Source organism: Notamacropus eugenii, chromosome 2, assembly GCF_028372415.1.
Source record: "Notamacropus eugenii isolate mMacEug1 chromosome 2, mMacEug1.pri_v2, whole genome shotgun sequence".
Taxonomy (NCBI): domain Eukaryota; kingdom Metazoa; phylum Chordata; class Mammalia; order Diprotodontia; family Macropodidae; genus Notamacropus; species Notamacropus eugenii.
Window position 1 is genome coordinate 197,969,777 of NC_092873.1, and position 135,374 is coordinate 198,105,150.

At 38.4% G+C, this 135,374-nt stretch overlaps 2 protein-coding genes across 11 annotated transcripts in view; both read left to right on the forward strand.

Annotated features, from left to right (window-relative positions):
• The first annotated feature begins 313 nt into the window (after positions 1-313).
• On the forward strand, positions 314-96,395 carry DSE (dermatan sulfate epimerase). Of its 9 annotated transcripts, none has more exons than XM_072643087.1 (6): positions 314-417; positions 44,018-44,788; positions 84,957-85,210; positions 88,531-88,770; positions 90,174-90,381; positions 93,115-96,395. In XM_072643087.1, coding segments are annotated over exons 2-6 (2,499 nt in total). In that variant the 5' UTR covers positions 314-417; positions 44,018-44,786; the 3' UTR covers positions 94,910-96,395. The 9 variants fall into 9 exon arrangements, with proteins under 9 accessions (XP_072499188.1, XP_072499184.1, XP_072499190.1 ...); XM_072643083.1 differs by having other exon boundaries at positions 44,018-44,486; XM_072643089.1 differs by lacking the exon at positions 314-417 and adding an exon at positions 541-626.
• A 35,335-nt stretch (positions 96,396-131,730) lies between these two features.
• The window catches only part of LOC140526685 (calcium homeostasis modulator protein 6-like), a 4,150-nt gene continuing 506 nt past the window's right edge, over positions 131,731-135,374 (forward strand). Inside the window, exons 1-2 of one of the 2 annotated variants that reach the window (XM_072643096.1) lie at positions 131,731-133,660; positions 135,248-135,374. The exon at positions 135,248-135,374 is cut by the window's right edge and continues 506 nt beyond it. In XM_072643096.1, the coding sequence (XP_072499197.1) occupies positions 132,572-133,660; positions 135,248-135,374 (1,216 nt within the window). In that variant the 5' untranslated portion in view covers positions 131,731-132,571. The remainder of the gene's footprint in view (positions 133,661-135,247) is intronic. The other variant, XM_072643097.1, reaches the window with a different exon arrangement.

Below are 135,374 nucleotides of genomic sequence, written 5' to 3' on the forward strand. Positions count from 1 at the left end.
TTTAGTGTTCTTACATGCTAGAGGCATGCCTTACTGACACCACAATCAAATGGAAAGTGATTTAGAAGGTAGCTCAACAGTAAGTTTCTGCTCTTATCCAAAGAAAAGTAAATGGGGAGAAAACAAAGATCCCTCGAAAATTACCCTCAACTCTCCAGTGAAACACCAGGCAAAAAGACGCGGCTCTCTGAATTGAATACAACGCTTGTGAAACTTGCTGACGGCGATGGGAGCCTGACCAAGACAGAGACTCCCTGGTTCCCGTCCAGTTTCTGAGAGAAGCTGTCAGCGTACGGAGTCCAGCAAACCTCAAGGAAAACCCACTTTGTGGACGCCTCAGCGAAGCCACTGCTCCCCGCGGCGCTTTTAGAAGCCAGATTCCAGAACATCTAAACGTCTGAAGGGAAGACACAGAGGGTATGTCCCCGCATTCTGGAAAAATGTCTGAGATGCGGTAGCCGTCTAACGAGAAGCCGAGGCACCGCTGTATAAAAAGGCGTAGTACTGCCTGACGCAACTGCGGGGGAACCCTGCCCTCAGCCCGGTTCTGAGGGCACTGATCCGCAGGGCTCCGGGCCGGAAGCGCACCGCCAGGTGCCCCTAGGGCAGGAGAGCCGTCCTGGGAGGTGGGTGCCTCTCTTCGGCCCAGTACGGAACTCAGCCAGGCTCTTCCCGGCCCTCGGTGGGGTCACCGGACTTTTAGAGCTTGGGGGGCTTGAGAAATCGTCCGGTCCAAACCCCCTCGTGTTCCAAGTAAGGACCCCCTGGCCCCGTTGGTGGCCACAACTTCCCTCCCCAGGGTGGTGGCCCAGGGAAGCGCGAGGCTCCACCTCGCCGGACCCAGGTTTTTCGTTACTGCAAGCCTTGTGGGGCAGGCTGAAACGAGGGGCCTCTGGTGGGAGAAAGGCCAGAAAAGAAGGCCTGAGGGGAACGAGCCTAGGAGAAGGCGAAGGGCCGGGGATCAGCGCCGGAGAAGGGCTTCCCCGGGTCCCGGTCTGCTCCGCAGCTCACAGCTGGCTCCGGTGACGTTGCGGTTTCCTCCTCCCAACCTCCCCCCCCCCACCAGTGGAGCCCCAGCACGGCCGCCCAGCCCCCACCCCCGCCCGCCCCACCCCGCCCCACCCCCCAGCTCGCTCTCCTGGCCGACCCAGTCCCTCCCGCCTGGCCCTAGGCTCAGGCGGCCAGCGCATCCCGGGGGGTGGTGGCGAGGCGCAGACTGAGGAGTTCTGGCGCACATCCATGGAGCAGCGGGGACCGAGGGGCGCCAGGGGAGGCGGGCTCCCCCCACCCGAGGCTCCGGCCGCCATGGCGTGAAAACGGGGCGGCGGGGGCCGGAGAGCCCGGGCCAAGACGAGGAGCCTGCGGAGGACCGGGAGCGGTAAGAGGGATGAGTGGAGAGGGCGCGGGAGCGGAGCGGGAGCGCTCGGAGCGCACCGACTTTTCTGGGGCGAGTTTGGAGTTTGCGCGGCCCCTCCGGGCTGGAGTGGGCCGGGACCGCGGCAGCTCGGTCGGAAAGTCACGGGCCCCGCTAGCTAGCCCCGGCCCCGCAGCCGCCCCCGGCCCGCTGCCGCCCCCGGCCCGGAGCGCAGCGCCCCGGAGCTTCCCAGAGCCCTGCCCCCAAGGAGGCGAGGGAGCGCGGAGTGAAGGCTTCCCGGACAGCGCCGGCTCCCTTCTCCGCTGCTGCCTGCTCCTCAGCTTGCAGCACCAGGGCCGGGCCGGGCCGCCGGGAGAGCCCATGCCGTTAAACTGGTTCTGGGCACGGGCGCCATCGCCCGCAGCCCCTCTCTCCCCATGGGAAGCTTCCTGGGCATTGACCTCTCCCGGCCCTCATTCCTCTCCTCCCCCGCTCCCCTCTTCCTTGACCCCTGGATGTGGTGGAATGGCTGGGGCAGGGGGTGCTCCATGGGGGGCTGCAGCATCGCCTCCGAGGAAAGGCATCCCAGGCTTCCCCCGGTACTGGTTCCCACACCCCTATAGCTTTCCCAATACCTGGGGGACCGGGGGAGGGGGGAGCACTGAGAGACAGGGACCCCACTTCTGCGCCGCCTTACGGCTTGTGCTTCACAGTGGGCTCCGATTCGGGGTTACGTCGTGGGGTGGCCCCGCGCTGACTCACGATGAAGTGATGCCACATGGGCTAGAATCGGAGCAGAAGCTCCTGGGGGTGTGTGTGTGTGTGTGTGTGTGTGTCTGTGTGTGTGTGTGTGTGTGTGTCTGTGTGTGTGTGTGTGTGTGTGTGTGTGTGTGTGGTGTGTGTGTGTGTGTGTATGTGTGTGTGTATGTGTGTGTGTGTGTATGTGTGTGTGTGTGTATGTGTGTGTGTGGTGTGTGTGTGTGTGTCTGTGTGTGTGTGTGTGTGTGTGTGTGGTGTGTCTGCGTGCATTCTTGCCCCCTCCCCCTCTCCTTACCCCCCCCCCCCAGCAGTGGGGGTGCATTTGGAGAGTTCTTTGTGAACTTATTCCAGATTGGTTTCATTTCTGAAAAGAATCTTCAAGTCAGGATTTTGTTTGTTGCTGCTAACACTTTGCCCAGGAAATGCCACATCTCAGTTTTGCTGGAGAGGCAGCTAATAAAGTCTTCATTTCTTTTTCGACTGTGACTGCTCCGAAGCAGCAAGCTGATGTTGCTTTAACTTGGAGAAAGAACTTTCTCACCTAGAGATCACTTCGAAAATTGTATTCAAAATTTAAGTTTATTTTTTAGACTAGGATTTTACTGTGTCAAAAAGTTTTCCGCTTATCTTTAAAATTGGAAGGCTGAATCTATACTTCATATTATAGTAAAATTTATGCTTGTGTGCAGCCACAAGTCTTTGAAAAAAATTAATAATGATCCTGGAGGAAAGATAGTGGATCAGTCTTAAGAGTCATTTGGTCCGTTTGTGCTAGCTTTTAATTTTTTTTTTTAATTTACTCCCATCAATTGAACTTTTAAGGTCACTCCAGTAAAGAGGAGAAGTAAATTAAGGTTGATATGAGTGACTGTCATCAAGTGTCTAGCTGTAGCTGTTTGTTCAGTCAACAAATATTTATTGTTGAATGCCTATGATGCAGAAGGCACTATCCTAGAAGTTTGGGGAGATAACAAAAATGAGTAAGACATATTCCCTTCATGCAAAAAACTCAGAGAGAGTCTAATAGGAAAAGAAACTGAAATAAGGTTGAGTTGAATATATAAGTAAATAGAAACCCCCCCAAAAAGGACCATAAGAAAAGGAAGGTTATTTTAATATTGAATTTTCTTAATTGGTGTTATGACCACAGTATTAGTTACATTAAGTTTGCGGAATGAAAATAGGGAATAGGCCTGCAGTTTTCATTGATCTATGCTGAATTTGCCCAGAAGAAAAAGCTCCTTCTCCTGATGAAAATAGGTACCTTCTCTGCGAGGAGTCTTAGTGATGTAGAGCCCTTTGAGGTTAAGTAACTTGACCAGGGTTACTGTGCCAGTATGTGTCAGAGGTGGCATTCAAAGCAGATCTTCCTGGATTTGAGGCTGCTTATTAACTACTGTGTCATGCTACTTCTCCTTAAATATTAATTTTAACTAAATTAAACCTTTGATTTTCAAAATTAAGGTTGACATTCTTTTTAAAAACCATCGATATTTCCCTCAAAGCACGGTGGAGTTCCCCAAAAAAGATTTTGAAGGAAGTGGAAGCTAAAGGCAGAACATATCAGTATGTTCTCAACAATGAAGAAATGAAAGGCTCTGTTCTTTGTTCTTTCTTTCTCAGAACCTATTTCAGGTTCCTCCTTTTTAGGTTAGGGACTAAGTATAAAGAAAGCACAATGTATTACTAAGTTAGATATTCTGAAAGTCTTTTAGGAATATAAGACTGCCATATAGTCTAGTTGGCCTGACAGTTTATTTGATAAGCATTCCAGGATGAAAGGATTGTTATCCCTGAAGCAATTCTTAAAATACTTTCTTTGATCCCTAATTTTCAGTTAATATTTCAATCTCAGCTATTAAATCATTCATAAAGAAAATAATTAGATAAGAGCTGTATCACAATCATTTAAAAATAACATTGTTAATTTTCAGCATTCCCTTATTCATAATTGTGATACAAAAATCTTTTTAAAAAAACTTAACTCCTACTTGATTTAATAGATTGTTTTATAATGCCCAGTTAAAATCATATTGTATTGCATGAAAATTAATAAATCGCCCTTAGCTCATCATTATGATTTCAACCCAAGAGAAAAAGAGGAAGAGAAAAAAATTTGTGAAATACATGTCAGTGATATCTAACAGTTCTCAAAAGTGAAAAGGAACTTCTAAAATAGTATTTTGTAATTGCAAAATGCAAATAAATATTGGACTCATAGTATCTTGATGCAAATATTTTGTCCCTCTTTCTGCTTTTTTAAAAAAGAGAGAAATGAGCAACAAAAATGTTTCTTCCAATTAACATTATTAAAGCTTTTAAAGATTAAACATTATGAAAGCTATTAAAACTTAAAACTATACTAAGACTTTTGGAACATTCTGTATAAATTTTTCTAATATGGAAAGATTGAGAGACAGACAATATATTATCTAATGTACATAATCTATATATATCCCAGGAATAAAATAGTTATATTTGGTGAGAGCTGATGAATTTTAACATTTTTAAAAACTCAGGGGTCTGGTCTAACTGATTTCAAAGGTGCCTTCCAACTCTATGATTTTTATGACCCTGTTTATCTATGTAACTTCATTCTCGGGAACAAAAGTTTTCATTGGCTGGGCTGTAGAGAGGAGTTGTAGAAACTGGCCAGGCAAAGAAATTGAGATGGAAAGCCTGAAACTGTTGGTGAAGAAGACTGTGACCATGTGCTAACAAATTCTCTTTTCTATATATTCACAGGTATCTAGGCATTTGACATAGGGAAAGAGAAAAAACCTTTAGTGGCTGTATTCTATCATGGCAACTTTCTAGAAATAAACCATATCCAAATGTAGTTGATGAAATGTAAAAGCTATAAAACAAATCATATGATAATGCCTAGGATTTGTGTGATTTGTATTTTTCACAGTTCTTTAACATAGCACAGTTTGTTTCACAATGAGAATAACACTCATGGTGTAAGTTGAGAAGCTGGCAGACTTGCCCAACCAAGATAGCCCAAATAGGGTAAAAATGAAATTAACTAGTAGAGGACACTTGGTTGTGTGATAGGTGCTTTAATTTAGAATCTTGGGGTTTTAAATCTGAAAGGGGTCTTAGAGTTCGTCTAGTCTAATCTCTTCATTTTATTGATTAGCAAATTGAAACCCAGAGAAATTAAGTGACTTGCAAAAGATTGGCTGCAGAGCACTGGGATTAGGACCTAGGTTTCTTGGCTGCTAGTCTAGTACAGCCTCTACACCAAGCTACCTCTTTAGGTATGCTACTGTATCACCATGTCAACATTCAAAATCAAAATGAATGAATTTTTTTTGATTGCTAAGTGTTTACTGTATGGCAGGCACTGTGCTAAACGCTAAAGTTAAAAACAAAAAAAAAACCAGTATTGACCTTAGTCTCAAGGGGCTCACATTCTAGAAGGGAGAGACAACACTTAACAGCACCAAAAGCTGCAAGTTAAATAGAAAGTCTTCGTGGTCCTAAGGGTGCAACAGCAAAGTAGATGGTAATGAATCTTCAGTGTAATTTGCACTAATAAAACCACATCCTTTTTCTGATGTTGAACCATTTGACAGTGCCAAGGGCTTTGATGGTGAGAACTTTATTTCCTTGATCTGCAGGAGCTATGTTGGTGGAGATAGGAATGAGCAGGCCCCTTTGCCACAATGATGCCTGTGGAAGCTTAACTATTTTATTGCTGTGATTAAATGGATAACCCTGTTTGTAATCTCTGATAGTCTATAAATCCCAGCAGCTACAAACTACACTTCATTATTAAGTTGATCACATAGATATCGAGGATATACCCACAATGCAGGAAACTGACTCCTTAGAGAATTCTGAATTGTTTGCCAAGTTACAGTAATGTATTTAATGCTTACTTGTTTTACTTTCCTTAACTATAATAATACCTTTTCTTCCTTGAATGCTGTCAAAACACTGAAAGTAACTCTTTAAGGAAATGTCATACTAAAATAGAAAGGAAAAACTTCTAGAGAAATTTAATTATGTCAAACAGTAATATACAATTATGAAATGTACAGCTAGTGGATAGGATGCCGGGCCCAAAGTCAGGAAAATTCATTGTCCGGAGTTCAAATCTGGCCTCAGACACTTCCTAGCTATGTGACCCTGGGGGAAGTCCACTTAGCCCTGTTTGCCTCAGTTTCCTTATCTGTAAAATGAGCTGGATAAGGAAATGGCAAACCATTCAAGTATTTTTGCCAGGAATAACCTGAATGGGGTCACAAAGAGTAGGACACAACCAAGAAACAGCTTTGATGATATCATATACATATTGACTTTCCAGAAGTTTTTATTTAAATCTCAGTAATGGTTTTTTCCCAAATGCAACTAAGATTCTTTAATTTCTGCTTAACGTACATACGTTATCTTACTCTTATCCATATTAAATATTAAAGACTGAGGGGATAAGAATACAGTAAATTCACTGATATTTTAAAAAAAGCAAACATTCACGTTCTCTGGGGAAAAACAGTTTTTTATTGCCTTCAATTATTTCATTTCTCAAGAATTCCTGAAGCTGGAATTAAGGGAAAATGAAGAGTCTGAATTTAATTCCTATAGCTGATTTATAGAATCCTAGTAGGTTAGAATCACCAGGTACCTCAGACATCATGTAGTATATAACCTGTACCTGAAACATAAATCCCCTTTTTAGTATCCTACAAAGTGATCATCCAGCCTTTTTATGAAGACTTCATTTGAGTGACAGTAAACTGAGTACTTGTCAAAGAATTTTTGGACAGCCCTAATATTGAACTAAAATTTCTCCCATTTTGGTCACCCTTCTCTGATGTGCTCCAGATTACAAAGGTCCCCTCTAAAATATGATACCCAAAATTAGATCCTGCATTCCAGATGTGGGTTAACTAGAAGAACTAGTCTTCCTGATTTCCATCTTAGTTTAGCTACACTACAACTTATCTGCCTACTTCTCCAATGGCCATTCAGTCAAGCATTCTCCAAGTTAATTGAGAAGAAGAATTACCTACTTGATACCATAATGATCCTTTATTCCTTTGTGTTTGTTTGATTAATAAAGAATTGACAGCTATAGAAATCACTCATGGCTATTGGAAATGGGCAATAAAAAAATAAAAAATAGGAAAGACACCAGATTGGTTCATAATATATCCATGAGACATTTTGCTGCTTGAAAATGAATGTACCTAACTTTCCGTCATTACCATCTCCCCCAACATTGCCTGTATAAATACAACATATCAGCAACTTTGTTAACTAAACTTGGTCGAGTTTAGAGTCAGTAGTGATATCTAGGCATATCCCATATGTGTATCAGGTAAAGACTAAAAGATTAGGCACACAAGGAAACCTGAAGCCAGTGAATCATGATAATAATAATAGTTATTATTTTAATAACTAACATTTATGTACATGCTTTAAATGTTGTATAGTACTTTACATATATACTTCAGGCAGGTTCTCATCTTTTCTCTCCTTGATCATTTCACAATAGCCTGCTAAGTGGGCTCCGTGCCCTCCTCTCTCCAATCCATCCTCCCAACCAACGGCTGCCAAATGACTATTTCTACAGCACAGTTCTAACCATGGCACTCCTCTCCTTAGGAAGCTTTGGTGAATCTCTGTTGTCTCTGGGTTAAAGTATAAATTCCTGGGTTTAGCATTTAAAGCCCATCATAATCAGATCCTGGCCTGCCTTTTCCAAATGATTTCACATTATACCCCCTGACATGCTTCACATTCCAGTCAAACAGGCCTAATTGATGTTTTCTGTACCTGACATTCTGTCTTCCACCTCTAAACTTTTGCACAGGCTGCCCTGCCATGACTGGAATGCTTTAAATCCTCAGCCTCATTCTACCTCCTCAGTGCCTGTCTCCTGCCAGGCTAATCTCAAGTCATTTTCTATACAAGATCTCTTCTCATTCCCTGAGTTTGTTAATGCTCTCCCTTCCCCTCGTGACTTTTTTAAAAAATTTACTTATCTTTGTAGCTGTCATTTATTCCCTGTGGAATATAAGCTCATTGATAAGAACAAGGACTCTCCCACACAGTTATCTGGAATAGTCATTTCATTCATTCAATTCATTGAATTAATGGATCTCCTTTGAGCCTTACAACAACACAGTGACATTTCTGTGTATACTGTAAACTGGGAAATGTTCATTATTATTATTAACATATATTCTGCAAGCTCTGAAAATTCAGTCTTTCATTTCCTCGTCCCTCTCTCTATTTCCAGCTTGCAATAGACCAGCTCCGTAGCATTTTTACATTCCTCTTAGGAAGATACCCTACCTCACCATTTTTCCAACTTCACTGATTAATTTACCCTGACCTTCCTTGCTTCCTCCCTTCCCTGCCGTCAGGCTGACTTTCATATTTTGTCTGCTTCTGACGGATACAGGCAAGCACCAGCCTGTTTGTTGTTTAGAATTCATGTTCACTGAAGGCTTCATCAGAAGCATCTGTTAAATCTGCAGTGGAAAGAGGGGCCCAAAGAGCCTCTGGAAGTTACTAAGAAAGAATCTGAATTTGGAAAGAAACAAACAAATGAAAAGCTAATGGTGAGACAGTCTATTTATTATGTCAATATGGCAGTTTGTTCCACCCATAAATTCAGGATGACACTACGAATTTAAACTAGTGCTAATCGTTTCATGGGATTGCCTACCATTTGTTTGGATTCTTTTTAAAAGTTTCTTAAAGTCTTGTTCATGTTGTCATTCTATCAAATTTTTATACACAGTTCTTGAAAGAAAATAATTTTCTTCTACAGAAATAGCATGAAACGGTGGTGATCATAAAATTGACTTAGTGTGCATACCACCTGTTATACTGAGAATGCTTGTAATCATTGGTTGTGATTGTGTCCATTTATAAGGACATATGAAATGACATGTATGCAGTAACCTGCTCCTTATCCCCAAATGTAATATGCACTTTGTGTATGATCTTTGACCACATTGTTTTGAGTGTCAGTATAGTAGAATATGTGTCTCTGCATCAAAAGGCCAGTCGTGTATTTTGCTCTACCTTTAGTCATTTGGAGTCATCAGATATAGGTTTATATATTCTACTTCTGTTTCTTGCTACCAGTGACCTAGGGTGAATCACTGACCCATTCTGGGCTAACATCATGTATAAAATTAAGACGTTAGACTAAATGATATTTAGGGCCCTGTCTAGTTCCAAATCCTAAATTCACTGAGTTGATTATAGCAATAACCCCATAAAGTGTGTTCAAGTTGTTACTTTACTTTATGTTCTTTAAGTAATGATTTCGTTTAAGCTCTTTTTCAAAAATAAACATGCCATTTTATTTTAAAAATGCAAAGTACTTGGTAAAACTCAACTTATAAAGTTTTATTTGTTGAGTAAATCAAAACATTTTAAATATTTTCATATAACTAGCTCAGTAAATTGGATTTTTTGAAGTCTGCAAAACTTAGGCCTCCCAAAAAGTTAAATCTACATGTCCTAGCTCTAAAAATGGAGTTTTAGAGTAGGATGAGGAAGACAAGGATCTGCTACTATATACATGAAATATTCAGGAAAGATATTGGATTTACTACTTGAATTGATAGCTTTCCAGGAAAAATTAATGTATTTGGTTGCAAATCATTTAAGAAAAATGCAATATTACTGTTTCTTGCATGAAGTTTAAAATGTTAGCCCCACTGCAAATTCAGAGCCCTAAAGTCTAATTTAATCTTTGAAACAGTTTTGAAAAGTGAATCAAGTTTAAAAAAAAAATCAGATGTAAGTAAATTCTAATTTACTGATTGGGTATTTTAGTGGCCTTAAATGTTTCAAACTGATTCTTGCCAAGGTTTATGTTTCGTCCAAACAGAATGTGAGCCAGATGTAGAGGTCAGAATGCTGCACAGCTGCAACACAACACCTGTGTCAGAAGTAGTTTGCTTGCCACAGCTCCAGTTACTAGCTTTTTTTTTTTCTCAGATTTGGTTGTTGGTGGTTTTTTGGGGTTTTTTTGGTTATAATTGTTTGAAACCCTTTGTCCAAAATAAAATATAAGTAAGCGATTTGTAGAATTTTTTAAATTGCTTAACTATCAGCCTTCTTTGGAATTTGTGTTTAGATTAACTGTGCTGTTCCAGAACTCCTTTGAAGAGAAATAAGGAAAGGGTCAGACTAGCACAATGAGCATTTTAACCGGTTGTTCCCCATGGCTGGAATGCTTTCCCTCCTCATCTGCTTCCTGACTTCTTTCAAGACCCACCTAAAATCCCACCTTCTCTAAGAAGCCTTTCCTGAATGCCCTTAGTTCTAGTGCCTTCTCTCTGTTGATTACCTCAATTTATCCTTTATATAGCTTGCACATATTTAGTTGTTTGCATATTGTCTCCCCCGTTAGACTGTTAATCCTGGAGAGCAAGGATTGTCTTTTGCCTTTCCCCGTATCCCCAGAATTTAGCAGAGTGTCTGACATATAGTAGGAACTCAACAAATGTTTGTTGACTGACTGACAAAGCACTCTGAGCATTACTTGCAAGTTTTGTACTTTTACAGGGAGAGCAAGAGGGACAGGCAACCTGGGATTTCCTCTTAGTGCAGATTCATGACATGAGAATTTCCTCAGCTTGTGTGAGGAAGGCTGCTGCCTAATCCTGGTTGTAAATAATTTGGAGAACGTTCAGAAGAGAAATAGGAATCAAAGGGCTGAAAATAAGACCTGTGAGGACCTGGGAGTATTGTACTTAAAGAAGAGAAAGCTGAGGGATATTAATTTTAAAGCAGTACAAGAATGCAGAGGGCTCTTTCAAAGAGGATGGTGAACAGCTGTTTTTCATCTCTACAGAAGACAGAGCAAGAGGAAGTAAGCAGTACTGTGAGGGATTTATGTTAGATACAAAGGAGAATTTTCTGAGCATTTTTAATGATTGGAGTGGGTGCCTGAGGGAGAGTGTGGAAATCTCATTTCTCTCTCTGCAATGGCGTAAGTATGGTGTTGTTTGAAGGTGACCTGGAGGAATCAGTCCCTCAACATAGATGGTATTGCAAACAGGTAAGTGAAGAGGAAGTAAGATATCTCTTGGTGAAAATAAAAAAGGAGAGTGTCAAAGCTGGCTGGGAGCTTAACATCAAAAAAACTAAGATCTTGGCAACTGGCCCCATCATTTCCTGCCCAATAGAGGAAGAAGAAATGGAAAGTGTCAGATTTTATGTTCTTGGGCTTAAAGATCACTGCAGAAAGCAACTGGAGCCATGAAATTTTATAAAAAATTTCCTTAGAAGGAAAGCTATGGCAAATTTGTACAGCATACTAAAAAATAGAGATATCACCTTGCTGAATAAGATCCATATAGTCTATGTAGTTTTTCTAATAGCAGTGTATAGCTGTGAGAGTTGGGCTATAAGGAAAGCTAAGGCAGAATTGGCACTTTCAAGTTGTGGTGCTGGAGAAGACTTTTGAGAGTCCCTTGGACAGCGAGGAGGTCAAATCAGTCAATATTTAAAGAAATTAATTTAAGTTCTTCACTGGAAGGCCAGATACCGAATAGAAGCTTAAACACACATAATGAAAAGACAGGACTTATTGGAAAAGATCCTGATATTGAGAAAGACTGAAGGCAAAAGGAAAAGGGGATGGCAGAGGATAAGATGGATAGATGGTATCATGGAAAGTGTGGACAGACTTCAGGAGATAATGGAGCCTAGAAGGGCCTGTCATCCCATGATCCGTGGGGTCACAGAGTCAGATACGACTGAAAAACTGAACAACAATGAAAAAATCTGTATTGTTTACCTTGGATGCCTTCACTCTCAGCATCCTCAGCATAGCAAGTTGGTGTTCAGTGAGAGATGACTGGGAGCCAGAGAGAAGGTGGAAGCTAGGTTACCCGGTGCAAATGGAAGAAGAATGAATGAAATCAAATCTAACAAGCATTTAATAATCGCCTTTTATGTGCTATCCCCTGGGAATCCTAAGCCAATAACAACCATCTCTACCCTCAAGGAGTTTACATTCTGCTGGAGAACACAGCATATGTAAATGAACAAATAAGCCATCATTATTGATGAGGAAGAAAAAGAAAAATCAAGGTTTTTTTATATTTAAAGATTTTAAGAAGTAAGGACCTTCAGTACTGAAAGAGATGTAGATCGGTAAAAATTTGTCAACTTGTCATTTGTAAATCACTGAGCTAGGTGACTTCTCCACATGACTTCCAATGTTCTCTTTGGTTTAGAGTTGTAAAATAGCTTCCTTAAGAGAAAGTAGAGAAGGAAATAGATATTTGGAATCTGAGAGATTTTCTACTCCAGTTTTAACCTTCTGAGAGGATTCAGTTGTCTTCGGAGCCTTTCTGTAAGAGCACATTTCAGTAGCTTAAAGTTCTGACAGGTTTCAATAATATACCTCCTGTCTTTTGCCCAATAGACAATTTTCCTCTGTACTAAACTTGTCTGCCCTTCTCCCATTGGAGAGAGATGATTTCATTAGTCTGGTGAATTCCCAGTGATGAAACTTCCCTACACCAAAACAGATCAGCACCTCCTTCGAAATTTGTTGTCTTTGAGACAGGCCTAGAACGTTCAGAATTTAAGTTAACTTGGCCAAGGTCAAACAGACAAGCATGAACTTTATTGAACTTTAGAAACCCTTAGGTCACTCAGCAGTACCAAACTATGACTATGGGTACTCCATTACATGCAGTAACAGCTATTAGATGGCTGGGCCTGAAGTCTGGAAGGCTACTCCTTCTGAGTTCAAATCTGGCTTCAAACACATGCTTACTTTGTGACCCTGGGTAAGTCACTTAACCCTGTTTGCCTCAGTTTCCTCATTTGTAAAATGAGCTGGAGAAGGAAATAGCATACCACTCCTGTTATCTTTGCCATGGAAACCCCAAATGAGGTCACAAAGAGTTGGATGTGACTGAAAAATGACTGAACAACAAGAGGTTAGATCAGCCATGGCCTCTCATATATGGGTTTATTCATGAGTCACATGATTGTGTCAGGATCTGTGGTATTAAAGGCTGTTCAGAATACTGTGGGACTGAGGGACTTCAGCTGGAGCTTAAAAATTTTTTTTTTTAAAAAGAATTTCCATTTTGCTATCATCCAATTTGTGGTTATCAGTAGCAATAAGGTTTTCCTTAACAAGAATTGGCCTGTATTGTCACCTTCTTCTTGCCATTTAGTAGAATTGTTGATGCTACTAAGTTCCATAACAACAATAGCATGTCATTCCTTTCGATTGAAATTCTTCTTCCTTCAAGGCCCAGCTACAGTGCAATGATCTCTCACTCTTCCCCTCTCTCTTTTCTTTCTCTTACACTCCTTCATGCCTACCCTTTCTCTGACTCTCTCTGGCTCCCTATCTCTCCCTTTCACTGGCTCTCTGTCTCTTCCCCATCACACTCTACTTTATTCCATACTGACATGTACATATCAATGAATCCATCAACAAATGTTTATTAAGCACCTACTATGTACCAAGAGTTAATGAAACAATCTCTATGTTCAAGGAACTTGCATATCATGAATGTACAAATATGTGTATATATGCTTCTATATACATATATATGTAGGATAAATATGAAGAGAATAAAAACAAAATGGTTAAATACAAGGTAGTTTGAGCGAGAGGGTCATGCCTCCTCTTTTAGACTATAATCTTCTTGAAGGCACAGCCTGTGTGTCCAATCCATTTCATATCATTCTCAAACATTATTCCCCCATTGGAATGTTACCTCCTTGAAAAGACTGATTTTTCCTTTTTTTTTTCCAACATGCCCAAAGCTCAACATTGTGCCTAGAACACATAGAAAATTACTAATAAATGTTTATTGATGACATACTGTTTAACCTAATGTTCTATACTAAGGAGTATCTCTGCCTTGTGTGTGGAATACATGGGTTCTGAGAAAGAGGGAGATTTCTTCCACCTGGAATAAGTAAAAAAGTGCTTCTTGGTCAGGTGAGAGTGGAGCCAGGTCTTAAAGTGTGGATCAGATTTGGAGGCTGTCTGATAGGTTGGGAGGAGGGGGAGAGTAGAGCATTCCAGGTAAAAGCAAAGGCATGAGCAGAAACATGATAGCTGGGTAAAGATGGGAAAAGTGAGGTATTCACTGCTGTAGGAATGTAGTGTGTTATTTCCCTTTCTTCTCTCTGTTACTCAGCCAAACTGGTGTTCTCTCTGTTCCTCACATATAACACTCCATCTCCCGTGTCAGTGTCTTTGCACTGACCATCCCCATGGCCAGTATGCATTCCATTCTCACCTCTGGCTCATATATTCACTTTCCTCCTTTATGTGTCACCTACACATGAACCTCTCCTGATTCCCCCCACACTTGTCCATTTGTTTCAGTAGTGTCTTGACTCTTTGTAACCCCATTTTCTTGGCAAAAATACTGGAGTACTTCGCCATTTCCTTTTCCAGTTCATTTTACAGATGAGGAAACTGAGACAAAAAGGGCTAAATGACTTGCCCAGGGTCACACAGCTAGTAAGTGTCTAAGGCTAGATTTGAACTCATGAAGATGAGACTCCTTGACTCCAGGGACACTCTGTCCAGTGCACCACCTAACTACGTTTTTTTAATTATCTCATTTTTTTTTGCTTTATATTTGGGGGTGGTGGTGTATGTGTGTGTTTACATACTTTTTGTCCCCCTAGATAGACTATAAATACTTTGAAAGTAGGTATTGTTTTTATTTTTTTGTATTTTATTCCCAAGACTTAGTACAGTCCCTGACACTTAGTAAGTGCCTAATAAATATTTGTTGCTTGATTGAATGCAAGATTCTTGTAGTAAAATAGTTAGAAAATAAGACTATAATTCAGAGCTATGCCCACAGATTTATTAAATTATGGCTATTCTTTGACCTAGCAATATCTTTACTAGACCTGTACTCCTAGCAAAGAAAGAGGAAAAGGGTCAATATCTATAAAATTATCTTAAGAACTGGATACTAAGGGGGTGCCCCTCAGTTGGGAAGTGGCCGAACAAATCATAGTACACGAATGTAAAGGAATTATGTTATAAGAAATGATAAATGGGATGTTTTCAGAGAAACTTGGTAAGACCTGTGTGACGTGAGGAGAACCAGGAGAATAATTCTACAATGCTAACAAGATTGTACACAACCTGAAAAGACTGAAGAATTCTGGTCAGCACAGTGACCAGTCAGAATTCCAGGATAAGGCATACGACCCATCTCTCAGAGAGAGTTATTGACTCAGGATGAATCAATGAGAAAAAAAAAAAATTGGGGGTAAGGGGAGCTTGGACAATGAAGGAATTTTTTTGGCTTGACTAAGTATATTTCAGGCATGGGAACCTGCAGCCTGGAGGCCACATGTGGCCCTCTAGGTCACTGTGAAATTTAGGTTCAGTCAAAGGACTGCACTTGGGTTTTTAATGAGGAAAAATAAATGAGAAAAAAAAAAAAAGAAGAAAATGCCAGAAGAAGAAAGTAGATACCAGACTTCTCCAGGCCAAGAAGATGAGATGTTTTCCTTGATGGTACAATGAAAAGAGCTTTGGTGGTAGAGTTAGAGGCTCTGGGTTCAGATTTCACCTCTGAAACTCCGTGACTTTGAGCAAGTCATTTAGCCTCCCTAGGTCCCAGTTTTCTCACCTTAAAATGAAGTTTTGGCTTAAATGGCTTCTGAGGTCATTTCCAGCTTTAGATCTGTCGTTCCATGACCCCTCCCTGTACTGAGGAGCCACTGAAGTTCTTCACATCTTCAAAGATGTCTTGGTTGGGAAAATAAAATTACTAGAGGAAGCCAGGTGTGGTGCTGTACCCCTATAATCCCTGCTTCTAGGGGAGGTTGAAATTACTGGTTCTTTTTGAGCTTTTGAAATTCTCAGCTGTGGTAGGGTTAAAGCTGATAGAGTGGACGATGAGCTCCGGGATACTAGGCTGACTAAGGCGGGGTGAACTGGCCCAGCTTTTAAACAGCATAGGTCACAGTTTCCATGTGGAGCAATAGTGGGATTAGGCAGTACTTCTAGCCTGGGCAAGATAGGGAGACTCAGTCTCAAAAAAAAAAAAAAATTATAAGGGAAAATGTCATAAGAAAGAAATCTATAATCAGAACCATCCTGTACTCTTTCACTCTTGAGTTTTCCACTGAGCTGACGCAGTAGAACAATAACAATGCCTGGCATTTATATAATCCCTTCAGTTTTGCACCATTTTGATCCTTACAAGAGCCAGTGAGACAGATGTTGTTATTGTTGTGATTTTACAGATGAGGCCACCAGAACTGAGGTCGGTTGTTAAGTGACTTTTCCAGGATTTTTCCAGGAGAATAAGACATGACCAGCATACTCTTACAGTAAAAGAAGACTGTCTTGGGCTGAGAAATTCCAGGAAATGTGCTTTTGAGGACTGCCACTCCATTTCTTTGTTCTTTAAATTAATGTCACTTCCACTGATTCCTCCCATCCCAGCAGAGTGTTCCCTTGTAATAAATAAGTGTTGTCAAATAAAACCAGTCAACACTTTGGCATTTCTACAGATGTATACTTCATTCCATGCCTAGTGACTTCCTGCTGAGAGGCAGAATGCATGCTTCCCCATATAGCTTCCAAAATAATAATTCTACCATTCCTGCTCCTAGTGTGTTCTCCAGGATTCCCTGCTGACTCCTTTGGCTTTTGATTGCTGCTATGAATTCCTCTTTGTACCTTTAATTTGATTCTTGCATGAACTTGAGACTGAATCAACACATCTAGTTATTCTTTCAGAACCACTTTTCTTTCCTTAGAAGAGTTATTTCTCTTCGGCTATAATCAGCCCCATCCTGTGTCTAGTAGATAGAAGTTTAGCATGATGCTGGGAAAAAGAGTGTTGAATTTGAAATAGGAAGAAATAAGCTCAAATGCCACCCACCATGTGACCTTGGGTCAGTTCTCTGGACCTTCTTAGTTTGCTTATTTGAAAAATGAGAGGTTTGAACTCGAAATAGATGACCCTTTATCTCTGACTCTGTAGTACTGTGAGCATCTCTAATACTCCTGCTTCCCTAGTTCTTCCTCATCCCACCCCAACCCCAACATATGGGAGTCAGAGGGAAGTGGGAAGGTAATTTTTTCCCCTACTCCCACTAACAAGTTTGACCTCTTAAGAATTTTTTTGTAATTTTTTAAATTTTATTTTTTATTAAATAAAAAATGAGAAAAAAAACTGCTATGTACATAGCAGGCCATAAGAGAGGATTCAATGAAAACAAATTTCCATTTCAAGAAAACCTATATAATAAATGGGCAGTTAGGTGGTGAAGTGGATAGAACACCAGTGCAGGAGTCAGAAGGACCCGAGTTCAAATCTCACCTCAGACACTTGACACTCACTAGCTGTGTGACCTTGGGCAAGTCACTTAACCCCAATGGCCTCATCCTGGGTCATCTCCAGTCATCCTGATGAATATCTGGTCTCTGGATTCAGATGGCTTTGGAGGAGAAAGTGACGCTGGTGATCTTGCACAGTCCTCCCTCACTCAAAACAAAGTCAAGTGCAAATCATGTCATCATTTCTCTGATGGCATGGTCTTCTTCAGCAACGAAGGATGAGCACATATAATAAATACATTGTTTTCAAAGCTGCCCAGCTTTCTTTTGCTTCCTTGTTCTTTTAGGAATATTTTGATCTCCTCAACCTGATCAGGGTATGGAAAATTTCCTTTCCCTAATTTGTCCAAGACAAAACTAGATTTTTTTCTAAAATATCTTTTACTCAGAAACCAAGGAAGCCTAGAGAGAAACAAAGAAATTAATTTTACTGTATAAATTCCTGAACTAAAAGTCTACCTATAGGTTAGTTTATCCTGTTCATTATCTGGGTTAAGAGACTGTCAAAAACTGGACCAAAATATTAAGACTTCTAGCCTGAGGTACCAATGGCAAGTTTAATAGGAGTCTCATTAACTCCTAGAATCTGTCTTTTTAATCTTTCTCCTCTGGACTCAGCCTGAGCTAGACTAATTCTCTACTGAAAAGCAAAGTCAAGAGAGATCCTTCGCTGCTGTGCCTCCTCCCCCTTCCCTGGACACAATATTGAAGTATATTACTGAAATATACTTATGCTACTTTCCTTTTATGTTCACAATTCTTAATTTTAAAGCAGATGTTTATATTTACCACTAAAAAAAACCCCACCATATTCTTAATGACTTCCCACCTATCTCCCCTTTGAAGGTCTCTGCCACCTCACCAGTAGAAAAATGGCTTAACAGCCCTGCCATTATAACGAAAATAATTATAGAATGTTATAAAGTGAAAAGTGTCATTTGTGAACCCTCATTTCAAAGGCTAGCACCAGCAGATTATCACACTTCTGTGGCTTTCTCCATAGGTCAGTGTTTTATTTTAAGGAAGATGTTTTATAGAGTGCTGTGTGTATTTATTTATTATTATATTTATATGTCCATATATGAATATGTCTGTAGCTTATATGAACTGATGCTGAGTGAAGTGACCAGAACCAGGAGAACATTGTATGCAGTAACAGCTACATTGTGTAATGACTAGCTTTGGTAGAACTATCTCTTCTTAGCAATGCAAGGATCTAAGGCAACTCCCAAAGACTCATGATGGAAAATGCTGTCCACATCTAGAGAAAAAAGCAATGGAGTTTGAATGCAGGTCAAAACATATTTTTGCGCTCTCTCTCGCTCTCTCTCTCTCTTTTTGTTGCGACTTTCTTATGATTTCTCCCACTGGTGGTTATTTTCATGACATATTATGCATTGTCTTGGGATGGGGGAGGGAAGAGATGAGGAGATTTAGATCTCATAATCTTATGGAAGTGAATGTTGAAAACTAAAAATAAATTTTAAAAATGCATTAAAAATAAATGTCTATACATATGTATGTATATACATGTATTATATATGGACACATATAGTGTTACTGCCATAATTTATGAATGTATATGTGTGCTTTTTTTAAGCAAAAGTGGTGCCAAATGTTAGTGTCAGGCCTGAAGTCAGGAAGATTTATCTTCCTGAATTCAGATGCTTGCTAGCTGTGTGACCTCAGGCAAGACACTTAACCCTGCTTGCCTCAGTTTCCTCATCTATGAAATGGAGAGGAAAATAGCAAACCTCTCCTGTATCTTTGCCAAGAAAACTCCACATGGGATCATGAAGAGTCAGACATGACTGAAAAATGATTGAATAACAACTACATATAGATAGAGAAGAATGGAAGTCTTTTCTCTAAGAGACTAGTATTGTCTTTTAAATTTTACCTATTTTCTTGCTTTTAAAAAAAGTTTTTCAAAGCTTTTATATTTTTAATTAGTCGTTTTTAAACATACTACCTTGTACCAATCAAGGTAGAGCAGAGAAGCCCAATACATATGTCCTTTGAAATCAGTATTGGTCGTTAGGATTAATCTAAATTTAGCTGCTTTTTTTGTATTGTGTTCATTTACATTATTATAGCCACTGTGAGTGTGATTCCTTCTTCTCGGTTCTCTTAATTCTTTTTTCTTCATTCTATATTCAGCATTCTATAAGTTATAGACATATTTATATGTATATATAAATATATCTATACACATGACAGTCTATAAAGCATCTTCCTTAAAATAAAACACTGACCTATGGAGAAAACAGTTGAAGTCTGACAATCTGCTGGTGCTAGCCTTTGAAATGAGGGTTCACAAACTATACCTTTTACTTTATAACATTCTATAATGAAGAAAGACATAGTAGTCCAGGAATAAGGTGATAAATGCTTTTTACACTTTGCCGTGTGGATAGAAAGGGCTATATATGAGAGGTGTTGTGGGTAGAAATGACAGCACTTGGCATACAGATATTTCCATACTTCTCTGAATTCATCTGACAAAATAATATTTTCTTTAATTCATATACTATAATCCACTCAGTGGTTCCCCAGTTGATGAATACCTACTTTGTTTCCAGATTTTTGCTACCATGAAAAATGTTGCTATAAATACCGTAGCACATATGAGATCTTTCTGTCTGTGATTGACCTCCTTGTAATGAATGTCCAGTAGGGGGTCTCTGGGTCAAAGGGTATGAATAGTTTAATAAATTTTCTTGTATAATTACAAATTGTTGTCCAGAATGGTCATACCAGTCCATAGCATTTAGATGGTTTTGGACATCAAATGTGAAAGGTCTAATATACAACTATTTAGTGATGCAGAATTGGAGATCAAGAAAAAAGCTGGAGATAGATAGATAGATGGATGGATGGATGGATGGATGGATGGATGGATGGATAGATGAATAGATAGTAAGGATATATATCTGGAATTATCAACACAAGATGTTAATTAGATCATAAAGAGAGAATATGTAAATATAGAAGAGGACCTTGGGTAAAATACAGTTTCAGTTAGGGTATACCAATGATCAGTAAGTCAGTCAACAAGCATTTATTAAGTGTTAACTATATGGTAGACAGTATGTTAAATACAAAGAAAGAAAAAAAAGAATTCAAAGAAAAGCAAAAATATATTCACTGTTCTCAAGAAACTCATATTATAACGTGGGACTCAATATGCAAACAAGTATGTACACTCAAGATACATACGGAGTAGATGGAAGGAAAGGCACTAGCCCTGACTTGGGGCAGGGAGAGAAGAGGGGAAGAGGAAGACTGGGAAGGATCTGCAGAAAGTAGGAGTTGAGTTGAGTTTTGAAGGGGATGAGAGAAGCCAAGAGGTGGAGAGAGAGGTAGAGGGAGAACATTCTAAGCATGGAATACAGCCGTCGAAAAGGCTCTCAGGAGTAAGAGGTAAAGCAGCCTATATGGGAGAAACCTCAGGGATACAGATATTTCTAGATTGTAAAGTATGTAGATGGAAGTCAAATCTAAGAAGACTGGAAAGATAGGAAAGAGCCAAGCTATGCAGAGTTTTAAATGCCACAGAGGATTTTATATTTTATCTTGGAGGTAATAAGGAGTCACTAGAGTTTGTTGGGGTGGATGGGTAAGAGGGTGACATGGTCAGATTGAGCTTTAGCAAGCTGAGTAGAGATTGTATTGGAGTGGAGAGAGAGAGACTTGAGGCAGGGAGACCAATGAGAAAGACATTACAACAGGCCGGGAATAAATGTTTTGTACCAGAAGTGTGGCTTTGTGGATAGAAAGAAAGAGCTACATATGAGAGGTATTGTGCTAATGATAGCACTTGGCAACAGATTGAGTTTGGGGACTGAGTGTAAAAAATGAAGCAGTGATAACACTGAGGTTGTGAGTCTGGGTGACTGGGAACGTGGTGAGGACCTTGACAGTAATAGGAAAGTTTGGAAGAGGGCAGGGTTAGGAAATAATAAGTGCTCTTTATGGATATGAGATACCTATGGAATGTAGGGATACCTATAGTTTGAGTCCAAAAAGAAGTTGGTCATTTAAGACTGGAGCTCAAGAGACAGGGTAAAGATGGATATAGAGACCTGGGAATTATCTGCATAGGGATGATTATTCATCAAAATCATATGGAAAGAGAAGAATATGTGGGACAGATCCCTCAGGGATACTCACAGTTAGTGGATGTCACCTGGATGAAGAATTGCCAATGAAGATTAATACAGAAACCAAAAGAGAATTTAGAAGGCTTTCGTATTCTTCAGGAGCCATCTACATGAGTGTATAGAAAGGCAGCATCATATAATGTATAAAAGACTTTAGCTCAAAAGGGCCAAGGTCTCACACTGCATCCTGTCATCCTGAGGAATATCTGGCCACTGGCCACAGATGGCTCTGGAGGAGAACATGAGACTGGTGACCTTGTACAGCCCTTCCTCACTCAAATCAAAGTCAGCCGCAAGTCATGTCATCATCTCCCTGAGAATGAAGGACAGGCACACAAAAGACCAGTCTTAGAGTCAGAGAGATCTGAATTCAAGTCCCACTTATGATACTGGTGTATGATTCTGTGTTTGTTGCTTAATCACTGTAGGCAATGCACTAGGCAACTCTGCGTTGCAGAGACAGCGCCAGCCTACGTTAGTAGATAGTTTCCTTATTGGGAATGTTCTGTGCCACTGAAATCAGAGGATCAGTGCCTGTCTGTCTCTGTAAGTGTATATATGTATGCATGCATGCATGTATGTGTATATATATACACATAGATACATATATGTAATGTGTGTTTATGCATGTATGTGGTGGTGGCCGTGGTTGCTGTTCCGTTGTTTTCAGTTGTATCCAACTCTTCATGATCCCATTTGCAGTTTTCTTGGCAGAGATACTGAAATAGTTTGCTATTTCCTTCTCCAGCTCATTTTACAGATTAAGAAACTGAGGCAAACAAGGTTAAGTGACCAGTCATTTTCAGTTATGTCAGACTCTTTATGACCCCATTTAGGGTTTTCTTCATTGAGAAACCATTCCAGTGAATGCCTTGTCATTTCCTTCTCCAGCTTATTTTACAGATGAGGAATCTGAGACAAATAGGATTAAATGACTTGCCCAGGGGCATACAGCTAGTAAGTGCCTGAGATCAAATTTGAACTTAGGAAGGTTAGTCTTCCTGACTCCAGGTACATCATTCTATCCACTGTGCCACCTAGCTGCAAGTAAAAGATATGAACTAGGAACCACCAGAGAAAGTAAGAGGGTTAGGTGATGTGGCATATTTAAGTTCATAGTTTCCAGATATTAACAACCATGAAGGGCCTGGAATCAGGAAGACTCACCTTGTCTCTGTATGTATGTGTATATATGTACATTTATGTGTGTATATGTGTATATATGTATGTATGTGTGTGTTTGTATGTATGCTCACAGTGACTCCATGAGGTAGATCGCTTAACGATTATCAGTACCTGTTTGAGGAGAAGTAAATTGAGGCTTAGAGTTATTAGTTAACTGACTTACCGAGAGTTACACAACTTGAAGGTGGTAGCAGCAGAAGACCAACTCAGGCTTTCTGATTCTAAAGCAGGTGCTCTTCCCACCTCACCAAACAATTGCCTCTGCCAGGAATAGTTCCCCCTTTCATCTCTACCTGTAGAAATCCTGTCTATTTATAAAGGCCCATCTGAAACACCTCCTCTTTCATGAAGTCTTTATTAATGGATATAATTTCTCCTATCTCTACACTCTCATAATTCTTTATATCCCTCTTGTCTACCGTATACTTAGAGGGCTAGTGTAGTGTGCTGGCAAGTGTCATTGGACTTGGAGTCAAGACTTGGATTCTCCTGTCCAAGCTCTGTCATTTGGCAGTGATGTGATCTTGGGCAGAGCACAACCTCTCTGGACCTGTTTCCTCATCTGTACAATGGAGATAAAGATACTTGTGCTATATAACTCATAGGTTTGTTGTGAAAATCAAAAGAGAATGTATAAAGAAATGCATAGATAAGCAAACAGTGCTTTCTATATCTTAAAATAATAAATAACTATAATTGTTATTCCTTTGGGTCAAAAAATATATTATACTCATCTTTGATTTATTGCAGTATTTACTATAGTGTGATACATGTGGGTGGTCAGGAAATATTTCTTAAATTCAATTGAGAATTTTAGTGTTGACCTACCATAGACTTTCCAGAGAGTTTTATCAATGTCACCATGATTCATGAGACTGCAGAAAGATCTATGATTATCAGGGTATAGACCTGTCCCCACCAAAGCAGATCCCATTTTGAAACATAAATGCGTTGACTGTTGAGTAGGGCTCGAGGAGGATAAGTGACTTGCCCAATATCACTTAGCTAGTGTCAGAAAAAGTTTGGAACCCAAGTATTACTGACAGTAACAAAAACTATTGTTGTTAAGAACTACTATCTCTGTTTAATATAAAATTTCAATAAAGGAGAATTAGAATAAGGTTTAGGAATCAATCCAAACACCAACATAGAAGTGAGGTTATGATGGTTTAGGTATCAGGGAGAGCATGTTTAACAGTGGTTAAACGAAAGCATCAGCTGAAGTTTGAGCTAAAGTGTAGGTACTGGTAAGTAAAAGAAATTCCATGAGAATGTTCTTGAGCCACAGTTCCCAGAAATGTGACTTATCTGTGTACAGCAAGAAACAACGGGATGTGGTTGATGTTCAGTTATCAAAGACAGAGTATTCCCTCCTCCCTCTTTTTCACTTTAAGCAAGAATTCAAAGGCTGTAAGGTCAAAAAGACTGAAATACAACTGGCACCAGGCCCTGCAAGTACTGGCTAAAGCCACAAACCAAAGCGTGGTCTTGTGTGGGTACTATTTAGAACAGACTGATTTACTGAGCCCTTCATTTTGAAATGGACAGCACTTGTATGTAACAGGAGTTATGTTTGTATGAGTGCATGCGTGGGGGAAAAGAGGTTATTTGTGGATAAAGCAAGTAATGTATTTTGCTACAAGTGTTTGTTCTTTCCGTGTGTATTTCCTGTGTCTATAGGAAGTGAGAATAAGCCCATGATTTGTGTTCTGGGCCATTAGGCTTATATGGAATCCCACAAGAAAATCATTGCTTTGAGTCCTGGGACCTTTAGCTTTACTATTTCCTTATTTCTTTTATCTTATTATTGTGATCTGTGGATATTTAAGGGTTTGCATTTTTACATACTGTTTTAATGTAAAGATAGTATCTTATAGCTGTTAAAGACAAAATAGACCAGCCAATAAGGTGACCTTTCAGCTTAAGCAAAATTCTTCTCCCACTTTATCCTCAGCTTAATTTGATAGCAAAAAGTTAGGATACTGTGAGGTCTCTACAGAGTGCTAAAAAAAGTGGAAAAAGGTAGCCTTAGAATAATGTCTAAAGTTCTTAATGCTGTGAGTCCAGCATTTCCTGAAACATGGTGTAAGTTTGGACATAAGCACTCTTGGCTAAATTACCATATTGGTCCCGATATAGGCCCACATTTTATGGATATGCACACATACATACTGATTTATATAAAACTAGAATTTTTATTTTATTAATTATTATATTTATATTAATATTTATTTATTTCAGTTTGTAGTACATATCAGACTTGGTGGATCAGAGGATCCTTATCCCAACTCTCATTCATACAGATGAGTTGGTCCCCCAGAACAAGACTGTCTACATCCCCATGTCCAGGCTAAAGAGCACCACTGAGGAACAGCAGGGTTTTTTCTAAACTTTGTCAGCTTGCTTCTGCATTCTAGTGTGTCCTCAGTATCAGCTGCTAGGCTGTGTAGAGCATTGGATAGAAAACAGAACCTGCTCTCCATTCCTGAAATCGGCAAGACCTGAGTTCAAATCCTTCCTCAGAACTGACTAGCTGTATAATCCTTGGCAAGTAATTTCACCTCTCTGTACCTCAAATTCTTCATCTATAAAATGGGAATAATAGTTCGTACTTCACAGGGTTGTGGTGAGGGTTAAATGAGATAACATCGGTAAAGCCCTTTTGAAACCTTAAAGCTTAATATGAATGCTAAGCTGTTATTATCAATGAGCATTTACAATGGGATTTTCACTGAGAAAGTACATCAAGAACAGAAGGACAAATATTTTCCTGCCAACACCCTGTGCACATGCTTCCTCATACCACCTCAGTTCTTGAGAAAATAGACTCTAATTTAAAGCAATTGCTTCACAGTATATACCCTCATCAGATTAACTCTGAATGTAGTATGGGAGATTGACAAGTCACTCACTCCCTCTTGGCTGTTTTGCCAAGTCACTTAGGTCTCTTGGGGCTTTCTTCTTCCCCAGGCTCATTTGCCCACAGATTCTGTCAGGACCCTTGTCACCTTACCTTTAGAGGCTTACTTTTCACAAGGTCACAAGATTGTAGCCTATTCTGTTCCTTCTCCAGTACTCTTATACATAAGATAAGACACAAAAGGTACAGAAGCAAAAGTAGGGCCATGTTGATATGGCTTCATGTTGACCCAGATGGGGATAGCAGGCCACTGATGTTAGCTCTTTCTCCACTTATGGCTTATAGCACTTGTGGTTTATAGCAATCTTTGCTACCTCATGGAAATGAATCCAGGACAGAGAAAAAGGGAGAGGTTTGCTTTGGCCAGTTACTGTCTTTTGAATGCACTCCCAACTGTGGCTCTGCAGCTAATTGACAGTCTGTTTCTTCATCAAATAGTTAGCAGATCATAAACAGTGATACCTGTGGGTGCTTTGTAATGGAGAGCTGGGCTCCTTCATTTAGTGCTCTCCAACACTGGCAGAGGCAGAAACATACATGATCCCAGAATTGAGCCCTAGTTGGCCAGTCCCCCATTTTATAAATTCGACAAACATTTATCAAGATCATTACTATGTAGTAGATGCTAGTAATATAAAAATGTTTCAAATTCTATAGTTCTGTGATTCTCTGAAAATGAGTATAGTTCATCAAGGACCAAAAACTGTTATACAAGGCAAATTGTACAAAGGAGCCATCCAAATTGCTGGCAGAACATTTCAGGAAGGGCAGTTAACTCAGGTGAAAATCAAGAAAGGTTTTATGAAGGACATCCTGAGGGAGGACTTCAGTAGGGGAAAGTGTAGAGACTGCCTTTTGTGAACACAAGAAGACAGAAAAGTCCAAAATGGCACCAGTTAGAATGATTATACTAAAGCATCTTGTGCTTGAAGAGAAGTTGTGTAACATAAAAGTAGAAAAGTTGATTGGAGGCAAATTGTGGAGAGCCTCCAATGCCAGGCTGAGGAGGCCTTAATGCCACAGGTAGCTCAGCAAAACCCTTGATTGCCCCCCCCTCCCACCCCACCCTGGCACCTCCAACAATGGTAGCAAAAGCAATAACCATAGCTTCTCTAGTAACTGCATTGCAGTGGGCATTGAGGAAGCCTGTACTAGAGTCCTTACTTGCTGTTGATATAAAAGAGGCAGATCCCTCCTGCTTGGATGAGCCCTCCTGTGAAGGTCTGCATCTCTGGCCTAGAGGGATATTGCTGCAAATCCCTTGAACTCCATCACTTCCCTCTCTATTTGAGAGGGTGGAGAAGATTTCTTCCCATTAATATTCATCCTTGCTTCTTGAGGAGGACCGATGACATCGCGAGGGCAACATCTTGACTTATGTATGAGTGAATTGGATTTAAGTGAGGCAGAGCTTCCCAAAGTCATCAGCCTCATTCTCTCCTCCAGGGTCATTAAAGTCTAGTGGCATAATTTTTTTTTTAGAGGTGAGTCTTAGGAGAAAATCTAGACTTCTCTTCCTCAAAGAGTTTGTGCCTTATCCTCAGCCTATCAGTTTGGAAATTACTGACCTTCAGGCTCACTGAGGTAACTGTGAAAAATGGACAGTAATGATGGGATATAGACATGATGGATCCCATGGAATAGTGGAAATTTCAAACTGCACAACTTGCACAGGTAGCTGCTCTAGGTGAGGTATAGAATAAATCAGTGGCCGGCATGTGTTAGCCTGTTGCTCATAGTCTCAGAAAGCCTGATGAAATTCTCAGGTTCAAGAATTCTCTCCCCAAATAGAGAGGAGTCAGTCATGCAGAGTATTTGTTTTTAGGTTGTACAAGCATTTTTCTTTCAAATAGCTCTCATTTGAAAGGGGCTAGAGTTGCCTATATCATATCGTTCCTGGTTGTTTCATTTTGTTTTGTTTTTAATCCACTGTCCAGGAAGAGAAAAACAGACATTATGGGGAAATACTGGGGTATAAGGGGAAAAGAATCCCTTCATTTCATTTGTTTGCCTAGCGTGAGAAAGTATACAGAGAAAATAAAGACTAGACTAAAAAGAGGAAGAAGGATGTTTTCAGAATTGCAAAATGTCAGAAAGGACGTTAAGGATAATCTGCTCCAATGCCTTCATTTTATTGATGAGACAACTGAGGTCCAAGAGGTCAAGGGACTTACCAATCATGGGGAATGCAGGGGTTGGGGCAGCAGAGAAAGTAGTGTTGTTTGGTGGATAGTGAGTCCATGAAATTCACTTTCCCAAGATGTAATTGATAAAGGTTAAACATATAAATAAGATAATATGAACTTTTGATGAGTTAATATAAAGCAGTTCCAGAAAGAACTGGTAGGTATGATTGCTGAACCCCTATTAGTGATATTTGTAAGATCATAGAAAAATGGAAGAGGCACCACAAGATTGAAGAAGAGAAAATTATATCCTAATTTTCAAAAACATACCGATACGATCTGTTTCTACATGTAATCCAATGCATATATATGTGAATTTCATACAGTTTTAAAGGATATATGTATGTGTCTCTATGTATATATATAGGCATACTTTAAATTTTTTCTCAGAAATATTCCATTTCCTGGGTGTTGTTGACTAAGAATCTATAAATATTTGTTTTGTATTATGTAGCATTTGAATAAGGATAAAGGAAAAGCTATTAATTTCAAGTGATTTATGTTTGCCAACAATTTAGATTCATCTTTGTTATTTTTAGGAACTTGAATAGCGTAGGAGGTTTTGAATAAACAATAGACTGTGCATATCCTTAAAATAAGTTTCTTTGACTGATAGAAGCCATTCAAGAAATAGGTATAAACAGTTGTATTTAGTCCTATTTTTTGCCCATTTCTGACTTTGTCTGGACTTGATTTGCTCTCACACTGAATAATCCTTATTTTTATGTGAACAGTAAGAGATGCTGGGCAAGAAGAGGAATGCATCTGTTTTATTTTTTTATTTTAATTTATTTTCATTCTTATTAGTAATTTGACTTACTTCAACTGCTATATAAGGCAAAACTTTTAAGCTGGAAACCAGTACGGTGAAAATGCTACCTCTTGCGTTAGGCCTTCCCTCATAATTCATGTTGGTAGCAACATTTTCCTTTTCTGACCTGGATTAAACAAACATGTATTATTATGCATTTTAGTGAGGGCAGAAACTAGGGAGATGGCTTCCAGCTTTGAATCTCCAGCACTGATTTCTCTTCTCTCCTCCCACTTTTAGAAACATTTCATAGATTTAGAGCTGAAATCATCATCTGGCACAACTCCCTCATTTGAAAAAAATGTATTTGTAGCTTGTATTTTCACATTTTTTCCTCCCCCCATCGTCATTTTCCCTCCCCTAGCATAACATTTTTTATAACATTTTTTTTCCATAATTAAGAGGAAGAAGAGAAAATTAATTTGCAGAACATCAATACATTGAAAAAATTTGAAAATAGATGCACTCTTCCATACCCAGGTCCCATCTCCTAATCTATGGAAAGGAATAGGGGAAAGTGTCTTTTAATATCTCTGTTCTTTGCAATTTCACAACATCCATTTTCAATTTTATTATGTCAGACCCCTCATTTTATAAATTGAGGAATCTGAGGACTAGGGAAATGAAGTGACTTGCCCAAGATTACAAAGGTATTACGTGGCAAAGCTGGAATTTTAACCCACATCCTCACATTCCAAATACAGTGCTTTTGTCCCTGAGCTAGAATATCTTCTCTAGTTGGAAGTCCCCCTGGCATCTCAAATTTAACATGGATAAAACAGAGCTTATTATCTTTTCCCCTTAACTCAGCTCCTTATTATTTGTTTCTCTCAGTGATACCACCTAGTCTCCCATGCTTAAAAACTTGACTTCTTTTTCTCTTCCTCTCTCTCATATCCCATCAGTCACCAAGTTCTGTGAATGCTACCTCAGCAATTTCTCTCAAATCCACTCCCTTTTCTCTAGTTAATTGTCCAAAATTACCATAATATTTAGTATTATCAATGTAGCCTCAATCTCTCAGTTGTTGGACAGGATTATTTCACTACATATAATACATATCATTTAACCCTACTTTAATGCTTTATAATCTGCAGTAGAATTCTGTAATGTTTTGGAGTTATCGCTTTTGGCATAGTGACTAGAATTCTAGGCTTGAAGTCCAAAAGACCTGGATTCAAATCCTCTGTCTTGTACTTATGAGTTATATGAGTCTAAGCAAATTTCCTAACTTCTGCATAATTTCAGGCACCGCTTAAGATTTCACTTCATTATGAATAGGTCAGAGAGTGACCTCAGTAGGAGATGAAATCATAATTCTTTGACTATTCAAGGTCAGCTTTATGAATATCAAATCTTCTACCATTCTTCATCCCCATTCCAAATTAGACTTTCCTTCTTGGCATCTCACATAACTCCTTTTTATTCTGCTCTTTGTGACAGAGTACATTTGATTTCTTCTCTTCCCCACCCACATCTTCAGGAACAGTTTTATTTTTTCAAAAGGATTAAAAGCTATTTCTGTATGAATTAAAAAAGAGAGAAAGGAGAACCATCTTTCTAGCAAGTCCACCATGAAGTCATGTTGTAAATGGTTTCCTTCAGGTTCTAGCAAGAACATAGCACACATAGGTAAGATTCAAGCAGCCTGTTTCCTTGGGTATTTCAAAACTTGCTTGGGATCAGGTACTAGAAATATGTCATTGGTTTCTGTTCTGTTTCATCCCTCCTGGACTTAAAAGACTCAGATTTTCCCATCAGCTAGCATCAGAGAGTGGTTGGTATCAGTGGCAATGCCACAAATGGTGTTGGGGTCTTGTGGTCATATGGATGTAGCCTCAGTCTTCCCAGCTCTTACCCTGGGTGTTCTTGATGACATTATGGCTTTATATCTCTCTTAAGTCAGACTGATTAAAACATAGCTGTAAAGCTCTTCATCCTCTCCCTCAAAGCTTTATCCCCACCCCAACCCCAGGACTGTGTGGTCAAGATTTTCTGGATTACTGTTGAAGTCTGCATCATAATAAATCCCTGAGCTATCAAAGGAGAATCTTGTCACAGCAACCATTGATGCCTGTAGAAATGGATTCCCTAGCCTCTTGGAGAGTGTTCTCTTCTCATGAGTGGATAGTAGTAAAACTATCATCATGGCAGCAAAGAATCCTGCCTTATACTTGCAGTCACTATCCTCAGTGGTGTAACAGTCAAAAGTCCCCAGAAATGCCTTTTTTCTCCTTGACATACTAGTAAGTGACCTGAGGCAAATCTCCAGTGAAACCTCCATGGTCTTCTCACTGGTATTCAGTGGTATTCCAGCAGCAGTCTACTGGATTCTACTCACCCAGGGATGCTAGCTTAGCTGCCTTACAGAAATGCTGTCCCTCCAGGGAATCAGAGGCATCGGAAGCCCAGCAAGAGCTACAATTATTAATACCTTTGACAGGGGTGACATAAGCCATGTTTTACAGTGAGTCTCATGAATGCTACACCTTCTGGTTTCTTTCCAGATGACATGTAGCCCAGAATCTTCTCTCTGAATTTGTCCTTGTTCGTGTACCAAAGTGGTTCATGGCCAGTCTATACATGTTCTTGTCCATTATGGAGTCCACATCATGTAGTTTGATCATCCTTGGGTTCTCTTTCCATAGGGATCTCCTCCAGTTCTCTTCATGCTCCATTCCAGGATTTCCATAGCTTCTAATGAGCATCCTCTAGAATAGAAAGATAATGAGGGCCCCCAGTGGGAAGTGCCAGACAGAGGGCAGTCTTTAAGAGACAAAACTCCATTATTGACCACAGTAGAAGAAAAAGAGAAAAGTTTAAGTATAGTGTACTTGTGTATGTGTTATATCTCCCCTACTATATTATTAACTTCACAAAGATAGTGATCATGTCTTAATTATCTTTGTACTCTAGCATGATGGTTTTCACATAATAGGTGCTCATTGCATGGTTGCTGAATGAGTAAGTAATTGAAAGATTCTAGGTTGTAGATATACAATAGAGAGATTGCTAAATAAACCAGCTGTTACTGTAGTGGGAGGAAGGAAAGGAGAGAGGTAGGGGGGTAAGAGACAGAGAGACAGAGACAGAGACAGAGAGAGAGAGAGAGAGAATGAGAATGAATGAATGGGCATTATCTTATTTTGGAAATTGTACCCATTTACTTTGTGTAGCCCCAGAGAAATGAATATTTCAAGTCTTATCCTTGAATTTTGAGGACTTTCCTTACCCTTGTCAGTTTTTATGGCATAGGAAGTAATGATCCCATTCTTGGGGTGTCAGCACCTGGCCACTAAGCCCTGATTTGCCTGGTAAGTTGGTTTACAACTCTATTTTGATCATACTGACTTGGGTTGGAGAGTGAATTTAAGATAAAATTTCCTTATTCTTGCAGGTTAAACTGATAAACACTATTATTTTGTACAAAGTTGCTTTATAGAATGACTGAATAAAGAGTCAGAAGGAACTTTAGAGGTCAATGACTATCATCCCATACCCAAGACAGAATCCTCTCTATTGTAAACTATACCCAACAACCCAACTGATCATCTGATCTGCTAGAAGCCCGCAGATGCAGGGAACCCACCACCTCTACTTTTCCACTTTTTACTATCTTGTACTTACTAGAATTTGTCAATTTTGTAAATTCCTCCCAGTAGAATATGAGCTACTTGAGACTTTGCCTTTGTATTCCCAGCGTATAACACTGTAGTTGGTGCCTGTAAGCACTTAATAAATGCTTGTTGAATTGAAATGAATCATAAACACTGCAGGGCCATGTATATACTGTTTGTTGAAGAAGTAATTGTTGAATATAAGTTAACTGAATGGTTGTAAGGATGTGGCCTGATATAAAACAATTTATAAAAGCTTGTGTATTCTTTTTCATAGCATAAGATGTTCACATATTTAGAGTTAGAAGCACCCTTAAAGGTCATCCAGTCAACAAGTGTCAAACACATGGCTTGAAACACTCCTGAGTGCTTCCTGAACCAGATTAAAGTGTAATTAGGAAATATTTAACAAAAAAAATAAAAATACAATAAAATATAGATAGCACTGCATTGTGAAACTGTCAACTTGTGACCCACAGAGATCCTTATGTATGGGTGCCCATTTCTATTTGTAATTGATGTCATTGACCCCTTTGTTCTCATCTTTTCATCAAGGAGCCAATCTAGTAACTCCAGTAAATATTTATTAAGTGCCTACTATATGCCAGACACTATGCTAGGCATTGAGTATGCAAATAGTAAAAATAAAGACAGTCCCTGCCTTCAAGGAGATTACAGTCTAATAGGGGGAGACAACACACAAGAGGAGGCAGGAAAGGGAGAGGGTATTGATATCAGTATAGGGGCATCTTGTTCCATGGAAGTGAAACCAGGCAAAGCAGCAGATACAAAGTGAAGGATACCAACTATACATATGTAGACCAGTCCATACATTGTGATTTATATATAGGTGGGAAGGTAGGCTTGATGGCTGTACAGCTTCTTACTGGGGGTTAGCTTCAGATTCCTTTACCCTGGTCCATGATAAACAAGTTGATGCCAAAAATCAGAAGTTTTTGCCAGTAACAGAACACCTGAAACACTAATTTTCATGAATTTGAGTTCTCACTGCATCTGGAGTTCCCATACTGCTGGTTTATTCCAAATCCAGAATTTCTGGGTCCTTATCTGTGAACTGACCCTACATGCACAATCTAGCCAACATTCTAGAGGCCATCTCTTCCTCTTTTATTATCTCAGGAATATCAAGAATGTACAAGACAGAAACATTTGGGTGAGACAAAGCTGAGAAAGCTATCCACATTGTTAAGGCATCTTAACAACCAGATGGAACACACTGTATAATATCAGACTTAGATCAAAACAGAACTAACCAGCTAGCTAAGTCTAATACTTCCTTCTTCCCTTCAACAGATTGATAATGACCCCTCAGAACAGATAAATTGACTACTGTGGAGAAGAGTCATTCAACCCACTTATGCCTCTGTCCTGCTAGATTATTTGTTTTGTGATTTTATACAGAAGGGTTCTTCAGTTCTGTTTTATCGTTGAAGAAAGCACATTAACCACCTGAATTTGTTTCTAAAGCAAAAGCTTTAAAGCGTGATAAAAAGACTATTGACCCCCTGACATTAACTACTTTTAGAATACAAATAAGGCCTTCCTTCTTGGCCTCACTGTAGTTTCCATTTGCTAGAGATGTGCCTCATTTTAAATAGTAGGTACTCTTTCCGTAGAATATAAGTTCCTTGAAGGCAGAGAGATGGTTTGGTTTTGTTTCCCCCGAGGCCAGCACAATGCCTGGTACTTAGCTATCCATAAATCTGATAGGTAATAAAACTGGCAGTTTTCAAAGGAAGAAATACAGGCCATTTGAAACAGCACTACAAACAGACATGAAGGTGACTGAAGTAGGTGCTATGGAATGCTTAGAGCTTGGTTAGTCATCAAAGACACCAAGGTCATTCACTGACTGCATCCTGGGCCATGGCAGTTCATTCTGACTTTTGTCATAGCACTTAGCTTCTGGGACTCGGGATGAGAGAGTGAAGCTGGCAACTTTGCACTTAAAACCAATTCATCACAAAGCAAGACATCACCTGCGATGTCATCGGTCCTCTTTGAAAAGGAAGGACCAACAATAGGTACTTAATAAATACAGTTGAATTGAATTGGAAAGAAAATGGGTACATGGGTCAGTAGTAGCTGATGTCATCTCAGTCCCTATCTTGGGGGGGGGAGTGGTAATGATGGAGGCTGGTATCTTTTTTCATTCTTTTGAAACCATCCTCTTTAGGATATCTTGAAAATCAAGCCAAATGCCTTCATAATTATATAGTCAGCATAGATTGCTACTGTATACCGCTGGGTAGGTATGGTTAATTTCCCAAATTCATCTTAAGTGCCATTTCCTTCTCCTCATACTTCTATATGGCACTGAAATATTAGAATTCAAATTTAATATAGTTCCTTTGTCATTCAGAATGAAACTCAATTGCTCTAGAGATATTGGCAAAGTTCCTATCTGTAGTTTCATCTATAAATGCTTATAATGTGTGTCAAAGGTCTTTGTATACAGATTTCTTAGGTCAAGAAAGAATCATTTAACATTGTGTGTTTTTGTCCATAGTAGCCTTTATTGGGATTTGATCTTTAATTGTCCTAAACAACCTTTGTGAAATTTTCCTCTTCACCCTTAAAAAAGCTATAAACTGCACATAAGAAGTACTTATTGTGATTGAAAAGTTGTTTTCTCACATGTTAATGTTCATTCAGATTTGTGTGGCAATTTAAGGTTCACAGAAAGCATTCCTTGGAACAGTCCTATAAGGTAGGCAATACCAGTATTATTCTTCTCATTTTATAGATGGTATGCTGAGACTTTGAAAAGAACTTGCCTACGTTCACTCAGAGTATCTGAGCCAGGATTTGACCCCATATCTCTTGGGCCATCTCCAGTTACCCTGACTTTTGTAATGCCACTGGACTTCATTGACCCTGGTAGAGAGAAGAGGCTGATGACTTTGCTCCACTCTGCCTCATTTACATCCAATTCACGCACCAGTCAAGACATCATCTTGTGATGTCATTTGTCCTCTTTGATAATGAAGGACGAACAACAATAGCTGTGACCTCATGTCTCTTGTCCAGCCAGGGTAGCATCCAATCTTCAGCAATGAACCCTAGGGATCTTATAATACAGGGAGTATTATTTTATTAAAAATTAAGTGTCACTTCTATGAAAGATATTCATTTGCTCTGGATATGTTAAAACATACAAAAACAGGATCAGATTATTTTACTATAGGTTTATTTTATTCCAAAACCATAAGAATAAAGGTCATTGAGATTTATTTGAAAATTCTGGGAAAAAAAAATGTTTTCCCAGAACCATCATTTGGTTACACATTTGAGAAAGATTGCAGCAGAGGAATAAGAGTAGCTTGGACTTTTTTGAACATCTGCATTTGATTTGTACTAACTTGTTCTGGAAATAATGAGGTAGTAAGAAGGTGTGACTGATTGGTGATTAGCTAGTAGTGGCCTTGGGAAGCAAATAAACTCAGGAAATACTCTTTTATATTCTGTCTCATCTGTCTGGGGAAGAAAATAGCAGAACTTCTTTCAAAGGTCATATGGATTTCCTTTGCTGGGAGCAGGCAGAGAGCTTTGTGCGGTGGACAGGGCAGTGCACTGGGCATCTGGAGACGTGTTTTAGTTGCAGGTGTACAGCTAATTAACTTTATGACTCTGAGTGAGTCCCTTCACCTTTCGGGACTCTAATTTCTCATTTATAAACAAGGGCTTTAGATTATCTCCAAGTTCTCTGCCAACTGTAAAATTCCCCAAATCTAATTTAATTTTTTTTCTCAAACTTCTTTTTTTCCTGATTAATGCATAATCAGGGTGGATTCCTCTTAATTTGGGAATTTAATTTAGGAACTCTCTTCTGAGTATCTTCTCAAAATGTCTTCTGCTCTTACATTTTTATGATTCTGTGATGTATTTCACTTTGAAGTGCCCACCAAATTTAGAGGATGTTTGCACTAATATAAGTTTTTCTTTCTAAAAATGACCACTGAGCATTTGGAAAAACATAGTACAGTTATCCCTCCCACATTGCAGGGGTTAGGGATGTGGCGCCCCTGAAATCTGGAAAATTTGCATAAAAATTTTTGACCCTCCCATTGTACCAGAAAAGAAGTTTAAATTTTTCTTTTTTTTAATGGTGTTCTTACAATACCTTATTGTAAAATTTGGGTTAAGTGTTTGCTCATAGGCTTTGTGTCATCTGCTGGCCATTGTGTATTGTCTGCTCCTTCTGTACGAAACTTCCCCAAAATTCCCATTTTATTTCTTGTGCTGACAATATATTGAAATTATGATGGGGAAAGTCAGCCTGTGTAAGGGATAACTGGATTTGAAACATCATGTATTTACTGTTTCTTAGTTCCTTCACATCCTTTTAGTATATTCCTTCCATGTGCTTGCTTTATGTGAATGTGACTGAGACAGATTGCAGAGTATATATGGTTTAAAAACAAATACGGTCTAATAGAAGGCATACCGGCAGAGGATTGACTATACTTGGGTTCTAGTCTTGGCTCTCCAACTGTTTGACCTTGGGAATGTATCATGCTAATTTGTTTGTGCTTTGTTCATAAAATGGAGTTGAATGGAGATGTCTGTACCTCTCTACTTCACAGAATTAGTACAAGGATAAAATATGGTCAGAATCTTAAAGAAGAAAAACTCGTAACTCAAATACTGTATTATTAGTGTTGTTTTTATTGGAACAGGGCTTGCCGGTCTGCCTTTTAATGTCCTCTTATAACCCATTTATAATTCAGTGCCCCTATGAGTCTGTGATCCCCTTGATGTAGTCAGATTGCAACCAATCCCTGCCTTCTTCTCATACTGTGATGTGATCTCTTTTCAGTCCTCCATAGAACCAAGTACTTATTTCTCTGGTTTATGTCTCAACTAATGGAATCATGGTACAGTGGAAAGAACCTTGGATTTGGAGTTGGAGAGCATGGTTTCTAATTCTGTCTCTGCCACTTACTATTTGTACTACCTCAAACAAATCACTTAACTGCTCCATGACTCAGTTTCCTCATTTGTAAAATAAAAAAGTTGGACTTAGATAAAGTCCCTTCTAGCTCCAAACCTGTGATCCTATGACATTATTCATGTCCCACTTAAATAATTATGAATTCTTTCAACTTGTTATGCAATCATTTTTCATATCACTTAAGCACGAGTAAGTCCTGTGCAATGAATATGTTACACAGCATGCACCCAAGGAAATAACTATTTGGATAAAGCTCCTTGGGAGCGGGGGCCTTCTTTTTTCTTTTTAGCCCCCATGTACAGGCAGGTACTGGCACAGAGTATTTAATTAATGCCTATTGATTGACAAAATATATCAGCATTATCTTGTAGGTCAGAAGAGCATAAAATTTAGTTGACCATATTTCTTTAGTAGTTCAACAGGTCTGGCATTTTGTCTTTCCAGCTATTTCTTCATGAATGTAAATTTCCTTTTTGAATATCAGCTGATCCTCTGAGAACTGACGTCTTCCATTGCCAATCCATTCATCAAGTCTTTCTTACTTTGTAGGACTTGGCAGAACTTGTTCTATATAGCCCTGGAGAACACAGGGACATTGCCACATGAAATTTAGTCAATAGCGTATAGCATTAGTGGAGAAGATGACTTTATTGGGGGGAGGGAGGTTCCAGACCTCTGATTTCTTTAGCTTAGGGGGCTCCTGGTGAGGAAACTCCTTTTTACCATTGCAGATCAGCAACTGCTCCCCAGTGTATGGTCTTAGAGAGTTACCTAGGCCACTGAGGGGTTAAGCGCCTGGCCCAGGGTCACTGGGCTTAGTAATATGTGTCAGAGGCTAAACATGACTCTAGATCTTCCCAACTTCAAGGATAACTTTCTATCCAATATACAATTGAATGCAAACCATTTTAAACAATTGTTATCCTTTGTGCTGTGTTGTAATGACAGAGGAAAAGAGATGTAAGCCCATATGATACTAAAGAATCAAGAGAATTATCATTGCATCTTTTGAGGAACTGGAAGAAAGAATTTTTTTGATAAAACATGTCTAAGAAAGATTATTGAGCCCACAGACTTTAGGAGAGTTGGATTATGGAAAAAAAAAAATCTATCACAGTTACATTAACAGACTTTACAGCCTTCCATGATAGAGGGCCCAGAAGTGGGGAACCTGTGATCTCAATGCCACATGTGGCCCTCTAGGTCCTCAAGTGTGGTCCTTTGACTGAATCCAGACTTCACAAAACAAATCAAAGGGCCACACTTGATGACCTAGAGGGCCACATGTGGCCTCAAGGTCTTAGGTTTTCCATCCCTCATCACTATGGGCCATAATTTTACCATTCTGAAAAGGTCTGTCTTTGAACATTGGGTCAAAATGCCACAGCCCAGAAAGATTTAACAATTTGACAGATGCCTTACTGTTGAGTATCTCTTTTCAATGATCAGTGGCCTAATCTCTGTTTGTAAGGAAATGACCCCTGACACTCCACAACATAGGAAGAAATACCTGCTCTGCATGGTGCTAGTGTGTCTAGATGTAGCTTTAATATTATTTATTTCTCTACAGTAAAGGGAAAGACTTGGGAGAGTATAGACCCATTAGATTTGAGCAGCTTATTGTCTCATCTCACTCTGACTGTTCTTTTGGGGACGGGAGTAGTGCTCAGTGGGAAGCAGAAGGAAGAAGTGCCCAAGTTCTAAACAGGAACTTTAGGAGTAATATGATTTGGTTGAGGAGAGGGACAGAAATTAGAGGATGATGGAATGCTCTATAAATCATGCAGACCAAATTGTTCTGTGGCTAGAATTCAGTAAAGTGTGAATCAAAAGTCTGTACTCTGAAAAATGCATCTGTATTTGTTTTGGTTTAGGTGGAAGAATGTTTACGTTTTCTATGAAGTATTTTTTAGGATTTAGATTTTAGTAAGAGAACAGGAGTTCTTTCTTTGGTGTGTTGGTCAAAGTTTCTTGTGGAAAACTCCAAATAATTCCTCAGCTAAACTAAGAAGGGATAACAGTTTATTTCCTAATGTAGGAAAAGCTAGTTCCCATTCAACTTATGGTTTAAAAAGTACTTCCCCACCTCCAAAAAACCCTAAGATGTAGGTAAAGAAGTATTGTGAGGAAACTGAAGTTCAGTGATTTGAATTCATTTGTCTAGAGTCACGTAGGGTAGTAATTGATAGAGCCAGGAAACAAATTCTTGGCTTTTTACTCCATATCCAATGGTACTCTTACCATTTTGTCTCTAGGATCAGCAAACTGAAGTTAGATGTGGTAGTAATATTGACCCTTCCATCTCTAGAGTCCAGGGAGAGCTAATGGAACTGTGGACGTGGACAAAGTAGAAGTAGTGACATAGAGCAAAAGCGACAGGGACAGACCTAGGATGAGCTCCCTGACCCAGTGGATCATGACACAGGTAACTCTTCTACCCTAGCCAGATGAAATAATAATCAGGAAACTGGTCCAGCTCATCATAATTATGTCCAAAACAACAGTTGTCAGGTTTTAGAGAAAGCTTTCAAATTATGAGAATCAGCAGTTCTCATGGGACAAAATGCATTTACATTATGGGTAATTGGAAACACTCTTGGCAGAGCTGTTCAAACTCCAGTGTGACTTAGTTAAGGTTAATATCAGTGATTTCACAGTTTTAAGGATACTATGTAGGAAAAGAGTTTTTAATCTGAGGTCTGTAAACTAATTTTTTAAAAAATATTTTGATAATTATATTTCCATGTAATTAGTTTCCTTTGTATTCTTATGAATTTTATTTTGTTCATTTAAAAATTTTATAAGAAGGGGCCCAAGAACTTCACCAGACTACCAAAGGGATCCATAACACAAAGTAGGTGAAGAAACTAATCTAGGGACATACCCATTGAATCCCACAGTGTTTCTGTATGAAAGATACGGAAGGATCATAGGACTTCAACGGCTCTCCAAGGCTATCTAGTCAGTCCTATCCTAACCTCTTATTTATAAAAAAAGGAAACTGAGTCCCAGGAAGACTACGTGCACTGCCCAAAGATGAAGGAAATAAAAGTCATTTCCCTTTGTTACCAAATTTTCATGGACCATGCAGTGTTTAAATTAGGGAATTCACTTTCTTTCGGGTTCCCTCTTCCCCAAATACTCACCACTGCTCCAGATGTTGAACTATTACAATTTTTTTTAATTAGTTCCATCTTGGGGTGGGGGAGGGGAGAAATGGGGAGAAAATCTGGAATTCAAAACCTTGTGGAAATGAATGTTGAAAACTAAAAATAAATAAATCTTTAAAAGAAAATTTCTTTCTTAAAAAAAAAATTAATTCCAGGAGCTACAGTAGAGAACAGAAGAACCCTGCTTTTCATTTCAAGTCCATAGGTGTCAGCTGAACCAGGACAGCAGGCAGCACAAACGTACACTGACACCCCTTCTCCTTCTTGCTCTTCATTTGTCTTTTCCTGTTTTTTCTTCTTTTGTCTTGTTCGTTACTTTTCACCTTCACCTTCTTCCACTTCTTTGTTCCTTTTTACACATGTGAATTCACTCTGGGCATCGCAGGCCTAAGAAGGCCACAGACTAGATAGATTTAGGTCTGAGAGTTTTCAGGACTTCATTTCATTATTCATATCTGTGCATGTGCTTTCTTTTATCATTAGCACCATTTTCTGGTGAAAATGATCATACAGATAACTAGACATAACTAGATGCAGCTAAATCTTTTTATTTCTGAAGACCGTAACCTTTTTCTCCACTCTCACCCCCCATCCCACTAGACGTAGCATGAAGTACTGTTTCTTTTGGCTTATGATTTTGGGATAGCCAGCCATGCTGAAGCTTTGGGTACTAGAGACAGTAGAGGTTGCACCCAGGATTTAAATTCTATGATGTGGAGTTATCTCAAATTTTGCTCATTGAGTGAATCAGAAATGTTTTTTAAAAAAAGTAATGCCAATGATTTTTATTTTCTTTTTATCTCCAATATTCAAAAGTGTAGCAAAATATTATGTATTTGTAGTGCATAATTTATACACACATATAATTTAGCAGAATTTAATCTAGCATCCTTGTATGATTCTAATTGCTTTGATCTTAGAAATAAACCAAAAGGAAGATGTGTATTAGGCTACAGTGTATATTTAATTCTTAGTGTTCTTTCTGATTATGGAAAGCATTTTTCCTTGCTGCATCAGCCTCTCTTTTGTAATAATTGAAAACTACTGTTCATTATTTACACAAAGTTGTCTCTCTGGTCTGCTTTCTATAACCTTTCCCCTCTTAGGAATTTTAGGAATTCTCTGACTTTTCCTCTGGGGAGATTTCATGCCTGTTTTATCCCAGATGTGGGACATAGTAGTATGAGATTTTTTTTTTTTTAATGTTACTACATTGGAACTGACTCTCTTTTAACCTATAAGTAAATCTATCATTAGAAGGAGTTTTTAGAATATCAAATAGTTAATAACACATATGGGTTGGTTTAAATTTTCACTTGATTAAATTGCACTCAAACTCTATGCACAAAATGTGTAAATAGACAGCACTGTAAAGCAATAAGGAAAAAATGCTTATGTATTCTGTGGTCAGTGTTTTAATATGTGTGTGTTGGGGGGGGCAACCCTATCTCTACTTTTAGATATCTATCCTTTTCAAAGATCTGTAAGTAATGACAATTACTTTAGGGCAAAACTATAGCATTTCAAATCCCTTGTTGCACAGATGCTATTGTCTGTGACTGGGAAAAATGTTGAGAGATGTTGACCCCCTTTTGGTTAATAAATATTTGCTAATTGCCTTCTATGTGTCAGGCACTTTGCTAAGCACTAGGGATGCAAAAAGATGCAGAAGACAGTCCCTGCCCTAAAGGAGTTTATAATCTAAAGGCAGAGATAATATGCAAACAAATACATACAAAGAAAGCTATACACAAGGTAAATAGGAAATGATTAGCAGGGAGGCACCAGAATTTAGAGGGGTTGGAGAAGGATTCCAGTAAAAGGCAGGATTTTTGTTGGGACTTAAATAAAGCCAGAGAGGATGTTTGGTTGGTGCCAAGGAGAAAGAGGTGACAGGCATGGGGAAACAGCCAGAGAGAATACTCAGAATGGAGAGATAGAGCATCTTGTTCATGGAACAGCCAGGAAGTCAGGGTTACTAGATCAAAAAGTACATGTCAGGAAGCAAGATGTAAGAAGACTAGAGAGTCTGGTCCTGCTGCTGCTTCACATTAGTCATAACATTTTTGCCTGTTTAAATTCTTAAAGATTTATTAGTTCAAACACTTAGTGTGGGAAAAAAAAGTGAATTTGATGAAGGGTCATTTTAAAGAAATATTTCCCACTTTTTCTTCTTAGCCATTCATATTCCCATCAAAGTACATGAGGTTTTATTGTAGGAAAAAAATTAACATTATGTGAGGACTAATTTTGATAGACTAAGCAATGCAATGATCTAAGACAATTCCAAAAGATTCATAGTAGAAAATGCTATCCACATTCAAAGAAAGAACTATGGAGTCTGAATGCAGATCAGAGCATACTATTTTCTTTTTTGTTGTTTATGTTTTTTGTTTCTCATGGGCTTTTTCCTGTTGTTCTGATTCTTCTTTCACAACATGACTAATGTGGAAATATGTTTAATATGATTGTACATGTATAGTCTATATCAGATTGCATGTCATCTTGGGGAGGGGGAAAAAGGAGGAAGGGGGAAATTTAGAACTCAAAATCTTATAAAAGTAAATATTTTTTTAAAAGGAAAAAGAACCTTTCTGCGTGAGAAATTATTAAAGGGAAAAAAGGATTACCTTTTCTCTTATTGCATTGTTGTTTTCCTGGTTATAGATTGTGATGCTTTGAGTGAAAATGCCTTCTAGTTAGTGTGTTTACTTGACTCTAGTTTTTAAAAACAGTATTCATTAGTGTAAAGGTAACCACACTGACATCCCTAGAATGACCTGCTGGCACAGGTTCTTGGATCTGCTTTTCTAAAAGGAAAGCAACTTTTGAGGGGGTCAAGAATCTTTTTAAATTGCATTCAAAACAGAGAAAATAAAAGCAGAGAAATAAAGACCAATAGGTGGGGCTTCTAATTGTCTGACCATAAGCAATACATATGTCACAGATCAACAGACAGATCCAACTGTCTGACCATACATACATACGTAGTTATCAGAGAGAGAAGCACCAGCATGTGCGTTTTCAAAGCCAGGGGGCTCCTTAACAGTTACCCAGGGTCTCATCGGGCACAGAAACCTTCTTCCAAAGAGTAACCCCTAAAGCAGAACCTCACCTCAGTGTATATATACACTTTTCAGAGCCAGGAGGCATCACAACCCTTGTGCTTCAGTGCCTAATTAACAAAAGGTGTGAAAGCCTTCAAGCAAGCAAACCTCCCTTAAGCAAACTTTCCCTTTAAACAAGTTCCTCCCCTAATGGGTTCCATGTGAGGCTTATTAATGGACAGGGAAGATCTTTAACTCCCATTAACATAAATCCCTTAATATTACAATTAGCCATCAGTAAACTTCCTAAAATATTCTTTACTTCTAATATGAGTTTTTATAAATATTAGAGAAATCTATATTCTCAAAATTTTCTCTTTAAGACTCATGACCAATAAGTACCACTTTAAAAAGTATATAAAACCCTATCTTCCATATGTTTCCTACCAAGCCAGGCTGATTTATCTTTTTTTTCCTCCTTCAGGACATTTCAAAGATGGTTTGGCTGCCTTTGCGACTTGGAGATCTGATGCCATAATGAGGACTCACACACGGGGGGCTCCCAGTGTGTTTTTCATACATCTGTGCTATTTTGTGGCAGCCTACATCACTGATGAGAACCCTGAAGTCATGATTCCTTTCATCAATGCCAACTATGACAGCCACCCAATGCTGTACTTTTCCAAAGGGGAAGTGGAGGAGCTGCAGCGGAGGGCAGCCAGTACACATCGGCACATTGCCGCACGGTTGACTGAAGCAGTGCAGACTATGCTGTCTAGTCCTCTGGAGTATCTTCCTCCTTGGGATCCCAAGGATTACAGTGCAAGGTGGAATGAAATCTATGGCAACAACCTGGGTGCCTTGGCAATGTTCTGTGTGCTGTATCCCGAGAACATCGAAGCCCAAAATATGGCCAAGGACTACATGGAGAGGATGGCTGCTCAGCCTAGTTGGTAGATTTTTGTCCTTTTTTTGTTCTTTTTGTCTAAATGCTGATACTTGCAAAGGAATGAATGACTTTGAGCTCTAGTGAAAACACCATAAACTGGATTGTCTCATAGCTTTTGCCTGCCATCAAAGCTGGTACCTAACATTGGTAACCCTAGTTTGAAAATTGCACCCTGGCCCTAGTGTGTTTCACTCTAATGTAATAAATAACATTTAATAATGCCTTCTGATTCCACTTATCCCCCACCAGAGCTCCCCAAATGAATATCTACTTCAGTCACTGCTAGTTGCAAGCCTTTCCTGCCATGTGAGTTCATCAGTATTCCTTGAACTATTAACAAGTTTGAGTCAATTTGACATTTTAGAAGTTTTTCTTATCATTACTTTTATGATTAAAATTAAAATTTTTGGGTACAATCTAACCAAGTAGAACTGTATGGCATAATAATAATAGTTAACATTTATGCAGAGGTTTAAGGTTTACAAAGCACCATATGTATATGATCTCATTTGATTTTCACAACAACTCTGTAAAATAGGTGCTACTATTACTCTTATTTTATAGCTAAGGAAACTGAGGTTGAGAGAGAATGAAGTGACATGCCCAGAGTCATGCAACTAGTAAGTGTCTCAGACTGGATTTCAAATCACATCTTCTTTATTCCAAATCCAGCCCTCTATCTGCCCCTCACCTCAGTGACTCTAAAGAGGGTTGACTTGTTGAGAGGAAGACCCCACTCCCATTTCTAATACATATTTGCTATATGATCCTAGGTTAGTCACTTAGCCTTCCTGACAGACAAGACACACAGACAGAGCATTTATTAAGCACTTACTATGTGTCACAGGCACTATACTAAGCATTATATATACAAATAGAAGCAAGTAAGATAGTCCTTGCCCTCAGTGAGTTTCAATTTTAATAGAAGACAACACATCAAGAGGTGTTGGGAAGGGTACCTCTGCGTGGAGAAGAGACTGCAGAAGCTGCCCAGAGGCCCAGTTTCCCATAAAATAAGGCAAAAAGACTCATCTGTCAGAGGCAGGAGTGCCAGGGGAGGAGGCCAAGTTTCCTGTGGAGTAGACAAAGTCTGAGAGTAGGGTCATGATGAAGGGACTGCAGGAAGCGTTGGTCCTGGCAAGAGACCAGGCAAGTGGCTTTCTTTATCAGAGACTCAGGCAGCACTTACTGTAAGTTACAGATGAAATAGCCATCTGCAGTGTGAAAGGAGTTTCCACACTGCTGTTACCAAGAAAACCATAGTAGGAAGGAAGGAAGGAAGGAAAGGAAGAGGGGGGAGGAAAAGAAAGGAAAGAAAGAAGGAAGGAAAGAAAAAGGAAGAAAGAAAGAAAAGGGAAAGAAAAATAAGGGAAGAAAATGGAAATACAAGAAGGAAGGACCATGTAGGAGCAACATGGACAAAAATTTTCAGAATTGAATATATAAATATTGTAATATTTAACTAGAATACTGTCCCTTTTCTGCTAATTTTAGGATAGCATGGATCTCTTTTAATTCAATATATATTCATTCTGAAATACTTGAGGATCTTTTTGTTAGTAGTGAAGGCTGACAATTAGTTCTTATTTAACTTTCCTGAAATTGATGACAATGAGTAATTGAAAGTCACTAGGACTCAACAGGCTGCTAATTTATCACTAAAGGATTATACATATCAAAATTATCTATGCACATACATGCACTCATGTATGTGTATGCATCTAAAGAAGAATCTCTGTTATGTAATTTACCTTCTCAAATTCATATTTGTGAATGAACAGCTTCTCCTTTGTTTGGCTCTATTAAGAATGACATAGATTGCTTAAAAAGGTGATAAAAATGACTTTACTTAAGCACCAGTGTTAATGGTTCAATCAATCAATCATCCAACAGGCATTTATTAAGTACTTTCTATGTACTAGGCACTAGAGATACAAATCCAAACTAATGAAATAAACCTCACTCAATGACTATTGTAAATTATAAGTTATGTGACATTTCCCTTTAGCAATGAAATTGTATCTTGTCACTTGATGGTACCAAGAATGTGGATTTTTTTTTAAACATTTTTTAAAAGTCAGCAATATATGTAGATTTGTAACAAAAAGATCTTGCCAGATGTCAGAAGGTGAAGGGGAGTATTTTGCAAGTTTCCTGACTAATTTCTGCCAATATCTGGTTAAAAGCCCTGTTTGCCCATAAATCTGGAAAGGTTTCCTGGAACTTTATGAGGGGGAAAAACTGATGGTAAGATTAACTTGAAATTCAGATTAGAGACAAATAGTTTAGACTGTTTTGTTCATTAAAATAAGGCTATTTTGAAGGGTGTAGTTATTTTAGGCCTCAAAAGATTTGATTTTGGTTGGATTCAGTGCTTATACAAAGATTTTTTGGTTCTGCAGCATTCTAGTACTTCCCCAAAAAGAAAGAAAGAATATATTTTCAATCTGGATTTGGAGCAAACACTTAAAATATACAACTTAGTAGAAGCCATTTCCACTTGAGGAAGTCAATTAATCAAAAATGACAACCGAATTGACTGTTGCAGTGAAAGAAACATTTGTCATTCTTAACTGTCTGTGGCCTTTTTTTTCAGGATCCATTTTATACAGATATTAACTTTCAAAGAGTTTATGAAAATAAGTAATTTAGCAGATGACTGCCTTCTTAAAGACAGCAATGAAAACATTCCCAAGTAGTAGTTGCAATAGAATGTTTTTTTTAATTTCAATTAATACTGAAAAAGACCTTTTTTTAAAGCATTTTTAATCAGTCCAGCAGAATCAAGACCAGTTTATAAAACAATGTTGTTTTATAATGTAGTATAAAAACAAAGAAGCATGTAAACATTGACCTCAAATGCATGTTCTCACCGGAGGAGTAGATACTTCCTGTGGTATGAGTGAAAGCAAGTAACTTGACATAAAAAGTGCTAGTTTTAACTTAGTTGCTAAAAGTTCAGATTGACGCATTACTAGAGGGACATTGCAATTCACTTAAGATTAAGGAACAAGGTTGGTGACCTGCGTAGGGAAGACTGAGGAAAGTAGAAATCATAAGAACTTCCATGGCCCTCCAATCTAGGCCATACCTTTCCCCTCACGAAAATAAAACAAAGGCTACAACAACAGAAGTAACAAATGGTCATCCAACCTTTGTTGGAAAACTTCCAGGGAGGGAACTCACTATTTTCCAAGGAAGCCCATTCCCACATTGGGCAAACTCCAATGGTTGGGGAAGGGTTTATTTATTTATTTTTTTTTGCTTGTTTGTTTTCTGATCTCAAAACCAAATTTGATTTCTGGCCTGGTTCTGCCCTTTGGAACAAAGCAGAATAAACCTGTTCCCTAGTAGAATGCAGAGTTGGCTTTCTGCTTTTATCCTATGTTTTAAAAACAGAGCAGTGGCTTGTCGTATCGAGCTAGTGCTCTCTTCCTTGACCTTACTTGTGAAAGTGCTCTTTCCTTGACCTGTGTCAGAAATTTAATGTCATCCGCACGGAAGGTGGTATGCTTACAGATGGATAACCAGCTCTCATTTGGGAAGTGATTGTAGTGCACAGAATGTTGGTTACTAACCATTTTGCCTTGGTTAGTACTGCTGTGGTGTTGTGTTTTTAATAAAGTCATGGAAATTTTAGAGAAGCATATGGTGTAATAATAGAGCACCTCTGACTCATGCTAGTTATGTGACCCAGGGCAAGTCACTTAATCTATCAGTGTCCCCAGTAGATTTCTGAGATCTTAAGTCATAGTGTATTTGTTAGTCTGCATTGATAAAGGGAGTTCCTCACCAAGAGTTACAGATGCCTGTGAAATGACAGTTCTGTAGAAAATAAAACATGCAAAATTTATTTTTTTTTGAAATATTACCATGCCTTTTATATTCTGTTTTGCAATTGGACCTTTTATTGAACAATCTTTTTATCATTCCAGTAGATGCTATTGCTTATGTTTTTAAAAGATAAGACTAGTTATCAGTGACTCACCATGACTAAAATATGAATTTTGATATGCTTTTGGTCTAATTCATCATGGGTATATATTAACTTTCTTGATTGATAACACAGCATCTAGGTGCTGCCTCTCTCTTTTGATACTAGTTGTAAGGTTTGATTTTATAATGTTTGACCCTGGAATGGTAAATATGAAGCCCTATTTCCCTGAGAGAAAATCATTCTCTATATTGGAGCAGTAGCTTAAATAATCTATGTTAGAAATACAGGGTATTCCAAAAGTCTTAGTGCAATCTTAAGCTTACTAAAGTTTAAAGTGCACTAAGTTTTGTGGGACATATATTGCCAGGTATAGCGGCACAAGACCATAATTCCTTCTGAGGAAGGAGATGTGGGAGTCGAGAGCTGAGACTGGCAAATCTCCTGAGCTTAGGAGTCTTGATTGCATAGAATAAGCCAGTCAGAGAGACAGCTAAGTGGCTTAGTGGATAGAGCGCTGGAGTCGGGAAGACCTGAGTTCAAATATGACTTCAGACACTTGCTAGCTATGTGACCGTTGAGCAAGTTGCTTCTGTTTGCCTTAATCCAGTGGAGAAGGAAATGACAAATCACTCCAGCATCTTTGCCAAGAAAACCCCATGGACGGTATAGGCATCTTGTGGTCCATGGGATCACAGAATTGGATGCAATTGAACAAAAACAGTAGCAAAGCCAGTCAGGTGTCCACATTAAGCATTGGTAATGGTGAACCCCTGGAAGCAGGGCCCAGCATGTTGCCTAAGAAGAAGCAAACTGGCCCAGAGTTGGAAACAAAGTAGACCAAAGGCTAATCTGTAGGGGAATGTGGGAAGTAGCCCCTACCTTCTCAGCCTGCACAAGAGAGACACTCAGTCTAAAACTAAGTGAACAAATAGAAATACGTAAATGGACACATAGATGAGTCAATAAGAAAATAAACAGATGGATGGATGGATATGTAAGCAAATAAATAAATGGATGGGTAAACTAGCAAGTTAAGGAATGGCTAGATGTGCAAATAAGCAGATAAATACATTTAGTGTGCTTATTACTACCGAGTTATGGTGGCAGACTTGCCTTAAAAAGTTGAATTGAGTTGTTGAATTGAAAGATTCCAAAAACTAAGACCTCTGTGTTTTCTGCAAACGATCATTTGGGTGAGAAATACTGGAGGGTAACATACAATGCAAGGAATGCCTACTATCATTAGACATACATGAAGTATCAAATGAGGGCATGTCTCCTTTTGCCATGCACCCTCCTGTAAAAGGTCATTTTCATCATACATAACACTTTCACTCACAGCAGGATACTGCTCTGTACATGATTCTCTATATTTTTTTTTTTGTTTTGCTCCAGTTGAACTATAATTTCGTTGGTATGGAGAAGTCCTATTCAGAAACTTTCAGGTCAGGCACTCACTCCTCTTTCCCTTATAATCTTAGAGGGGCCTGGTATGCTGAGAGGTTAAATGATTTGCCCATTCTCACATAGCCAATATGTGTCAGAGGCAAAATTGGAGCCCAGGTCCCTCAGACTGCAAGGCCAGCCCTTCTGGTATGTGTGCTCAAAGGAGTTGAGAGTATCTGGTTTGGGAATTTGTATTTTTCTCTGGGAAGTGGAGTCATTTCTTGTCTCGTTGTTCAAACATCTGTTCAACATATAAAAGTTTCACACTGGCTTGGTTTTCTTCAAATTTCCACTAGTGATCCACTGGGCATTTTCTTTATGAATACATCATAATACCAGCAAAGGAGACGAAGGGAATATACAATGATTTGCATTCTTGACAAGCAAAAAAAAATCCCACCACCCCCCAAAAAAAACTCATCTGGGAAATGCACACACCAAAAAAAAATTTATGAATGTATTATATTTCATTTGGCATTTGATAATTCAATAACTAAAAGATGATTTTGTTTTAGTTGTCATTTTTAAAATCCTTTTTAAACACATACTTAAAAAAGAACTTAAAAGGCTGCTGTTTTATAAAAAAAAAAAATATGACCTTTTTTATGTGCCCAGAGGGTAAAACATACTCTATAAAAGAAAAAAGGAATTTATTCTAATAATTATGAAGGTGATAATGATGATTTTAAAAATTACTCTTTCTTTCATGTGTCATAAATGGAAGTGGCTTTTTGTGGTTCTTAAAAGCTTTGTAATAGGCTATTACGAGCACAAATTATCACTATTTTCCAGAATGATGTAAACAAGCCAGCGGCATCTCTGTGTTTGAATCAGCCTTTCCAATAGGCTTACTTCTAACTGAACTCAACTTTTCCAAGGTTTGCGGTCTTCTCTGCTCCTTTCCCTTTAAAAGTCTTACTTCACAGAGCTACTTTATCAGTGAAGAGGAGATACTACAGAACCCAGTGGAATTAAAAATACAGTATCTTTTCTTTTTTGGAGGGAATCTAACAGCTTTAGACTCTATCTTTGATACTTGAGTGGATCTGTGGTTTCATCCTTGTGAGTATTTCTTTTACCCATGAAAAACAAAACTCCTTCTCGTACCTTCATACCCATAGAACTCTTATCCTTGTCTTCCATAAATCTTCCATAGAAGATCCTTTTAACTTTCCAGACACCTTCCTTAGCTCCTTAATGTCAATAAGACACAATCTATTTTTGCTGCATGACTTATCTAGCACCTTTGCTGGTCATACATCCCATGGGTAATGTCATTTATGCCATTCCTCCCTTGCCAGTCATCATTGGTAACGTGATAACTACTAAGATGTACTCAAAGATAACATGGCTCTCTGTTTCCTTTAGACACTGTCTTTCTAAGCAGGGGTATATTGGAGCCAGCACCAGTTGACTCAGCAGTTGTGAAATGTTCAGTGTGAGCCTTTACATCTTGGAAATCAGAACAGTCTATATATAAATCAAGGCTTCATTTGTTGTTTTGTTGATTGTTTAGCCTCAAGAAAGTGATAGAGAAAACGTTAACAGTACAAATGAAACTTAACATTGTGTTGTGCGCATACTTGCCTGCCCCTTCCCAGAGAGTCAGGTAAACATTTGCCAGCATATCAGTGTGTGGGATTTAAGTTTTTAACTAAATAAAAATGTATCATTTAGATTTTGTTAACCTCTCCTTTGATTTCATGATTTTTTGAGAGCTGAATTAAAACTTTAATTTCTTTTCAATTCTTGTCTGTAAAAATCATAGGTAGGTTGACTAGATTACATTTGGGCTAGGAGATAGCATGGTTCAGAGGAAAGAATACTGCTCTGATGTCAGAGTTCAAATCCTTGTCTCCAAAATGCGACATTTGAGCAGTGTTCTGTTCCTTTCCAACTCTACAACTATAATCCTAAGAACCATTCCCCTCTGAACTTGAATATACATGCTGAGGTCCATGAGAGAAACTGAGTGCTAAAAAGATCTTAATTAAGACTTTACAAAGAAGCAAATGAAGTGATGACAATTAGAGACTGAAACAGATTTGTGATCTTATTGATGTGCAGATTTTCTGATGATGAAAATTGCAACTCATACATGTATAACCATCCTTGTAGACCTTTGTCCATGCCCTGATCTCAACATGGGAATTTATTCCTAAACAAAATTTTCAGTACATGCCCCATAGTCAGTTCAGTTTAGCCCAGTCCCTAACATCTTCCACGCCCAAAATGCTGGACAGTTATAATTGATGTTCAAAATGATAATGTTAACATTTTCCACTTACAAAGTACTTTCCTTACATTATGCCATTTGATCTTCCCAATAAGTAAGGGGACCAGGGGATGTGAGGAGAACGGGGAGAATAATTTTTCTTATTTCACCAGTAAGGAAATTAAGGGCCAGAGAAATTGAATAACTTTCTCAGTGAAGCCAAGTGGAAAAGTGCTACATCTGGAGATAGGAAACCCCTGAGGCATCTCAAGTTTCTGACGTTGATTATCCTGGAAAAATCTCTTAAGTTGTGAGCCTCAGTTTCCTCATCTATAAAATTGGGAAAATAATACTTGTTCCTATTCAGCAGGGTGACTATGGCTAAATGTGATAATACTTGCCCTTGCAACCCATAAAGTGCTATAAACGCCAGCCATTATAGCTAGCAAGTGGGTAGTTGAGGGACACAAGCCTAAATCTGCTATACCTACATATAAGTCTTTCTTCTCTATAGTATATATCTTAAGGCCCTAGAAGATTCTGAATCATTTACTATATATCATAAGCTATTACAAAGCAAAGGAATTGAAGCACATCTTGATTCTTGGGCCAGCTAGGTGGTGCAGTGGAAACTGGATTGGGAAGGCCTGAGTAACTTTGGACAAGAAACATAACTTCTTCATCCCCATTTTCTTCAGCTATAAAATGGGGATAATTAACAGCACCTATCTCAAAGGGTTGTCGTGAGGATCAGAGGTGATAATATTTATAAAAAAGCACTTCGCACAACGCCTGGAACATAATAGGCTCTATAGAAATGATTATTGCCTTCCCCTAAACATTTTCATATGATCTAAAGTTACGTAATAATAGATAAATAAATAACACTTGTATAGTGCTTTAAGATTTACAAAATACTTTACTTGTATTATCTCATTTGATCCTGACAACATAAAGGATGTAAAATAAAGGACATGCTGTTATTTGTTCCCATTTTTTAAATGAGAAATATCAGAAGAATTTAAGTGACTGGCCCAGGGTCACATAGCTAGTAAATATCTGTAATAGAATTCAAATTTAGATCTCCTTGAATCCATGTTCATCTTCCACTAGAGATGTTATCTCTCCTGCCTATTTGTCCCACCTGGCCTAGAGAAAATATATCATTTCATCTAACTGGATTCCCATCCCTCGCCCATGACTCCAGTGATGTGTGGCTGAAAAGTATGGTTTCAACCATTAGTTTTCTAGCAGCTTTATCATCAAACAGAATATAAATCTCAGAGAAAAGAAATTACTTCACTTTTGCTTTAGAGCCAATCAGCAACAGGAAATCAGGAAAACTGATTTAGGCAAATCAATTAAGTTAGAGAAGTAACTAGGTTTTATTCCCAACACATCAAGAGTTTATTAGATCCTTGTTGCAAGCCTTGGGGGTAAATATTGGATGTGTATCAAAAAATAATCATTAGCATATTGAGATGGACAAATCAATGACAGTACTGTAAGTATCTAGATAAGGAAAATGACTCTCTCTCTCTCTCTCACACACACACACACACACACACACACACACACACACAGAGCACGCCTGCTGGGGCTCTAAATAAAATCTCAGACAGCTGTTTCATGGGTTTTCTCTTCTCTAGGACTTAGGCTTTAATTAAGTCTAGGATTTAGGGAGACATTGATATCAGATAATCTGAAATCTGGAACTGTAGAACTTTAAGTAGAAAGACGAGATTTTCCTCTTGTCACCTTATAGCAAAGTAGTCTGGAGAATTTGGCCCATTTCCATATGGGAGCCATAAAAGCAAGATTCTAAATCCCCCCAAAAGATTTAGCCATTTAAACTCCACGTTGAGTTTGGACATTGCTGTTATTATTTTTAAAGGATATTGAGTATGTCCAGAAGAGTATGATAAAGATAGCAAAAAGACTCAAAACCTTGCTGTAGGAGGATGTTGTAGGGATGCTTATCCTGAAGAAGAAAATACTTAGGTGATTATGATCTCTGTCTTCAAGTATTACAGGGTATTTCATGTAAAAGAGGAATTGAATCTATTTTCCTTGGCCTCAGAGGGCATCAATTTGTAAATGTTACAATGCAGCAAATTAAAGAAGAATATTCTAACAATTTTGTCCAAGGGCTGATACGGGAAATCAAAGAATTATAAATTCAGGGGTAAGGTGAACCCCAGAGATCATCTAGCTCTAGTCATTCATTTTATATATAGGCAAGGCTTTAAATGGCTTGTCCACGGTGCACAGGTAGTAGATGGAAATAAATGCTTATTGAATGGATGTATCAGGATTTGAGACCAGGTCATGTCTCCAAAATTACCAAGCTTCTCTCTGCATGGAGCTGAGTTCTCTGTCTCTAGAGATCTTCAAACAAAGGCTAAATACCCACTTTTCTTAGGCAGAGATTAGATTAGATGGTTTCCAAAGTTCCTTCTAATGCGGAGATCTTATTAAATGTTTCCATTGTGCCATTTTTTTCTCTCTGTTTCTCTCTGTCTCTCCATCTCTCTTCCTTTATATCTGTTTTTAAGTCATCTTTTACAACTTTGGACACACAGTAGTGGAGTACTAAAGTAGTCATTATATCTAATGCATTTCACAACATTAAATTCTATGAAATTTCTGAATATGGGTTAGGAGCTTGAGAAGAATGATTTTTTCTTTATTTGAGCCACTGAAACAGGGAGGCTATTGGCCACACAAAAATAAAGAGACTTCTGGCAACGTTCTACATCAAAGACACATGAAATGTAACTGACAGCAAGAAAGAAACTGAGACAAAGAGAAAGGTAGATTGACAGGTAGCAGCTCTCATAAAATGTGGGCATTTAATTTTCCATCTGCTGGTTTGCATGCTAAAAGACAATAAGCATATTGGCAATACTGTTATTTTATAAGTGCGCTCACTCGGGGTATTTTATAACAAGAAAGATCAGTTAGAGAGAATTCTGCATATGATTCACTGTGTTGGACATGTCAGAAAATAAGTTTTGTGATTAGTAATACTTTCTGATGGTCTCTAAGGTAAAATACAATTTTCTTCTGATTTTCCCTGCTATTGTAGTGTATTTATCATTTTAAAAAACCTATCCATTAACATATATTGGTAGGATCATAGATTTAGAGCTGCAAGAGATCTTAAAATTTCAACATCAATATTTTTCAGATAAAGAAACTCAGGAATAGAAAAATAAGAAATACTTTGCCTCCAGTCACTGAGGTCATGTGTAGAAGAGCCATGATTTGAAGCCAGTCTCTTCGAATCCATTATCCTTTCTACTTTGTTGTGCTACTTACTTTTCAAACATTAGAATTTTGGATATGTGCACAAACACATATATATATACATATATATATACACACTCATACACACACACACGCGTGCACACACACACATATATACCTATCTATTAGGAATTAACATCCTCCCTGCCTAGAAGGCTTTCCTTCTTCACATTCTGCTTTTGGCTTCCCCTACCAGTCTTCAAGACTAGTTCAGATCCCCCCAAACAGAAGACCTTTCCCTGCTCTCCTCCTCTTATTCCTTTCCTTCAGAAATTACCTTCCATTGATACTATTAACATCTTAGATGCATGTAACTATTTGCTTGCTCTTTCTTCTCCCTTTAGAATGTGAGGTTCTTAAGGGCAGGGAACATATTTTTGTTCTTTGTATATTCCATGCTTAGCATAATACCTGGCACATAGTAAGTATTTAACAAATGCCAGTAGACTAACTAAATAAATATTTGTTGAATTTAATTTAATTATATGTGCTATAAGGGAGGTAATACAAGTATTAATATCACTGTTCTTCACATGAGCAAACAGTTGACAAATTAGGAAACTGGCAAGACCTTTGTGATTACAATATATTACCACTAAAAAATGACAAGCTCATTTAAACTTCACACATTACTTCACCCAAAGACCCAAGGCGTAGGGTTTGTCTGTTTTAATCATTTTGTTGTGTCTCTTTGGTTCCTTAAATCAAGGCTGGGCATTTGCATTGTTTTGTTTTCAGAAGTCTTTATCCATGAAGTACAATCATCCTTTCATCTGGTGGCTTTTAAAATGTGTTGGATTGCTGGTTTTCAGCTCTTGCTTAAACTGAGCTGCAGCAAAGACTGACTGAAGAGGGAGATGTGATGATTAAGCCTCTTTTGATGCTGGTAGTTTCTTTGATTTTAGGAAAGGTCAGGGTGGTGAATATCCTCAGATGCCTTTTTCCAGTTTAATTCATTTTCAGTGTCAGGGTGGTGAATATCCTCAGATGCCTTTTTTCAATTTAATTTATTTTCAGTTCAATTTAGTTCAAATGCTTATTGACCACTTTATTCTTATACAACATATTTTGCCACCTCTACATGAGGTAGGAAAATGAATACATTCTTGCCTCTAAGGAGCTGACGTTGTAGTACCTGGATTGTACAACTAACCAAAAAACCAAAACAAAACCATAGAACAAGATAAATAAAATACGTGTAAACAAAATGCTATGAGGACTCATGCGGGGAAGTCCACTGAGAATCTGGGAAGGATTCCTTTAAAATGGGCCTTTAGAATTGCGAGCAGGCAGATATGAGGAATGGGTATTCAGGGTGGAAAGGTGCTTTTGAACCATAAACAGAGCTGAGGAGATAGGAAATGTAGGTTCTTTTTCTTCTCTTAGTCATTTTGTCATGAAATTCCCTCCATTCCTCTTTCCAATGCAAGCTTTCTTTTCCATGCCAGTTACACTATCCTCAGTTATATCTAAACTACTTTACTTGGGCCTACTGTGAGAGTCTTCTGACCAGTAGCCTTGCCTCCCATGGCTTCCCCTTCTTACTAAGTTATATAGTACTGTAATGTTATCTCCCCATCAGAGTAATTTTCCTAAAGCCCCTCCTTCCCCCCCCCCCCCCCTTCTACCTTTTGCTTTAGGCACTGTAATCAAATCAATACCACCATTACTTCTGCAAAGGATATGTCAGTTGATTGCCCTATAGATCAGCTCACTCTCCCTGTGACTCTATAGGCCAGAAGTTCTTTCATGTCCAACATACACTGTTATCTCACCCTACTGGAATGTAAATTTCCTGGGGGCTGGAACTATCTAACTTTTATTTTCTTATTTTTAGTGCTTAGCATAGAGCCTGGAACAGGGTCCTTAACTTTCTTTTATTAATTCCTACAACACTGAGAACTCCTTAGCCATGTTATTCCTTAGCTTGCATTCAAGGCCTTTTATAATCTGACACCAAAATATCTTTCCAGGAACATTGCCTGCTGTTCTCCTAACCAAGCCCTCCACTGTAGCCAAAGTGGTCAGTTCATTGTCTTGAGAATATGGTTTATACTTGGCTGCTTCCAAGTATTTACTCAAAGTGTCTGCGGATTTTAGAAATGCCACTTCCTCTTACACTTTTATCAAAATACTCCTTGGCCTTTTAGGCCCTGAGAAGTTTTCCTTGACCATCTCAACTCACAAGGATCTTTTCTCTAAGGTCTTGTGATCCTTATTATACATACCACTCACTTGGTGCTTATTGCGCCTTGCCACATTTTGTTATTCAAATCAACAAGCATTTATTAAACATATGCCAGGCGATGTGCTAGATGCTGAGGATAAAAAAAAAAAAGAAAAATGACCCCTAATGTCAAGGAACATACATCCTTCTGGGGAGATACAGCATGTACACAGACAAAGAGAGGCCAAATGGTAGATTGGAAAGAGCACTGGACCAAAGTTAATTCCCTTAACCTCTCCAGGTCTCAGTTTCCTTATCTAGACAATGAGGTTAGACTGAATGCTCTCTGAGGTTCCTTTCCAGCTTTCAATTTTTGATTTTATGATCTTAAGTACAGTAAATTTGTTATGTACAAAATAAATACAATGGAGGGGGGGAACTAGAGAGGGGGTGGGAGGAAGGAAGAGACACTGATAACACAGAATCAAGGAGGGCCTCTTATAGGAAGTGGTTCTTGAACTGAGCCTTATAGGAAACCATTGATTCCAAAGGACAAGAGGGAGAGCTCTCCAGTTATATGAGACAGTCTGTGTAACCTTGTATAAATGAGAGATGGAATGTAATGTTCTCAGAACCTAAAGCAGGCTGATTTGAGAGAGAGAGAGAGAGAGAGAGAGAGAGAGAGAGAGAGAGAGAGAGAGAGAGAGTGTGTGTGTGTGTGTGTGTGTGTGTGTGTGTGTGTGTGTGTGTGTGTGTGTGTGTGTGTGTGGGGTGGGGGTGGGTGGGTCTTGGGCTGATGTGTAATCAGCCTAGAAAGGAAGGCATAGAGCCAGACCAGATTCCAAACGACTTCCAAGCTGAGGAGTCTGCGTTTACTTTTAGGGAAAACAGCCATTTTTGTTTCTCAGTCAGAGAAGTAACATGTTCATTGCCATGCTTTGGCAGTATCAATTTGGCAGCTTTGCAGAGGAGGGGAGAGGGAAGAAGCCTAAATCCTGAGGCACACTGTAAGGAGAGTACTGCAATAGTCTGTGTCTGAGGTGATGAAAACCTAGACTAGGGAAGCCAAGAAGAGAGTGTAAACGCCTTATGTCTCTTACCAGCCTACGGTGCTCCTTAAGAACAGGGACTCTGCCTTGCTTTACAAATACTTGTTGACTGAACCTTCTGGGCCTCAGGTCTGTTATTAAGAGTCTGGTTGTTGGACCTGTGTATATCTTGTATGTATGCATTTGTTTGCATATTGTCACTCCGTTAGTATATGAGCACCTTGAGGATCATATAATGCTTGCCTTTCTTTGCATTAAAGTTGTTGATGTCATTTGAGTCGTATCTGACTCTGGGTGACCTTATTTGAAGTTTTCTTGGCAGAGATAGTGCCGTGATATGCCATTTCCTTCCCCAGCACAGTTTACAGATGAGGATCTGAGGCAAATAGGGTTAAATGACTTGCCTAGGGCCACACAGCTAGTAAGTGTCCAAGGCTGGATTTAAACTCAGTTCCTCCTGACTCTAGGACCAGCACTGTATCCACTGTGCCACCTAGCTGCCCTTTGCATCAATGGCTAATATTGATGCAGAGCTAACTACGTGCCAGACACTGGGCTAAGGGCATATATTATCTTATTTGGTCCTCACAACAAACTTGGAAGGTAGGTACTATTATTATCCCTATTTTATAGATGAGGAAGTTAAGTGACTTGCCCAGGTTCACACAGCTAGCAAACATCTGAGGCTATATTTGAACTGAGGTCTTCCTAACCCCAGGCTTAGGACTCTAACTACTCCGTCAACTAGTTTAGCACACAGGACTAAATAAATAATTATTGACTTGATTATCCATCTTTCTTATCGTGTCAGTCGACGCTGCTCTGTAACCAACTCTCTTGCTATTGAAATATTTCTCTAGGAATCCCAGAACTTTGGCATCTTCTATCCAACCTTTGACTTTGAAAAAGGACTGAGTTAGGGGTAAAGCAGCATAGTATATCAATGTCTAAATGCTTGACCAGGGATAGAATTCTTTCCTTTCTAGTTCCCACATTCACTGAGGTAGTAAGTTCCATGAATTCACCTTAAGAAATATTCGTCTTCCTTTCTGTTTGCACTGATCTCAGTTCAGAGTCTCCTCTCTCAAATCCATATTTTCCACATAGCTACTAAAATAATCTCCTAAAATAAACAGGTCTGCCAATATCATTTCCCTCCTCAAACATCTTTTGTGCCCATACATTTTTTTATGGGATAATATATAAACTTCTTAGTTTGGCATTTAACGATACCTGCAATCTGGCTCCAGATTGCTTTTGCTGCTTATTTTACAACATTCATTCAAACTAGACTGCTTACTCTTTCTGCCATTTCATTCACCCCTCTCCTGACTACGCATTTGCATACACTGTTTCAAATCACCACTCTCTGCTTGTTGAAATCTTATTTCATTACTCTACTATGAAACTATACATTATCTGTGGAGACTTGTCTGGTATCTCCTCCTGTCCTTCAATCTCTCATACTATTCTGGTTATCTCTCAGATATACCTAATCATTTTTAAACCATATAATAATTCTTTGCATACATAGCTCTCTTATGCCTTATATGGGGAACTTAGGTAGCATAGTGGATAGTTCCAGGACTGGAGTCAGAAAGACCTGAGATCAAATCTGGCCTCAGACACTTATTAGCTCTGTGACCCTGAGCATGTAACTGAACCCTGTTTGTCTCAGTTTCCTCATCTGTTAAATGATCTAAAGAAGGAAATGGCAACCACTGCAGTATCTTTGCTCCCCCACCCCAAAAATAACAAAAAACTGAAAAGCAAACACAAATAGTTGGATACAACTCAGCACCTATAGTACCTGGGAAATGGTGCTTAATGAATGTTTACTGAATTGCCTTGAACTCCCCCATCCTTTTTTCCTTTTTTAATAGCATTTTTCTCCAATTACATGCCAAGACAATTTTTAGTACTCATTTTTACAAGATAATTGTTTCAAATTTTTCTCCCTCTCTCCCCTCCCCTCTTCCAAAACTAGTAGGCAATTTGGTATAAGTTATACATGTACTATCATGTAAAATGTTTCCATATTAGTCACAGTTGTGAAAGAAGAATCAGATCAAAAGGGAAAAAATCATTAAAAAGAATAAAGAAAGTGAAAAAAAGTAGCTTTGATCTGCACTCAGAGTACATCAGTTCTTTATCTGGATGTGGATAGCATTTTCCTTCGTGAGTTTTTGCACTTATCTTGAATCACTGTGTTGCTGAGAAGAGTTGAGTCATTCATAGTTGGTCATTACACAATGTTGCTCATGCTGTATACGATATTTTCTCATTTCCCTTTGTATCAGTTTGTACGTCTTTCCAGGTTTTTCTGAAATCTGTCTGTTCATCATTTCTTATTACGCAGTAGTATTCCATTACATTCATATGCCATAGCTTGTTTAGCTATTTCCCAATTGATGGGTATCCCCTCAGTTTCCAATATTTTGTCACCACAAAAAGGGCTGCTCTAGATATATTTGCACTTGTATGTCCTTTTCCCTTTTTTATGATCTCTTTGGAATATAGACCTAGTAGTGGTACTGCTAGATCAAAGGGTAAGCACAGTTTGATTGCCCTTTGGGCAAATTGCTCTCCAGATTGGGTGGATCAGTTCACAAGTCCACCAGCAGTGAATTAGTGTCCCAGTTTTCCCACATGCTCTCCAACATTTGTCATTTTCCTTTTTTGTCATATTAGCTAATCTGATAGTTGTGAGGTGGTACCTCAAAATTGTTTTGATTTGCATTTTTCTAATTAAAAGTAATTTAGAGCCCTTCTACATATGCCTATAGATAGCTTTGATTTCTTCATTTGAAAGCTGCCTGTTGATATCCTTTGACCCTTTATAGATGGGGGAATGACTTGTATTATAAACTTGACTCAGTTCTCTATATATTTGAGAAATTAGACCTTTATCAAAGATACTTGTGAAGGTTGCTTCCCAACTTTCTGCTTTCCTTCTAATCTTGGTTGCTTTGGTTTTGTTTGTACAAAAGCTTTTTATTTTCAATATAATCAAAATTATCTATTTTGCATTACATAAAGCTCTCTATCTCTTGTTTGATCATGAATTCTTCCCTTTCCTGTAGATCTGACAGGTAGACTATTCCTTGCTCTTCTAATTTGCTTATAGTGTCACCGTTTTATGTCCAAATCATATGCCCATTTTGACCTTATCTTGGTACATGGTGTGAGATGTTGGTCTATAACTAGTTTGTGTTCTGTTGTTTTCTAATTTTCTCAGTTGTTTTTGCCAAATAGTGAGTTCTTATCCCAAAGACTGAGGGTTTGGGGTTTATCAAAAGCTAGGTTACTATGGTCATTGACTATTGTTTCTTGCGTACCTAATCTATTGCACTGATCCACCACTCTGTTTCCTAGCCAGCACCAGATAGTTTTGGTGGTCACTGCTTTATAATATAATTTGAGATCTGGTATTGCTAGGCTACCTTCCTTTGTATTTTTCATTAATTCCCTTGATATTTTTGACCTTTTGTTCGACTAGATGAATTTTGTTATTTTTTTCTATCAAATAATTTTTAGTAGGTTGTTTGATATGGAACTGAATAAGTGAATTAGTTTAGGTGGAATTGTCATTTTTATTATATTGGCTCAGCCTACCCATGGACAATTCATATTTTTTCATTTGTTTAGATCTGACTTTATGTGTGTGAAAAATGTTTTGTAATTGTGTTTACATAGTTCCTGGGTTTGTCTTGGCAGGCAGATTCCCAGGCATTTTATATTGTTTACAGTTCTTTTAAATGGAATTTTTCTTTCTATCTCTTACTGCTAGTCTTTGTTGGTCATATAAAGAAATGCTGGTGATTTATGTGGGTTCATATTATATCCTGAAACTTTGCTAAAGTTAATTATATCAAGTTTTTTAGTTGACCCTTTAGGATTCTCTTAAGTGTACCATCATATCATCTCCAAAGAGTAATGGTTTTGTTTTCTCATTCTCTATTATAATTCCTTCTATTTTTTTCTTCTCTTATTGCTATAGTTCACATTTTGAGTACAATATTAAATAATATAGGTGTTAATGGGCATCATTTCTTCAGCTCTGGTTGTATTGGTAAGGCTTCTAGATTATCCCCATTACAGTAATGCTTGTTGATGCTTTTAGATAGACATGCTTATCATTTTAAGGAACAGTCCCTTTATTCACCATGTCCTCTATTGTTTTTAATATGAATAGTTACTGTATTTTGTCAAAAACTTTTTCAGCATTATTAATATAGTCACATAATTTCTGTTGGTTTTGTTATTGATATGGTCAATTATGCTGATTATTTTCCTAATACTGAACTAATTGCTATTCCTAGTATAAATCCCTCCTGGTAATAGTATATAATCCTGGATATATTGCTTTAATTGCCTTGCTAGTATTTTGTTCAAAATTTTTACATTGATATTCATTAGGGAAATTGATCTATAATTTTCTTTTTCTGTTTTAGTTCTTCCTGGTTTAGGTATTGGCACAATATTTGTGTTATAAAAGGAGTTTGGTAGGACTCCACCTATTTGTCCAAAGAGTTTATATAGTATTGGAACTAATTCTTTAAATTTTTGGTAGAATTCACTTATTAACTCATACGGCCCTGGGCATTTTTTCTTAGGGAGTTCATTAATGGCTTGTTCAATTTCTTTTTCAAAAATGGGATTATTTAAGCATTCTGTTTCCTGATTTGTCGATTCATATTTTTAGGGTTTCCCTCAGATGGTTAGATTTATTGGCATATAATTGAGAAAAATATTTCCTAATGATTGCTTTAATTTCTTCTTCATTGGTGGTGATTCCATCCTTAATTTTTGATACTGGATATTTGATTTTTCTCTTTCTCTTTTTTTTTTAAATCAAAATAACCAGTGGCTTATCGGTCTTTTTTTTTTTTTTTTCATAAAACCAGCTCCTAAATGTATTTATGAGCTCAGTAATTTTTTGTCTTTTTTTTTTCTTTTTTTGCTTTCAATCTTAGTAATCTCACCTTAGATTTTCAGGATTTCCTATTTGGTGTTCAATTGGGAATTTTTAATTTGTTCTTTTTCTAGTCTTTTAGTTGCATGCCCACTTCATTGATCTGTTCTTTTTCTCTTTTGTTGATGTAAGAATTTAGATAAATAAATTTTCCCCAAGTACTGCTTTGGTTGCATCGCATAGCTTTTGGTAGGTTGTCTGTTGTCATTCTTTTTGTTCTTTGACCCACTTATTCTTTTAGAGTTATTTAGTTTCCAATTAATATTTAATCTATCTTTCCACTGCCCTTTGTTGAATATAATTTATGTTGCATTATGATCCAAAAAGATTACATTTAATGCTTTTGCCTTCTACATTTGATTTTGAGGGGTTTATGCCCAAATTCATGAATTTTTGTGTAAGTAGTACCATGTACTGCTGAGAAAAAAATGTATTCCTTTCTGTTCCCATTCAGTGTTCTCCAAAAGTCTGTCATACCTAACTTTTATAATATTCTATTTACCAATTTGGTTTCTTTCTTGTTTATTTTGTGTTTGTATTTATTGAGTACTGAGAGGGGACAGTTGAAGTCCCCCACTAATGTAGTTTTGCTTTCCATTTCTTCCCATAACTCATTTAACTTGTCCTTTAAGAATGTAAGTGTTATACTACTTGGTACATATATGTTTGGTATTAATATTGCTTCATTGTCTATGGTACTTTTTAATAAGATGTACTTTCCTTCTTTATCTTTTTTAATTAGGTCTATTTTTGCTTTTGCTTTTTCTGAGATCTGGATTGCTATCCCTGCTTTTTTTTTTTTTTACTTCAGTTGAAGTATAATAGATTCTGCTCCAGCCACTTATCTTTACTCAGTGTGTGTCTCTCTGCTTCAAGTGTGTTTCTAGTTTTTTGATCCACTCTGCTATCTGCTTCCATTTTATAGGAGAGTTCATCCCATTCACATTCACAGTTATGATTACTCACTGAGTATTTCCCTCCATCCTATTTTGCCTCTCTCTTCTTTCATGCTCTCCCTCCTCAGCTTTGTTTTGCTTCTATCTACTATTTCCCCCAGTCTGCCCTCTCTTCTGTCAGTCCCCCACCCCTTTTTTAAAATCTCCTCTCCTACTTTTCTGTTGAGTAAGATAGATTTCTATATTCAACTGATTGTGTATGTTACTCCCTCTTTGAACCAGTACTAATGAGAGTAAGGTACAAGTGATGCCCACTGCCCACCTTCCAAATTCTCCTCCACTATAATAGGTCTTTTGAACCTCTTCATGTGAAAGAATTTACCCCATTCTACTTCTCCCTTCCTTCTGTATCCGGTATCTTTCTTTCTCATCCCTTAGTTATTTTCTCATCCCTTAGTTATTTCCTATTTCCTTCAAATTCACCTTATATTTGTACCCTCTGTCTGTGTATATTCCTCCTTCCTATACTGTTAATGATACAATTTTTTTAAAATTACAGTATCATCTTCCCACTTAGGGATGTAAACAGTTTAGCTCTATTAGCCCTTCTGTTTTCTCTTCCTTTTTTACCTGCTTATCTCTTGGGTCTTGGTATTGGAGATCAAATTTTTGGTTTAGTTCTGGTCCACTACTTATGAATGCTTGAAATCCTTCTATTTCTGTGAATGACCGTTTTTTCCCTTATTGTATTATCTTTAATTTCACAGGATAAGTGATTCTTGGTCATAGTGCTAGTTCATTTGCCTTCCAGAATGTCGTGTTCCATGACCTCTGATCCTTTAATGTTGCAACTGTTAATGTGGAATCCTGATTGTGGCTTCCTGACATTTGAATTGTTTCTTTCTGGACACTTGCATTGTTTCTTCCTTGACTTAATGATTTTGAAATTTAACTATTATGTTCCTTGGAGGTTTTCTTTTGGGATCTGTTTCCTGAGGTTATTAGTTGATTCTTTCAATGCCTACTTATATCAGGGCAGTTTTCCTTGATAATTTCTTGAAAAATGTTATCCAGGTCTTTCTTTTGATTATTGCTTTCAAGTAGTCCAGTGATTCTGATGCTGTCTCTCCTGGATCTGTTTTCCAGGTCAGTTGTTTTTCCAATGAGATATTTTACATTGTCTTCTACTTTTTTCATTTTTTTTTTTTTGCATCAAATAGCTTTTACTGAGAATATACAGATAGCAAGAACAGAAGTACAAAACATTCCCCTGAACTGGGGCACACTCTCCATTCCCTTAGTTTTGTCCATAGAGAGAGTGGGTTCAAACTTAACATGTTTGCTACAAATCATTTTAACCCACCAAGGTCACTTCCAAATGAAGTATGACCAATGGATTGAGTGGTTCTTTGCTTGTAGGACATTGAAATCTCTGCTGCTTGATCAGCTCACTGCCTGCCTGCCAGCAAATTCTGGTATGGACTCCATTCCCTGGACCTCTGGTGGTCTTCTAACCTTTCAAAGCTCATAAAAATCATACCTTAGTTGATTCATTTCCAACATTCATTCACTTAAGAACAGGAAACACACCAGAGGCAGAAAATAGCTGTACCATGAGCTAATGACTTGATCTTGGCCCAAGAATGGGAGACTGGGCTGCTGGTGCTTCTCTCTCCACTCCAGTCATCTTGATCTATATGTGACCACTGGACCCAGATGGTTCTAGAAGAGACAGTGAAGCTGATGACTTTGCACAGAACCTCCCTTACTTAAATCCAATTCACTTGCAAGTTTGAGAAGGAAGGACAAACAACAATGATAAAACCTCCACTACTAGATTACATCAGTCCTTGCCTCAATCACCACTAGGAAAAAAAACACCACTTTGGTCTTATAGTGCTTCTTGATGGCATAATCAAGTCTGGATCCATAGCCAATCAAAAGGCATTCTGTCATCATTCAATCAATATTCATCCATTTCACTTTGATAGTTTTATTGGAATGTCCTCTGTTTTCAAATTCCTTTCCCCTTGTCCTATCACTGCTCATCTCTGGCCAAACATTGGACCTGGATTATTTCCACCACTGGTCTTACTCAAGAGATTCTGAATTGTACTGGAGGAAGTCTCAAACATGATAACTGGGTGCATTACAAATTTATGTCCCACAGCTTCAATGGGGACTCCCCTGAAACAATGCATTCCCTTCATTTCTCCCTAACTGATTCCCTATCTTATTCCCATAAACTTATTCCAAACCTTCTCTTTTCTACTTAATCTTCTATCTACACTTTCCACTTGGCTGAGAATTTTCTCTTACTTTACTAAAAAAAAAAACCCAACAAAAAACCCACCCCAAAACGAAAACTGAGTCCCTTTGACTTTTTCTCCCTTTCCTCCCATTCTCTCCATCTCAAAACCTCTTGATACCTTATCAGGAGTTACTTCTCCTTGCCTAGGATAGTCCTCTATATGTATGCTTGATACTGCCTCTCTGGTTTTCTCCAGCAGATTAGGTTTTATCCTCAGTCATCTCCCTTCTCTAAATTCTTCAACCTTTCCCTATCTACCAGTTTCTTCCCTACTCTTTTCAAACATGACTAGCTTTCCTCTTTCCTTAAAAAAATCTTCACTCTACCCTCCCATCCTCACAAGCTGTTATTCTATATCTTATTTCCTTTTTTCAACTGAATTTCTTTTTCTTTCTTTATTTATTTAACTTTTAACATTCATTTTCACAAAATTTTGGGTTCCAAATTTTCTCCCCTTTTGTCCCCTCCCCCCACCCCAAAACACCGAGCATTCTAATTGCCCCTATCACCAATCTTCTCTCTCTTCTTTCATCCCTCTCTGCCTTTGTCTCCATCTTCTCTTTTGTCCTGTAGGGCCAAATAACTTTCTATACCCCTTTACCTGTATTTCTTATTTCCTAGTAGCAAGAACAATACTCAGCAGTTCTTCCTAAAACTTTGAGTTCCAACTTCTTTACCTCCCTCCCTCCCCACCCCTTCCCTTTGGAAGGCAAGCAATTCAATATAGGCCATATCTGTGTAGTTTTGCAAATGACTTCCATAATAGTCATGTTGTATAAGACTAACTATATTTCCCTCCATCCTATCCTGCCCCCCATTGCTTCTATTCTCTCTTTTGATCCTGTCCCTCCCCATGAGTATTGACCTCAAATTGCTCCCTCCTCCCCATGCCCTGCCTTCCATCATCCCCCCCACCCTGCTTATCCCCTTATCCCCCACTTTCCTGTATTGTAAGATAGGTTTTCATACCAAAATGAGTGTGCATTTTATTTCTTCCTTTAGTGGAATGTGATGAGGGTAAACTTCATGTTTTTCTCTCACCTCCCCTCTTTTTCCATCCACTAAAAAGTTTTTTGCTTTCCTCTTTTATGAGAGATAATTTGCCCCATTCCATTTCTCCCTTTTTCCTCCCAATATATTTCTCTCTCACTGCTTGATTTCATTTTTTTTTTAAGATATGATCCCATCCTCTTCAATTTACTCTGTGCACTCTGTCTCTATGTGTGTGTGCGTGTGCATGTGTGTGTGTATAATCCCACCCAGTACCCAGATACTGAAAAGTCTCAAGAGTTACAAATATTATCTTTCCATGTAGGAATGTAAACAGTTCAACTTTAGTAAGTCCCTTATGACTTCTCTTTGCTGTTCACCTTTTCATGCTTCTCTTCATTCTTGTGTTTGAAAGTCAAATTTTCTTTTCAGCTCTGGTCTTTTCATCAAGAATGCTTGAAAGTCCTCTATTTCATTGAAAGACCAATTTTTCCCCTGAAGTATTATACTCAGTTTTGCTGGGTAGGTGATTCTTGGTTTTAGTCCTAGTTCCTTTGACTTCTGGAGTATCCTATTCCATGCCCTTTGATCCCTTAATGTAGAAGCTGCTAGATCTTGTGTTATCCTGATTGTATTTCCACAATACTTGAATTGTTTCTTTCTAGCTGCTTGCAATATTTTCTCCTTGACCTGGGAACTCTGGAATTTGGCCACAATGTTCCTAGGAGTTTCTCTTTTTGGATCTCTTTCAGGCGGTGATCTGTAGATTCCTTGAATACTTATTTTGCCCTCTGGTTCTAGAATCTCAGGGCAGTTTTCCTTGATAATTTCATGAAAGATGATGTCTAGGCTCTTTTTTTGATCATGGCTTTCAGGTAGTCCCATAATTTTTTAATTGTCTCTCCTGAATCTATTTTCCAGGTCAGTTGTTTTTCCAATGAGATATTTCACATTATCTTCCATTTTTTCATTCTTTTGGTTTTGTTTTGTGATTTCTTGGTTTCTTATAAAGTCATTGGCCTCCATCTGTTCCGTTCTAATTTTGAAAGAACTATTTTCTTCAGTGAGCTTTTGAATCTCCTTTTCCATTTGGCTAATTCTGCTTTTGAAAGCATTCTTCTCCTTATTGGCTTTTTGACCCTCTTTTGCCAATTGAGTTAGCCTATTTTTCAAGGTGTTATTTTCTTCAGCATTTTTTTGGATCTCCTTTAGCAGAGAGCTGATCTGCTTTTCATGCTTCTCTTTCATCCCTCTCATTTCTCTTCCCAGTTTTTCCTCTACCTCTCTAACTTGATTTTCAAAATCCTTTTTGAGCTCTTCCATAGCCTGAGCCTATTGGGTGGGCTGGGATACAGAAGCCTTGCCTTCTGTGTCTTTCCCTGATGGTAAGCATTGTTCTTCCTCATCAGAAAGGAAGGGAGGAATTATCTGTTCACCAAGAAAGTAACCTTCTATAGTCTTATATTTTTTCCCTTTTCTGGGCATTTTCCCAGCCAGTGACTTGACTTCTGAGTTTTCTTTCCACCCTCACCACGCCTCCAGATCCACCCAGCCAGCGTTTGGGGTCTGAGATTCAAATGCTGCTCCCCAGCCTCAGGGCTTTGGGTGGGGGCAGGGCTGCTATTCAGTGTGAGATCAAGTTCAGGTGCTCTTGTGGGGGCAGGGCTGCCTCAGGGGACTCAGTTCCCTCAAGGGGTTTATGCAGAGACCTTCAACAATGGATCCTAGCTCCTGCCTGCTTGGGGAGCCCAGGTCTGCTCCCGCCTCTGCTGCTGCCTCCTGAGGGGGCCTGAGTTATGGGGGCACCCCACTCCCCTCTCAGGAAACCTAGAAGACCCTCTCACCAACCTTTGGGGCTCGTGAGTGAAAGGACCCGCGTGGCCGCTGGAGATTCCATCCCTGAAGCCTGCTCGGATCCGCTCCTCTCAGTGCCAGCCAAGGCAGGGCTGGGCTCGGCTCCTGGTCCAGGCGCAACGGACCTTTTGCGTCAGGTCTCTCTGGAACAGAAATCTCGTCCACTCCATTGTTCTGTGGCTTCTGCTGCTCCAGAATTTGTTGCTCCAGAATCTTTTTTACAGATATTTTATGGGCGGTGGGTTTGGAGCTAGCATATGTGTGTATTTCTACCCTGCCATCTTGGCTCTGCCCCTCCTTTTTTCATTTTTTTTGAATTTGATTCTTGATATCTAAAAGTGGCATTAGCTTCTGCTTGACCAATTCTAATTTTTAAGGAGCTGTTTTTTCTCAGTGTATTTTTGCTTCTCCTTTTCCATTTGACTGATTTTAAGTAGTTGTTTTCTTTTTCCAAGCTGTTGACTCTTATTTTCATAATTCACTTGCTAAATACTCTCATTTATTTTCCCAATTTTTCTTCTACCTCTTTTATTTGAATTTTAAACTCCTTTTTGAGCTTTTCCATGAGTTCTTTCTGGGTTTGAGACAGTTCCCATTTTTCTTTTGGGCTTTGCCCATAGCTGTTTTGACTTTGTTGACTTCTTCTGAGTTTATGTATTGATCTTCCCTGTCACCATAATAACTTTCTATGGTCAGATTCTTTTTGTTGTTGTTTGTTCATCTTTATTGGCCTTTTTTCTTTCATTTCTTTTAAATTTGAGCTCTGCTGTTGGAGCAGAAGAGACACTGTCTTTGCCTTCTTCTGTTTACCTGGTACTATGCTTGTGTTGCCCTGAGGCCCATGTCTGGTGCTTGACTGAGGGGGTGAAGTGTGTGTGGGGGTGGCTGGTGCTGCTGGAGGCCATAGGGATCTGACAGCTTACCTGGTGCTGAGCCAGGGTCCTAGTGCAAGCGTCTGGAGTGTGCTCAGGCTGGTGGGTTGTTTATGTGTTTCCCCAGTGCTATACTGGCTGGCTGCTAGAGGTTGCCTGTTTGCTCAGGGCTATGCTGAAGCATTTGGAGATTTTCAGAGCTGGAATCTACCAGTTCCTCTGACTACATTGAGGCACGTGCTAGTGGGGCTGGCAAAGTAGTGTCTCCCACTGCTTTGCTAAGGTGAAGCTTGCCACTGGCTTACTGGGATGCTTCCTGTCCTGGACTGTGCTCCTCTTTTCTCCAAGTGAGACAGACTATTTCTGCTAATCTTCCAAGTTTCTTGGACTCAAAGGTTGTTTCACCTTTCTATTTGCCAGTTATGCTGTTCCCGGATTTGTTTTGGGATTATATTTTATAGTTGTCTGGAAGTGAATATGGGAGAGTTATGGCAATTTACTGCTTACTCCACCATCTTGGCTCCCAGAAATCCAACCTCCCCCTTCTTTTCTCCTAAAATCTTTAGTCCTGAAATCTTTCCATAATCAATCCATTCTAATGTTACCCACAACTCCAAAGCACTGACAAAACATGACATTGGTTGGTCAATCCTTGTTCTCACATGTGTTTATTAAATCTGTTATTATATTTGACATCTTCTAGGTAACAGCAACACTCTTTTTTCACAAATCATTGACATGGCTTATTGGAACTCTTTTCAAGAAAATAGTATCTATCTATTTTATATATTAATTACATTTGTAATCACATTTACTTAGGTAATTTTATGAAATTACATGTAATATTAGAAGTTGTCCCTTATAGATTCATTCATTAATTCAACAAGGATTTATTAAATATGCTATGCCATACAGTGTTCTAGGTGCTAGGTATACAGAAATAAAAATGAAACAGTCCCTTCCAGCAGGGAATTTATAGTCTGTTTGATAGACAGATGGTAACCAAAACCAATGTTTCATTTATACATTAGCCTGGCTATTTTACTATAGAATCTGGCTTATAGAATCTTTCTCCTGAGAAAATGCCACAAATCAGAATCTCCTCTTTTCTGATCATATTTACTTACGGATTTGCAAAGTAATTTTCAAATTATCCATCTTAGTGAACTTTTCTTAAGTCCAATGACTTGCCATTACTTTTTTTTTTTTTTGTCTAGCCATGATTTATTTTCAGATACTTCCTCTTGGATGGAGGGAATTTAAACAATAATCTATGATCATCAGAAAAATTTCCTGCTCAGGGATAAAGTATTTTTAAGACTAGAAATAGAAAATGTTTTTCAATTATATCAAAAATAGAAAGATGTGACAATGAAGGCAAGATTTAATCCAAGGATTGTTACAAGATGAAATGAAGCAAAGTAAGAAAAGGAGAGATGTTAGTAATTCATTGAGGCCAAGTGAGTATCCTTGAATTACATCTTAAAACATTAGCCAAAATTACACATCATTCAGTAAAAGGTCATCCAAAAAGAGAATATTCACATGGGCAAATCTTGTTTCTTCCCAGAACTAAAAGCCATTCTGTCGAACACATGCATTCATTTTTTTAATGGAAAGGCTTTTCATTTTGCAGATAGCTGAAATGATTTGCTCAAAGTTACAAAGTTAGTGACTGAGCCCAGACTCAAACTCCCTTCTTGATTCTTTGGTTCCAGATCCCCTAGTTGATGTTTATCAACATTTTAATGGTCTAAGAAAGACAAATTAATGATCTTTCCATTGTGCCATAGCAGATCCTATTTTCCCCTTAAATTCCATTATAAAATCAGATATATTTCAATGGAAAAATACAGTGGCTCCCCAATATGATGAAAATATACTCAGAAATGAAAGCAGCATGGTATAATAGAAAGCACGTACAAAGTGGGAGTCAGAAGGTATGAGCTCTGCTATTAATAAGTTGTGTGATCTTCAGCAAGTCTTTTCCAATCCTATTAATACTAATAACAGAAGAAAGATTATGGAGTTCAAATTCTGTAAATTCAAATGATGATGTTACCTAGAATGAACCTTCCAATCAATATTCTGAACTTAATTAATCAACAAATTCAATTAATTTCTGTTGAGTGAGCGGTACCCTCTCCAAATTCAGCTCAATTCAGGACTCATTTATTAAGCCTATGATGTTCCAGGTAGTGGAGGTAGTGGAGGTTGGGGGAGAATACAAAACCAAAACAAAATAGTCCCTGTGCTTTCTCTACATTTTCTACCATTCAGTTACTATTTAAAATTTTCCTGTATTATCCTGTCCAACTGCAGGATAATGTTTTTTTAGAGAATAGACTTAGAATTGCTCAGTTGAAAAAGAAAACCTTATAAAACTTGCATTTAATCTTTCTTTGACTTTACTCAAGAGATTTGAATGTTAGAGCTTTAGCTAAAGACTCTTACAGAGGCAGGGTTTTGGCAAGGAGAATCTGCACAAACTTTTGACCTCTCTTTACCTTTTTAAAAAGGCACAATTCTTAATTTCATTTTTGAAGTAAACTGGAAATCATTGCTAAGTATTCTACTTGGCATCAGTCCATGGTTAGCTAAGCCTAACTCAGAAGACAGGGAGGGTTCCAAACCACCAAAAATGTTCCCCAGCTCCATCAAATCTCCCGGAGTCATTTTTGAAAATGACTTTTGTTTTGAAAATTCTTTTTGTTGTTGTTGTTCTGACAGGGTATATAAAATACGTATGTTATTAATTTGGGAGAAAAGATAATAGCTTAGGTCTCTACAGAACAGCATTTCAATCTCTGGGTGCCATAGCTGTTATAAAAATAGGTAAACTTTTCCTGACAGTAAGGAAGAGCTTTGGTAGTGATCACTTGATTTTGCTGCCTCGTCAGTGTTCATCAAGTACAGTAAAGAACTACACTTTGCATATGTCAGGGTCTCTGCCTCAGTAGGTCTGCTCTACGTATTTGGGTCCCAAGATAGTATTAATATAGCACTTAATCCGTGTTATTTCATTTAGTATTCCCAACAACCTTTTGAGGAAGGTACTACTATTATCCCCATTTTACAGTTGAAGAAACTGAATTGAGGAGAGGTTAAGTGATTTGCCCAGAGCCACTCAACTAGTAAGTGTTTGAGGCAGAATTTGAACGCAGGTCTTCCAGATTTTAAGATTAGTACTTAACCCATTCTATCTTTTTTTGCCACCATTCTGTACCAACAGGTCAGAATATTACCCAAATACTTTACCAACTACTCTAGGAAGTTCCCAGTGAGTCATTTTTGCAAGTGGTCCAGGGCTCCAGGGTCCATAGGGAAGGGTACTTACATTTTCATTTACTCTATGAATTGTAAAGTTAATGCTTTATAAGGCAAGGTACCTCATTTCTAGATTTCACTGGGTTACATCACCCCATGAGAACCAAGGAACAGACAGGAGAAAACCTTTAAATAAACCCAATGTCTTTATATTTATTTGCAAGGCTTTATATTAAGCTATTTGAAATGATATGTATTTCTCAGTTATGAAAAGTTTTCAGAAACTAGTGGTAGAGGAGGGGAAATAGATATGAAACAGCACTCAAGATAGATATAAGGCATTTGAAGTTTGTTTAGCATTTTCAGTTCAGAAGATACTCCATTACTTTTGAAAAGTTTATTTTGTTGTAAGCATTCCTGAATTGTCGTGAGATTTCAGTTTTTCGTACCCAGACCAGTCAGACCTCAGCAATTCTTTATTCCAATGGATCCTGTCCAGTTTCATAGTCAGAATCTGAAATGCAAGCCTGTGCTTAACCCTAGACCTTGGACCATTGCCATTACAATGAAACAGCTACTTGTTATCAAAGTTGAGTATATTTCAATCATCTTGCTTAGTGGCTTTTTTCTATTTTTTTCCTTGGAGAGTAGCCAAAAGTGCATTTCTTCAGCCAAAAAGGATTATGGATCTAAATGATTCTATTTCAATAGGATATGCTTGGATAGGTACTGTATATACATCAGCTACTGTGTCGACTCAAGCTTACTTGGGTCATAGGGCTTGATGTCATATGAGTGAAACATTGGATTAATGACATAGTTATACCCTTTGCCCTTTTAAAACTGCAACTCTGCATTTCATTCACATTAGGTCAATAAGATTAGCTCATTTTTCATGCAGACAGAATTCTCCTTTAAGTTAAAAAAAAAACCAATTACCCTTCCATAGTTGGTTCTTTCACCTAATAGGCCTTCAGAACTGTCTTTGAGCCAGTCTGTATTAAAGCAATACTTAGAACACAAATGGATTTTTTTATTTTGAGGTATTTAACCCTAAATAATCCATCTTCACATCTATAAAATGAGGAACAGTAGCAAAGCCCTGATTCATTTCGTACAGTAGTTCAGTGAACATAGGCTCACCATGTGTGAAAGATGGCCTTTGATCTCTTTCTCCTTGAACAAATCATAAAACAAGTTGAGGACTCATTCTGCCATCGTGTTAATATTCTGGAGACCACCCGTGGATAGCCGTAGTCATAATCAGTTAAAGTCAAAAGCAGGAATGTAAAACAGGCACTGATAAGAAAAGACAGACATAGCTACTACCCTGCCCACACCATCTTTTGCCCAACATTCAATAGCTATTGTTGTTTCAGTCTTCTTCTTTTCTCAGTTATATCAGACCTTTCATGACATTTTGGGGTTTTCTTGGTAAAGCTACTGGAGTATTTATCTAGTTCATTTTACAGATGAGGAAACTGAGGCAAACAGGGTTAAGTGACACTCAGGGTCACAGAACTAGTAAGTGTCTGAGGCCAGATTTGTATTCAGGAAAGGTTTCTAGGCCTGGCACTTTATCCACTGTCCCACCTAGCTTCTCATCGATAGCTATTATTTGCAGTGTTTATATTTCCTCTGATATTTTGCAGGAATAGTAAAATTTAGTTTGTATTTGTTTGGAAGGAAATGAGTAATTACTGAGTGTACTATGCATAGTACTGTAACCAAATGCGAAATGCTAAAATAAAAAGGGATGTTGAAATTGATTGAACAGACTGGCCAATGCCCTTCCTCCATTTTATAGACAATTGGAAAATATGTGTTCTATTTTGAAAAGTCAGCCAACTACATTGCTAATGTATGAAAATATGCTTCCTCCATGGGATAACAGGTAGTGATGTCAAAGCAGGTTTTGATTTGGGAACTTTAGAGATATGTAATTGAAAATGCCATGAAATAAAGTTTCTACTCTCTGGCTATCACCTAATCCTAATTATGTAGTAGGTTGTCTGTTCTGTGTAGTACAGTAGATAGAATGCGGGGCTTCCAGTCAAGAAGACCTAAGTTCAAATCCTGTCTCATGACCCTTGCTGGCTGCGTGACCCTGAGCAAGTCATCCAGCCTTTGTCTGCTTCAGTTCCATCAACTGTAAAATGGGAATAGTAGTAGCACCTGCTTCCCAGGATTGTTGTGAGGATAAAATGAGATCATATTTTAAAGTACTTTCCAAGCTTTAAAGCAATATATGAGTTATAATTATGATTTTTGTTTGAAGAGCATAAAGCAGCTACTATAAAAGTGGTACAATTTTTTTTAAAAAGTACTAGATAAGAATTTGGAGGGTCTGGGTTCAAATGTTGACTGTTTCCACTTATTACTTGTATGATCTGAGCTTCAACTCCTCATGTGTGAAATAAATGGGTTGGACTCAATGATTTCTAAGGCTCCTTCCAGCTCAAAATCTATTATGTCAGCATTCTGTGAATTCACAGTGTGATAATCAATGACGTCTTCATGAGAGAGATAGCATCAACAATTGACCTTGAAGCATGGGTAGGGTTTCAGTGGGTAGAGGTGGAAGTGGAGTGGTTAGTGCTTTACAGGCAAATAAGAATATAATGATCAAAGATATTGAAGTACAAATGCAGAGGGCGTATTTGACTAATGATGAATAAACCAATTTGGCTAGAGACTACGGTTCATGAATGAAATGCCATGTGTAAGATATAGATCATGGCACAAGGCATGCTTTTGAAAAAAAAACACCTGTCAACTTTGTTCATTGTTAAGTCACTGGAAGAGTAGGGAACTTTACACCATTCTCTTTCTATGGATACCATTCCACAGACTTCTGGCATTTTTCTATCTCTTGGATCTCAGTAGGATTCTAGGATCACCAGTGTAGAGCTAAAGAGGACCTTAGAGGTCTTCTAGCCTAATCCTCCTGTTTTTACAGATGAGGAAAGTTGGGGCCTAAAGAAATCATTGAGTAGGTAGAGCTGAAATTTGAACTTGTGGTTTTGTGATTCCAAATCCGGAATTGTTTCTGTTGCAGCATTTTTAGAGATGCCACAGTCTGAGGAATCTTTTTTCCCCCACTACATATTGATGCTTAACCAGGTCAATAAAAACTTGGAAGTATCACTTCCTTTTTTAAAAAATTTTATTTTCTACTCAAACTCCAGAACACAAATACAGAACCAAGAAAAGAAACAAAATCATACCATAAACTTAAATATTGGAACTTAAATACAAAGTAAGAAAAAAAAAGCATGTCTCATGCATAGCAGAACATAAGAGAAGATTCAAAATATGTAACAATAAATTATCATTTCAAGAAAATCTGTATGATAAAGTTGAGAACTGTCCATCTTTTCTTTGCTTCCTTGTAAGTTTTCTTTTGTTCTCTGCTGTACAATTTTTTACTTTGTTCTTTTTTCCCCTTCCCTCCCAAGGCTACAATCAAGTTTGGATGTGTTTCTCTATAGCTAGAGATATATACACACACATATACTTACATATATAGACATATATTTTCCCAAACAAATTCTACTCCTGATCTTTGCTTTTATGTTTGTGCATATCTCTTGTTTCCTATCACTCCTTCCTCCTCTACTTTACTACTACCCTCTACCTCGCCCTCCTATTACTTGACTACCCCCCTCTAAGAATCCGTCCCCTATCCTCCCATTCCCATTAATCTAAACACCCTTCTATACCACCCCTTTACCTATTCCCTCACCCTCCTCTCTAAAGATCCCTCCCTGCAATGTTAGTCATGAGACTTAAAGATCTTCCTTATCCATTAATGGTCCTGCACATTAAGGGAAGTTTGATTAGGGGAGATTTATTTTGTAGGAAGGCCCACACCTTTTGTTGATAAGGCACTAGTTCTCAAGGTTGTGATACCGTAGGGCTCTGAAAAGTGTACATATACTCTAAGGCGAGGTTTTGTTTTGGTGCTTACTTGTTAGAAGTATTTGTTTGTCCAGTCAAGACTCTGAGTAACTGCTAAGGAGCCCCCAGATTTTGAAAACCCAGATGTTGGTGCTTCTCTTGTCTGGTAACCATGTACGTATGGTCAGGCAGTTGGAAGCCCTGTCTGTTAGTCTTTCTGTTTGTAATTTCTGCTTGTATTTTCCCTGAAGTTCAGGGGGCTGACTTTTTCCCCTGAACTAAGTGAATAATGTATGTGCTTGATTAAAGTGATTGTTGACCCCTCCAAAGTTGCTTTTCTTTTAGAAAAGCAGATCTAAGAACCTGTACAGCAGCCCTCCTGTGTGTGCTGGGGTCCTTGCTGTCTTTCTCCCCCTTGTCCTCTCCCCCCTCCCTATGTCCCTACCATTTTGGAATTTAGAAGACTTTTATACTCTTCTAAATATATATGTATTGTTCCCTCTTAAACCCATTCCTGATGAACATAGGTTACCAGAACTACCAGCCCTCCTCCCCCATCTAATTCCTCTGTATTGATTCTTCCTCTTGCACCTCATTTGTTCAAAATAATTACTCTTTTTAGTTGTTCCTAAATGGTTCTACTTTTTAAATTCATATCATACTCCAGTTTTCCCCAATCTTTTTATGAGCTACCCAATTATTAATAAGAATCTTAGACATACATTTTACATGTATAAAAAGTAAATGGTCTGTCCTTATTGGATCCCTTATAATCAGTCTTCGGTATGTATCTTATATTTCTCTTGGCTTTTGTATGTCAGATCTTCTCTTAAGTTCAGGTTTTTTTTAACAAAGTCTTGAAAGTCTGAAAGTTCATGAAATGTCCTTTTTTGTTTTCCATTCAGGATGATGCTTAACTTTGCTGGGTATGCTATTTTCTACCAGAGCCCCAGCAGTATAACTCTCAGTGGAACTTTCTAATCTCTTTCTAACTGCTATAATAGCAGTTTCAACTTTTAAGTAGATACTGCAGTAGATAACATATTGATTTGATCTCTACAACTCAGCTGCCTTGCTCATTTGGCAAAGACTGCAAAAAGCCTGAGATAAGGTTAGGAAATGGTGCAAGTGTTTCCCCTTACAGGAGCTGACTCTAAGCCAAGATCATGGCAATGTAGTGATAGGATGAGGGGTTATTTGTAACATCTCTTTAACCATGGTAACACCATACTTAACTTAGAAGCATCAACCACCCCATGCACAGATTCTGTTCTGGTGTCTAAAAACCTACCCTCAGGTAGCCTTGTCCAACCATTCTAGTACCAGGGCTTTTGATCTCTGGATACACATGGTACTCAACCAATTCTGTGCTTTAAATCTTGCTGTGCCCTACACCTGAAAGATTTTTCTCCTTTCTTTTATAAAGTCCATCTCAAATGCTACCTTCCATCACTAATGACGTTCCCTTTGCACCTCACATTTGTTTAGTCATTTCATTTGTGTCTGACTCTTTGTGACTTGGGGTTTTCTTGGCAAAAATACTGTAGTGGTTTGCCATTTCCTTCTCCAGCTCATTTTGCAGATGAGTAAACTGATGTGGAAAGGGTTAAGTGACTTGCCCAGGATCACACAGCTTAATAAATGTCTTGAGGCCAGATTTGAACTCAAGGAGATGATTCTTCTTGTGTCCAGGCCCTGGACTCTATCCATGGGTCTGCCCTTGGACCTGACATAGCATTTCATTTATACCTCTCTTCTGAATTACCACTTCACGTTTCACATAATAGTTATCCTCCTTCTATACAGAAAGCCCTACGGGCTTTAGTTTACATAAACTTTCTACCTTACTGCATAGGTGCTAAATAAATGTTTGTTGAAATTAATGGATTTTTTCTTTCAACAACATACTAACTTGTTGATTTTTCAGGTATGTTTGTCTTCAAGTAATTTAGATTTTTTACATATAATTGGGACTTACTTCCCTGCAGTTCTGAATGACTTTCATTTTCTCCTGTAATAGTACCTTTTATCTTCATTATTATTTTTGAGTATGCATATTCCCTTTTCCTCTCCCACCCCCTCAACCTATTTAACTCAATGCTTCACTGTCTGTCAAAATTAAGAAAAAAATCCTTGAAAGTTCCTTACGGATATGAAATATTCTGTTTTTCCTCTTTGTCTCCCTGGCACTTAGCACAATGTCTGTCACGCTATAAGTACTTCTTAACTGTTTAAGAAATTCCATTAATTAAGGCATATACTTTGTAAACTTAGCCTGTAGAAAAACTTTGTGATTCTATCACTAATTAATTCTTTCATGTCTAATTAACCTTCTGCAGGCTTTTTATATTGGCTAAAAATAATGAATACTTTTCATTTTAAAAAAGCACAGTTTGATCACTCCTTGTATAAATTGGCACCAAAGAAATTGCCAAGGCAAGTGTCAACACCAGATCCTGGATTTACATCTTACAAACAATGCTGTCAGTTTTCAACCAAGGAAGTCTTCTCCTTTCTTATCCTAAGATATTAAAAGTTTTCTATCTGTGATCATGATGGGGAATGTTGGGTTTGTTTAGATAAACTGGTACCAAAATAGGGTCGACAGGAGCTTTTGACAGTAGCTAAAAGTAATTGGGACCCAAATTTCTGTACTTATCCCCAAAACTTAGGGGACTTTATTGCCATGGTTTATTTGTTATTTCTCAATTTTCTTTCCACAAAGTGAACTTAATTTGAGTTTTATAGTCATGGAAAGGTAGGGACTGGTCTATGACATCATTAGTATAGGGAATTCCCTGGTATGGAACACCCTGCACCAATTTAGGTTGGCACCTTCTCTGCATCTTTGAACTTTAGAGAGTTGCTTTGAAAGACTGATTTATTCAGGGTCACATAGTCAGTATATGTCAGAAGTGGGACTTGAACCCAGATGTTAAATCTGCCTTAAATCCAGCTCTTCCTGTACTACAACAGTGGTGTCAAACTCGGATTGAGAATGGGGCTACTAAATCACATGGCCTGCATACTGACTTAGAAAACCACATATTAATCATATATCTGTTCTATTGTATTATTGTTTCTTTTGTTAATATTGTGGAAAACACAGGCTATATGCCCCCTATCGCACAAAATGCTTTAAAAGAATGAATTTAAGTGGAAGATGAAATAGAAGACTTTAGATACAGTAAAAGGCTCAGTTTCCTTCAGATAATGTTAGGTATAAAATTAATACAGTAGGTAAAGTTATTCAAGTTCTGAAATTTAAGGTCTAATGGCAGTTGTTTCTATGACCATTTGAAAGATATACAGATGTTTCAAACATGGGGCTTGGCATCAATCTCCTGAATGAGGCCTGAACTAGATTAAAAATATAATTGGGAAAAACTTAAAAAGATAAGCAGAAATATAATGGAATATACTTAATGTTTTCTGAGTCAATATGTAGCCCACAATATTGAACAAAACAAATAAAAATATTGTAGACTGTTGATAATGTTAATATGTGGTTTTTCTAAGTCACTATGTAGTCTACAATATTAACAACCTTTGTTGTTGACTATATGACTATATGACTGTAAAACTGAAATTAAGTTCACTTTCTCCAGATTTTTCTATTATATTATTAATTTATTGTATTACAAAATGTTTCTGTCATTAGCTAGGGGTTTGGAAGCAATGCGGTTATAAAGCCTAGTTTCATGTAATAATATTTGTCGTAGTGACCTATAGAATTGTGTTATGACTTTTAAATAGTTTACAGTAGAAATACTAAAATAAGTACTTTGGTTAGTCAAAAGTAAGTGTACATTGAGTGGATTGACAAAGTTCAATCTATCTTCAGTTTACATAGATGGGTATATATATACACATATGCATAAGCATGACATATGGGGAGAGACAAGTAGTCAGACAGCATGATATAATGGAGAGAATATTGGCCTTGAATCTTGGTCAGGAAGACCTGGGTTCAGATGCTGCTTCTGACTCATGCTGCTTGGTGACCCTGGATGAGTAACTTAAACTTTCAGAACTCTAGACTAATCTCTAGGACTATCAGTTACAGAAAAGGTGCCAACCTGATTTTGTAGAGGGACTTTGCTTATCTGAGAATTCCTTAAGCTGATAAAGTCACAGATTCAGAGTTCACACGCATACACACACACATAGATATAAGACATTCTGTGTAATGTCTTCTTTATATATTATTTTCCCTATAAAATGTATAAAGTTATGTCCATTATGTATGGGTGTATGTATAGATCCACATATCTATATATAAGGCAGCATAGTATAGTGCAAAGTCAGCTGTGTAGGGAATCAGGTATCCTGGTTTCCAGTCTTGACTCAATTAAATTGAACTAGCATTTATTAAGCCCTTATTATTTATCAGGCACTGTGCTAGGCATCAGGGTTAGAAAAATAAAAATAAGACTCCCTCAAGGAACTTAGACAAATCACTTTATCACTGTGGACCTCACTGTATGGATATAAAGTAATCTTTTTTGAGTCATGAATCCCTTTGGCAAACTGGTGAATCCTGTGGATTCCTTCCTCAGAATAATGTTCTTAAAGCATTAAATAAAATACGTGGGATTTTAAAGGAAACCAATTATTGGAATATAGTTATCATAATATTTTTCAAAAACAAATTCATGGACCCCATGTTAAGAACCTCAGGGCCAGATGAATTCTGTGTCTTAAATGCCATGATGCTTTGAAGATGGTGCTACTTATCCACTGATGGTAAGGCATGTGTTCCAAAGTGTTTCTTTCCAAGAGGCTGGAATTAATGTATCATTCTCTTATGCCTGGTCCCTCTTATGACTAATGGCAAACACTGGAAAAACAACTAAGTAGGGTTGATTGGTTCAACTGTGACCACAGAAACAGAAACTTATTGGTATATGTGGTAATTCCACTCACAAACCTTAGCCTTATTAGCCCCAAGATCCCACAGATGTGCTCACCAGCCATTGACCATATGAGTAGACAAATGGGAAATTCCTGAGTTAAGGTTCTGTGCTTTAGCCGCTCCAGACAGAGTGAGGAGAATCTCTCATATGTATGCTTGTGCCTTTGTTCTTGGTCTTGTACAGTTCCTTGTAGGGTGCTATGTATGCAGTAGGCATCCTTTAAGTGCTTGTGGGAGGAAGAAGGGAAGGGATAGAAGGACCAAGGTAAATACAGTTCCTGGGAACACAAAGCTGTCACAGAAAGGAAGCTTTTACGTGTTTCTGAATGAGTTTTGAAGATCTCCGTTGCTTACAACTATTTACGTAAAGTGGTTACAGAAATTGCTGCTCTGAATTAACAAACTTACTAGCCTATGCACTGTTAACCAGTAATACTGACCCTGATACTAAATAAATCCTGATCAGAATTGGTAGGTCACCAACAGCAGAAAGTCACTGAAACTTAACAGGTGGTATCTATCTAGCCATAATGGTAGATCAAGGACTTGAAACTCTTGGGCTTACTAAATATTGCTCTTCATACACTATATTTTGGCCGAACTGGTCTGCTTGAGTGTTGTTGTTGTGTCTGTCCTTGGTTCTCGAAGAGGACCATGACATCAAGATGGTGACATGACTTGCAGTTGACTGTTTTGAGAGAAGGAGGGCTGTGCAAGGTCACCAGCCTCACTTTCTCCTCCTGAGCCATCAGGGTCCAGTGGCCTGATACTCATCAGGACGAATGGAGATGGCCCAGGATGCAAGTTTAGCCAAACTGGATTGCTTGAATGAATGAATGAAAAACATTTCAGTTCCTTCTGTGTGTTAAGTACCCAGGATACTGGTGACAAACTAAGACTATCTCTGCTTCCAAGGAATTCACATCCTAATTTGAAGAAGCAGCACAAAAAAAGAAGGTTCAGATGCAGAGTGGATGGAAAGGCCTAATGTTCTTTAGGGTATATTGACAAATAATCTGACAATAATATGTGGGAGTCCAGAAAGTGTAATGGCTAAATGGAAGGTAAGGCCTGAAGGGCACAGAATAAGGAGAAGTCCCTCTGACCCCCTTACCCCACACCCAGCCACAAAAATATAATTCTGAACTTGACAAACATGAACCAAAATGAAAATTTTCATACACAGTGGAATGTATACTTTCATACAAAGAGAGGATTGTACTTGAAATTCTGTATCTCCATAAAACACAGGCTGTTTTTCTTTTTAAGTACATGATAAATTCAACATATAACTTCCAAGGCTGTGTGCTTATAATTTCTTTCTAGCTTTCCTTCTCTTCTCTTTTCCTTTCAAAACCATGTTTCAATGACTCTTTTCTTTCTTTTCTTTTTCTAGTTTTTTTTTCTTTTGGCAGCTTTATCATATTTCCCTCTTACTATAGAATCCCTCCTCCCACCCCTACCCCAAATTGAGGAGGAAAAAAACCTTCTTAACAAATTCCCACATTGACTGCGTCTCAGTCTGGCTGGGCAGATGGTAAGGCCTCACAGTTCCTCACATGTGACGTTCTGTATTCCATCTCCAGGCATTTGCACAGCTTGACTGGCCCCATATCTAGAATGCGCTCCTCACCTCTTCCTCTTAGCAAACTTAGCTTCCTTCAAAGCTAAACTTGAGATCTGCCTTCTACAAGAATCCCGATTGTGATTCCCCCACTTTCTTTGCAAAAATACTTTGTATATATTATATTAATCTGTTGTGTTGATTTTCTATGTACATATTGTATGTCCTCCAATAAAATATAAGTTCTTTGGAGATGGGGACTGTTCCACTTTAGTCTTCACATTCCTCACCCTTAGCACAGTGTCTGGCATATGGTAAACACTTTATACATATTTTTTGAATGCTAAATGATTAAATTACATTGAACTTTGACACATATAGGATGATGTAGCAAAGAAATCATCTAAGTAAACATAATTTGTAATTTCTAAAAGACAGGTCTCAAAGAAGAGTGAAAACCTATGAAAAGTACATTAAGGGAAAACGTTTTTTTCTACACACACACACACACACACACACACACACACACACACACACAATCCTCTACCTCTCACTAAAAAAAAAAAAAAAACTGTTTGAATCCTTTTTACTTCTAGAAGTCCGAGGGCTGAAAGTCTTCACTATAATCACATTAGATATTCATATTCAAGTTTTTTTTTAAAACAGTATCATTTGGCTGCATGTTCCTAAACCCCTTACATAAAATACTGATTTAGATTCATGACTTCTATAACTTTATACCCCAAAGTGCTATGAAATCTTTTGGAAATTAGGTCATTCACAGTTACACTGCTTTCTTCTTTGCAGGCTAGTGAAAGATGCTCCTTGGGATGAGGTCCCCCTTGCTCACTCTCTGGTTGGTTTTGCCACTGCCTATGACTTCCTGTTCAACTACCTGAGCAAGACTCAACAGGAGAGATTTCTTGAAGTGATTGCCAATGCCTCGGGATATATGTACGAAACATCCTACCGCCGAGGATGGGGGTTTCAGTACCTGCACAATCACCAGCCTACCAATTGCATGGCCCTGTTGACGGGAAGCCTGGTTCTGATGAATCAAGGTGTGTGGTAAATTCAAATAAGGGAATAGACTGATGAGGCTTAGATTCATCCTGTTTCCCATTTCCTGAGCAGGAATGATTCTGACTGCTTGCTGTATTCTTTATGCTACACGTTCATACGCAGCTCCTCACCAAGCTCATGACCTGGGGTCATTGTGGGACATGTCCTAACTAATTCAAAGTTGTATTTTTCTCTTTTTTTTTGGATTAATTAGGCGAACTTTAATCTATTGAATATGGTATTATTTGTGATTTCCTTAGGCTACACAGTCAGAACAAAAAGTAAAGTGAAGATTTGGCCATTATCCAGCAAATCCTGGCAGTGAAGACAGCTGCCTGGGGTTAAAAAGTTCATTTAGAAGTGATTTGAGTTGGCTGTCCAGACTACTCAGGCTCACTAGATCATTTCCAACATATCACTTCATTTTTCCTTTGTAGACATACAACCTGAGCTTACAACATGACTGCCAGTCTTTCCTTCCCCTTTGTTCTTGGGAGGGCTCTGAACCAGCAAGATCATAGATTTAGAAGTGGTAGGGCCCTTAGAGACCATTGAATCCAACCTCTTTTTATTCATGCGGAAACTAAGTCCCAGAGTGGCTTGCCCATGGTCACACCAGCTAGTAAGTATTTGAGGCAGGATTTGAACTGAGGTCTTTATGACAAATCTAGTGCCTGAGATCCATTATGGCGTTCTGTAAATGACTCTCTTTCTGTATTATTATTAAAATAATGAAGAAGTCACAATTATATGAAACAGTTAAAATATTCAAAGAATACTTAGGAAGAAAAGTCATTGTGTTAAGATCTTGGATATTATTCATACTGAGGATTTTATCTCAGTCTAATTTCCCTTTTTGTCCTTTACCTATAGTATGTGCCCTGGGAATGGAAATTAATTTTAATATTCACCTCGGTAAAATATAAATAGGAAGGAGGAATTGCTGTTTCTTTTCCTGTCTCTTGATAAATATAATAAATTTCAAGGTCCAACATAAGAGGAGCAACATGATATAGCAAAAGGACCACTGCAATGGAATTCTAGGTTAGGGGTTCAGCTGAGTGACTCAGTGGGTAGAGTTCTGGCCCTGGAGTCAGGGAGACTTGAGTTCAAATCCAACCTCAGACACTTAGTAGCTGTGTGACCCTAGGCAAGTCACACCTCCTGCCTCAGTTTCCTCTTTTATAAAATGGAGATGATAGTAGTAGTACCTCCTCCCACAGTTGTGAAAATCAACTGGGATAACAGTTGTGAAGCACTCAAAATATTCTCAGTCCTCACAAAGTAACTGTGCAACCTTAGGTAAGTTACTTCACTTCTCCAGCCATCATTTTTTTCCTCAATAGAAAAAATAAGGGTAGATATAAAAAAATGCCTTTTGGATCTTTAAAAAAAAAATCTGTCACCTGGCATTTGGGTGGATTAACTATGCTATTGCCTGCAGAATACAAACTGCTTGCTGAATTGCCATCAGTATGTAATGCCACTATAGCTCTTTATGCTCATGGAGAATTATCAAGTATAACTCTTTTGGACATTTTGATTTATGTATGCTTTTTCTCTCTCCCATACTAGATTATTAGCTTCTTCAGGACAAAGGGCATATAGAATACTAATATATTGAGTATAACGCTGAATACGGTACATACTGCAATAGGAGAAACTGAGGGCAAGGTCAGAAATCACACCCCCTTCAAAAAAAAAGCCATCGAGAATCAATATGAACTGGAATAGATTAGCTAAATGTAGAAGTAACCCAGCCTAAATAATGGAGTATAAAAGTATTGCTTCTGAGGGCCTCCCCAAATCCCAGGATTTAAGATGTGTCCTAAGTCTCCACCAGGAAGACAGGGGTGTCCATCTAATCTCATTGGGAAATAGGATGTCTCCCAATCAAGCAAGCATTTATTAACTACCTACGCTGTGCTAGGCACCATGCACGGTACTGAGAACAGCAGTGCAAAGAATGAAAGGATTGCTACTCTCAAGAAGCTTACATTCTAAGTCTCACCAACCTAAGATAATTAACCATAATCTTAGAAATTATTACATATGAAAATATATTTTAAAAATAATAACATGAAAATTTTTAGTAGAAGAGTTAGTAGCCTATGAACAGCCTAGAAAATAAATAAAAACGTTTTGTCACCACCGTTGTCCAAAGAAGAAGGTAATGTTTTCACCGCTGCTACCTTTTGAAGGTGGAAGCTTTAAAAAACAGATGAGATTTTCAGAAATGATCAACTGGTTAAGAGACAATGGTTTCTGAGAAAGGGACTTGGATTTCTAGATCATAGTTTAAATATAAACCTGGAGGGGAAAGGAATGACTTCATGTCCAAGTCTGTGATAGAGATGGAGTTAGTCTGACCAATACCTTGGCATTAGGAAGAACAGATTTCAGAAGTCCCATATAATAGACATGGGCAAGTGAAGAGGGCACCTAACAAAGGCTGGTTAAAAATCCAATTTCCTTGGAATCTTATGAATTTGATTACATTGAGATCTTACAATGAAAAGGAAGGAAGCAAACCAGACACATAAATGTGCCAAATCCAGATGCTAAGGAGAATATAGTAGGTACAATCTAAGAAAAACACAGTACTGAGGTCACAGTACCCAAGAGATCCAGCAGTGAAACCCATACCTCAGTTACTTGTATGCAAATGAACCAAGGATGAATAATAAAGTGAAGTAGAGAGCCTAATGCAAGAAGGCAAATGTAATCTCACTGAGAGTTGGACTAATGGAATATGAATGCATGTGTGTCCAAACATAGTATTTCATCAGTACAGGAAACTTTCAGGGAGAAAACCCTCTTTATCTATGCAGTCTAATGCTCGGGAGAAGACTGTGGAGGAGGGAAGTAGGACTGAGGAATTAATTATGTGATTTATCCAGGATCAAACAGCCTACACATATCAGAGATGGGAATTGTACCTTTTTTCAGCCTCTAAGTGGCTTTCCTCCTGGCTCTGAGGCAGGTACTCTCTTCCACTTTGCCACCTTTCCTCTGTAGGTATAAATTATGAAATCCTACTTAAATTCTCAAAAAAAAGTGAGGAATATTTGCAGTATTACTGAATGGTGTTAGAGCCTTGCATCTCTAGTGTTAAGCAGTGTCTGCCTTATAATAGGTGTTTAAATAGTTCACATAAGGAATTTATAAAATGCAAATAGCATAGATTAGTCCATTTAACTCATTTAGCAGAAGTAGTTGTTTTTTTCTCCCACTCAGTGTCTTTAAGTATGGTCTTGGGTTGTTATTAAATTTTTCTTTGCCAATTAATTATGCTTGCCATGTAATTTTTCTGGTTCAGGTTATCTTCAGGAAGCCTATTTGTGGACCAAACAAGTTTTGGCCATCATGGAGAAGTCTATGGTCTTACTCAGAGAAGTCACAGATGGCTCCCTCTATGAAGGAGTCGCCTATGGCAGCTACACCACCAGGTCCCTCTTTCAGTATATGTTCCTGGTACAGAGGCATTTTGATATCAACCACTTCAATCACCCTTGGCTTAAGCAACACTTTGCATTCATGTACAGAACAGTCCTTCCAGGTGAGTGAGTTTCACAAAGGAGGTAGAGAATTAAGGAAGGTAATGACTCTTAGCTAAATTAGAATTCAATTTTTTCTCCATTGACGTAGATTCTTTACTTCCATATGCTGGGGAAGGATGAAGTCCTTGGGTTATGGGCACTTACTTATCCAGGATATTTGTCTTCTTAAGCAAAAGTGGTACATTCAAGAATAAATGCATTTTATACATAAGCACAGCATGTTTTTGGAGTGGATGTGTGTATTTATGACAAGTGCAAAATTACAATAATGGTAAGAACTTTTAAAGAACAGATTAAAAAAAGGTTAAAAGGCAAGTTAAAAGAAAAGAAATTTAACCAAGAACATTTCTTCTCTGTGTGTACACCATCTTGGTTTTATGTACTTGAGGTAATTTTTACATATATGAGAAACAAGTCCTTTTACTGATAGGTTTATTTTCTTGAATGTGTATATAATCCTTAATTATCCTACTTTGTTTTTCATTCCTTCTCCCAATCTCTTAGAAGTGCCTAGATATGCAACTCAAAGGAAAGATTCCAACTGCATTTAGCAGTAGGATCCATGGGATGAAGGGTGGAAAAAGGGTGGATTAAGGGAGAGCACACACCAATGAGCACAGGCCTTCCTTCTAAGTTCTACTCCTGACTGGCTGATTTTTACATGGAGATAGTTTTTAAAATCATTTCTTTGAGAGATATAATGCTTGATGAGGCTCTCAGTCATTTCATCTTATCATTTAGGAGAACTGAGCTTTTAGTGACAGTATAATTTTAGTGTGTGATTGCAAGGTACAGAAGAAGACCCGTGTCACAATCCCTTGCTTTGGTCAGTTTTAGTGACAGGACAATAACAACCGACATGTACTCGGTACTTTAAAGTGTATCAGGCACTTTTCAATATATTATCTCATTCAAGACTCACAACCACCTTCTGTGGTAGATATTATTACCCCATTTTACAGATGAGGAAGTGAAGCACAGGGGAATGAAAGAACTTAGGTTCACATTTCCTATTTCTGACTTCCCATGGGTTAGTTAACCTCTCTTTAGAGAAGCACAGTCATCAGTTAACATATGCAAAGGATATGTAGATTGACTTGGTAGAAATTTAAAAAAAAAACAAAACCTCCAAACCCTTAATTTCTTAACTTCTAATAAAGTAGACCAGTTCCTGGGCTTTATGTAAACAAAATATTTACGGAACATTCATGTAACCATGTCAGTATATAGAACCTGTGCATATGTTTCATAAAGGTAATTTCATAAATCTTTTTTTAAGATTAATGTGGCTCCTAGAGAATAAAATATATAAATGCCGTGGGAAATATTTATTTTCTCCATGTAAGTTTTTAAGATATTTATTCTTTCAATATTTCCTTCCCCCCCCCCCCACCCCCTTCAGGTTTTCAAAGAACCGTGGCAATTGCAGACTCAAATTACAACTGGTTTTATGGTCCAGAAAGTCAGTTGGTGTTTCTGGATAAATTTGTCATGCGTAATGGCAGTGGCAATTGGCTGGCAGATCAGATTCGACAGAACCGAGTGATAGAAGGTCCAGGAACAGCATCCAAAGGGCAACGCTGGTGTACTTTGCACACTGAATTTCTCTGGTATGACACACTGAATTGTCTTCAAAGAGCTATGGTTTTGACAGTTGGTCAATCAATAAACACTTATTAAGTGCCTACAGTATACCAGGCACTGTGCTGAAAGCTGGGGACACAAAAGAGGCAAAAGACAGTTCCCAACCTCCAGCAGCTTGCAATCTAATGGGGGAAAAAGCATGCTAACAACCATATACAAAGCAAGCTATGTAAATAAGTAGGAAATAAGGAAGATAAAATAAGAAACAATTAAGAGGGAAGGCAGTGGAACTATGTCTTTAGGTGATACGCAAGCTACATTTAAAAAAACTAATCTAAAACTTACACATTTTGCAGCACATGGCAGCATCAACATGATTGATATACTGTGCCCTATCTTAAAACCAAAAGACATCTCTGAATAGTTCTCATTTTTGTGTTAAATGACCTTTCAAGTTTGCTTTCCTCTCTTCTGGGGGAGGAGATATCTCCCTAGTTCACATTATCACAGAGCAAAACATATGCTTCTGCTTTACATCTCTTTGGATGTGGGTACAAAAAGGAAAAAATAAGCTTTGGGCTGCTATCATAACACAAATTTCATATGATAACATGTTTTGACAAATGGAGTATGAGAATTTCCTAACTTTGAAGAACTTGTTTCTAAGCATGTTTTTAGGGCAAAAAAAGTGTACAACAATGTTACTTTGCTTTAAGAGCCATTCATCATTGATTTGCCTTAATTTAAGAAAATAAACTTTTAAACCTCCAGGGAAACACTATCTCACCATCTGCTTTATCTATTGCCAAGTACATTGTTGTCACCCAATACTTTAAAATAAAAAGTACAAAGAATTGGTTTAATCATTAACCCATTACATCTTTTACCATCCTTTGGAAAGTGAGCTGCTCATAGTTTGATTCTTCCATTTTATCAGAGTTTCACAAATACATTAAGCCATTAATGAGAAAAAATAAAGAGGTTAGTGGTACTTTTCTTTGACTTACATTTTCGATGTTAATTTGCAATTATAAGAAAATGTTTGAGACTTATAGGTAATTTATAGGTTAAATTGTTCCATAATGTCTCCCACTTACCAAATTTTGTAAGGTCTAATCAAGGAAGATTTGAAATGAGGAAACATGGAGAAATAGATCAATGATAATTATGAGCCATTTTCTCTCCACTGGCACACATGAATTCCAGTGACATGAGAAATATACAAGAAGATGGAAGAAAGTCTTTATTTTTTGCTACTTTTGGCTAGTACTGTGAATTTGCTTTAATTCAGCATACACAAGTGTCCTGAATGCTTGCCAAAATATATGGAAAGACTGAATTCTTGTTGTTTTGAAACTCAGAAATCCCAAAATAACAAACAGGTCCAGAATCAAATAAGTATAAAACCAACTCCACCCAAAGTTGCTCCAGCTTTAAAGGTAGCTGATGACCTTCCTCCTGGAGCAGCGAAGTGTATGAACCTCATTCATGCCCACCCATCCATAGGTGCTCTGAGCAAAAGGTAGCAAGTGTCTGTGAACCCATAAAAACCAATGTGGTGCAAAGGAAAGAAGGCCAAACTTAGAGTCAAGGGATCTTGGTTTTGAATCCTGGAAGCTCTGCAACTTTATTCCTCGAGTGATGCCATTTAACTTCCCTAGGCCTCAGTGTCCTCCATTTGTAAAATGAGAAAGTGAAGTCACATGGCCTTGAAAGTCCCTTGTAGACCTAAATCTATGATCCTAAGGTTTTTTTCCCCAACTATGTAACAACTTGCAAATATGTACATGCAATTTAAATGGATCATAGAAGGTTAGGAATGGAAAGGACACTGGAGGTCATTAAGACCAACCCCCTCATTTCATATAAAAGAAAACTGAAACCCAGAGAAATGAGGCAATTTGCCCAATGTCACATAGATAATAAGGGGCAGAATTGGAACCGTAACATGTCTCCTATTTTGCACAGCAGTGCTGTTTCTTCTTCAGCATGCTGCTTCCTTTGGGGCCTTAGGTTCAGACTAAGGAGTGGAATCTAAGGAAAAAAAGATCTAAAAAATTATAAATAGTTTCCTGAAATTTCATCTTTGTGTAGTGCACTCTGGCCTTCTAGCAATAATGCACTTTCTTCCTAAGTTCTACCTTTGTTTCAAGTTTTGAGAAAGATAACAAAAATCAGACAAGACAGAAGTATGATGGAACCTCATCATGATATTATTCATTATAATTCTTTTCCTGTCATTTCCACCTAACTAAAAGTCTAGGAAATGTCCTCAGATCGAGAAGCTCTGACTGGGTTCACTATTAGTAGTAACAGCTCTCAAGTTTCTGAGAAAGAAATTGAGATTTTCTTGACTGTAATGCCGTCTGTGTGGGCTTAGGATTGCTATGGGATCCCCGAAGAATTCTAGGCCTCTGGGCCTCCCCTAGTTTGACAGATGCTATGGTATTCCCCTAAGGAGCATCATGGCTTACTGTACTTCCTAGACCTGTGTCTAAGACAGTGCAGGGCACATGTTGTTTTTATGTTGTTCTCCCAAATAATTGCATACTTAATTTATATTGGTATAATAAATATATGTATGTATTTATTATATTTATTTTTATTTTAAATATATTTATTACTATACATATATACTTATAAAGTACATGTACTTTATATTTGTATGTTATTCTCCCACTTGTTTCATGTGCTCTGATGTGTCATCCATTTGACTTTGAAATTCATGTTTATCTTTTATTTAATATTCACTTTTATAGGTATGAAGCCAGCTTGGGTTCTATACCTCCACCAGATTATGGAACCCCTACGTTACATTATTTTGAGGACTGGGGTGTTGTGACTTATGGAAGTGCCCTGCCTGCAGAGATCAATAGACCTTTCCTTTCCTTCAAGTCAGGAAAACTTGGAGGACGTGCAATTTATGACATTGTTCATAGAAACAAGTACAAAGAGTGGATCAAAGGATGGAGAAATTTTAATGCCGGCCATGAGCATCCTGACCAAAACTCATTTACCTTTGCTCCCAATGGTGTGCCTTTCATCACAGAGGCTCTCTATGGGCCAAAATACACCTTCTTCAACAACGTGCTAATGTTTTCCCCAGGTGTATCAAAGAGCTGTTTCTCTCCCTGGGAGGGTCAGGTCACAGAAGACTGCTCATCAAAGTGGTCAAAGTACAAACATGACTTGGCTGCTCACTGTCAGGGAAGAGTGGTTGCTGCTATGGAGAAGGAGGGAGTGGTTTTTATCCGAGGGGAAGGAGTTGGGGCCTACAACCCTCAGTTAAGGCTGAAGAATTTCCAGAGGAACCTAATTCTCTTACACCCTCAGCTCCTCCTCCTTGTGGACCAAATCCACCTGGAACAAGATAGTCCTCTAGAGGCAGCAGCCAGCTTTTTTCACAATGTGGATGTCCCTTTTGAGGAGACTATGGTGGATGGTGTCCATGGGGCTTCCATTAAGCAGAGAGATGGTACGTATAAAATGTACTGGATGGATGATACTGGCTATAGTGAGAAAGCAACCATTGCTTCAGTGACATACCCCCGGGGATATCCATACAATGGAACAAACTATGTGAATGTCACCACACATCTCCGGAGTCCCATCACCAGGGTAGCCTACCTCTTCATAGGACCTTCTGTAGATGTTCAAAGCTTCAGCATCCATGGGGATGCTCAACAGCTAGATGTATTTATAGCCACTAGTGACCATGCTTATGCCGTGTACCTTTGGACAGGTGAGGCTGCTGGACAAACACCCTTTGTGCATGTCATTGCAGATCGCCAAAAGATTCTGTTCGATCAGTCTGCCATCGTTAAAAGCTCCCCTGTGTCTGAGGTGAAGGACTATGCTGGAATTGTAGAGCACAGTCTTCAGCATTTCAAGCCAGTTTTCCAGCAGCTGGAGAAGCAGATCCTGTCCCGTGTCCGTAACACAGCTAGCTTTCGGAAGACTGCTGAGCGCCTGCTGAGATTTTCCGATAAGAGACAGACAGAGGAAGCCATTGATAGGATATTTGCAATCTCGCAGCAGCAGCAGCAGCAGCAGCAGCAGCAGCAGCAGAGAAAGCAGCAGCTACAAGGCAAGACAAAGAAGAACCGAAGGGCGGGCAGGCACTACAAATTCATTGATGCCGTCCCTGACATTTTTGCACAGATTGAAGTAAATGAGAAGAAGATCCGACAGAAAGCGCAGATTTTGGCACAGAAAGAGTTGCCTATAGATGAAGATGAGGAAATGAAAGACCTTTTAGATTTTGCTGATGTCTCCTATGTGAAACATAAAATTGGGGGGCCATTCAGAGGCCAGTTTGGGCAGGCCCAGATGGTGACAACTGCCCGAAGTAGGGCCCCCTCCATATCTGCTTCCTATACCAGGCTTTTTCTCATCCTGAACATTGCGATTTTCTTTGTCATGCTCGCAATGCAACTGACTTACTTTCAGAGGGCCCAGAGCCTGCATGGTCAGAGATGTGTCTACGCAGTCCTTCTGGCTGATAGCTGCATTTTGCTCTGGCTGTACTCCTCTTGTTCCCAGGCTCAGTGCTAGCCATGCTGCTATGACTGCCCCGCCATTTGATGACTTCTGGAATCAAAACTCAAAAAACCCTAAGAGGGTGCTAATTTTTTTGGGTGAATTTAGACTTCTCAGATGCATTCCAGGAAATCTGAGAGCAGGAGAAAGAGAAGGATCTTTTCAGGAAGAGGGGAGATAGAGAGAAACAGTAAGGCTTGGGGCATGCATAACTTCTTTAACCGAAGACTCACTTGATGGTCCCCTAGCATCTGGAAAAGTGGTTTGCTTTGCTAATGACAATAATCAAAACATGATTACTTTTAGCTGAAACAAAAAATTCAGAATTAAGCGATACTTTTCTTAACCATGGCATAAAAAAGAGGGAGGGGGACTAATTTTTAGAACTGGGTTTGTCTCATAAACTGGATGTTCAGTTCAGACATTATTCCATGACTACCAGAGAATTTTAAATCTTGAAACACAGTTTGTTTGCAGTACAAAATTCTGCCCCCTGGAGGTAGTCTCAATAGTGATTTAATTAGGTCACTTTATTGGATCATACCTTTAAAGCTGGATGAAACCTTAGAGGCCAGTTAGTCCAACCCCCTTCCTTTCTTTTTGCAGAAACTGAGGCCCAGAGAAAAAAGCGGCATGGCCAAGGTCACATAGGGAGTTAGTGGAAGAACTGAGATTCAAATTCAGGTTTTCTGATTCTGAATCCCAACACCCTTTTCACCACACCTACTTCAACAAATATTAGTATGTGCTTTTGATGTGCAAAGTCCTGAACTATGCACTGGGAAAACAGAAAAACAAAACAGTCCCTGCTTTCGAGTAAGTCATATTCAGCAGGGGATATAACACATAAACGTATATGTACACACCCGCATATATACATATGTATATATATGCTATATATGTATACATGTGTAGAAATATGCACACAAATAAGTAAATACAAATATTTGCATCTTGGGTTAATATTCAGATGTGCAAAAGAGAGAGTGCCACAGTACCATGAAAAACTAAGAATTTTTTTCCTCCCAGAGAGCAAAAAAATTTTCTTGGCAGTATAAATCTACACATATATATATATACACAGAAATACATACTCTCTCTCTTTCTCTCACTCTCTCTCACTCTCTCTCTCTCTCTCTCTCTCACACACACACACACACACACACACACACACACACACACACACCTGACAAACATTTCCCAAACTTCCAAGTGTAGCTTTAAGATAAATTCTCTTATCCAATTCACCATCAGGATAGGAGGTTTAATTGTGACTGAAAGTTAAGTTTGATTCTGCTATCCTTTGTGTGAGGGAGGGGGAGAAAACTATCAAGTAAAAGGATAAACAATTGGAAGGATCATTTGTGTGACTTAGAGATAAATTTCCACACCAAAGAAGATGAGAAGCAAAATATTTTATATGATGGTTATGTTTCTAATAAGGGAAGAAATGCTTTCCTTCAAGTTTATTTTGCTAAATAAACAGATGGTTATTGTCTCAGTTTTTATAGTCTTGTCTTTATTGTGTTATGTAGGATGTCCAACTTTTCCCCCATTCTTCAAAAATTTGTATTTCACTGAAATTTTATTTACAGATAGGTCCCAAATGATGAATCTCATGAAGTAGGTGAATGTGGTCAGATTCACACTATTTGGAGTTATAATTTTGTAAAAGGTGGTAATTGGGACAAGCCTCATGGAAATATCCAGTGCAAATTCAAATAATGTAACCCCTTAACGGGATCCAATATTTACACTAATTGGGATCTGGCAGTAATTAAAGGACTAAGATTTCATGTAATATAACTGTGACTGAATCAAACCAAATTTTCTATTTCCTTTAAACACAAATATTCCGAATTGTGATCTTTGACTCTTAATGTGCACATCAAAGAATGAGACTGATTGATAAGTAATGCCAGACATTAAAATTAATGTGATTGGATTTTGTGCCTTCACAAATGACACATTGGCACAATTATCTGGGGGGGGGGGGGGGGGAAGGGGGGAAGTAGGCTTAATTGCTTGTTACTTTTGCAAGCCAGTCTAGAAATAAACCAGATCTTTTAGGAAAAAAGAATTCCCAAACTTTAGCTGTTAAACACATTTGAATGGCTCCCATTGGAAAATGTGCACATTATTTTCAGCTTGATTTTCAGGAAAATAAGAAGCCCCAGTGGGTGGCAGTGTTTTCCTTTTTATTGGTAAGAGTGACAGTTTATAATAAGGTTTTTTGGGGGGAAAAAGGAGACAGATGCAGTTAAGCGTAGGGAAGATGGATATCATCTCCTTTGTTTTTTCCTGTTGGGATGGGATGGTCTTTGACTATGTGTTGTCAGTTCTAAACTTAGCCATTCCTACATAAGATAACCACAGGTTGTACTTTTTAACAGTTCCATACTCATCCACTGCATGTAGACTCTAGAAAGCAAGAAAAGAGGAATATTTCCCCCTTTCATATGAAAGGCCCCTAGAGAGGATGTCATTATACACTTTGTTTCCAAGACTATTGCTTCCAAAAGAACAATGCTTCTGTCTGCCTTGAAAGATACGCTTACTAGGATTTCAGCTGGTTTTATGTAAGGCTGAAAATGAACTTAATTTCATTAGCAATTCCTTCACCCTGCTCCCTCATTCCATTCATCTAAAAAGATTAATTGTCTGCTGGAGATATTCCAAGGGAAATTAGGGAGAAAAGGAAACATTATTTTGCTGCTATAATGCAACTCAACCTCAGACTTGAAAGAAAGAATGAATACACAAATAGTCTAAAAATTCAACTTTCCTCTCCCCCCCCCCCCCCATTTTCTGATGCTGGATAACAAGGGCACCTTTACATGTGACATATTTTTCCAGTTACTTAAACTTGGATGAAATGTACCACTAGAATTAAGTAAGTTTATGCTGACATTTTCCCTAATGGTCTTGATATTTCTTTCACTGGAGAAGAGGTAAAACTCAAGCTCAGTGGCAAGTGAAACTGATTCACGCTGAAATATAAAACACATATCTTCATAATGAGGCCTATTTTATAATGTTGGTAAAAACCAAAAACCACTCAGTAAAAACCAAGGAACTCTTTATGTCTGCAAGTAAGCCAAGCAGTGTTAAAGACCCATCAGTTTCAGTGCTGTTCACTATCAAAGAAACGTTTTGAGTCCATTAAACAAAATTTGACCTATAGCTCAAGAGAATGGTTAAACTTGGGTATCTAGCCATTTGAAAAAAAACAACTTGAGAATTATTCGCATAAAGAGCCTTTCTGTGGGTCAGGATTAAAGAAAGCAACATAGTCTCTTGCCTGAGGCCTATTAGCTGATGATGACTGACAATATCTGTCATCTTCCATTTGAGAACACATTCCTTTGAGATTGACAGTGTGACTATTAATGAACTTGAGTGGAATAACCTATAATGTAATCGCTCATATAACAGGAAAATGTCCATTGGTAATTTGCTGGGCCGCATCTGTGACTTACTTGGTATAGGAGACTCCCAGTATGAAACCATTCACCAATGTAGTTTGGAAACTGACAAGTAAATGTTGAGTCTTCTTTGAATGTTACCTGGGACACAGAAACTTAAATGTCTTACAAAGTCATTAGCATATGTCAGTCAATACTTGGACCCAAATCTTTCTGACTCCAAGGCTGTCCCTCTATCCATTTTGTCATGCTGTCTTTGCTAAATAAAATAATAACAACAATGTAAATGCAATGTTCTTCCAGAAATTATTTGTTCACCTTTTAAAGTTTTAATAAATTTCAGGCTTACAAATATATACATATTTTAACTGAATTTTCTTATTCGTAATTAATGTCTTTGGTGAAATTGATGGATATGTGATACATTTTTTAAAATTTTATAATGTTTGCTCCGTTGTTAAGTGTTGTGTATTTCACAAACCATACACAATGATCTGTTACTACAGATAACATGTGTGTTAATAGGATCATAGATTGAAAGCTAAAAGGGACCATCTAATCCAACCCCTTCATTTTACAGAAATCAAGGCCAGGAGAAATTCAATGATTTGCTCAAGGTCCCACAAACAATAAATGGCAAAGTTATGTTTTAAACCGAGGTCCTCATATTTGTCAAGTGCTTGGTATAGTGTCTGATAAAGTAGATGCTATATAAATATTTAGTCCTTTCCCCTTCCCCCATTTGGCTCTAAATGCAATACTCTTTTTTCCTTCTTTAAACAGTCTCTTGTTATTTCATATCTGTGAACTGAGGAATGAACGAAGTAGTACATTTTGTATCTACTTCAATACTTTAATAAAATAAACACATTTGGCTTGAGCAGTGATCTGGGGGAAGCAGTATGTCACAAAAGAGAGTATTGACACTGTGGTCATGAGCCTGAGTTGTGATCTCAACTCTGCCACTTAAAACCTGGGCATTCTTGGTCTCTGAAATGAAGGGGTTAAACTCAATAACCCCTGAGTCAGTACAGAGAACTCTGGAGTCAGAGGACCCAAGTCCAAATGCTGCCTCCAATGCTTATTACTTATGTGACTTTGGGCAAGTCCCTTAACCTCCTGCCTCAGTTTCCTCAAAAGGATTGGATTGCAAAGCCTCTGAGGTCCTTTCCAGCTCTAAATCTATGGTCCTATAGCCCTTCCAGCACTAGGTTCTATTTTAAAAAAAAGAAGTAAACTAAGTTGCACATATGTTGGATAATTTCAAACCCAGGCACACAGAGGAGGGCAAAACTTAAAAATAGATTTACAGATTTTTAGTTTTGGAAGATTTTTGGAAATCCTCTGATTCAACTCCCTCATATGGCAGATAAGGAAATTGAGGCCCAAGGAACTCAACTTGCCCAAGATCGTGCAGCCAGTTAGTGGCAAAGTAGGATTAAAGTCAAGTCCATTAGTCTTTCAGCTGTACCAAGTAAGCTCTTTATCTGTTAGTTTCTTGGACAAATAAGCTCTTCCTAATTTATTAGGTAAGTTTTCCTTATTTTTGTAAGAACCAGAGAGTGGAGATAATCAGCTATTATAGCTTTTATTTTTAATTAAAATCAGGGGTTTTTTTCTCTTTCACCTCTTCTGAGTCAAAAACAAAGACTTTGTAATAAATATACATAGTTAAGCAAAAACAAATTCCCATATTGGCTATGTTTCATTCTGTATCCTGAATCCGTCATCTCTCTGTGAGGAGGTAAGTGGTGTGCTTCATTATGGGTCCTCTAGAATCATGACTGGTCATTGCATTGATCAGAATTCTTTCATAGTTGTTTGTTTTTACACTGTTGCTACTACACAAATTGTTTCTTGGTTCTGCTCAGTTTATTCTGTATTAGTTTTTATAATTCTTCCTAAGTTTCTCTGAAACTGTACACTGTATCATTTTTAACTGTATAATAGTATTCCATGTATCAATATGCCATTATTTGTTAGGCCATTCCCAATGGTGCTCCTCTCCATAGTTTCCAGGGTTTTGCCACCATTATATATTTACTAGATAGATATAGCTGTAGGTCATATTCTTCTTCTTTGATCAGTTTGAGATATGGGTTTAATGATGGTATTGCTGGATTGAAATCACAGTCTAGTGAGTTTTGGGACATAGTTCTAGGCTGTTTTCCAGAATGACACAATGCTCCCAACAGTGCATTAATGGGATTTTTTTTTCCTGAAGCCCTACCAACATTTGTCATTTTAATATAGTTTTTCCTTGCCAGCAAATGTCTAATGAGGTGACGTGGCATAGTGGATAAGGAATTGCTTCAAGACCTGTGTGTTCAAATTTTGTGTCTGCTCTATACTGTCTATGTTAGCTTCAGCAAGTTGCTTGCTCCCTCTACTCAAGGCATTTAAGACTTTAAATTGTAGAGGAGGCATGACCTTCATGCATAGAGGGAATTTCCATATATGGGAATTCCCTCTTTCAATGAAATCACATATTGATTCTCTATCCTATTTTTATATCATGTTTTCCTGCAACATTTAACATTAATTTGTTGATATTAATTCAGTGGTCTTTAAGCCACTGAATATTAAAATCAATATGGAAAATTATCAAGAAAGGGCTATAAAAAATACCAGTCTAGGCTGGCCAAAGTATTTGGGTTTTTGACCCTTGTTTTAAAGTCTTGTTCAAACATTTCTGTTTTTTTAAAGAGATATAAAGATACTATATAGTTATATAATGATTATAACTAGCATTTGCCTAGCAATTTAATCCTCACAATGAGCCTATAAGTTAGGCTATTATTATCCCTATTTTACAGATGAGGAAACTGAGATGAACAGAGGTCGAACGACTTCTCAATGGTTACTTAACTAGTAAGTGTCTGAGCCTGGAATTCAGGGCTTCCTTGACTCCAGATCCAACACATTATCCACAGAGCCATCTATCTGCTTATTCAAATATAGAACATATGTTAAACAATCAAAATCAAATAAGGAGAAAAGGAAAATTTTCATCACTTTCAAGACAATAAAAGGTTAATATTTATATATGCAAGAAAAGTAACATGGTGTAGAGGAAAGATTGGCAGATATAAGGAGACCTGCTTTCTTATCTCATCTCTGCTGACAACTAGCTGTGTGATTGCGGGCAAATCCTTAACCGCTTAGAGCAACAGATGAGAAAAATCTATAGAATGGAGGAACTGGGTGGTCCCTCCTAGCCCCAGCCACCTCCCCAAAATTCATAAGATATATGAAATTCAGCATCATGTAAACATCATGTAAGGCTACCAACTTAAAGTCAAAGCATTTTCAAATACAATACCCAAACTACACGGACCAGATTACTGATTGCCAAATGCTATTCACAAAAGAGCTCTTCTCCAGTCAGAGACACTTAAAGGGCAATGAGGTGGGGAAGGAAAAGGAAGGACCTCAAGTTTTCTGTTTCTTCAAATGGAACTCAGAATTCTGCTAAGTGTTGTGACAAGGCTGGAAAGAAATCTTATAGCATGGTTCTGATCCAGAGACACTAGCGATAAAAAATAAAATAGTTCCTGCTGTCAAGGAGATTATATTTTTTGGGCAGAAGACAACATGTACACATAAAAGTAGGGTATGAAAGAACACTTGTTACTAATAGATAACTTCTTTGGTTAATACGTAGATTCCATTTTGTGCATTGTTTACATCATACAATATATACAAAAATGCATTAAAATATTAACACTATGTTTCCATTCTATTAAAAGTCCCTCTGTTTAAGTCCTCCTCCGATGCCTCACTGTGTTAGTGATGTGATGGTAGGGTCTCAAAGGCTGTGTCAAGAAGCCGAAGCACTAAGTAGGACATAACATTGGACACTGTATCTCATCATAGGATGAGGCTGGCTGATTTGGTGGGGCTCACCCTCAGACCCATCCCCAATACTACCAAGTGATTTCCCCCCACCCCCCCACAGCAACCCAGTTGCTGAACTCTTTCTTCTCTATATATTCCCTATCCCACCCCTACAGCTTCTCTAAACAGAACTAGAAAATACTCCAGACAAATACTCCAGAGAAATCCAAGGAAAATTCACACTGAGTCATTCTTCTGGTGCAGGTTAGCATGGAGAGATAGAAAAACCAGTGTGGACCCTGGGGAAGGGGTCTGGCTAAGGAGAGTCTAGGGTCCCAGGTCCAGCACAGAGGGGTTTAATGAGGCTTAGAGTACAGGAACAGGTGCAGGGACTGTAAGCTCTGGGCCATAGATCCGTGTTGACCTGAGGACAAAAATTGCACTGAGGGGTGGTGTTACAGAGGGAGTAGTAATTACTTACGGAGCCTAGGCTATGTACCAAGCAATGAGTAAGTTCAGAAGCAAGCAGCAGCTGTGTTGCTCTGATCACAGGAACAGAGTGAGGTCTCCGTTCCACCTTATAGCCCAGACTGAAACTTAAAGAGTAATAAAGAAGGAATCCTAAACCAGGAAGAAGTTTGTATTTGTTTCTCTAAACTAGCAGAGTTTTCCAGCTGGCTGATTGTGACTGAATCCATTAACAGGCTACTAGAACTCCAAATGGAGCAGGCTCATGGGCCTGTTGCGCAATCCCAAACCTGGGTCAGAAACTGGCAGAACTAAAATCAGGGGATCAGCAAAAAGACTTTGCTTTAGAATGGACTATTTTAGCAGCATTTAAATATGGTAGGTTCCCACTCAGGTGTCCCTGAGATCCCGAAATAGCATAACATTCAATACTCCAAGAAAACAGTAACAGCTCAGACATTTCCTCCAAAAGTGTGCAGACCCTGACTCTTAACATCAAGCCCCAAGTCAGGAAACAGACTAGAAGAATGGACAAACAAACAAACAAACAAGAATTCCATTGTAAAAAGCTAATCTGGTAACAGATATACTTAAAATACAAACCTCCAAAAAGAGAATAATCCTAAAACATCTACAAGCAAAGTCTCAAAGAAACATGCAACTTACATACTAAATTCCTAGCAGAAATGAGGCAAGGGTTTAAAGAAGTCATAAAGGTGTATTTATAAATGAAAGGAAATGCTAGAAGAAAAAAATGGAAAAAATGAGACTTATGGATGAAAGAATTGAAAAACGAATGGTTTGGCATCAGAAACACAATATCTTACCCTAGCAACAAACTCTCTGAAAATTAGAAAGGACCAAATAGTGGAGAATGAATGATTCCATGAGGCAATAAGAAATATTAAACAAAGTCAAAAGATAGAAGAAAATGTAAGGTATCTCACAGCAAACACAACTTACCTGAAAAATATATTGAAGGGAGAAATTTTAAGAATCATTTGACTCCCCAAAACCATGACCAAAACAAGTCTAGATATCATATTTCAAGAAATGTTGAAATATTAATATTAGAATGTTTTAGTGTATCAAGAAATATTCAAAGAAAACTGCACAGATCTCTTTAAGCCAGAGGGCAAAGTGAAATAGAAAGAATCCACCAGTCACTTCCTGAAAGAAACTTCAAAATGAAAACTTCCAGATCAAAGAAAAAAACACTGCAAGCAATTGTAAAGAAAAATTCCAATTCTGAGGAGCCATAGTTAGGACCACCACGCAATTTAGCAGCCACTACCATAAAGAAAAAAAGCTTTTGAATAGGATATTCCTAAGGGCAAAGAATAGTCTTTCAGACAAGATTAATTCACCCAGGAAGCCAAAATGTAATCTTATAAGAGGAAAAAATTTTGCCCTTTAATGAAACAGAGGACTTCAATCATGTCGCATAGACAGTTCAGAGCTGTCTATACAAATACAAACATAGGAACGTAGAAACGTTAAAAGGTAATCATCAATGAATAAATTACTAAGCAAGGATCAACTGCTTTTACATACTAATATGGGGAGATGATACAGGTACCCTTATGAACTCTATCTTAAGGGGGAAAGTGAGGGGAAGGTTAGAAAATCTATGTAATCGAGGTACGGAATACATGTCTCTATAAACAACGAGAAAGTGGTAGGGCAAGTGGCTGACATTTGCATCTTACATCTAAATTGGTCAAAGGAGGGAAAAGCACACACAGTTTGATCTTACACACATTTGCATCTTACATCTAAATTGGTCAAAGGAGGGAAAAACATGCACACAGTTTGATAGAGAAATACATTTCCCTCAACAGAAAAACAGGAGGGTAAAGGGAAGAGAGAGAAAGGAGAAAAGGAAGACTAGATTAAGGGAAGAATTTGTCCTAAGCAAAACAGACTCTAAACATTACCAAAAAAAATATTTATAGATCTTTCTGTGGCAAATAATTGCAAACTAGGGGTACCTATCAGCTAGGAAATGCCTGACCAAGTTACACAAACCTAATGGAATAATACTGTGCTGCAAAAAATTGTGAAGGAAATGTTCCAGAGAAACATGGGAAGACTTGTATGAACTGATACAGAGTGAAGGGAGCTGAACCAAGAGAACAATTTATATAACAACAAGACAATATATATATATATATATATATATATATATATATATATATATATATATATATATATATATATATATAAAGACAATAGTAATTTTGATCAGCATAAGGACCAACCATGATTACAGAGGTCTCACAATTTTAAAATGTTGCCTACCTTCCGATGGAGAAGGGAAGGACAAAGAGTACAGAAAGAGACATTATTTTTGGATATGGTCAAAGTAGAAATTTGTTTTGCTTGACTATACAAGTGTGAAACAGGGATCCTATTTTTCCCTCTTTCTCTATTTGGGGAAGGGGTCAGGTAGGATGAATGAGAGAGAAAATGGATTTTTGCTAATTGAAAAAATGTAATAAAAAAAGAAAAGAGAAAAAGTTATGTAGAATTATATGGTTTCATATGCAATCCTTTTTTCTGTTCTATATATGCAGAAATTTCTCTTTTATTTGGTGCTTCTTAGGTTTCTTTATAAAAATTTAAAAAGAAGAAAGATTATATTTGTTCTGTTTTCCACATATAGTAGAACCAAGATAATAGGTGAATATTTCAAAGATGCTCATTACACCAAATGTTAGAAAAACTTCCTAACAATTTCATCTGTCCCACAGAGGAATGGACTACTTAGATAAGTGTGTTCTCTCTCCTTAGAAGTCTTGAAGCTGAAACTACACGGCTACTTACCAAACATGTTATAGTAAAGATACCTTTGAGGGTCTGGGTTGGACTAGATAACAGCAAAGATCCTTCCAAATCTCAAATTCTGTGATTCACCATATCCTCATATAAACTTCTCCAGGGCAAAGACTGTTTTGTATTTTTTAATCCCCAGCAGATGGTATAGGTGCTTACTCACAGTAATTAGTCCTTTCAGAATTGTTTCAACCATCTACTAAATGGAAGGTTGTAATCTGAGTTTGTTAATGAGAAGATGTTAATAATCCTCATGGATCCTTGGAGTGTTAAAAGCACACAAAAGCATCCTTTTAGTAGCTATTACTAAAATAATGTATATAATTTTGTAACATAATATGAATGCTTCAGAGTGCTATAAAATATGAACTTTGATATCATTGCAAAATACTTCTCAAGTGCTCATGCTGACAAAATATCACCGGACTTTCAGCAAGCACTTTTCTTTCTGTTAATGCAAATCCTTGGTCACATTTTGTGTTCTTCATCTTTAAGTTACTTCAGGAGAATGTGGAAAAGTAGCTCTAAAATCCATCAATAAGCATTTATTATCTACTATGTGCCAGGCACTGAGGATTCAAAGAAGGAAGTTAATATGGGAGGGTGGAGAAGGTAGAAAGGGAAGGCTCTAGCAACTGGGAGAAGGCCTCAAGCAGGTGTTTTAGGGAAGCTTGGAAGGGAGCCAATGTGTCTCTGGTATATTTTATGATAAAATGGCTTCTGAGTATGGGGTCAGCCAGGGAAAAGGCAAGGAGACAGGAAATGGGATGTTGTGTGAGGGACAGCAAGACGACAGTTTAGCTGGACCGTAGAATGAGGGTTTCTTTTTCTTTCTTCCTTTCTTCCTGTCTCCTTTCCTTTCTTCCTTCTTTGCTTTCTTTCTTTCTCTCCCTCCTTCCTCTCTCTCTTTCTTTTGGTGATATTCATTTCTTTCTTCTTGAAGTGACTATATATTTATATACATATATATATGCATATATAAACATAGAGGGTCAGTGTGCAACTCTGTTGTACAATGATTAATATAATTCAAAATATAGCCTCATTGTACATGGTGTAGGAGAACATCATGGTACATGGCATGGTGATATAAATTCAACTTCTGCTTTTTGTATCTTCAGTCTCTGATTGAAAAAGACAATCTTTTTGCACAGTGTCTTTGGATCATTTTTTGTTCATGATTGTAAATACTTTTTTTTGCAGAGACTTTTTTCTGTTTTCCTGGAATATTACTTTAGAGCCAAATTTTAAGTAATACTGAAATCACTGTCAAATTAAGCAAGCTTTCCATTTTCTTACCAGTACTTTAAAGGACACTCACTTTAGCATAACCTTCCAAAATCAAGTTGAATAATCTTCGACAAATGGTAAAGGTTCTTCTTGGAAACTTGCAAAATTAAACATGCTAGGCACTATGCCCCAAATAGTTGTAAACTGGGGGTGTAGTAGATATAAAAGTTGTTAGGATACTCACCAAGATTAGTAAGTCTTTCAGATTTCAACCATTTTGCTCCAGCTGGCATTAACATCTTTTTCTTTCCTTTGAATTTCTCTTTACGCTATCATTAGCACCTTATTATAACATACGTGTGTGCACGTGTGTATGTATATACATACTGTTTTTTGTTCTAACTGCTGACAATACATGATCAATCATTTTAAAAGATCAATATCTAGTGCCGAAATATATATGATATTTTCTTTTTTGTTGTTTCATGACATGAATCCAAATCGCACAAGATAAAAAGACATTGATCATTACGGTAGGATCTGCATCTCCAGTGAAACCATGGATCTATTGAAACATTAAAATTTATATGTTTGGCTTACAGTAGGTGATTAGTAAAAGTTTATTCATTTCTTGATTGATCAAGAGCACCAGGGAGTCAATCTCACATTTCTGTGCTGTTGATAGCACCTAGAATGATTCTACACACACTGCAGGCAATCACTGAGGCATGGGCAAAATTCAGGCTAGAGCTCAGCTCTCAATCTGATTTCATTCAAAAATTATTTATTAACCTTCATTATATACAAAGCACTATTCTAGGCTTTGGGTAATCCAATTATTAACAGTGATGCATTTCTTACTCTCAAGGATCTTATAACAGATTATATGCTGTGACATGTTCACTAATAAGGAAAATACAGAGAAGGTTCTGATAAGGGCAAAGGAAAAAGTTGGACAAAATTTGAAAAAAGATCACTTTTAGTGGTGGCGGGGAACTTGGTTTAGACGTCATGGTGAAAGTGACACAAGACCTAGATTTTGAAGGAAGAGAAGGATTTCAGTTTAAAGAAATTGGGAGAGTGTGTTTCAGGAATGGGGGAAGGGGATCATATGTATGAATACATAGAAGTGGGAGATGGTATAGTGAATCCTAGGGATGGATAGTAGTCTTTTTATATGTGAATAGTTAGCATTTGAAGGGGTGAAATGTGAAGCAATGCTGTTAATGTAGGTTGGAGCCATACTATAAAGGCTTTTAAATGCCAGGCTGAGGATTTCATATTTTATCCTAGAGGTAATAGGGAGTTACAGAAGATTTTTGGGTTTTTTATTTCTTTCTTTTTGAGAAAGAGTTACGTAGTCAGATTGAACACTGGGAAGATTATTTTGGCAGTTCTGTGCATGAAGGATTTCAGAAAGGAGAAGACAGTCAAGGATATCAGTAAGAAGGATATAGTCATAGCTCCAAACAAGAGGCAGTGAGTGCATAAACTAGAGTGGTAGCAAGGTGTGAGAGGATATACATGCAAGAACTATTTCAGAACCAATAAGACTTGGAAGTTGATTGAATATGGGCTAAAAAAGGAGAGGGAAGAGTCAAAGAGGATTCTGAGGTTTTGAGACCAGGTGAGAAGGAAGAGTTTAGTACCACGAATAGAAAGAGGAGAATTAAGAGAAATGGGAAAACAGGTTGTAAGGGGAAGATTAGTGTAATTTTGGACATGTTTGAATTTGAAGTACTAATTGGTCATCCATTTAGAGATGTCTAATGGGAATGAAGCAGTTGGTCTTGGGATACTTGGGACAGCTAAGTGGTGCAGTGGATAAAATGCCAAGCCTGGAGTCAGGAAGACCTGAGGTTCAATCTGGTCTCAGTCATGTATTAGCTGTGTGAATGTGGGCAAGTCATTTAACTCTGTTTGCCTCAGTTTCCTCATCTGTAAAATGAACTGGAGAAGGAAATGGAAAACCACTCCAGTATCTTTGCCAAGAAAACTCCAAATGGGGTCACTGAGAGTTGGACAGGACTGAAATGCCTCAACAATGACAACAAAAAGTGGGAAACTGGAGATAGGGGACTGGATTTCATGAAAATAACTGGGACTAGATTAGTCAGTCAAGAATTTTTTAGCTGTCATCATGTTTCAGGCACTATTCTAAGTGCCAAAGGATAAAAAAAAAAAGCCAAAAGCATGGTCCCTGCTCTCAAGGAGCTAATATTCTTTTTTCTTTATTAATTTTATTTATTTTTAGTGTTTTACAATCACTACCACATAACTTAGATTTTTTCCCTTCCCTCCTCCCAGCTCCCTCCTCACTCCCCAAGACGGCATACAATTTTATATAGGTTCTACACATACATTCCTATTAAATACATTTTCACTATAGTCATGATGTGCAGAAGAATTAAAGTGAATGGGAGAAATCATACAACAGACCAAAGTGTAATACACACACACACACACACACACACACACACACACACACACACACACACACACACACACACACACACAAGATCTGCTACATTCTGCGGTTGAATTCCATAGTTCTTTCTCTGGATATGAAAGGCATTTTGCCTTAAAAGATCATTGGGACTTTTTTTTAAGTCCTTGCATTGCAGTGATGTTCCACGTCTACCAGAAGAAACTCTTGCACTCTGTGGTCGTTGCTGTGCACAAAGTTCTCCTGGTTCTGCTCCTTTCACTCAGCTTCAGATCATATAAGTCTTTCCAGGCCTCTCTGAAGTCTTCCTGTTCATCATTTCTTATAGCACAATAGTATTCCATTACATTCATACATACATTCCATTACCACAGTTTATTCAACCATTCCCCAATTGAAGGACATCCCCTTGATTTCCAGTTTTTGGCCAGCACAAAGAGCTGCTATAAATATTTTTGTATATGTGGGGCCCCTTCCCATTTTTATGATCTCTTGGGGATACAATCCTAGAAGCGCTATTGCTGGGTCAAAGGGTATGCATATTTTTGCAGCCCTTTGGGCATAGTTCCAAATTGCTCTCCAGAATGGTTGGATCAGCTCACAGCAAGGAGCTCATATTCTAATGAAAGATGTACATACAATGTATTTATATAAAGATGTAATATAAATGGGAAGTAATATCAGAAGGAAGGCATGAGGTAGAAGTGGGAAGAAGGGCAACAAGGGCATCTTGTGGAAGGTGGAGTTTGAGCTGAGACTTGAAGGAAGGCAGGAAGAAAGGAAGGGAGGAAGAGAATTCCCGCTGTGGAAAAGTGTGAAAAGTGTTAAGTGTGAATAACAGCATGTAGGCTGGTGTCACTTTGTCATAGAATATTTGGAGGGCAATGAAGTGTAAAAAAACTGGAAAGGTGATTAATCAATTAATAAACATTTATTAAATGAATGCTATGTATCAAACACTGTGCAGAGCACCAGGGATACAAAAAGATTCAATAGATAGTGCACTGCCCTTACAGACTAATGGAAGAAAAGAGAGGGATTGGGAAGAGCTTTAAGAGACAAATGGATGTCTATCTTTGATGCTGGAGCCGATAGAAGACAAGCAGATTTTACTAAGTAGGGGAGTCATATGGTCAGACCTGCCATCACTCTGACAACTGAGTGGAGGATTGACTGGAGTGGAGAGAGATGAGTCAGGAAGACTAAGCTGGAGGGTATTGCAATACTCCAGGTGTGAGAAGATAAGGGCTGATAACAGGGTGGTGGTTGTGTGAGCGGCGAGGAGTGGATGTGTATTGGATGTGGATGTTGTGCAGGAAAAATGACAAGACTTGGCAGAAGATTGGCTATAGTGGGGTGAATATAAATGAGAAGTGGAAGATGACACCCACACTGGGAGCCTGAGTGATAGGGAGAACAGTGGTGTCCTTAGCAGCAACAGGGACTTTCTGAAGGAGGAGATGGCTTGTTTGAGAGTCATCTGCCAAAAGATGATGAGTGAAGTCATGGAAGTAATACAAATAACTAGAGGGAGAATGCCGAAAGAGAAGAGAAGCTGGGGTGAGCCTCGAGCTACAAAGATTTGGGGACTCTCCTGACTTCCAGGCCTCTGTTTTCTATCATAATCTGCCCTCAACCAAAACAAAATATGTAAATAGACATACTATACTTCTGTGAGTGTTCTTTTTTAAATTATTATTTATTTTTTAACTTTCTTTTCCTTTTAAAGCATATTCCAAATTCTTTCCCTCCTTCCCATCGCTCCCTAACCCACTGAGAAGGCAAGCAAAATGATGTCAGTTTTACATATGAAGTCATGCAAAACATATTTCCATGTTAGCCATATTGCAAAAAATAACCACAACACAGAAAGCCAGAAGATTATACTTTAGTTGGTGCTGAGTTCATCAGTTCTTTCCTTGGAGGCAGATGGCACTTTTCATCATGAGATCTTTGGAATTGTCTTGGATCACTGTACTGAACAGAATAGTCATGTCTTTCACCGTTCGTCATTCTCTCACTGTGCACAATGATCTCTCAGCTCCTCTCACTTCATTCAGCTTTAGTTCATACAGGTCTTGACATTTTTTATCCAAAACAACACCCCTCATCATTTCTTTCAGCACAATAGTTTTCTATCATACTCATATGCTACCACTTATTCAGTCATTCCTCAAGGGTGTTTTGACAATTTCCTCATACTACAATTGCAACCTCTCTCATTAATCAATTTTCCCTGAACTCCCATTCCATGTTATTAGTATTTATTTATTAAACAAATTGGAGAAACCTCTTTCTCCAAAAGTTTTTGCTCCCTTTTCTCTAAATTCTCATCCTCAGCAAACATTTATTAACATTTTACTATGTGTTAGGCATTACACTAATCCCCAGGGACACGATGAAAGGCAAAAACACAGACTCTGACTTTAAGAAGCTCACAGTCTCAAATCCCTTCATCAACTACATTAAATAAATATCAAGGGTACTGGTTATACATTTATTAGTAGTATAACAAACAATAAGACAAATATGTACAGTCATAATCACCTCTAATTATTTCAGTGACTGTTGACTCCTCAATTCTAGAAAGAGAAGCCCACTATTTAATCTGCCCAGATGCCAACTAAAGTCTCTTTTCTATAATTGTCTTAAAGTTCTTTTGTTACAGTTAAATCTGTTCCCTTAGGAAAGAATTTTCTTAAACCTTTCTGTCTTTTTTATTCTTTTTTCCAGTCATCAGTCAATAGTCTCCCAAGAATGACAGTTCAAACCATTCCCCAAGATTCCATTGGTTCTTTTTTTAATAGTCTTTCATTTTTTTCCCCCAAATTGCATGTCAAGACAATTTTTAGCATTCATTTTTACAAGATTTTGAGTTCCATATGCCCGAAGGGCTATAAAACTGTGCCTACCCTTTGATCTAGCAATACAACTTCTGGGTCTGTATCCCAAAGAGATCATAAAAAAGGGAAAAGGACTGACTTACAAAAAAATATTTATAGCAGTTCTTTTTGTGCTGGCAAAGAATTGGAAACTGGGGGAATGTTCATCATTTGGGGAATGGCTGAACAAGTCGTGGTGTATGAATGTAATGGAATACTATTGTTCTATAAGAAATGATGAGCAGGCAGATTACAGAAAAACCTGGAAAAACTTCCATGAATTGGTAGTGAGTGAGGTGAGCAGAACCAGGAGAACACTGTACACAGGGACAGCAGCATTGGGCAATAATCAGCTTTGATAGACTTGGTTTTTCTCAGCAATGCAATGATCTAAGACAATTCCAAAAGACTCACAATGGAAAATGCTATCTACATTCAGAGAAAGAACTATGGAGCTTGAATGCAGATCAAAGTATATATTTTCACTTTTTATTTCTCATGATTTTGCTCTTTTGTTCTGATTCTTCTTTCACAACATGACTAATATGGAAATATTTTTAGATGATTGTACATGTGTAGCCTACATCAGGTTGCTTGCCATCTTGGGGAGAGGGGAACGGAGAGAAGAAGGGAGAAAAACTTTGGAACACAAAATCTTAAAGAAGTGAATGTTGAAAACTAAAAAATAAATAAGTAAATAAAAAATATGCATTTTTAAAAAGATTTTTAGTTCCAAACTTTTGTTGCTCCCTCCCCTCCCCTCTTCTGAAAATGGTAGACAATTTTATATAGACTATACATGCACTATCATGTAAAACATTTTCATATTAGTTACAGTTGTGAAAGAAGAAACATAAAAAAAATCACTAAAAAGAATAAAGTAAGCAAAAAAATATGCTTTGATCTGCATTCAGAGTACATCAGTTCTTTACCTGGATGTGGATAGCATTTTCCTTCGTGAATCCTTCGTACTTGTCTTGAATCATCATGTTTCTGAGAAGAGTTGAGTCATTCAGAATTGGTCATCACAATGCTGCTGATACTGTGTACCATATTTTTCTGGCTCTACTCATTTCATTTTGCATCAATTCGCATATGTCTTTCTAGGTTTTTTTTGAAATCTGCTTATTCTTATTACACAATAGTGTTCTATTACATGCATATGCCACAGCTTATTTAGCCATTCCCCAGTTGATGGGCATCGCCTCAATTTCCAATATTTTGCCACCACAAAAAAAGGTTTGCTATAAATATATTGGCACATGTAGATACTTTTCCCTTTTTTATGATCTCTTTGGAATACAGACATAGTATTGCTGGATCAAAGAATATGCACAGTTTAGTTGTCCTTTGGGCATAGTTCCAAATTGCTCTCCAGAATGATTGGATCAGTTCACAAGTCCACCAACAGTGAATGAGTGTCCCAGTTTTCCCACATCCTCTCCTCTCATCCTCTGACGAAATTTTATCATTTTCTGTTTTTGTTGTATTAGCCAATCTGATAAGTGTGAAGTGGTACTTCGAAGCTGTTTTAATTTGCATTTCTCTAATCAAAAATGATTTAGAGCATTTCTTCATCTGAAAACTTCCTGTTAATATCCTTTGACCATTTATCAATTGGGGAATGACTTGTATTATAAATTTGACTCAGTTCTCTATATATTTAAGAAAAGAGGTCTTTATCAGACACCTGCTGTAAAGATTGTTTTCTACCTTTCTGCTTCCCTTCTAATCTTGGTTGCATTGGTTTTGTTGGTACAAAAGCTTTTCAATTTAATATAATCAAAATTATCTATTTTACATTTCATAATGTTCTCTATCTCTTGTTTGGTGATGAACTTGTAACTCACTTAATTTCTCCATTAAGAATTTGGATGCTATACAACTTGGTACATATGTGTTTAGTATTGTTATTACTTCATTGTCTATGGTACCTTTTCAGTAAGATGTAGTTTCCTTCCTTATCTCTTTTAATTAGGTCTACTTTTGCTTTTGCTTTGTCTGAGATCAGGATTGCTATCCGTTTTGTTTTGTTTTTTTAGCTTCAGCTGAAGCATAATAGATTCTGCTTCAGTCTCTTGCCTTTGCTCTCTCTACTTCAAGTGTGTTTCTTACAAAAGATATAAATGCAGGATTCTGGGTTTTGATCCACTCTGCTATTCACTTTTATTATATAGGAGGATTCATCCCATTCACATTCACAGTTATGATTACTCACTGTGTATTTCCCTCCATCCTATTTTCTCTCTCTCTCTCTCTCTCTCTCTCTCTCTCTCTCTCTCTCTCTCTCTCTCTCTCTCTCCCCCCCCTCCCCTTTCCCCCTTTCCCTTCTCACCAGCATTTTGTTTCTGTCTATTGCCTCCCCCTATTTCTACTCTCTTTTCTGTCAGTCCCCCATCTGTTTATTTGATCTCCTCCCCTCCTACTTTCCTGTTGGGTAACACAGATTTCTATATTCCACTGACTGTGTATATTACTCCCTCTTGGAGCCAATACTAATGACAGTAAGATTCAAACAATGCCCATCACCCACTGTCCCATCTTTCCTTGCACTGTAATAGGCTTTTTGCACCTCTTCCTGTGGAATAATTTATCCCATTCTATGTCACCCTTCCTTCTGTGCTCTGTGTATTCCTTTTTCTCATCCCTTAATTATTTTTTATGTCATTCCCTCCAATTTAACTTATGCCTGTACCTTCTGTCTATGTATATTCCTTCCAGCTATATTATTAGTGGTATAATTTTTAAGAATTACAAGTTACATCTTCCCATGGAGGGATGTAAACAATTCAGGTCTATTGAACCTTTATGTTTTCTTTTCCCTTTCTATTTGTTAATGTTTCTCTTGGGTCTTGATACTGGAGATCAATTTTTTTTTGTTCAGTTCTGGTCTTCTCCTTATGGAAGCTTGAAATTCTCCTATTCCATTGAATGACCATTTTTGCCTTTGAAGTATTAGGTTTAATTTCACCAGATAAGTGATTCTTGGTTGTAGTCCTAGCTCCTTTTCCTTCCAGAATGTCATGTTCTATGACCTCTGATCCTTTAATGTTGCAGCTGCTAAGTTGTATGTAATCCTGATTGTAGCTTCCCAGTATTTGCATTGTTTCTTTCTGGACATTTGCTGTATTTTTTCCTTGATGTGATTTGTAATTTGGCTATAATCTTACTTGAAGTTTTTCTTTTAGGATCTCTTTCCTGAAGTGACTGGTGGATTCTTTCAATGCCAGTTTTGCCCTATGGTTCCAGGATATCAGATGGACAGCTTTCCTTGATAATTTCTTGAAAGATGCTACCTAGGTCCTCCTTTTGATTATTGTTTTCAGGCAGTGCAATAATTCTGACATTGTCTCTCCTGGGTCTATTTTCCAGGTCAATAGTTTTTCTATTGAGGTATTTTACATTTTCTTCTATGTTTTTCATACTTTTGAATTTTTTGATTGATTTTTGATGTCTCATAGAGGCATTAGCTTCCACTTACCCAGTTCTACCTTTTAAGTAGCTGCTTTCCTCAATTAGCTTTTGTACTTTCCTTTCTATTTGGTTAATTGTACTTTTATGGAGTTGTTTTCATCGGTGGATTTTTTTATTTTCTTCTCTATTTGATCGATTCTACTTGTTAATTTGGCAAATTCTCCTTTTCCCAAGGTGTTGATTCTTTTTTTTGTAATTTTCTTGTATCAATCACTCTCATTTCTTTTCCCAATTTTTCTTCTGCCTCTCTTGTATTGATTTTTAAGCTCCTTTTTGCCCTTTCCCATGAATTCTTTCTGAGCTTGAGACCACTTCCCACTTTTCTTTGGGGTTTTGGCCATAGATGTTTTGACATTGTTGTGCTCTTCTGGGTTTGTGTCTTGGTCTTCCCATAACTTTCTATGGTCAGATTCTTGTTTTTGTTGTTTTTTTTGCTCATCTTTTTTGGCCCTTTTTCTTTTTTTTAAATTTAAGCTCTTCTGTGATGGAAGAGGCACTGTCTCAAGTTTCTTGTGCCAGGGGCATAGATACTGTAGGACCTGGATATTTACCTGGTGATGTTGTCTTCCCCTGAGCCCATGGGGGACCCTTGCATCTGGTGCTGTGCTGAGGAGGTGAAGGGGGGTGTGGCTGGTGCTGCTGGAGGCTGTAGAGGTCTGGCAGCTTACCTGGTGCTGAACTGGAGTCCTAGTGCTGAGGTTTGTGGGCTGTTTCTGTATTTCTCCAGGGCTATACTGAAGTACTTGGTGGTCTGGCCACTGGCAGGTGTTTGCCCAAGGCTATGCTGAAGCATTTCAGGGTTCTCAGAGCTGGAGTCTGCTAATATACTAAGACACATGGTGGTTCCTGGTGTCGGTGTTTGCCTGCTCCACCACCCTGGGGCTCAGGATCTCCCACTAGTTTACTGAGATGGGTCTTGCTGGGATTCTTCCTGTCTCCAATTGTGTTCTCCCTTTACCCAAATGACACAGACTTTTCTTGCCAATCTTCTAAGTTCCTTGGGCTAAAAGACTGTTTTTATCCCATCTTTTTTTGCTGGCTTTGCTGTTCCAGGATTTTTTGGGGGGTAATATTTTGTGGTTGTTTGGAGGTGAATTTAGGAGTTATGATGATTTTACTGCTTAGTCTACCATCTTGTCTCCCCAGTTCCACTGGTTCTTAAAAATAAATTAAAATATGCATATTCTCCATGGTAGATATTATTGAAGTTCTTGTTTTCTGTATATACTCAGGGTGGTTCTTTGAACACCAACTTTTACTCATTCTTAGGGATGGAGGAGTACAGAACAGGTAAAATATGAAAAATATTGGATAGGAGAAAAAAGGGAAGGGAATAAGTATTTATTAAGCACTGTGCTAAGCGCAAGGCGAAGAGCTTTACAAATATTATTCTATTTGTTTCCTCACAACAACCCTAAGGTAGATACTATTATTCTCCTCATTTTATAGTCGAGGAAATAGGCAGGTAGAAGTTAAGTGATTTGCCCAGGGTAACCCAGCTAAAAAGCGTCTGAGCTCAGATTTGAACTTGCATTCCTAACTCCAGGCCCCTCCATTCTATCTATTGCTAACATCTATGATTTCACCTGTGGGAATATATTTTGTAGCAAAAGAAGTTTTGAGTGTCATTCAATCCACAAGCTTTTATTAAGCACCTATTATATTCCAGATACTCTTTGCTAAATATTGGGGAAACAAAAACAAAAAAAGGAAACAGCAACTTTTATTAAGGTTTTAATATTTTATCAGGGGAGGCAATATGTATATATTGATATAATACAGATATAAATATGTACATATAGATATAAATATGTATATATATATATATATATAGATACAAATATTGGTGAATGAATGCAGCATCAAGATCAACTACCCTACTGATGGTGAGTTCTTCAATTTGAAGACTACAAGCCAAGACCAAAGTGGAGGGAGTGTTGGTGCATGATTTTCTGTTTGCAGGTGATTGTGCACTCAGTGCAGCCTCTGAAGCTGAGATGCAACAAAGTATGGATCGATTTTGTGCTGCCTGTGCTAATTTTGGCCTAATAATTAACACCAAGAAAACATGGTGCTCCATTAGGCACCATCACACCATCCATACATGGAACCATCAGTTACAACAAATGGAGAAGTTTTGAATGTTGTGGATAAGTTCACTTACCTTGGTAGTGTACTTTCCAGGGATGTACATATTGACAATGAAGTTGATGCACACATTTCCAGAGCTAGTTCAGTGTTTGGGAGTCTTCAAAGAAAAGTTTGGGAGAGAAGAAGTATTAGACTGATTACCAGACTGAAAGTCTACAGAGCCGTTCTGCTGACCTCATTGCTGTATGCCTATGAAACATGAACAGTCTATCAGTGACATGCCAGGAAACTGAATCGCTTCCATTTGAGCTGTCTTAGGAAGATTCTGAGGATCACCTGGCAGGATAAGGTAGCAGACACTGTCTTGCTTGAGCTGAACTGCCAAGCATTCAAACTTGGCTTCAGAAAGCACAACTCCAATGGGCTGGCCATGTTGTTCAAAAGCAAAATGTATGCTTGACAAAAAGACTATTTTATGGAGAACTCGCATGGGGCAGGCGATCACATGGTGGTCAGAAGAAGTGATACAAAGATACTCTCAAGATCTCTCTCAAGAACTCAAGATTCTGTGACATAGGAGACACTGGCATAGGACCACTCAGCATGGCACACCCACATCAGAAAGGGTGCTGTGCTCTTTGAGCAAAGCAAAATTGAGACAGCACAAAGTAAATGTAGGATGTGCAAATTTGGACTAGCCACTCCAAATATTCACACGGACTATCTGTGCCCAAACTATGGTAGAGCATTCCAAGCTCATATTGGTCTGATCAGCCATACTTGGACACACTGAAACTTGAATTTATCATGGTGATGTCATTTTGATCCTCTTTGAGAACAAACGACAACAACCAACCATATGACACAAATACAAGGTAGTTTTGGAGAGACAGTAGTGGTTGGTGGCTGCAACATGAGGTTCTGTGTCAAGAAGGTGAAGTAAATGGGGATCCAGGAAGTGCTGACTGTCTGGGACAGATGTGAAGTCAGAACAGAAATAGTAGTAGGATGTTGAGGTCAAGTAGGGATAAAGTATGACTTTAAAGTAATATGGCTGATTTTCTGATATGGGGATGTGTGCTGCCTTCTAAGGACATTTTTTGGAAGAACTTATTTTGATGCAGAAACTATAGGGTTTTTTTTTAAGTGTCCACATCACTATATAAGTACATTTCATGCTTTTAATATGATTCAGATTGGACACTGCTAAAAGCATAAACACAAGACTGCATTAAAACTGTTTTTTCCTGGAACCTGTAGGGGCAAAAATTCTCCTCCTCCTTCTTCTTCTCCTTCTCCTCCTCCTCCTCCTTCTTCCTCTACTTCTTTTTCTCCTCCTTCTTTTCCTTCTTCTTCTTCTCCTCCTCCCTATTCTCCTTCTTCTTCCCCTCCTCCTTCTCTGACTGTAATTTGAAATAGACAAACATTAGCTCTTCTTTTATTCTATGATATTTGTATGATTGTTTTTAAATTTAGATTCACAGATTTAGAGATGGAAAAAATCTCAGAGGTCATATAGTCCCTCCATTCCCTCATTTTAAAAGGAAAGAAAATGAATTTGCTGGTCATTTATTTTTCTATATAAGGATGTGGTGCATTGGATAGAATACCAGGCCTGGAGTCAGAAAGATCTGAGTTCACACCTGGCCTCAGACATTTACAAACTATATGACCCTGGGCAAATCACATAACCCTTATTTCCCTCAATTCCTCATCTGTAAAATGGGGACACACTGGAGAAGAAAATGGCAAACCACTCAGATATCCCATGGACAAAGTCCATGGGAGTCACATAGAGTTGGATACAACCCCAAAACTGCAACTACTCTTTTCCCCTGTTTGTTAGGCCTTTGCACAGCTCTCCCTCACTTAAATTCAATTCATTACAAGTCATGGTATAGCCTTCCCAATGCCATGGTCCTCCTCAAGAACAACAGGTCAGCATTAATTTCCTACTCGCTAGAGTTTCATTCAGGACAGTAGAATGAAACTAGTCTAATGCCAGTGGTTATGCTTCTGAGCTATCTATCTTTTCTACCAGTACTATCTTTTCTATTAAGATTTGAATTGTAAATTGTTTTATGTTATAAATTCAATTATCTCATCAGCTATCTTACATCAAGCAGAAAGAAAGAGAAAAGTGTTCACCAAACATCTGACTCTTTATCCAACTGCCAATTAGATAACTAGTAAAATGGTTCATTTTGAGTTCAAAAGCTTGTTATGGTTCTGTTAACACACTAGTGCCCTCTAGCAGCTTTTCTAAGCCACTATTTTTTTTTAAATTTCATTTGGTAATTCAGACAAATTTGATTCAAAATTTAACATTGAAATTTGGAATGTTGATCCTAGAATGCAAACAGAACATTTTCAAAGCATCAGGGGACAGAAAACAATTTAATATAGAGGAAACAAATTAAAATTATTTGAATGAGTTATCAAATTTTCCAAATTCTAAGTTTAGTAAGAAAGATGACTGACAACCTAGAGAAAAAAATAGGTTTTGTAGTCTTCTTGGGAAGTAGCATATTACAGTAAAAACAAAAAGTAGTGATTATAGCATTAGAGGATCTGGGTGCAAGTCCTGCTTCTGATATTACTTGGAAAGTCATATAACTAGCTTGGTCTTCAGTTTCCTAATTAGTAAAATAAAACACCAGCCGGTTTCTGAGATGCCTTCCAGTTCTATGATCATATGATCCTTCATCATTGTTTCTACCAAGATATTCTGGGAAATTAAAAGAGGACAGAATTGTAAATGTCAGGAGAGGCAGAGGCTTGAAACAATTGGTCAGGTGCCAAACCATATCAATCAAGTCTGCTGTGTTCCACCTCTGTAGTTCCCCACCTCTGGAAAGAAGGGCCTGTTCTCAGTTCTTCTGTGGGGCCAAGCTTGATCTTTATAATTATATAATGATCAATTTAAATTTTTATTGATGTTCTTTCCACTTACATTGTTACGGTTGTATATCTCATTTTCCTAGGTCTTTTTACCTTATTTTGCATGGCATGGTAGATGGAACACTGAATTCAAATTCAGTCTTGCTCACTAGCTGTGTCACCCTAGGTAAGTCACTTGGCCATTGCCTGCCTCAGTTTCCTCAATTGTAAAAGCCAAAAACATCTCTCTAGACTCCTATCTCTTATTCTCTCTCTCTCTCTCTCTCTCTCTCTCTCTCTCTCTCTCTCTCTCTCTCTCTCTCTCTCTCTCTCTCTCTCAGAAGCAATTAGGGGTAAGTGACTTGTTCAGAGTTACACAGCTTAATTACACAGCTAAGTGTGTGAAGCCAGATTTTTAAATCAGGTTTTCCTGACTTCAGGGCTAGTGCTGTATCCACTGTACCACTTAGCTGCCCCTATATCTATCTCTTTTGAACATGATGTGTGTGAGATTTCACAAGTAGCTTGAAGACCCCTTTCCTTACAAGGTGTGGACATAGCCATTCAGATAACTGAGGATATTTCCTTAATAAGGTATGAATGAAATCTACTCAACTTGACCAGGTTAAAGGATGAAGTCTTTGTTTGACTCTGAACAAATCTCCCCATGGGACTTATGGACATTTCTTTCCGTTGTTACCGCATTAGGGACTATTGATTTTCTTTGGGAAGCTTTAAATTTGAGAGCTCACATCTACAAAATGGAGTAGATAGATCTGCCAGAGTTGAAAGATCCTGAAAGAACTGATTAGGGTTTCTGAGAGGGGAGATTTGTTTATCCATGCAACTCTCCCTGGAGAATTGACCAGCCTCAGAGATGGTCACTATGGAGAAGCAACAGCAAAATGGCAAAAGGGAAGCAACATGTCCCCAGGAGAGGTGGAGCCACATTGCCTAGGATATGGACACAGCTAGAGACAGTGTATAGAGATGAGAATCCCTGGATCTGACTTTCTGGAGAGAAGTAGAGAAAGCATATATCCTCAGAGTTGCAGGCCTAGCAAGTAACCAAAACAGAGTGGTAGAACAAACCTGGATCTTGTCTCCCACTATCACCATGAGATATGGATACCGGTATGATGGAGCTCTTTGGCATCTCCAAACAAAAGTGTCCCTTAAGGCAGCACTCTAAGTCTGGACAGTTGTGTGGGTCCACAGGGCAGAGAGGGAATCACAAGGGAAAGAAAGGTTATCTTTTTAATGATCTCAATTGCGTTTTCTTTCTGGTGGAGTCTAAAACTCAGAGTGAAACTATAAGTCTGAAAGACTATTGGAGGCTCTCTGGAAGATAGAGGAGGAGGAGAATTGTCCTTGAGGATTTATAGGCTCTTATATATCCTTTGTGCTGTCCCATGACATAAAATGAAGGCTGTCCTCTTGCTGGTACAGTTAATTAGTGTGCTTGCATGGATACTTATGGCCTTTCTATTTATTGTAGACCAAAATGGAACCACGAAGAGTAAGATACAACTGAAATTACTCAACAACAGCAAAGAGACCTGGGCTTATGCTATATGTCAGTGTTCAAAGGCAGACCCTGGATGGTGGCAAAGTAAGACAGATTTTGAGGTTCCCAGTGGAAACTTTGGATTGGGGTAATAATAACGGACGAGTTATTGGTGAGAGATTTCCAAATTTTAATGTCATCTTTGTAAACCCTGAGCTGGGGTCCTGGGTGGCAGGTTAAACACTCTTAACCCAATCTTATTTGCTGTTGAAGCTATTGGTGTGTAAGTATCCTTCCTCCCCTAACCACTTACAGCCACCCAAATGCAGCAAAGAAAGTTTCTTGAGGACAGGGACTCTGTGTTATACATCTTTTAAATCTCTTAATAGGAATTAAATAAATATTTGCTAAAAGAATAAATTTGTCTAGGACCTATCAGAAACAACAGGCAAAGCCACCCACATTATTTTTCCTCCAGAGAAGCAAAAAAATTCAATAGAGAAATGTATTTCCTTCCTGTCAGGGTTTTCAAGTTCTATGATCAAAGGCAATCTGTGCCAATGTGTATGGAAAAAGAGACCCAATGGTTATTTGCTTAGGCCATTGAATGTTGATTCAAAGCCCAGAGAGATTTTCGTTAGTTGTAAATGAGAAAGTGAAATCCTACAAGCCCTGTAAAGGCCTAGTAGATTTTGGCTGCTCTCCTGAAAACACAGATTGAAAGAGTGAGGGGCAAGAAAATGAGTGGAATCAAATAAGCGGCATTCACCGAAGGACTGCCTCACTGATTGAACAAATAAGGAACTGGAAGTTGAAATTTCCCAGCTGAGTGGGAAGGGTGAAAGTGAGCAAACAGGTGTAAGGGGAAGAATTGTTGGGTCTAGGACTGTATCTAAATCAAGCGCCTCCCATGTTGTTGCAGGGGAATCTAAAAAATAGGGTGAACTGTAAGTCTGGAGGCCTGTTCTAGGTTCCCTGAAGGTGGGGTAGGGGAGGGAGTCATGGAGTACAAAGGAGAATAAAAAAGAATCATTCTTGCCTATGGTTTGGTGTTGGTGCTGATAGAAAAGAGTTGAACACCTCTCTCCCCTTCACTCTTTACTATCCCTTAAGTACAACCTAGTATCTGTCCTTTATATTCATCATGCCATCCATAATATGGGTCTCCATTCTTCATCTGTGCAATCAGGCAAATCAGAACAAAATTGTCTCTAATTTTTCTTCTAATGCTAAATGTTATGATTTAGAATTTAAGCAGCGAAGTAACATAGAGGATAGTACACAGGGACTTGGACTCAGAAAGACCTGAGTTCAAATACCACAACTTGTTCAGTCATTCCCCAATTGATAGGCTTAATATGAATTTTCAAAGCACCAAAAGATTATAGACTTATAGCTGGAAAGACCGTAGAAGTGGTGTAGTTTAAATCCCCTTCCCCTGCCCACTATTTTATAGGTGAGGAAAGGTTAAGTGATTTGCCTGAGGTCACATAGGCAGCTCATGGCAAACACTATGTGAACTCAGATCCATCGGTTTTAAATCCATCACTCCTCTCTACCATGCTACTACTGATTTTTTTCTGGTTAGCATTATCTTTATTTACATAGGCTGATTCTGTGTCTATTCTGAATTTCAACTTTTTCACTCTTCATTATTATGTGTTTTCCCATTTTTTGCATTTATATTTTTCATTCCTTGTGGTCCTATAATTTTCAAATATATTAATATCCTACAATTAATTCAGCCACTTTTCAATCTACAGATACCTTATTTCTAGTTCATCTTTGCCATTACAAATAGTGCTGCAAAGATTTTTTTTTGCACAAATATGTATTCCTGTTGATGCCTCAATATAATTGGCATGATATTAGTTTAATTAATATAATTATGGAATTGCTAGGTCCATGTTATCTCTCTCTCTCCATATATGTACATATGTATATATGTGTATACACACATACATAATATATATACACAGAGACAGAGAAAGTTAAGCTTATAATTCATAACTATGCTCAACTACTGAAAGTCAAGATGCTCACAAAGTATCTGCTTTAAAGTAAATTCCCCCATCTCTTCTGCTCTTGTCATGAAAGTGAGTTGACTAAAACAGTTGAAACATCAGATCTTAGGTCTGTGACTCTTTGTTCTCGCCACTCTATAGCAATAAATCCTAAGACAGGGAGATTTAGATTTGTGAGGAATGCTTTCTGAGTCTTGTTCTGTTTTATATCTCCAGTATTTCACTCTCTGAGCACAATCCTCGCTGTCATATACATAAAGTGGTCTTCATTTAGAGTCTCTATTGGATTTGCCATACTTACAGTTTGATGTATTTGTACTTAGACTAAAATTCAAGAAGAAATTGAATCAGTCAAGAAGGAGTGATCAGGCATTGGCTGCCATGGAGCTAGGACAGCAGAAGGAAGAGGAGGAGGTGGTTCAGCAGCAGCTCACTTTCTTCCAGAACCTGAAGGCAAATGCTCCACCACGGACTTGATGTGCCAAGAAGCAGCCAATGCAAGAATCAAGTTCAGCAAGCCAGTCATCAGGCCATTTCAGATATCATGGCGTTAACATTTTGCCAAAGATCTTAAGATGTTCACCAGACATGCAAAAAGAAACACAGTTAACATGGAGGACATGAAACTCTTAACTCTTAACCAGGAGGGGTAGCTCATTGCTGAATTATATCACAGAGAAAAATTAAGAGGTTTCTTGAGCTAATCAGGAACAAAAAGATAAGAAGAAAAAGAAGGCAGAAGGAGGAAGCAAAAGATCCAGTAAATAGGCAGTAAAAAAAATGGACACTGACAATTGAGATGGCCTCCTGTCACCTCTGGACACTTCCTTCTCCAACTGCTCTGAGTGGCATGGGGATGAAGAATGGGCAACAGTAGCAATTGCTACCCCACAAGTTCTACTCTTTAGCTAAGACAACTTTGAAGAGATGAGTGGAGAGAAAATAGATGCTGGTGGATGTCTTTTGTGCTAATATGGTTCCTACTCTAAATAGCTGTCACTAATAATATTAATGCATAAGAAAGCTAGAAATGCTTAAGCAAGATATTTTGGTGCCTTTATTGAACACTGAGAAAGGAGTGTTAGAGCAGTGTGAATTTGACTTTTTTTAAATTAATAAAATATTTTTTAGCTAACCTGAAAGGAAGGAAGGAAAGAAGGAAGGAAGGAAGGAAGGAAGGAAGGAAGGAAGGAAGGAAGGAAGGAAGGAAGGAAGGAAGGAAGGAAGAAAGGATGATTCCTTGGTGTATATTAAGGACTGAGGCAACAGGAAAGCCCAATAAGATGAAGTGATTTGTCCAAGGTCTCCCTGGTAAAGCCAAATCTAGAATCCTGGTCTCTTGACTTGCAATACAGTACTCCTCTCAATATATCACTCAAAACAAAGTCAAGTGCAAGTCACGTCATCATTTCTCTGATGGCGTGGTCTTCAGCAACGAAGGACGAACACACACAATATATACATGTCATTTCCTTGTCCTTCGTAATTCTTTTTCTTCACTTCTTTCCTGTTCCCTGATCTCCAGTTTATTTCTCCCTTAATTACCAGAATACAAAGCAGTCTATACTTGTTGAAGCATGATAATTCTAGAATTGAAACTGGTCAAAGGCTAGCTTGCACATGACTCCCTTTACCCTGGGATTATACCTCCATTAAATTTAACTTGTTAATCTCTTCATCATGTTTACCATGGCTTTTTTGGTTGCCTCTCAGCTTTTTGGGCTTTCTAATTCTTTCTCTATTACCAAGAAAATACCAGTATTTTGTCAAGTTTATGAAGCATTTGGTGAATTTAAGGTCTGTGTTTGATGCTAAACAATTCTACCCATTTCAGGAAGTATTTCAGTGCCTGCTATGTACAAAGCATTTTGCTAGATTCTGGGAATACAATATGAGAAGTACACAATCCTTGCTCATAAAACGTCTGATGGGAATGGGAACAAGGAGAAACTACATGAATGTTTTACATATATCAAAGTAACATGTTGTAAAGTAAACTAAAAGTAAAAGGTTGTAAAGTAGATAGTTATAAAGGGTAGAACCAGACAAATTCTCTAAGAGAATTTGCAGATGAAGAGAAAACAATTTAATTGTAAGAAGTCTAGCAAAACTTCATGAAGGAAATTACACCTAAGTAAATTTGAAAGAAGAGAAGGACTTCAAAGGGCTGACAGAGGACTTCATTAAGTCATTTTCATGGGAAAAGTCCCCCTGCAAAAAGAAGGATGCAAATGGAAGTGTTAAGAATGCTTCTTCCTTCCCTCTACTTCATCTTTCATAGAACCATAAGATTTTGTAATATTAGGGCTGGAAACGCCTTATGGCCACAAGTCATGGAACCATGCAATCTACAAGAATTGAAACTGAAAATTAGGCAAAGGAAAATGGAGAACATGGTGGGCATGAGCTAACTGGTTGCAATACACTGCAAACAATTACAAAGGAAAAATATAAAAGGTGTCATCATAGAAATGGATGATCAACAAAGGAAGATGGGTTGGTTATATGGCAAGAGCAGGAGGGAACAAATGTACAACTTACTTCTCTATCTCTCATGCTCTACTGGCATCCTGGTAATGAAAGGAGAAATTGAGACAGGACTCTAGAACTTTGGGAAGATCCCTTCTGTAAAACTTATGAGATGGCATAGAGCTACAGGATGGACAAGCATGGATGGGCTGTGAGCATGGATGGGCTGTGATCTACATCACTGGAAGAATCATCTATCAATGAAATTGCATGCCCATTAGCATACTGAGGAGGATTGAAAGGAGCCTGAGAGACAACCTAGTCCTGCTCTTACAGTTTACATTTATAAGAACACACAACCATTAAGTGACGAAGGTTTCCCTGATCAATAGTATAGACAATAATGCTCTGTCATTGAACAATCAGTTCAGTTCAGTGTGTTCAAAAAGTCAGGAATATAAAGCTTTCAAAAGAAATAATATGAATTATGACTAGCAATATGTCAGATGTGAAGCCACTTCCATCAGCTATGGCCTAGCAATAGACCAACTCTCACAATGAGACCAGAAATGCTGGTATTTGCAACAATTTCCCCTCAAATAGCATATGTGGGATTTCTACTTTAATTAATGAGTTGAAGAACAGTGCCATGCACATGGTAGGCCCTGTGTAAATATTTATTGATTTTATTTGATTATAGAGTTTCCCAGGACAATAGGGAAGACATGGTTTTGAAAGAACTCTTACTCTATGTAGAAAATCAGTCACATTTACAATGTCATAAAGGCCATTAGGAACGTAGGGTGGAACTAAGGAGAGTACTTTTTGAGAACTATTTTACTTGTGGGTTATTGGAAAAATAGTTTCAGATGCAGAATGTGCCCTCTGTTCTCACTGGTTTGTCCAATTTGTTTATCTTTCTGGATGAGGACTGTAGTTTGTGGTTTGGGAAAAACCATCTTTGACATAGTTGTTGGTAATGTTGGTAAATGAAGGACTGTAGCTAAAGGATATAGCCATTCACTTCTCAGTGTATCAGATATCCATCACCAGTTCATTTCTTACAAGGAAATGGGAAATCATATTAGTGATAGTTTTTCTATTTGTGTCAGAATTTGGATGTGTGAAAACTAGCTTCCACAAGAAACTCCTTGAGTTCTCCAAACTTTCGGTCCTACCTTTGGGGGGATTTAGAATTAGACAGACAGACAGGCAGGCAGGCAGGCAGACAGACAGACAGACAGACAGACAGACATATAGATAGATAGATAGATAGATAGATAGATAGATAGATAGATAGATAGATAGATAGATAGATAGATAGGTAGATAGATAGATAGATAGATAGATAGATAGATAGATAGATAGATAGATAGATAGATAGATAGATAGATAGATAGACAGACAGACAGAGGAACCATCTTCTAAGTGCTTACTATGTGGTGCCAGAAACTATGATAATTGTTGAGGATTCAAATGCAATCAAGACAGTCATTGGCCTCAAAAAGCTTATATTCTAATGGGAAAAGACAACATAGAAAGGGGAACTAGAAAGGTGGAGGAGGTAAAGCTATGAACAGGGTAGTATGCTTTGTAGCTGGTAGCATGGAAATGAGGTGGAAGTTCAGTTCCAGGCAAGACAAAGCAAAAAGTTCACTGAGATATAAGAACCTAGGTAATTCCCAGCATGAAATTCAAGTTTATGCTGAGGAAGAGGTAGAGGTAAAGGCAAGATGTCACCTACCAGAGTTCAAGGTCCTATAAGGGAACTTTAGTTTAAAATGGCTCTGGACTATATGACCTGTGTGACTGTGGGCAAGTCATCCAAGTGCTCTGAGCCTCAGTTTCCTCATCTATAAAATGAGATTTGATGAGAGAGTCTTCTGGGATCATCTTCAGCCCTATATCTATGATCTTCTCATCCCATGATCCTTTCAGCTGTAAGCCCATAATTTTAAAATTATTGCTTTGTATTCTTTTACAATTCTGTGATTTCTCAGTTCCATTTCCCCTTTCCCATCCTCAGCCCTCACTCTAACCTCACAACATGCACATTTAACTTCCTCAAAACTACTCAGCATTATCATGGACCCAGAAGAAATATTCCTTATTCCTCAGAAAGACTAATCCCCTTACTTATTCCCTTCATCTCATTTCCTCTTACATTCTCCAGCAGGTATGATGTGCAAAACAAACTTCACTTGTAGAGGGTTGACTTTTAAGGAAAGCATTAAAAGAAAAGAGAAAAAAGAGAGGAAGCAAGTTAGCAAAACCAATAATTTAAAAAGACAAATTCATAATGGATGAAGAATTAAGAGAAATTAGAAATTAATTTCCCAGATTATGTACCAATAAAACCGATAACTTTAAATGCATGAATATTTATAAAAATATGGTAACTGATAATAACAAAACAAATGATGGAAAAATTAAACAAATTGAATGCAGAAAAAGAAACTGAATAAGCCATAAAGAGCTCCTGCTGGAAAAAAACCTCTATCCCAGGTGAATTAAATGCTGTATTCATTGTACATTTACCTCAAATCTATAGCATTTTACAAAGCATCTTACAAAGTCTATTTCTTCTGGCGTGCGAGGAATGACTCTTTAGTCCCTTCAGGTTAAGGATGGTTCTGTTGTTCATTTCCTCTGAGATGCAGCAGAGTTGCAGAAAGCATCTCCCTCTGCGCAGTTAGGACCAACTTGGGAAATTAGGAACTCTCAAACTCGCAAAGTATACCACCAAAGACAGAGATGTCTCCTTCTCAACAGTTGTGTATTTAGAGAAAGTAACACAAAATGATAAAGGCTGCAAAACACATGATGTTAGGTCTCAGGTTCATTTGGGCAAGCACCTGTTCTTGCTGCGTGATCACCTGATAACTGCCATTGCTGCCAGGGTGTGGGGAAGGAAGAGATTGCTAGAAATCCAAAAAAAAGACTGCCTTGAGTCCCAAGTGACAGGCTCAAAATAGAAGGAAACTAAGCATCTCCCCTCTCCTGTTAGAGCTAATTCTTCTTGGATCAAACAAAGAATTTTGTTTTTAAAAAGAAAGATGAATTAATTGATCAATTAATCAAAAACAACAACAACAAAAACCCTGTGTGCAATCATCTATTCCTGAAAACTTCCTTCCCTCGCCTCCTTTGTAGAGGGGCATATATTCACATATCTCTTCCGGTAGACCAATATTCTTCTAATTTTGCGACATTCAGTATTATTTAGAAATATTGCTCTGTGGTTTTCTCTTACTAAATTATCTCTCTTGGTAGTTTCAATATAAAAGATTGTATCTGTTTCATTTTAGGTGTTTGATAAGATGCCTTCTTTCTCTAACCATAAATAATATGTGTATCCTTAGAATTAATTATTCTTTCCATTTTTGCTAGAATTCATTTAATTATTTTCTTGGCTCTGCTTACTTCACTTTGCATCAATTAATAAAAGTATTTCCATGCTTCTCTGCATTCATCATATACATAATTTCTTACTGCACAGTAATATTCCATTAACTTCATTTACCACATTTTGTTTAGCCATCTATCAAAATGATGGACATCTACTTTGTTTTCAGTTCTTTGTTATCACCAAAAAATGTTTTGTTGTATATAGAACCTTTCATTTTATAAGCTACCCAGTTGGAATATATTCTTAGCAATGGAATCTTTGGGTATGGGAATTTTATCCATTTTATTTGGATAATTACAAATTGTTTCTTAGAATGATTGTACTAATTTACAATTCCACCATCATCCTTATTTTTCTCACCCTTTTTGTCTATTTTTATTGTGTATAATGTGGATTTGTTACTGTTCTTATTTGCTTTATATAGCTGTGACATTTTAAATGTGGTTCTACTTTTTCCATTCTACTTAAATTCATAGGTTTCTCATAATTTTTTAAATGTGTTCATTCACTTATTTTAGTGGTGGAATATTATTAAATTGTTAATTAAGTTGATATATCATGATTTGTTCAGTCCTTTTCTAATGACAGGATATCTAGTTTTGGGTTTTCCTTGTCTAGTTCTTTGCTATAGCAAGTAGTACTGCTAAGAATATCTTTGTACAGATAAGTCTTTTTTTCTACTATTTCTAACCCCTTGGGATATACAGTCTTGGTAGTGAGAACACTGAATCAAAACTTGCTTCTTCTTCTTCTTTTTTTTTTTTAACAATTTTTATAGACATCATGAATGTGATGTCATTGGTACTCGAGAACAACATGTACTCAGGTCTATCCCTTCTGCTCACTAGCTGCATACGGATTCTTTCACCTCCATTGTGTTAGAATTGAAAGTGGGGCTTAGAGATTATTCTAAAATGAGGTGATCACCAAGGTCCTGACCAGCAGCAAATCTTAAAATTTAGTCCAACTTCCTCATTTTACAAAGGAGAAAAATAAGGCTCAGAGAGGTGATGACTTTGTCATTTGGCACTTTGTTGTCGAAAAGGACATGGAGGTGATGCCTTGACATGCAAGTGAATTTTTTATTTAAGTGAGGGAGTGCTGTTCAGGCACCAGCCTCGCTTTCTGCTCTACAGCCATCTGGTCCAGTAGCAAGATAGAGATCAAGATCGTTGGAGATGACCCTCCGCTAGAAGGCAGAATCTTGCTTCAAGGAAGAGGTGGAGGATGGATATATCCACACCATGGTGTATAGGAGATACTATACCTGTAGTCATATATTTAGTACTGGTCTTATTACACCCAAAGGCCACCTCCTGTGACAGATTCCCCCTCCGCCAATATTGTCACCTTTCTTCCTCCTCTAATTATCCCTTGTTTACCAGTGAACGGGAAGGAGATACTGGCATCTGAAAGTTGAGAGCCTAGGATCAAATGTTGGACCTACCACTTACCCTTGGCAAAACACGTGTCTAAGCCTTAGTTTCCTCAATGGTAAAATGTATGGGTTTGGGGTCCATTAGCCTCTAAGGTCCCTTTTTATTCAAAATTTCTGGACCTTACTTTGTCTTCCTTGAGTAGAACTGAAATTCCAAGAAGGCAGCAATTCACTTTTTTTTTCTTTTTTCTTTTTGCATCTCCAGCACCTAGCAGGGTATCTCGAGGTTAAATGGATACCCATTTTATCAATCAGACCACTGAGGCTCAGGAACGTGAATACACAGCTGGCAGGTGATGTGAACAAGAGAGAAACAAATCCCTGTCCCCCAGACGGGCCTTCAGCAAGCAGACCGCCTTTCGATCCCTCTTTTCCCCCCATCTTTAGGAAGGGAGGGGGAGCGGGCTCCCTGCCTCTCTCCTCCATCCTTAAGACGAGATCGCAGGCTAAAATCGGGGCTACCCGGAGCTCATGTCAGCGGCACGGAAACGACGCCAGAGCCGAGCCCAAAGAATGAAGAGGGGCCCAGAGCAGCGCCTGGGTCCGGTACCCTGGTCCGACCCTCGCCCCGCCCAGGGGCACCTGGGTGCCAGAAGCGCCCCCAACTCTCGCCCCGCCGCTGCAGGTACCTGGGCAGCCGCCTGCTTCTTTCCTCTCCCCGGCTGCTCACCCCCAGCCCACCCCCGCCGGGAGAGAGCACTGCGCGAGCGCGTTGTCCTAAAAGGTTACCCCGGCTTCCATCGCCGGACTCCCACCCTTCCCAGGCCTTCGCCTGCAGGGAGAGGGAGACCCCGGATCGGCCGTGGACCCCCAGGAGAAGTAGGAGTGAATCCACCGATGGCACCCAGCGCCGCTTTTGGAGGGCCTTGGCTCCTCGATTTCTAAGTCAATTAAGGGCGATTGGGGGGAAGGTATCGTGGGAGAATAGCTGAAACCGAGGACAAGGTTATTTATATAAATTATCTTCACTTTTGCAGAACAAATGTTCCAGTTGCTTCAGTTGCAGTGCCTTTCTTCTCATAAAAAAGTGGACAGTCTGTACCTCTATTAAAAGGGGACGACAAGGGGATTGCTTCTGCTTTCTCGGGCCTGTGGGGATTTAAACAGATTTAGTTGGGTTGCCACATAAGAAAGTGAAACTTTAAAACCCCTGTGATGATCCACTTCCCTTACGTACAGACCGCCAAAATTGTAAAATCCCCCTCCCCACCCTTCATCGCACATGCCCTGCTGAGGAGAGTCAAGGCCCCGCCGAGAAGACCATGCAGGGGCAGGAGGTGGCAGATCTAGGGCTGGGAGAAAAAGGCAGCACAGGAAGGAGCTTCATGGAGAGGTTCAGGCTTTTGCTGGGCCTCTTGATCAAATACCACACTGCTTTAGGCTACAGCCTCTTGAGCCTGCTGACCGCTGGCGGGGAGAGACTCTTATCCAGCGTCGTGTTCCAATGCCCCTGCAGCGCTACCTGGAACCTTCCCTATTCCCTCGTCTTCCTCCTGGCTCCGGCCTGGATCCTCTTCCTGCTGGGCTTCCTGTTCAGCACCCGGGCCAAGTGGCTCATGACAGGTTGCTGTGCGCGGCGCGGAGGGAAAGAAAAGCCCGGGAAAGAAAAGCCCGGGAAAGAAAAGCCCGTGAAAGAAGAGAACGGGAAAGAAAAGCCCGGGAAAAAAGAGAAAGGGAAAGAAAAGCCCGGGAAAGAAAAGCCCGGGAAAGAAGAGAACGGGAAAGAAAAGCCCGAGAAAAAAGAGAAAGGGAAAGAAAAGCCCGGGAAAGAAAAGCCCGGGGAAGAAGAGCCCGGGGAAGAAGAGCCCGGGCAAGAAGAGCCCGGGCAAGAAGAGCCCGGGCAAGAAGAGCCCGGGCAAGAAGAACCCGGGCAAGAAGAGCCCGGGGAAGAAGAGCCCGGGCAAGAAGAGCCCGGGGAAGAAGAGCCCGGGGAAGAAGAGCCCGGGCAAGAAGAGCCCGGGGAAGAAGAGCCCGGGCAAGAAGAGCCCGGGGAAGAAGAGCCCGGGCAAGAAGAGCCCGGGGAAGAAGAGCCCGGGGAAGAAGAGCCCGGGCAAGAAGAGCCCGGGGAAGAAGAGCCCGGGCAAGAAGAGCCCCGGAAAGCTTGCCGGAACCTGGGGCAACGTTGTAGCTTCACCTGGACCGCCCTTCTAGCGCCCACCATTTGGATCGCAGTGTCACTCCTCGGGGGAGGTTTCTGTGAGTGCGCAGCCACTGGGACCACCTGGATTTCTCGGCGGATGTGCCCCGATCAGGAGGCCAGTTGTCTCCAGGAGGTGCCAATGGCGCCCTGCCAGAAAGAGAAGCCAGAGAAGGTCCAGGAGATCTTGAGGGAACTGAAGGCCCTTTCCCAGGTAAAAGCACCTCATAATTTCAGCTGCATGACAAGAAAGTGGAGAGATCCTAGTCACAAAAGCCAGGGTTGAGGGAAGGGTTGAGGAAGGGCTGGAGAGAGAGAAGATGGAAAGATAGAAGAGAGGAAGTAGAGAGATTCAACTAGCACCCATGAAAGGTCCTTCCAAGCAGTCCAGCTCAAGTGCCTTCCTCTTCAGGAAAGCTGCCTGGATTTTATTGGCATTTATTGAATGAACGAATGATTTCTTTATCAGAAAGGAGCCTTCCCCCTCAGACTTTGTTTTACCTGCTCTCAAATGCATGTTTCATGTATTCTTTTGTGTCTTATAGTCATTTGAGTTTGTGTCTTACTCCCTTACTAGACCTGTGAGATTCGGGAGAACACAGGCTGTCTCTAACCTAATCTGTGTAGTGGGATTTCCCCAGGCACCTGTCAGTGCTATTGATTCAATAAGTCTGAATAAAATGCGGATAAATAAGCGAATTTTAAGTTCTTTTTCCAAAAAAGAGATGAAAGAATTGTTTTCTTTCATATGTAGAATCTGTGTTAAACACTGGGGATACAAAAAGAGGCAAAAGATAGTCCCTGCCCTAAAAGAGCTCACAATCCAATGGTGGAGACAGTAGGCAAATGACTATGTATGAAGCAAGCTATATAAAGGATAATCAGGAAATAATTAAAAGAGAGAAAGCACTGGAATGAAGACAGTTTAGGGAAGGCTTCCTGTAGAAGGTGGGATTTGAGTTGGGACTTGAGAAAGCTTCCCTTTAAGGATATATGGTTAGGGTTCTTTCCCCTAGTGCCCTGACATTCTTGGAGATATAAATGACCCCACAAGTAACACGTCTAATGTGAATGATGGCAATACTGCTCTCTAGTTTCACCAATTCAATTTATGCATATTTTATTAAACATTTGCTATGTGTCATTCACTGTAGTGCTCGAGATAAAAATTTGTCCTGCAGAGCTTATACTCTTCAAGGAGGAAACAATATTTATACAAATAAGCAAATATATAATTTGTTCAAAATAAATGCCATGTATTTGGTGAGGGGTTAAGGGGTGGAACTATCAACTGAGTCAATCCAGAAAGGTCTCTTGAGGAAGATGACACACAAGCTGAGTTGGAATAGGGAATTAGGAATGGTTTTGTTGAAGAGATTTTTAAGGCTTGCTAGAGATTCAATAGCCAAAGATTCCAGAAGTCAAAGCTGAGGAAGGAGAATATTCTAGGCACAATGGTGTGAGAAAGACTGTCCTATATAGGGAACATTAATTTGTCCAGATGAGTTGGAATGAAAGTCTCAGAGGTTGAATTCTGATGGTTTAAATTATTTGCTCTAGCAGGAGCCCATCCCACCTCTATTCAATTCCTAAGACTTCTCTCCTATATGAATTGTCTGATATCAAATTAGCTGTTGTGTGGCCAAAAGTCTCACCACATTCATTGTGTCCATCAAGTTTTTCTCCAGCAAGACTTCCCCATCCTTGTGAACAGTTAACTTTTCAAAAGGGATTTATTTTCTATTTCTTTTCAACTGAAATTGTCACCCCGCTGATGTCATTTTGGTCTGTTGTCCTACAGGTGATAGGTTGGAGCCTGATAGTTTTTATTGTGCTTGCTCTTCTGATTTCCACATACTACAAAAGATGTGTATCTCCACTTAATTTTCATCACCTTAGGTCCCGCAAACTATATTGTCAAAAGAAAG

Excerpts from the sequence above, each read along its gene's own strand:
- DSE (XM_072643083.1), top strand. The coding sequence starts at position 44,071 with ATGAGGACTCACACACGGGGGGCTCCCAGTGTGTTTTTCATACATCTG. Across the intron at positions 85,211-88,530 it reads CCTGGTTCTGATGAATCAAG|GTTATCTTCAGGAAGCCTAT; the intron begins GTGTGTGGTAAA and ends TTTCTGGTTCAG. Across the intron at positions 88,771-90,173 it reads GTACAGAACAGTCCTTCCAG|GTTTTCAAAGAACCGTGGCA; the intron begins GTGAGTGAGTTT and ends CACCCCCTTCAG.